Here is a 122,755-nt window from a genome sequence, read left to right on the forward strand (position 1 = left end):
TCACCAAGATGGCAGAATAAGAGATCTTTCCACAAAGATCAATATCCCCCTACAAAGATCAATGATTAGGCAGCTATCTATAAATAAAAACATCTCTAGGAGAGCTCAGGAGTCTACTTACAAAACTTTAGCAACACAGTGGAACAAAAACATAGAATAATTGCAAAAGAAGGGAAGAGAGAATAACTTCATTTTGCCTTCATCATTCCATTTCCCATGTCGCATGGCCCAGTGCCAACAGTTGCCCCTCGAAAGAGTTCCCCTGACCGGGAAAAGGAGAATGGGGTGATCAATTAGCTTCCCCAGACTTTCGGGGGAATACATGAAAGACCCACTTCACTTTCACCCCAGGCAGAGACTGACAAAGCTGAGACATAAAGCAATGACCAGGGACAAGGAAGAAGGGCAGGGACTGCTAGTATCAAACATTTTGTGAATTACTGTTGTTCCTAGTGATCTGCTTTGCAAAGGGTCCCAAGGGCTTTCATTGCTGAAGAAACCAACAGCCAGCACAACTACTATAGACCCTTCGTAGATTTCATCAGCTTTTGTTCCACTTTTTTGTGTGTTCCCAAGTGCCAGCTGCCTGAGTCCCTCTCACGCTCTGCACCCAGTGCCTGAGATCTGCATTGGCAGCCAGCATTGGCCTCTGGCTCTGCATGAGCAAGATGCCAACCTAGACACCTGTGACTAATGCCCAGTGCCTTCAGGATTTAGGGTTGGCTTTTTTGAGATAAAATTGACATATAATATTGTGTAAGTTTAAAGTGTAAAATATGATGACTTGCTATATGTATATATTGCAAAATGATTACCACAATAAGATTAATTAACACATTATCTCAAATAATTACCATTTTTGGTTGTTATAAGTGAGAACATTTAAGATGTACTATCATAGCAACTTTTGAATATATAATATTAACTATAGTCACCATGTTGTACATTAGATCCCTAGAACTATTCATTTTATAGCTCACCAACATCTCCCCATTTTCCTACCCACCAGCCCCTGACAACCACCGTTCTACTCTTTTTATCAGAGTTTGGCTTTTTAAAATTCCATATATAAGTGAATCACACAGCATTTGTCTTTCTTGGTCTGACTTATTTTACTTAGCATAATGTCTTCAAGGCTCATCCATGGTGTCACAGATGGCAGGATTTCATTCTTTTCTATGGCTAAATAATATCTTATGTTTTGATATATACTATATTTTCTTTATCCATTCATCCATTGATGAACATTAAAGATTTTTTTTGTTGTTGTTGCTTGGGCTTTTTTTGTTTGTTTTTTTGTTTTGTTTTTTTGTCTTTTGGCTATTATAAATAATACTGCAATAAAGATGGGATGTAGATATCTGGCTAACTTTAATTAAGGAGTAAAGCATGTGGAATCTCTGGTTCATGTATTAGGCAGAACCATATGAATTTGTCATTTTTTGAAGTCAAAGAGTTGAATATTGGTGATTTCATATGATTTAACTTAATAATTTTTATTTGAAATTTGAGAGAGAAAATTTATTGAAGTAATTTCTCTGTAACTGGTTCATAGCAGGAAGAAACTAGTTTGTGTATGATTTCTGATGTAACAGAGCCATCACCATCTTGCAGTTCATTCTTCTAATTGGCACTGAATAAATTTCCCATGGTATGAAGAGGAATGAATGCTCATATAATGCCAAAGAAGAAAATACACAGCATTTGGATGCCAGAGCAGAATCCTTATAGTGATGAATCAAACAATAAATGCAATGCTTGCCAAAGTGAATAATCACTGTTGTAAAAAAATTTAAGTCAGAGGAGTGTTTAGCTTTCTAAGACAATGAACAGATGGCCTGTCCTCATAATCAGGATGACTCTGGGTCACTTATTTGAGTTAGTTACTATGATTCCAAGGTCTTACATTACATGTTGTGAAATACGATTAGTTGTAAGAAAGTTTAGATGGCTTTGGTTGTCAACTTGTTTTAACTGCACTTAAAAGATTTAAAAACCTGAAATAAAAGAAACAAGATGGAAATATTGGATGAATTATATCTTGTTCATTTATAGAATATGGTATTGATCCCAATAGCGCTTTTGCAGGCAATGTAGAGTGAGACTAGCTACGTGGTTGTAAACCTTAGCATAAATTTATATTATAAAAGTCTGTGCCTTTTCCAAAGTAGCATTTTGTCCTTGGAATGTCTTCCTGTACTTCCTTCATCTTAGCCTATTCCTTTCTGTCAGTTGAATGCATCCTGAAATCTCATCTCTTTTTTCAAAGTCTTTCAGTACGAATCATACTGCAGAACCATATGCTCATGAGGCTTTGACCTACCTTTCTTCAGTTTTGAATTGTGTTGGATGTATTCCTTGCTTTTCATGTGTGTCTTTCTTAGAAGTTCTAATTCCGTTGATCTTCATAGGGACTCATCAATTTATAATATCTCTATATGCATAACTATATAGCAGCACACACATATGAGATGTGTATGAAGTGCTTTTTGAATTGTAAAATACCATGTAAATATAACAATTACTATTAACCTGTTTCTATTGAATTATAAAATTCCATAGGGTCTGGCTAGGCTATGTTTATGAAATTTATTGCTACACACACACACAGCCAATCATGGTATTGTCATGTGTTAGAAAGTTGTTGATGTAGGGGCGCCTGGGTGGCTTAGTCGGTTAAGCGTCTGACTTTCGCTTAGGTCATGATCTCGCGGTTCGTGGGTTCGAGCCCCGCGCATCGGGCTCTGTGCTGACTGCCAGCTTGGAGCCTGGAGCCTATTTCAGAGTCTGTATCTCCCTCTCTCTCTGACCCTCCCCTGCTCATGCTGTCTCTCTCTCTCTCTCCTAGAAATAAATAAAAATATTTAAAAAAGAAAGAAAGTTGTTGATGCAGTATTTAGAAAAGGAGAAGAATCAGGGGGACCTGGGTGGCCCAGTTAGTTAAGCCTCTGTCAGCTGTGCTGACAGCTCAGGGCCTGGAGCTAGCTTCAGATCTCATGTCCCCCTCTCTCTCTGCCCCTCTCCCACTTGTGCTCGCTTTCTCTCTCTCTCTCAAAAAAATGATTAAACATAAAAAATATAAAAATAAATAAAAGGGAAGACTCAGAGCTGGAAAAACTTTCATATGTTTTTTTGTTCAGTTTGAGATCTAAAGAAAAAGCTTATCAGTTATTGTAGAGTTCTAAAAATTGTTAAGCGCCATTGTGTTAGGAGGTTTGTGTTCTTTATCAGAATCTCCCATACTTAGCCCAGTAGGAACTTAATGCAATTTGTTAATGAATGAATGAAATGTAACTAGGTAATAGGTAAAGATTATTTTTGAGTATTATTTAGATTCTTTCTTTCTTTAGAATATATAGTTTATTTAGACCTTTAATATTTATTAAGCTTTATTTTGATATGATACATTTGAATTAGTAGTCAATACGCATAGATACATGAGAAGTTAACCATTCACTAATTGGAGGAAGATACTGAGTGACTTAGCTTATGTGGAATTATAATTAATATTTGTGGCATAGTAAGTCTCTCTCTCTACACATACACACACACACACACACACACAGGAATGTTAGAAATTTTTGTGTTTATAGTATTCAGGTGTTATTCTTATTCCCTAATTAAATTGACCTATTTATCACTGGCACTTATCTAGTATTTAGTCTTTTTTAAAAAATTTTTTTCTTAATGTTTTTTATTTATTTCTGAGAGAGAGAGAGATACAGTGTGAGCAGGAGAGGGTCAGAGAGAGAGGGAGATACAGAATCTGAAGCAGGCTCTAGGCTCTGAGCTAGCTGTCAGCACAGAGCCTGATGTGGGTCTCGAACCCACGAACTGTGAGATTATGACCTGAGCCGAAGTTGGACGCTTAACTGACTGAGCCACCCAGGCACCCCTAGTATTTAGTCTTCATAGGAATATTGTGACAACATATTTTTTAAAGAATTTAGCTGTAAATTCTTCTCTTCTTAAAAAATTTTTTTGATGTTTTATTTATTTCTGAGAGAGAGACAGCGTGAGCAGGGGAGGGTCAGAGAGAGAAGGAGACACAGAATCTGAAACAGGCTCCAGGCTCTGAGCTAGCTGTCAGTACAGAGCCCGATGCAGGGCTCGAACCCACGAACTGTGAGATCATGATCTGAGCCAAAGTCAGACGCCTAACCAACTGAGCCACCCAGGTGCCCCAATACTTCTCAAGATAGACTATACATGTTTGGTGGTCTTCAGTTGTATCATACATATTTAAGGTAGTGATTGACAATGATAGGGTAAAAGTGGTCATTTAGATGTCACACTGGTGTAAAATAAAAGGCAATATTTTCTAAGGCAGTTTGAAATGGTTCAGATTGATAATTTTTTACGATAGTACTCTCATTTGTATTTTTGAAAGAAATTCATTTATTTTTATACTAAGCTTTAACAACCACTTTTCCCTGCATTTCATTTTAAGTGGCTTTTCTACAATAAATTCTTATGAACTATAGAAATAAAATGCAAACTAAAGCATAATCACACATCAAACCAAAATAGCCTATCATGCTTTATTTAGAACTAGGTACTAAGGATAATGCAGAGAATAAAAATGAAGAGAAAACTCATGTGCACCAAGCTCTGTAGCTAGCATGTGCAAAAGTCCTAGATCTGTACCCTGGGTGATGAAAAAGACCTTTAAGTCCAATAAATTTAGAGCTTTGTTCTTTTTTATTCTGCCAAAGATGATTTAGAATGAAAAGAATCAGATGACAAAATAAATGATTTCTCTTGAATTCTGTCCTGAAAATGTTTGACCTTCCCTGGCTGGTTAGAATTAGGAGCATATTTAGCACTAGGAATAAGGCCAATTTATCTGCATTCTTGCAACTCTATAACCGGATATTAGAAAGTCTATGTAGGACATTTGCACACATCTGTCTTCCTTCTTTTCTGTATCTGGATAACTCCTAGTCATCCTTCCAGTTTCAACACAAATGTCACTTTCTTGGGAAATCTCTACCTGATTACATCAAATCTCATTATAAGCTCTCATATTGCCATGTTTTTCACATTTAATAGCAATTAGCAATTTTACACCTGTGTAATGATTTGATTGTCTTCCCTGCCCTCCACTCATCTAATTTTTGAGACGAAGGGCTGGTTTTGTTTTTGCTGATCATTTATTTCTTTCACTGAATATAGTGGCCTAGTTCACTGTGGACATTAAATATGTAACAGGTGAATGAATGTCTAAATATTATAAATTGTACTTGGTAAATTTGTAGGAGATAATCTAAGGGAAGAAAAGAAAAAAAGAAAGGAAATAAAAAATATATTTGGGAATGATGCGATGAGTAACAAAATATTATCCTCAAATTGAAGGTTTGTGCAAATAAATCATCATGTCCTAAAACAGTTTACTATACTGCTTAATTTCAAGTTACCTGAATAAGAAATGTAATGGATGTAACAACCGCATTCTAGCCAAGGTTTTTATAACCATTGCAGGCCTAATTACAGCACATAATGTTCATTGTTATGGTTTTATAGAGCCCCATTAAAAAAAGGTTATCACAATGACAACCATTACTGAGTTTTGCCCACTCTTTAATTCTTTTAATCTATTATTTCTGTGGCCAAAAACATGTAAGACATGAAGGAAAGAACTTGTATGGGAAGTTAGTTATTATACAGTTCCACAATAAATTGTCAGATAATTGAGGAAGCAATGGACTTTGCTAAATTCAATGTAATGGATACTAAATTCAATGATTTACCAAATAATTCTTTATTTTTTTAAAATGTGTTTCTTCATATTTTTTAACGTTTATTTATTTTTGAGACAGAGAGAGACAGAGCACGAGCTGGAAGGGGCAGAGAGAGACACACACAGAATCTGAAACAGGCTCCAGGCTCTGAGCTGTCAGCACAGAGCTGGATGCGGGGCTTGAACCCAGGACCGTGAGATCATGACCTGAGCCGAAGTCAGATGCTTAACCGACTGAGCCACCCAGGTGCCCCCCAAATAATTCTTTAAATACTCTTGATAATATTGGCAAGAGACTGGAAAATAAGAAAACTTGAATTTGGTACTTCAATTTTTACGCATATTCTCCATCTTTGTTTTGGCTGTTTTATTAGACACCTTCGAAAGGGCAAAGCTAAACATAAAGTTTGACCCATTTTACAGGAAGACATTCCTGATTCAACCCTGCATTATACTCTCAGGTATGTCTCAAGTATAGGAAATTCCAGTCCCCTGGAAGTTAAGATAACATTTGTAATGATGAATGACTCCAATAATTCGGATGTAAAAAAAATCTATGGTTTGAAATATAGAAGTGTTCCCAAATACTATTGGTGGCCTGTGCTTTTTGTTTTACTGCCTCCAGTGTTTCCAACCTTTAAATACTTCTTTTTTTTTTTTTCCATGAAACAAACTCAGATATCAACTCCTTGGTGTTTTAACAACTATGGATAATGCAGACAGAATTACCTCTCTCTAGAGAGCCATCAGAACCTGCGAAGGTGCTGCTGACAACTTGCCTTGTCTGCTGCGACATAATAAACTTTGCCCCTAAAAAAAGTTTCTGGTTATGTTAAGTTAGCTCAGTCAGCTAGGTTGCTACTGAGGCCAGTCTCAAGACGCAGAACCTTAATAGAGCAGATCAGCGTTTTACCATTCTGTAGTTGCCCATTCTTCCGAAACCCTATTCAATTGTTTTATAAATTCAAACTGTCAATCACCACAGGAACTGGACAGGAGAGGAAATGAATGAAGACAAATCTATCACTCCTGGTAACTAGACAGCCAAAATAAACAAGGAAGCTAAGTAATATCAATTTTGTATGTGAGGTATAACATAACATTATGGTAAATGATTTTTCCAAAAAATTATGATTCTTCTCATAGATTATTTGCCTATTGACCTGTCCCACTCTTTGATTCTCTCTTTTACACACAGATGCTCTGACTTTATTCAGGAATGATTGCCACACTAATGAACATGGAAGAGTGTTCCACCTTTAAGAGGCTGTAAATAAATGCTGCTTAAATGACTTTTGAAGTTTGACTGAAAGAAAATACTAAAGAGACTTTGCTTTGTTAACTTGCATTGCCTTCTGATTTTCAAGTAAATAGTAATTACGTTACTGAGTGTCAATAGAATACATAATTCCAAATACTTTGTTAATAGTCCACAGCCACATAAACATTTTTCTGTGTCTTTGACTTCTCCTCTGGGCACTCTTTTCTTATTTTCAACTACCTATTGAATATTTCCATCTAGATGTCTTAGTCATCAGTGAAAATAGTGTTTGAAAAAGATGATATTAGTCTTGAACACAGGATCCAATAGATATAAATTCTGTCTGGTTGCAACAGTATTTCCAAGAGAAGTATATGCATAAAAGAAAATGCCAGAGGAAGACCATACTCTTACTAGGGCTTTATTTTAAACTTTAATGTAGCCCCTGCTGCAGGTAGAAAATACTTTTATTTTTAAAATAGCAGAGCTTGCCAAATCCTCACATTCTGGCTCAAGGAATGCATTGGTAGATAGTCAAAATTCATCTCCCAAATTGTACAGATATACAGAGCTAAAAGAGTGTCATAAAAGCTGTTCTCAAATCAGTGAAACTTAAAGGACCTTAACAGAAGGAATTATAAATTTAAATTATAAATATAATCTATATAAACATATAAATTTAACCTCTGTAATGCAGGACACATGGAACTTTTATAAGTAATGCCCACTGCATATGAAAAACATTATAAATTATGTAGTGAGATAGAGTAAGGAGCTAAAACAAATTCATACCTGAGGAAAATAAGATCTATCTAAGAAAACCTCTGAAATAAGTATGCCTGAAATATTCAAAGTAATTTCTTAAGAAATATAGTGATCCACAAAACAGAAACAGCATTGAAGAAAAAACATGCAGATGGAAAGTACAGCAAATATTATATAAATAGGAAATATAGTTACTAAAATAAAAATTTTAATAGATGAATTAGCAGTAGACTAAACAAAGCTAGGGAGAGAATTATTGAATTGGACAACAACTCTGAGGAAATCATCTACAATGTAGCCTAATGAGATAGATGGAAAATATTTAAGAGAAGTGTAAGGATGTGAAAGATCTCTAAAATCTCCAACATATGTCTAATATATAATGCAGAAGAGAAAATAGGTGAATTAGGAGAAATAATAGTTAATAATTTTCAGAATTGAATAAAGACTTGAGCACTCAGAAAAAGTACAGAGTCATGAGAAAGATAAATAAAAGTGAATTCATACTTAGACACAGTTTATTCATTTATTCAGAAAAAAGTATTTTTTTGAATACCTATTATGTGCCAGGTATTGTTCTGGGCAGTGAAGATTGAGCTTATATTGTACTGTGTGAGTCGGGAAGAGAGAAAATAAACAGATAAATGATAAATTAGGTATCTTTGGATGATAAGAAGAAAATAAAGCAGAACATAGGGAGTAGAAAATACTGGGAGCAGGACAGGGTAGGTAAGTGTTCTTGTGTCCCATTTTATATGGATAAGCATGAAAAGACTTGTCCCAAAGCTGTGCTCTGATAAGGACTCATTTGTACAGAGAGACCTGGAAGGAGTGGGCCATGTGAATATCTGTATGCAAATAACAAGTGAAGAAATGGAAAGATGTCTCGGACAATTGAGGAAAAGCAAGGGTTCAGTGTAGCTGGAGTGCAGGGCCAGCTTTCAAGGAAAAGACTGAAAAATAGAATTATGTTAATATTAAGAAGTTTTGTTCCTCAAAAATGTCATTTGGTGAATTAAAAGGCAAGGTTCAGTATGGAGAACATATTTGCAATATGTATACTCAATTAAAGGACTAATGTCTACAATATATAAAAATAACATAGTAATAAGAAAAAGAGAAAAATTGACAAAATATTTTAACAAGACTTCAAAAAGTAAATATTCAAAGTGTTAATGAACATAAAAAGTATGTATAACCTCATTAAACTTTGGAATATGCAACTTAAAAACACATTATGATGCCATATCACACCTAGAAGATGGCTAAAAAAATACTTATAATACCAAGTAATGACAAGCATATGGAGCAACCGGAATGTCAACATTGTTGGTGGGAGTGTAAATTGGTAAAACTACTTTGCAAAACTGGGGGCATCTAATGAAATTAAACATAATCATATTTCATGACCCCATAATTCCAGTTGTAGCTATATACCCTACTAAAATGTTGCCTTAGTTCGTTTAGGCTGTAGAATAAAATACCGCAGCTTATAAACAACAGAAATTCATTTCTCACCATTCTGGAGCCTGCATGTTTGAGATTAGGGCGCCAGCAGGCTTGGATGAGGGCCTTTCTGAGCCTCAAACTTCTTCACATATTGGAAGGGCCGAGGGAGTTCTATAGGATCTCTCTCTTTTTCTTTTCTTTTTTCTTTTTAATGTTTATTTATTTATATTTGAGACAAGGAAAGAGAGAGAGAGAGAGGGAGAGAGAGAGAAAGAGAGAGGGAGAACAAAAGTGGAGGAAAGGTAGAGGTAAAGACAGAGACAGAGAATCCTGTGTAGGCTCCATGTTGTCAGTGTAGAGCCCAACACTGAGTGATCATGACCTGAGCTGAAATCAGGAGTTGGTTGTTTAACTGACTGAGTCACTCAGATGCCCCAGTGGGGTCTCCTTTATAGGAGCACTAATCTCATTCATGAGGGCTCCACCTTTATGACGTAAGTGCCTTCGAAAGTTCCCACTCCTAATACTATCACGGTGGATATTAAAATTTCCATATATAAATTTGGAGGAATATTAACACTGAAACCATAACAAATGTGTACATTTGTCTACTGTAAAATATGTACAAGAATGTTCATTGTTGTATCACTATTTGTAATAGCCAAAAACTTAAGACTAAACAATATATAGTAAAATAGACACAAACTTATGGTATATCCATACAACACAATGCTATATAGCGATGGAAATGACTGAAATACTGCTACATGAAATAACATGGATGAAACTCACAGCCATAATACTGAGCAATTTTGACTAAGCCAGATAGAGGCATATGTTAGAGATATTCCAGATTTGGCTCCAGGCTACTGCAATAAAGCAAATATTGCAGTAAAGGGAGTCAAATTAATGTTTTGGTTTCTTGGTGCATATAAAAGTAATGTTTACACTATACTGTAGTCTATTAAGTGTACAATAGCATTATGTCTAAAAATAACCAAAGCACATACCTTACTTAAAAAGATACTTGAGGTGACTGGGCAGCTTAGTTGATTGTCTGACTCTTGATTTTGGCTCAGGTCATGATCCTACGTTGTGGGATCAAGCCTCACATTGGGCTCTGTACTGAGTGTGGAACCTATTTAAAATTCTTTATCTGTCTTTCTCTCCCTCTGCCCCTCTCCCCTGCTGACTCTCTCTCTCTCCTTCTCTCTCTCTCTTTCTCTCTCTCTCTCTCAGATAAGGAAAGAAAACTTGATTGCTAAAAATCCATCCATCATCTGAGCTTTCAGGGAGTCATAGTAACTGACCACATATCACTATAACAAATGAAATAATAATGAAAGAGTCCAAAATATTTTGGAAATTGCCAAAATGTGACAGAGACATGAAGTGAGCACATGCTATTGGAAAAATGGTACTGATGCACTTTTTCAATGAAGGGTTGCCTTATCTGTAAAGCACAATAAAGTGAAACACAAAAAACAAGGTGTCTCTGCAGAAAAGAGTACATATGGTATGACTTATTAATGTAAAATTATTTTTTAAGTTTATTTATTCTGATTGAGGGGGGTGGGGCAGAAGATCTGAACTGAACTCTGCACTGACAGCAGAAGCCCAGTGCAGGGCTTGAACTCACAAACCATGAGATCATGACCTGAGCCCAAGTCAGACACTTAACTGACTGTAGTCTACCAATCTAAACATTTAGAACTAAATTCAGAACTAAGCGGGCCAGTAGATAGGACAATAGGCACTATATAGACTATATCCCTAACTATGTGTGGTTCAGCAAAAAATTCTTTTGTTTCATTTACTGACAAGATCCATGAAAATAGAGCTATATTATAAGTCCTGGATCTCATCTGTTTATATACCAATAAAAAATGGAAAGCTTTTCATTTCCCATACTCATTTTGCTGTAAATGATTACCATCTAGCTACAGCAAAAAAGTAACTTACATTTTCTTCAATTTGAAAATTTAAATTCCAAATTTAATTTCAAAACTTGCTTTTTATCATTAATTTTTTTTCTTAATCTGGTTAATAGGTCATCTAAAATAAGTGAACTTTCAGGGGAAATAAGAATGTTTGATATATAAATGTAGTAGATTCATCTTGAGAGGTTTGTTTTTTTAGACAGTAGAGATTCTTTGAACTGAGAGAAAATTACTTTTTTTCTCCATTTCCCTTCCTATGGTATATATATGCATAAGTGTCTTGTTGGCAAAGCACTGTTCAGTTTGATAGGAGATCGAGAGTGAGATTTTAAGCTTGGTAGCCTTTCTCTCTTGAACCATTTAAGATGTTTTTCTTCAAAAGGGGTCAGAAGAAAATGTATGACACTGTAAATGACTGAATACAGAGCTAAAAACCAAGGAAATCCTGAGGCCAAAGACTGGATACTCATGTCAGTGGTGGAGCAGTTGGAGAGAATCTAAGATCTGAATGATGCTAGTGATGTTGGAAATTGTCAGAAATTTTGAAACCCTTTTGATCAGACATCTTGTCTTAATTTCACAAGATAATAATTTTACATCATAAAAAAGTTAATACCTATCCCCACATATAGTTATGTACTTAAAAATGCTACCAAAAAATCTAGACAATAAAAGGATGTACTTCAATTTGTATTTATTTGACTCTTTCCCTAAATATTTCTGCTTGTTTGAGGGGAGAGGTGAGGTAGGAATGATGAGAGGGAAATATGTGTTTAACCCTGTTGTCCTGTTTTGTTCTTTGTTCTTCTGCAACTCATGATCTGTAGGCTGAAATTTTCAGCCTCCATGATAGAAAAGATAGTCTTTGCAGTAATATGACTGGAATACAAAATGAAGAAATGTGCTGGAATTCACCTTAATTTGGCTTATGGTAACTGGACACTTGCTCACAAGACAGCTGGTTTTATTTGTAACACTTTAATAAATGAACCTACAAGAGCAACAGAGAAATATTGCTTTTCCTTGAGTCTTATTATCTTTAGTCTATGTCTTCATGATGGTAGTCGATGCCTAGTTATTTCAGTTCATCTGAGTACAGTGCTTATCAGTTCCAGATCATTAATTCAATTCCCATGTGGGTCAGTTGGCTTTGTTCAGTTCCAAGGCTACAGGTTAACTCTGAACTGTCATCTCATAAACTGGTGCTATTGATCACAGAAGACAGAAAGAGATTGTGAATGAATAAGTGCAAATCCATCACAACTGCCAGAATGGAATTCAAAACACAGACCCACTGTGAAAAATCAGCTTCATTTTCTGTGTTACAAAGGAAAATAATCACTTCTATTTATGTTGGTATTTAAGGTCTAAATACCAACCTTTAAATTAGGCCATTAACCCTCCCAACATCTCATCGAGGTAGATATTTTATCTCATTTATACTTGTGAGCAAATGAGGCTCAATGAGGTTAAATATGGTAGAGGGGAAAGATACTATGTTTTGGATTAAGATAATGTCGAATTTGAAATCTAGCTTTGATAATATATACCAGTTTGAAGTGAGAAAAATTACCTAATTTCCTAATGAAATAGAATTAAAAATATTTGCCTTACATTGTAAAGATTAAAAGAAATAATGCATATAAGTCATTTAACATTAAGCATATAATAATGATCTGCTTGAGGTCACACAATTGGTGGCTGACTTGAACTTGCGCATGAGTCTTCCTACTGTAAGTTGAGTGGCCTATCCTCTGTGTGATAGCTAATACTATGTGAATTGAAGTAGACAAGTAGAAAGTCACCATCATTTTTCTCTGTACCTGCCTATGCTTTAGAAGCACTTCAGGAATATGGTGGAGTGCCTACGTTCCCCTGAAATGTTCTTTATATCTTCCTGGATGGATAGCTGTCCAGCTACAGACTGCATTTTTCAGTCAAATGACTAAGTTCCCACCAAGAGACTGCGGGAGGAAGTGGTGTGAGCCATTTCTGCCCCATTTGCTGATAAGGAGATCGTTTGGCTTGAACCTCTACTGTTTACCTTCCTAAGAGCTGGAAAGTAAATATGTCAGTGACCCCACTTTGATCAGACAGTCAAGGGCAAGACCCTAAGCACCAAGTTTGTAAAATACTTTTGGTTGTAAGCTGGTAGTATGGATGAACAAGGGAAGGAAATTGGGATCCTTAATGATTAGGTGGAACCCAGCTACTCTGCCTATCTCGGTTGCTCATATTAGAACTGTTAAGTGAGAAACAAATACATTTCTGTCTTATTTACACTGCTGTATTTTGTGGGGGCAGGGAGGTGCTCTTGCTTCAGGAGCTTAATCTTTAAGCCACTTAGGAAGCTTTTAAAAATATTAATGCTCAAGCCCTATCACACTTTAAAACCATAACTTTTGAGGTTCAGGAATCCATGTTAGTAAGCTGAACTGATGTATAACTAGACTAGAAGACCACCAGTCTACATAACAAAGATCTCTGACTCTGGGAGCTTTCACTTTTTATATAACAAGATTAATTATGAAGAAAGAAAGGAAAAACTAGAGAGAAGAATAAAGCAAACGAATAGAGAGAAGCTGATAGAAGATTGAAGTTTCCTTAGTTTTCTGGGGTGGTGCTCCTCTTTCTGAATCTAGTCTCATTTCAAGGTTGACTTAGCATTCCTGTTCTTGTGACATTTGCATATCCTTAAAACTGTGAAGAGAGAAAATATTGATTATTTACAATTTTCCCTGCCTTCCAAGGATGTGGGTACCTTCCCTGCCACATGGGTAAGCATCTGAGGCTGGGGAGCTAGAGACCTCACTTGTTCTGCATTAAAAAAAAAAAAAAAAGGACACAGGTCTCAGTTCTAGAGCTTAGCTGGACATGCTGGACTGGAGAGGAGAGACAGACTGATGCACTGAGAGGGAATGTTTGGGGAAATGATGGAAGTTCAGTCAGACTGTATGGAATATAAGCTCTTTTGACATGTCCCCACAAAACCTTTGATAACACATCTTTTTGTGGATATATACCTGGGTGCTTGGAATGTTTCAAGGTACTAAGTTCAGCTTCCAAATTGGTGTGAAGTGAGATGAGCAGTTGTCCATAGGATCTAGCCAATACTGCTTTGGTTTCTAAATTAGCAACCAAAAACCAGCAATTAGGACTATACCGTCCTATATACAGATACAAACCTAGCCTTTTAGTATAATCCTCACGCTCACTTCTATATACCTACCAATTCTAATTTTGACACCTATTTCTGTGTTTTTTAATAATGGCTATTGTATGTTTATCCTCTCCACACCTGATATACCTTATATAAATTTTATGCTTTTATACTTTAGATAACAAATGAAATTGGGGAAGAGAGGAATGATGCCAGCATTTTCAGCTGGGCACAGTAGTCATCTTTATCTTCCGGTTTTAGACTGCTGCTCATATTATGATGAACAGCCTCATTTCACTTTGTGACAGCTGGATTTTATTGATGTAGCTTGTTACGTTTGTAAAAAGCCCATAGGTTACAAGTTGGTTTGAGTGCAAAGTGTTCTGATTAATGATCATCTTCAAAATGACAAGTGATAAAGCACCTGAGGATTCAGTGGATGAAGAGACAAACTTGTAGCACTATTGGAGGTTCTTGAATTTCTAGTTACTGTAAAAATATCCTTTTAAAGGTGGGATAATACCCACATCCTCCAGGAGATTACAATTTGGGATAAACACCTCCATCTCTTGTCACAAAGCTGTTGCCAAGTATTATTACACAACAATCAGTTAAGCAAAGAATGTGTATACGGTATTTGAAAACTGTAGAAGACGTTATACTGTAACACATTTTTGTTTTTATCTTTTCCAGGTAGGTTATCAGCTAATAAAATACAGTATTTCCTTTTAGAATCCAAAGATGGTATACTCAGAATTCTAGGAATATCCCAGAAGTATTAATAATGAAGGCTATGCCAGAAGACTTGATTTGTTTGTGAACTGTTTTGCTGTTGTTGTTTTGTTTGGCTTCATTTTTATAACTTCTCAGAATAGGACAGTAATTGCTTCTACTGCTATAGCATTTCCTCAGGATGCCCATAGAGGACATATTTTAGATGAAGTAGAGTCTCTTGTTGGCAAGTCCCTTTCATTTCGCTCTGTTATTAAGAATCTTTTACTTCGAACTATTTCTTAAAATTTACATCTGGACTAGGAAAATAGAGGATTCTAAATTTGTCTTGGAAAATTATTATTACAGTGAGTTTTCTTGCCATCTAGGGGATTGAAACTTAGCTGCAGATTCTCTTTAAGTGGCCTCTCTGGATGCAGAGCAAGATTCAGTTAGTGAGTAAGAGGAAGAGGGTATTGAAAACAAGGGAATGTTAGTGATGGCAATCAGCAGGCATTAAACGGTTCATGTTTTTAAAAATGAGCTCTGAATCAGAAGTCATAATCACTCGATCACCTGCTGGGTTCATTTGCCCTTCAGAAATGAGGACATCTCAAAGTGTAGAACATTTTAATAGAATAGTGCCAGACAAGCTAGTTATACAGAATTTTATTTGACAGGCTGGAGCTTGTTTCCAATATTCTTTTTCTGAATTACATGAAAAACAATATTCTAGGGCACATTGTGGAAGGATGAATTGGAGATGATAGAAAAATAAAACAAACTTTTTCTCCATTTCTTTACTCAGATTATCTTGCTCTGGCTGTGACTACTAGGTCCTATGATAAGGCAATTAAAGAGTTGTTTATTGAATAGGATTACTCTAATGAAAGCCTGGAAAAAGAACATAACACAAATAGATGTACTGTTTGGGCCTGTGATTCAGTAAAATAAACCTGATAGAGGTGTTGTAGTGAAAATGGTAAGGCATTACACACGATTATTATTTTTGCTTTGTAAAGACCTTCATACAAATTCACTTTCCAATCTTGTCTTCTAAAAGAATAGCAGTATTAACTTGGTTATTAATAATTTTTAATCTTTGTTGACAATTTTAGACACATTTACTATTTCTGATAAGAGAAAAAGAGTTCATGATCCTGCTGATTTCAGTCTATGTTCATGAATATCTATAAAGTTCTGCAAATTCGTACATACGCAACTTGACCTACAGCTCACAAATCAAAACAGGCTGAAGTGATGAAAAGCCACTCCTCCATAATCTATTCTTTCTCTGATTGGGAATAGTCAGTATCAGAATGACTTTTGAATAGTCCATTTGAGTTCCTGGGACCTCAAAATACCCTCCAGCCCCGTTTCTCTAGCTACACATTCCCATTGGTATTTCCTCCATCCTTTTGAAAAGCATCATAAATCAGATCTTCTATTTATTTTCTAATTCTCACTGTATTACTATGCTAATAGTAGAAATTTAGGAAAGCGAGGGGGGCCTGGGTGGCTCAGTCGGTTAAGCATCCGACTGCAGCTCAGGTCATGATCTCACGGTTCATGGGTTCGAGCCCCGCGTTGGGCTCTGTGCTGACAACCAGTTCAGAGCCTGGAACCTGTTTCAGATTCTGTGTCTTTCTCTGTCTCTGACACTCCCCTGCTCACGCTCTCTCTCTCTCTCTCAGAAATAAATTTAGAAAAAAAACATTTAAAAAATTAAAAAAAAAAGAAATTTAGGAAAGCGAAATAAAAATCTCATAATTCTATCTCCAGACACAGCTAATAACATCTTGGTTTCTTTTCTTTCTCCCCTCATTCCCCTCTCCTTCCTCTTTCCCTCCTTCCCACCTTTCCTGTCAAATTCAATCAAATTGGAAAACAAACCCACGACAGTGCTGCATATAATGCATTAAGAAACTCATCATTTGGAAGCAGAATCCCTCTCCAGAACATTTTGGTCCATCAATTTCTCAGGTATGCAATGGATATACACATACAAAGACATTTTTTTCTCAATATTTAGGATGCTGCTTATGAGCTACTTAGCCACCTCTCATTTGGAGTTTTTTGTAGAGCCTTATCTGTAGCTTGTAACATAGGGATTAGAAACTGAATTTCTGTTATGAGAGAAAGCATCTTATCCTGATATAGTTGCAGCTTATGGAGAGCATCTGGGAGAGGATGGTGGGGATCGTTTTTATATATTTTTTTTCATTTCCAGCCTAATATAGAACCATACAAGGGAATGGGCTATTTATGAGTAAAAAAGTAGTAAAATAAAGGTTCTTGAGTCAGATAGAATTAGCCATGTTGAGTGAGTTTACAGAAATCTCTCAAATTACCTGAGCTTCCATATCTTCACCTATAAAATATAGATGATAATAATGTTCAACTTACAGGATTTTGTGAACATCACTCATTCTCTCTCGTCTTCTTAGTTGTTATAGTACTTTTCTCCAAATAAGCTGCCATATTCATTTGGATAGAAGTTAGAGTATTTTAGGTACAGTTCTCAGAGAAAGACTCTGAGACATGTTTCTGAGCAGGAAGTTAACTAAGGCATGCTTTTTCACACAGGACAACACATAAAGGCAGGAATAGGCAGAGGGAAAAGCTGACCTGTGACAAAATCTGAGTAAAGGTTTCAGGTGATCTCACAGGCAGATCTGGAGCTGGCCATTCTGAGTTGTTCTAAACTGAAGAGGGGCTGGGACCTTGTACCCCTGCCCTGAGCAGGCACTGGATGAAGGCTTCCTCAGGCAGGGAACATGAACTTGGATTACGTGGCTCCTTTTGACTGAAAGTAGTTCCCAGAGAAGGACCAGCTTTGAAGTGGTCCTTGGCCCACACTCTTGGCAGCTGAGGAAAAACCAGTGTCCCAGTCATGACGAGCATAACTGAATCTTATATTCTTCACACATATGTAGCTTAGAACCTCTTAAAGTGAAGTTCACCCCATTTAGGAAAAGATATTCCAGAGTTCTGATTTTTATCATTTCCTGGGAAACATACAAGACAAAAGTTAGTGAGAAATAACTCTACCCCTATTGTAGTTCTCAGGGTTGCAACTGATACTCATCCTTTCCCTTCTCTACTACTCTGAGAAATCTGAACCCCTGGTCATCATGCTTTTCTAGGGATGTAGCTATTGCTTTTGTCCATTTACTTTCCAAATGTGGCAGGGGAGTACCAAGAGACAGTCAAGTGTCAAGTATATTCTACTTGTTTACATGTGTAAGAACCACTGCTTCCTACTGATGCACAGGGCCATTTACGCCCACCAGTGTAGCCTGCCCTTTCCTTGGTCTTGTAGTTTTGTGTATGAATCCTGGAATGACTGGGTATTACCCAAACATAGCTGTGTTTACTGGTGAAAGCATTCACCCTCTTGGAACCAGAACCTCTATAGTGGCAGAGTCCAGATGTGTACAGGTGGAAAATATGAATTCTCCAAGTGGTTTGAGAGTGTGGTGAGCAGGGCCATTCTAACTGTTGGCCTTGGTTCTGGGCCAACATGTATGGCATGTATTTTACTTAATAGGAGCTCAAAACCATGAAATAGCCATTGCTTTTGGGCATCGATGATGGTGTCTCTCCTCACAGGCATCTTTAAGCTGATGCTTTAGCTGTGTCATCAAGAGACTGTTTGTTGCCTTGCAACCTGGTAGCTTCTGGTGGTATAAAATGGGACCAATGGACTCCATGGACATGTATGTGCTCACCACTACACCTACTTTGTTGTAAAACATGTCCCTTAGTCCAATGCAATGTCAAGAGGAGTTCCCAGGTCATTGGATCAAATATTCTTTAAATACTTGTAGAATGGTACTGGCCAATGCCTGGAAGGCAAGAAAGACAACTCATTTTTGGAATATGTATTGATCTTGGTCAAGAGGACCTGCTGTCTCTTTGAGAATTAAAGGCATACAATAAAATCGAATTGCTACCAAGTACTTGATTTGTTCTTCTCCAGAACTGGTGACATATTGGGGACTGCATCCAGGAAAGGACAAAGCAGCTCCCTTCATCCAAATTTTTGAATGGTATGATGTTTTGCTCTGCCAAGTGGAGGAATGAGTGTTTCAGTCCTAAAAGGTATTCTGGGATAGCATACTACTGCATCCACTACAAATAGAAAGTAAATCTAGCTGGCTTAAGTTAAAAAAAAAAAGAGGAAAGGGAAATATATTGGAAGTCTTTTGGATTTGGGGGTAACTCATGAAATCCATACATGTGTTAAACATCTAAAAAAGGCAGAAACCAGGCTGGTTTTAGGGACTTCAGACAGTACTCTTGTCAATTTGATTTAGGTCCAATAACTCCTAATCTTAGTTTAAATTTCCCACTGTCAAATTTCAAATTCCTAGAATAGTAAAGATGACTGGCCTAGTTTAAACCAGGTGTCCTTTCTCAATCATCAGTAATGTTGAAAAATATGTACACTGAAGGGATAGTAAAATATACAACAAAATTCACCTTTTAAAAATTTTTTAATGTTTATTTTTGAGGCAGAGAGAGAGAGAGAGAGCATGAGTGGGGTAGAAAGGAGGGGGAGGCACAGAATCCAAAGCAGGCTCCAGGCTCTGAGATGTCAGCACAGGGCCCCATTTTGGGTCTCAAACTCACATACCGGAAGATTATGACATGAGCTGAAGTCAGACGCTTAACTGACTGAGCCACCCAGGAGCTCCAAGAAAAGCTTTTTAAAAATTATTCTTGAAAATGCTAAGGGAAATGTAGTCATATGCTACAAAAGTTTCTTTAAAATTTTCTTTCAACATTTCTCCTATGGTAGATTGATTACCCTGCTAGCGCCATTATTTTGGTTCCTTCCCTTTCTCCATACTTGTAGTAGTTTGTTACATTATGGGCCCCAATAAACATAGCTCCCTGTATCCAAGCCCTTGTGTAATCTACTACGCTTATTCTGGACTTGGCTCTGTGATTTTCTTTGACTATGGGAGTTGTTTTGGTTAATGGGACATTAGCAATTGTGACACAAAGCACTTGTTCATTGGGCTTGGTCTCTCTTGCTTTTATAAACTAGCCACCATAAGAAATCCTGGTTTATCCTCCTGCTGATACATAGCCCAATGCCAACACCAACTGTCAGACATGGGTATAAGGACATCTTAGATGATGCAGTCTTAGCTAAATTGTTGATTAATCCCAGGAAAGATCTGCAGAATAACTCCAAATAGTGAGCAAAGTAAATGGTAATTGTTTCAGGTTATTAAGTTGTGGGGTGGTTTCTAGTAGAGTGATAAACAACTGACACAACACCCTATGCATTATGACTTTGCATTTTCTCTCACTAAAGAGGCAGAGTCCATTTCACCATCTGTTGATTCTGTTTTGTCATGAGACTTGTGTTGGACAATGGTATACATATTAGCAGAGCATGTGTATGGTTTTGCTTTCTCTCTTGCTCCTCTGCTTTTGTCATGAGCAAGCCTCAGCTTGCTGGGAGACCCAGTTCAGAATTGCTCAGTTACAACTGAGGCTATTCAATATTACGTGACTTGCAGCTGATTGCTAGACATGTGAATGAGCTGAACTAAGGCCAGAATTGCCAAGGCAAAATTGCCTGCCTAAATTGAGTTCTCACAGACTTGTAACTAAATAAATGTCTATTGTTTTAAGCTATGAGTTTTGGATAAGTTGTTATGCAGCATTATTGTGAATAGATAACTAATGCATTTCCCTTGCCTAAATATTATGCATTCACACCAGCTGCTAAAACATTGTCTCTTCTATCCAAATCTTTCCATATGGTCCTCTTACCACTCTATTTTCTCAGTGTATATTTTAGTCTCATTTCTCAAGCCCATCTTGGTGACTCAGGTCTGAACTCTTTTTTGGTTTAGCTCCCAAAGGGTCTCTAGCTTCACTTCAGACATGAGGAGCTTCATAACTCTGAGAGTTATGGAGTTCTCACTTTTATTCTAGATTTTTTAATAATTGATGGATAAAATCGCATTTGTTGGGACTTACCAATCAATTCTGATGCTCAAGGCTTAGCTTTACTGTTCTTGGAGAATTATCTCAATACAGTAGTCCCTCTACAAACAACATAGAAATGTAACATTTCTCCCCATTTTGGTATTTGGTTATGATTTCCACATGCACATGCTTGCTACTTTTTGGTCTGCTGTACAAGCTTTCTAGGACAAGAAAATAATCTACTAGGGACATGGCGAATCTGGTGTTTTGAATGCCTTGTATAAACTCAAATGGTGGGTCTGGTACACTCTCACTTAATCTGCCAGCCTTATCAGTTGCCAATACCTGCTGCCCTGTATTTTCAGTGCTGTGTGCTAATCATTACTCACATGACTCCAGCTGAGACAGTGCAGTCTGGATATTTCTCTTATAATGTCATTGTAACCTGTATCAGTTTACAGGCTATTTAGATCAATTGAAAGACCCACAGCAGCCAATAAGTCTCCAGGGGATCTAGTTAGTAAAACAGAAGTATGAATTTAAACTAGTCCAAGCATGTCTGATTAATCTTTCTCTTGCAAAAAAATGATTCTAATTGCTAAAATATAATAAGCATGCATTGAAACTGTGTTAAGAACAAATATGCACTGTGTGACTTTAAGAGTGAATTTTCTGTAGTTTCTCATTTTAGTAAATTCATATAATGCTGTATGATTCTGGTTTCCACTCAGAACATTTATTCTTGAACCACGTTTTCTTCTAAACTCAGCATGATCTCGTCCATGCCCCTCTGATTTACCAGTGTTATTCCAAGAAACACTATGCCTCAGGTCTGGTTCAATGCCAGCCCTTTATGTGCTTTTCAGCAGACTGTTAGGCAAGATGAAAATGAGTTCAGAAAATTAGGATTTTGAATTGATCATATGCTATCTGTGTGGTTTCAGTTACCTGGGGGAACTTCTCAGTTTCTTTATCTCTAAAATGGGATTTTAAAAAAGTAGTATCCTACTACTATAATAATAATGTACAATAATGGTGTTTTTATGAGAATTAAATCAGATCATATCTGTAAAGCACTTAGCACCATGAGTAGCATATGATAAATATTCTATAAATGTTCATTGTAATTATTAAAAGGAGGTATGAAGATATCTATTGTTTTAGCCATACTTCATAGCTTAGTAGATGATGAACATGACCAAAAGAAATATTTAATCCAGTTGACATAATAGATTCTCAATTAATTCACTTCTTTACTAAGTATTTATTGCGTACCTACAATATATTAGGAACAGTATGTTAATCCTGCCCCAGTAGAGCATATATTTATAAGTACGGATAGATAGTAAACATATAACTACCTGGGTAATTAATTAAAACATTACCATTGATGTGAGTACTCCAAGATATTTATGTGGCTATAAGGATGGACAGCAGGGATCCTTACCTAGGGGCGAGGGGTTCCTTGAACTATATCAAGGACTTGAAGTTGAGCAGGAGTTAGTTTGGTAAAAGAGAGAAAGCCAAGTAGGGGATAAAGTACTCTGTGTTGAGAAAAGAGCATCTAGTGATTTAGAATCTAGGAACAGACTGGTCTACCCTGAGCCTGTGAATGAGGATAAGAATGACACTGATGATACTACTGAGATAAGCAGGGACCAAATCACAAGGGCGTTTCTGGCCATACTTAAAATTTTGAACTTAACATTTTGAACTTTATTCTAAAAGCAACGAGAAGCCACTGAATCATTTTTGTTTTGTTTTTGGGTTGAAATTTGCATCACATAAAATGAACCATTTTAACATGTACAGCTCAGTGTCATTTAGTACATCCACAGTATTATGCTACTGTTATTTCTATCTAGTTTCAAAATACTGCATTACAACCAGAGGAGACCCCACACTTCTTAAATACGTGCTTCTCCTTCTCCTCTGGCCTCAGTACCTGGTAACTTCTAATCTGTTTTCAGTCTCTATGGATTTGTCTATTCTGGGTATTTCATATGACTGGATTCATGTAATATGTAATCTTTTGTGTCTGGCTTTTTCCTTTAGCACAATCTTTCGAGGTTCATCTATGCTGTAGCATATATCAGTACACAGCCCCCTGACCTAATGGTGGTCTGACAACGATTTTTCAAGTTACGGTGGCACAAAGTGACATGCAGTAGAAGCTGTACGTGGAATTTTGAATCTGGATCTTTTCCCAGGCGGGCAATATGCAGTAGGATACTCTCTCATGCTGCTAGGCAGTGACCATGAGCCATAGCGTCAGCCATGTGATAACGAGGGCTAACAACCGGTATGCTACAACTATTCTGTAACCATACGAGCTTCTGTTTTTCACTTTCAGTACAGTATTCAATAAATTACATGCATATTCAACACTTTATTAATAAACAGGTTTTGTATTAGATGATTTTGCTCAATCATAGGCTATTACAAGTATTCTGAACACATTTAAGTAGTGCTCGGCTAAGCCATGGCACTCTGTAGGTTAGGTGTGTTAAGTATATTTTTGAACTATGCTATTTTCAACTTATGATGGGTTTATCAGGACATAACCCCCACTATAAGTTGATGAAGATCTGTTCAACTCTTTCTATGGCTAATATTCTATATTATGTGTATGTCACATTTGTTTATCCATTGATAAACAAATATGGGTCGATAATTGATAGATATATCTATCATTGATAGATTAAATGGGATGACACAATCATGTTAAGAATCCTTTTGTTAACATTCCAAGGATACATAGACAGTCACTTCCTGTGAGAGAAGGAAACTGAGGAATTTCCTGTCCATGTAGGTTAGCAGACAGTACTATAGGAAATAAATGTGACAATTGCAGTAGAAGATATAATAAGGCTTTGAAACAGCATTTGAAAATATTTTTACATTTGAATAATCTCTTATTCTTAATGGACTCAATTATGTCTGCTGGTCTACTGAAAATAACTTATGCCTTACTCATTTATGGGTTTTGTTCAAAATATAATTTAGATACTGAAGGTATGGTAGTCAGACATTTTTATTTGCAAGACAGGTGTATGCACTCATATTGTTTTGAAGAATTCTCTCAAAAATCTATATAAATACTTCATTGTTTTGAGGAAGTGGCGGTTATGAGTAAGATTTTAATAATCTAGATAAAAATGGTCACACAATTTTTCTAAAAATTGGGTGAAATAATAATAAGATAGGCAGAAGGGGGGAACTTAGGCTGAGATATATGATCTCTCAGAGTTACTCTGATCAGTTACTCTGATCTCTAAGAGTTACTACAAAGCCACTCCCCTAATATAGATAATTATTAATATGAGTGCCCAAATCATGAATTACAGGGGTATTCCTTTTTCCAAAGTTCAGAATATAATATATTCATATGCTACAGGTATAATTTAACAAACCCATTTTCTGATAAATATTTTTACCCCTGGGATACAACTAATTCACTGTTTATAAGAATTTGTATCTTAATTCTTTAAGATAGAAAGAACTCCTTATTAAAAGTAGTTATAATTATTATTCCCTTTATAGAACAATATTCTAGTGTATTATCCTCAAAAAAATGTAAGATCTAACTGATCATTAACAGTATTTAAAGGAACTGTAAATTTAATATATTAAGTATACTGTAGTGTCCTATAGATTTTTTAAAGGATCTTTTTCCAATTCTTGCCAACAAAGTATACTCATGGATAATGTTTAGTGACCCAGAAATAGCAGGATTATTTTATACCTATAATTGGCATAACTTTCATTATTTAACTGGATGATGAGATCTTAGAAAAGGATATTTTGTTTTGCCTGAATATTGAGATGAGTACTAACTGCTGTGTAATAGCAGTTTTCTACTAATTGGTACTGTCTTCGCTGCTATATCTTGACCTTCATTTGGCAGTGGCTACTTAATCTACTTCCCTTACAAGTGGTCTGAGGGATCAGTATATAAACACTTAAGTTCACCAAGTAAGCGGCTTTTTAAAGAAGCCCTTTTGTAATTCAAATAATTACCCTCTAATATTTTTTATGAGGGCTTTTCCGAGGGAAACTTGCTGTCGCCCAGTACAGTGTCCCATAGGTTAAGAGTATTTTCTCCAGGGGCTCCTGGGTGGCTCAGTCCATTCAGTCCATCGAGCATCTGACTTTGGCTTAGGTCATGATCTCGTAGTTCATGAGTTCGACATCAGGCTCTGTGCTGACAGCTCAGAGTCCGGAGCCTGCTTCAGATTCTGTGTCTCCCTCTCTCTCTGCCCCTCCCTCACTTATGCACTGTCTCTTTCTCTCCCTCTTTCTCTCTCTCACTCTCTCTCTCAGATAAATAAATATAAAAAAATTAAAAAAGAGTGCTTTCTCCAAAAGATAATATGAACACATGTTTTAAAGTAGATTACATGGTTTGAAGTAATAAGCATATAGAGGAAAAATATTAAGCACAAAGACATAAATACAAAGACGAATAATATTGAATGATTTCTAGTGAGAATTAATATCTAAAGGGCACAAAGCATGTCCATGTAACAAGAAGAAGAACAAGTCTATTAGGGGGAAGGGGAAGGATCAAACTGACATAACGAGAAAAAAGAGCAATAGTGAGTTGAATATTTTTTGAAAAGAAAAGCAAGAAGGTAAGATTTCATAGAGTATTCTTGAGTATCTCTTTTTAAAAGTGTTGCCTCGCCTCTCCTCTCCCAAGGTGCCTGCATCTTACACAGTCGTATTAAATGTCAAGTGTTGCAACAAACAGTGATGCCCTTTCCTTTCTCTCAACACCTATTTATGCTGAACATAGAGAAGGCTTCTCTGATTGGAAATCATTGATGAGGAAGCCCAGCATGGTTTCTTCTGAACAGGCATAAACAGTTGAAGACAAGTTGTATGCATCAAATTACAATCCTTAAGATCCAACAGAGGAGACATCATCTTCTATAATTTAGAAATATGTTTGGTTATGTGCTCAAATACAACATACATTCTGATTCTGAGTGATCAGACCAGTCTCCCTTAATTAATATTAAACTTCAGGGGCGCTTGGGTAACTCTGTTAAATGTCGACTTAGGCTCACGTCATGATCGTATGGTTTGTGGGTTCGAGCTTATGGTTTGTATGTCGAGCTCTGTGCTGACATATAGAAGCCTGGAGCCTGCTTTGGATTCTGTGTCTCCTTCTCTCTCTGCCCCTCCCCTGCTCACACCCTGTTTCTCTCTCTCAAAAATATAGTAAAACATTTTAAAAATTTAAATATTAAACTTCATATTTAAAGCCACTGGATCAGATTCTTACAGGATCCAATGTCCATTCCTGTTCTCATCTTTGAAGATTCCATTTTTTTTCATGTAACTTGGAAAGACTCAGAACATCATAACACCTCATGACTGGAAGGACTTTAGATCTCTCTTTGCGTCGCTTAAGTTAGTGGCAGAGCCACTGCCAGAAACTTCTGGCCTCCTACCCACTATGATCTTTCTACAGTAGCACTGTTCTGTGTTTCAGAATACCTAATTTTAATAGAGATATCCTCCAATGGAGACACTAGGTTGACATTTATTTATTATTTTATTAATGGATGCAAGGATTTGAGTCCTTCTGGCTTTGCCTTTTACCAGCTGTGAAATTTAATCAAGTTACGAAGTTTCTCTGGGCTTCAGTTTTTTATCTGTCAAATGATCAGGAAATTAGATTAATCTTCAAGTTCTCTTCAAACACCTAGATTTTGATTTTATGCTATGCTTTTCACTACATTTAACATCCAAGAAAAATGTATCAGATGTCTTCTTATTAATGTGTGGTGAAGAAATCAGTCTGCATAGCTCACAGAGCTGGTTAAAACCTCAAATACCAAAACAATTTATAATGTGTGATTCCGTTGGACAAAAACTCTATAGATTTCTATAGAAGTTCAATATAGTTTTACAATTATAGAAACATATTCTTGACACTTGCTAACTTGTGACTTATCTTTTCTCTCCTGTCCAGTGGCATTAGGATTCCTCTCCTTACCTGAGTGTCACAAAGCCCTTCTTACCCTTGTGACATTAAGACAATGGCAGGGGGCAAGTCTAATCCTAATGCATTAAGAAATTGGATTGAGGTGGTCTCCAGCCTCTAGTTTATACACACTTTCCTTCTCATTGTCTGACATCTATTTTGATCTGTGCCAGCATCTTATTTGAAATTCCTATTCTGTGGCCTCCCCTACCCCCAGCATGTACAAATACTTTCAGAGTAATGCTGCACTTTAGCTCCATTGAACATTGTAAATAATTAGACAAAAGGTGAAGGCATGAGCAACATTTGGATGCTGTAAAGGAAGGGGTCTTCAGGTAAGTCATCAAGTTCTGATATTTGGGGAGGGCAGGGGCAGACAGAGGAGAGTGAAATTTTAGGGAAAGATAATGGTGAAAAGTGATTCCTGAATCAGGTAAGTAGCATCAAAGCATTTTCGATGTAGCATTATTTGATGTCCCCATTCATATTTATTTAAGTTTTGTTTATTTAAGTCATCTCTATACCCAATGTGGGGCTCGAAATCATTACTCAACATCAAGGGTTGCATGTTCTTCCAACTGAGACAGCCAGGCACCCCTGATGTCCTTATTTTTAAACTTGAAGAATCAGGTTCAAGGAAGTTCAATAATTTATCCAAGGTCACGTAATTAGTACTTAGGAGCAGACTAGGTTTTAAATTCACGTCCATGCAATTTTATAAAACGTGATTTTCTTATCCCTTATCCAAATCTTCAGGTGCTGGATATATTTTAAATATCAGAATTTAGAAGATAGTAGAGTGCAAATGTTGCAGGATTTTATACCTCAGTACCTGGGGTTTGTTGTCTCACTGTTTCGAAAAATGAAGAGCTGGACCCAAAATGAACAGCAGGCAAAAATTTATTAGAGTAGACGATTAGAAGGTAAGAATAGTATGAAACCTCTCTTTACAGAGAGGGTACATTCAAAAGTGAATGCCACGACTATAGGCAAAGGCCTTTGTTAGTTAAGTTTTGGGTCACTCTCCCTTCCCTTCCCCCTCCTTCCTTCTCAGGTCCTGCCCTTATAGGCTTAATAACTCTAGGTGCTGGGTTGTCCATTACTGATTGGCTTGTTTCCATTGTATGAGGAATGGTCTATGGCCATATCATTCCTTATAGGTCATACGTTTTATGGTCTACTACTTATTTTTAGTTAGGTCTTTTGTCAAATTCCTGAGGGAAACCTGAGGGAGAGTAGGTGGTATTGGTTACATTCTTAGGAGGAACCTTACGTCTAAGGTGTTTGCTATGGTCAGACATTCCCCACATTGTTCCAAAATATGTCTTTTTCCCCACCCAGGGACCTCAGGTCCTAATCTTTCCCTTTTTGCCTACTGAGCCCTCTTTTCCTATCATACAAATATATATTATATGAACAGTCCGAGCAAGGGTCTGGAGCTCCCTGTAATCAAACATTCATATTTTGGCAGAGGAACATGAATATTCACCTAAGGTGGGGTAAATGAGGTCTCTAAATGGCCTCATCCTAGTTTAGGTCAGGTTTTCCAGCCAAATGATTCAGATCAGTTCAGTTTTGCTACCGAAAAACTATTGGGCTTTAGAACTGTCTGAATTTTACGATTTTGGATTTAAGGATTATGTACTTGATTACTGCCTGAGTCTATTGATCCGGGGCAGTACTTTGAGAACTGGTGCTCAGTTACAGAGGCTGTGGGTCTCTCTGTGGGGGATGCAGGGTGCAGGAACTAAGGCCTGAGCATCTAGAGCACAGGATCAGTGCCATGCAGTGCTCCATGCCAAGGGCAGCCTTTGGTGCCCATGGGTTTCCTGCCCCTTGAATCTCCATCCTGAAAGTTTATAGAGTGAATCATTTCAATAATGTCACATATTCTATTCTATCTGGGAGGTCTTTGAAAATATAGTATTTATTCTGTGTAGATTCACATTGCAGCCAAATTCAATGAAGCATATCTGATTTGAAAGTGATGGATATCTACCATTAATGTGTTAAAGCTCTGTTATGGTAAGGTTATTTGAAAATAGAGGGGTGTTAGAAGTGAAAGTGATAGTGATTTTCCCCCCATAGGCCAGGCTATTAAGACTGGGAAAAGCTCTGTGTACCTGAAATATCTTGAAAACTAATATATAATCATTATTTTTCATGAAGTATTTGAAGTATTATTAGTTGATGTCCTTTGTTGCTGATATTGCTCCATAGCCCCTATCGGTTTTACATATTTATAATTTCTAAATTGTGATTGAATATAAAGTTAATGTTATGAGGCCATTAAGAATTCATGCTATGGCAGTAGTCTGAAATACATAGGTACATTATGTTGGACCCAAAATAAATTTGACCTTGGTGCTTCACATGCATTAATCACTTTCTTCTGGGCACAATAGCAGAAGGCCAACTGGATATGAATAATGAATGCAAAATTTTTAGATTAATTTTTAGCATTTTAGCCTTTGTATAACACAAAATGAAGTTAAATTAGGATTCCAGTTCTCTTTCTAGTGTCCCAATTGCCAGATATCTTTAATTTATTAGTCTGAGAGGTTAGCATTAACTAGCACTAAATAACTGCTACAATAAGAATGGAAAGTGTCCTATAGATGTATTCCTTCCCCCTTATCTCTGTAATCAAATTCATGTTGATCAGAAGATGATAGAAACCCAGTATGCTAGATTCCAAAAAGCACCAAAGATAAAGCAGTACATACATACAATAATAGGTGAGAGTGAATTTATGTAAATAAGAATCATCAAAGACCTAGATGATGATGGAGGTCATCTGATTACAAAGTTTTAAAATCAAATTAAGTTTTTTTTTCTATAAATTGACTGAAAAGTATATACACACTAAGAGTTAGCACTACCTCAGGCTGGATAAAGGTCTCTAACCTTAGAACTGGAAACTTAAGACACTGGTCTTTACCCACTATGTTCTTTGTTCTTGGACTTAGGACATAATTTGAACTAAATTTACTTTGATGTACTCAAGATGACCAGGGTAGTTTAAAAAAAGGTTTTTTAATGTTTATTTATTTATTTTGAGAGACAGAGCACAGGTGGGAGAGAAACAGACATAGAGGGAGACACAGAATTTGAAGCAGGCTCCAGACTCTGAGCTGTCAGCACAGAGCCTGAGGTGGGGCTTGAACCCATGAATCGTGAGATCATGACCTGAGTGGAAGTTGGACGCTTATCCGATTGAGCCACCCAGGTGCCTGTAGAGTATTTTTGTTTAATGAACACAAACATTCTCAAATACAGAACCTAAAATATCTTAATATCCCATAATTACATCATTTACAATAGTTTACCATCCACCTCAATATTGTAGAATGAATAAAGAGGGATAAACATCAGTAAATAAATGAAAATACAAGAGCTAAGTCAGTGTCTATGATTAAGATATAATACATCATGTCTTTTGCATTTGGAGAAATAATGTTCAACAGCCAGTTCAGTTATTATTGGGGCATTACTTTTCCTATTAAAGAAAAGTTTGATTATGCAGAAATGTTCAAAGGATGTTTACACATAAATTATATTTTCCTTCCTGCTACCAAGCTATCTATTTTCAAATTATCCTTGAAGGCTCTTTTGGCTGTATCTTCATTCTTTATAGGGATTATTTCCGTTAAAATAAAATCAGCATGAAATAAATCTTCAATCATACATAAGTGACTCAAGTTTGTATTTTGCATTAAAATTAGAGCCTAAAGCTAGCTTAGAATTGTTTTATAATTAGGTGATGTTTCAGTTTTCTCAGATAGGTTTTTTCCTGAAGAAATGTGGGAGAATATTCCTTTAGGATGGTTTTAGTATCATGCTAGTAGCTGCTGATTATATATGTCTAAACATAAAGTTTTGTTTTTTAATCATTGTGAAATGAGGGTAGCATGTATCTCTGTGTTGTTTTCAGTTTCGGGTTACACACCCATGATTATTGGGGCTACACACATAGTAATTCAACATAGTCAATTAAAAATTGGTGTTTCCTAATCCAATTATTAAAAAAATAATAAGGAATGTTGGACATGCTATGGCTTCTGGTAAACACACAATTCTCCTGGAAGGGATTAGTTGTAGTGATTTACCATGTAGCCTATTGATATCATCAGCAGATAAAATACAATTACAGTCCTTTCTGTGAGATGATATACCATACAGAATGGCCAAACTAATCTAGCCACACAGTCTGGCAATCAATTAATAAATGGTTATTTTAAATAAAGGTTTTAAATGAGACTATGTCAACTAAATACTTTCAACATGTGCATTGACTGTAAAGTATCTTTTGAAGAAAGGGCCTTTTTCTCTGGGACTTTAGCCACCCAGTAATCAGTACCAGGATTGTGAGCATGGATTCATGAAGAGATCAATTTTTTCCTGGGAAATGACCTTATAAATTATTTAAATGACACTATACATGACACTGTGTCACATTTTTATGAACCCCTGAAATCTAATATAAAGCTGGCACATTGCAATAAAATAAGAGATTTTCTAAGCCTTGTTCAGAATGTCCAGATGGGCATGTAGGTGATACTTGTCTAGACCTTGACTCCCATGATATGACCATGACAGCAAACTCCTGTAAGTTTAAGTGAGGAAAAAGAAAGAAAGAAAGAAAGAAAGAAAGAAAGAAAGAAAGAAAGAAAGAAAGAAAGAAAGAGGGAAATTTTATCAAGTGACAAGATCACTTTCATTTTCTAGCTAGTGTATTCTCTCTTGCACACCATTGCAATTAGAAAATTTTAGTAACGTGCTCAATATTTAATGACATCAGTCTAAGATTGCTTTATGCATGCATTTCCACAAAGAATAGATTGCAGTTATCTCTGGAAAAGGATGATTCAGTCACTGAGCTGGGGGTTTCTTTTGTGGAGGATGTAATGTTATCCATTGTAACCTTCCTCTTTTCTTGCTTCCTTAGTTGACAGATCTCCCCCTTTATCTGCACATGTTCCTTCAGGAGTAATTTTTTTTCTATTTCTAAGATTTTGAGAGTCTTTATAATGTCCCCTACAAATCAATAAAAGAGTTTAGAAGTCATCTCCAAAGAACTTACAAACTAGTAGCATTGTAATTTTGGAAAATAAATCACCTTTAAAAAATAAGATAAAGTACACTTGAGATTCATTCAGATGTGATGGGTGTACTACATTCATGAAGCTAAATAAATTGGCAAGTATTTGCCTGCATGAGCCATACATAGTTCTGCAGGAAGAATCAAATAGAAATCAAAATAAATAATCAAAATCAAATAAAATCAAAATATCTTTACTTAATGTAAGCAGGCTCCACGCTCTGAGCTAGCTGTCAGCACAGAGCCCTACACAGGGCTCGAACCCAGTAACTGACCTGGGCCGAAGTCGGAGGCTTAACCCACAGCGTCACCCAGGTGCCCCATAATGTTTATTTATTTATTTTGAGAGAGAGCGAGAGAGAGAGAGAGAGAGAGAGAGAGAGAAAATCCCAAGCAGGCTCCATGCTGTGAGAGCAAAGCTGGAATCGGGGCTTGAACTCATGAACCACGAGATCAGGGCCTGCGCTGAAATCAAGAGTCAGACGCTTAACCGACTGAGCCACCCAAGTGACCCCTAATATAAGCAAAAACACTGTCTGTAATCAACTAGAAAGAGATCCAAGGTCAACAGAGTTGAGGTCAGTATTCCTTGAATTATTAAATTGAGAAAAATGGGTCTCCAGGTTTTCAACTGGGGACTCCTCCATGAGTTCAGTTATGACAGTCATGCCACAGATAACTATAACCTGGAGTCTAGTCTCATTCTCTATTTTAATTGCCAAATCCAAGTCTTTGTATTAAAATACTAAGCAGATTGTGATATGATTCAAATTACACAAGATTTTTAGGTACTTTCTAAGTTCACCAATAATGATGATTTTGCTTCCTATCATCACTATCAAATGATAACTAGCAGGTTAACTCTCACACATAGAGTAGATACTTATTTTTTCATTCAATACATACTTTCTAAACAAACCATTTGCTCAAGTATGTCACAGAAAAAGTTCCCACCCTCAAGGATCTTACATGATGAAAGGGAAGGACATATAAATAAGTAAAGAAGTGTATAATATGTTGGTTGGTGATAAGTTCTGTGGTGGTAAATATAGCAGGATGGGGGCAGGGAATACTCAGGCAACGAAGTGGTGGGGTGTCTATTTTATATAAAGTTGTCAAGAAAGGTCTCACTAATATGGTGAAATTTGAGTAGAGAACAGAATGGCTATCTGGGGAAGAGCAATCAGGCAACAAAAACAAGTGTGAAAGTACGAGGGTGGGGGCAGCTCAGTGTTTGAAGCAACAAGCCAGTGTGGCAGACTGCTAGTAGGGAAGAAGGGTAGGGGATGAGCTCAGAGAGATGACAGAAAGCCACACGATGCAGGCCATTTGAAGGGTTTAGGAAGTTATTTTAAATGATTTGGGAAACCACTGGAGGATACTGGTCAAATGAATATCCTGATCTAATTTTTATTTTATTTTATTTTTTAAAATATTTTTATTTATTTCTAGGAGAGAGAGAGAGAGACAGCGTGAGCAGGGGAGGGTCAAAGAGAGAGGGAGATACAGACTCTGAAATAGGCTCCAGGCTCTGAGCTGGCAGTCAGCACAAAAGCCCGACGCGGGGCTCGAACCCACGAACGGCAAGATCATGACCTAAGCGAAAATCGGACGCTTAACCGACTAAGCCACCCAGGCGCCCCTCTAATTTTTATTTTAAAAAGATCCATTGGATGTATATGAAAAGCCTACAGCTAACATCATATTTAATTGTGAAAGACTGAATGCTGTTCCCTTAAGATCAGGACTGGGGCAAAGATTTCTGCTCTAATTATTTCTATTCAACATTGTACTGGAAGGCCTAACTAGGACAATAAGACAAGAAAAGGAAATAAAAGGTTCAAGACTGGAAACAAAGAATCAAAATTACTTATTCTCAAATGACTTTTTTTTTTTTTTTAATGGAGAAAATCCTAGGGACTCTAACAAAGAACTGCTAGAATGAATAAGTGAATTTGGCACAGCTGTAGTCTACTAGGTCAATATATTTAAGTACATAATGTTTCCATGTGCTATCAACAGACAGTTGAAAAATGAAATTAAAAATAGAATTCATAATAACATATTAAAACCAAAAAATACTTAGGGATAAATGTGACAAGAGATTTGCACAACCCATACACAGAAACTATGAAATGTTGTCTGAGTGACATTAAAAAAAACTTAACTAAATTGAAGACATATATCACGTTCATGGATGAGAAGACGCAATATTAAGATGGCAAGTCTCCATGAAGTAACAGCCAAGTTGGTGAAGTGAGGACTCAGAGTTGGTGAAACAAATCTCTATTTAGAAAGCCATCGCACTTGGGAAATTTCTCTGAAATTTACAGATATCTGCATGACTAGTCATTAGTCAAAAATTTTTTTCTTTCTGGAAAGAAAAAAAAGGGTTATAATTGTTTATAGGAAGTGATGAGTTTTACAAAGACTCAGTCTTTAACAAACACAATATTAAACTCTATCACAAAGGTCAGTGCTTAGGAAGGTTTATCTTTTGAAACCCAATCAGCATGTTTGAAGTCAAAAAAATCTACTCCTCTCTAGGCACCTGGGTGGCTTAATCAGTTAAGTGACACTCTTGATTTCAGCTCAGGTCATGATCTTATGGTTTACGAGTTCAAGCCCCACATTGGGCTCTGGGCGGACCATAGGGAGTCTGCTTGTGATTTTCTCTCTCTCTGTCCCTCCCCTACTCACACTCTCCCTCCCTCTTTCTCAAAATAAATAAACTTAAAAAAATGTGTTTTTCCTTTGGAAGCTTCACTTTGGGGTACCCCATATTTAAAAAGACCATTTACTAGTCTCTCCAAATTGTAATTTTATTAATTTGTAGTATAGTCTTCCCTAGTCTGTCACTTCCTTGGAAGCCTGGGATTTTCAGGTCAATATTATATATATATCAGTCAGGTTTTATATATGGCTACTTCACACCTAGTAAATCAGGGACAATATTAGATCATTTGCGACTTTATAGATACTCATTCAGAGTCATTTAGACTCCTGTGGAATTTAGGGTGGTTAATGACTACTCCCATACAGAGGAGTTAGAATTGCTAATGTGTGCTTAAGTTGTACTTGCTTCTCATTCCTTCTCTGCCCCCTCCTTGTTTTAAATTGATATTTTCATCTTCCAGATCCACTTTGGAGTGAGGTGGATGCACACACTTGCTATGGGAGATAGGAAGATAATTTTTGTTTAATGTGCTGACAGCATGATCTTGCTAGTTAATTATTGCTGTAAGAGGACTCCTAATCCTCTCTTCCAAAACTAAAATTTTTTGGTATCTATTCCCTGCTTCTTAACTGGACTGTGAATAGTGATCCCATATAAAAATGAGTGCTTACTCTATTTTTGGCTAATAGTTTATCCTGGAAAGAATATGAGGGAAAAGCGTCACCCAAAGCTACGTATACTGAGGTTGCTTAATTGAGAATTTGTTTTGTCAAGACAAAATTCTGGATTTATCTGCCTTTAAAGTTTTAAAGGCTAAAACTATTTTGACATACTCTTTAGAAGAGAACTTTTAAACTTTGCTCATTCATTTATCTTTGCCCTGGAGAAGATTCAGAATAATTTTCTGAGAAGAATCCGGCTCTGCCAGAGGGTGTTCTCTGTGTTCAGAGCATAGATGATATAAGTCAGGCCTTTTGATTCGTATCTTTTTTTTTTTTCTTTGCAAGGAACAGAAAACCACTCAAATTAGCTCAAATGGAAATGGGTTTTATTATAAAGTAACAGGAGTAACATTAGTTTGCCAGGCTATCACAAACTGAATGGCCTACACAATAGGAACTTATGGTTGCACAGTCTGGAGGCCAGAAGTCTGAGATCAAGTTGTCAGTACAGTTGGTTTCTTCTAAAGGCTCTGAGGGAGAATCCATTCCAGAATCTCCCCTACCTTCTGGTGGCTGGCTGGAAATCTTTGGTGTTCCTTGGCCTGTATAAGCATCATCTCTCCCTTTACCTTTGCGTGGTGTTCTCCCTGTGTGTTTGTGTCTGTGTCCAAACTCCTCCTTTTGATAAGGACACAATCATATTGGACTAAGGGCCTATCCTACTTCAGTATGATCTCATCTTACCCAATTACATCTGCAATGACCCTACTTCCAAATAAGTTCACACTCTGAAATACTGGGGCTTAGGATTTCAACATATGAATTTTGGGGGGAAACAATTCAATGGGTTTTCAGAGAACTCCTTTGTACAAAGTATACCCATGCCTCACGGAAACTGAAAATACGTCTGTTGTCTCAGGAACGTCTATCACTTTGCCTCAAGCATTGTGTCTCTTCTTTCAGCCTGTGCATCTTATTTTCTTCTCTCTAAACTTGCCTCTTCTACAAGGCTTTTGGTTTGGGGTCCTCTGTAGTTTTGGCTTGTTATGGTGCTGACTCTGGCTTCTGGGGCTACAGTTCTGGAAGCACAGCTCCTTATCACTAACTGACTGAATGGTAATTCCTACAAGAGACACTGTGATTGCTTCAGCTCAACGTTGGGTCGCCTGAATTGGGAGTCGATCTGGGGTTCAAGCAGCTGTGGCTGGTTCTGATCCGTAGGCTGGTATGTATGCACTCCAGGTGAAATTTGGTACTTTGAGAAGGTTCCAGGGGTAGAGCATGGAATAAGAAATGATGTGATTGAAGATAGACACAAATTCTTTAACCCTCCTCCTACTGAGAGGTAGGTGAATGCATTCTAGATTGTGTATCCAAGGAATTTTTGGCAGAGTTGTTTGGCAGAGTTGTTGGTCCAAAGTTGGCTGACAAAGGAGTCTTATGTCTTTCAGGAACAGGTCTGCCTTATTATGTCCACCATACTCAACCACTATGTGAACTTCAAAATGTAGTGCCTGGGCCCCTTGGTCGATTATATTCCCTATAATAGGAGGACCGTAAGCTTCCTTCCCCTCCACTTGAATCTGAGTGGGTGTTTGACTGCTTTGAGCAATAGAATATGGCAGAAGTGACCCTCACCAGTGCTATAACCAAGGCCAAAAAAATGTCAGCTTTTGCTTCCTTTCTCTGAGAACATTCTCTTTGAAAGCCCTCAACCACTGTGGAAAATTTAGGACTACCCCGGATATGCTGGAAAGGCTATATGTAGGTGCCCTGGTTGACAGTGCTTACTGAGTTCAGCTTTCCAGCCATGTCTGCTGACATTCTAGAAGTGTAAGAGAAGCTGTATTGGACTCTTTGGCACAGCTGAATACCAACAGATGACCTCAGTAGTGCCATATGGGACAGAAGAATCACCAGTGGAATCCTGCCCAAAGCGCTGACTCACAGAATTATAAAACATAATAAATTGGTTACTGCTTTAAGCTGCTAAGTTTTGGGGGTAATTTGTTACACAGCAATAAATAACCAGAACATTGAGTCTCTTACATAGGATAATTCCATCAGAGGTGAAAGTTTCCATTTAATTAGGCCCTTCTAAAGGAACAAACAGAAGGGTAAAACAGCATGACATTGGGAGAATCAGCTTTGAGATCTGAGTTCTGAAGACTGATTTTGTTACCCTTTGGAATTCTAATCAGTCCAGAATATCATCCTGTTCAACCTGAGAAAACAAAGAATCGGAGAAGTCATGATACTGAATACAGTATCCATATCAAAGAGTTTAAATAGACTTCCTTTTCTCTTAGGATTCCGGTAAGTTAGAAGGGCTTTGGGGCAGAGGTTTTAGTGATAATAGGATGGACTAGCAGAGACCAACTGTATCTCAATTTAGAGGAATCCTCAGGTCCAGATAGCATCAACTTGTCCCCCATTACGAGGGAAGGATGAGAGCAGGCTCATGTACTGGGAGAATCCTAAACCCAAGTGGAGAAAAAGGTAGAGAAACCAAAGATAGAAATATGGTAAGAGGGTAGATCTTAAAAGTTCTCATCATGGGATAAAAAATTGTAACTGATGATGGCTGCTGAGGAGACTTCTTGTGGTGATCATCTTGCAATACAGACACAAATACAGAATTGATATATTGTACACCTAAGAATAACATAATGCTATATGTCAAATTATCTCAATAATAATAATAATAACAATAAATAACAGGTAAGAAGTGTTAGAAGCAGGGCCTCAGACTCAGGAATGTTAACATTCCTCTGTGAATAACTGGCTGGCTGGAAGTTCAACATTAGCTGGTCCCTCTGTCAAAGTCAAATCACACCTGTAATGATTTAACCTCTGACTAATGCCCTGCCTATCCTGTGCCATCAATGTGGGATGACTTGCCTTAAATCCATAGATGTTAGCAACCATGGTTGCAATAGGAATTATTTAGAATACTTAATTTCTCATGAAAATAATGGATGATAAATATATTTAAGAAAATCACAGTGATCACAGGAGAATGTGATGTATAGATGGGGAGAATTTTGTCACCTGGCTAGGATTATTAACCTGCCCAAGATTAAGACTTGGGGTGACGTTAGGGATGCCCACAGAAAGCTACATAGGAGGAGCACCTCCATGGGAGGGTGGCTCGGCTGGTTAAGCGTCAGACTCTTGATATCTGCTCAGGCCATGATCTCACAGTTGATGCGTTCAAGCCCCATATCAGACTCTGCACTGACAGTGCAGAGCCTGCTTGGGATTCTTTCTCTTCCCTCTCTCTGCCTTCTATCACTTGCATTCTTTCTCTCTCTCTAAAATAAATAAACATTTTAAAAAAAATAAAGAAACATTAAAAAAAAAAAGCTACACAAGAAATGAGGAAAGAGCCTGTGGTTTTTCCTGTTATGATGGATTATCCTCTCTCTTACTACTCTCTCAACTATGACTTTTCTCAGACATCATGGTGATGCATCATGAGGGAAAAAACAATTCACGTGTAAGTAAAAAAATATTTATACTTAAAATAATAAAAGGAAGAAAAATCAAGAATTGTTAGAAACACATAATAGTGAAAAATATTTATGAATACATATTATGACCAAAAGTTAAAGAACCATTTAAAAATATAGAATAGATGAATTATGAATAATTTGAAATTTCACAAAGTTAGAATAAGAAGCAGGCTAATACTAGAGAGTTAGAATATTAAGAGCATTAAAACAAATGGGATGAATGTTTGGAAACAAAGATTATGTTAAGGAAAGGCAAATACAACATATAAAAAGTAATTTAAAATGATCGAGCAAATAAAATTTTGAAAAAATCAAGAGGTTTATAAATTTTTTTAATAGTTTTTGTTTATTTTTGAAACAAAGAGAGACAGAGCATGACTGGGGGAGGGGCAGAGAGAGAGGAAGACAAAGAATCTGAAACAGGATCCAGGCTCTGAGCTGCCTGGACAGAACCCGATGCCGGGCTCGAACTCACAAAACACAAGATCACGATTTGAGCTGAAATCGGATGCTTAACTGACTGAGCCACCCAAGCACCCCTCAAGAGGTTTAGAGGGAGTAGAAATGAGTACCTTAAATGTAAGAAATTAGATAATAAAACAGGGTCAAATCAGCATAGACCAACATATATGGGAATAATTCTGTTTTTTAGACTTATAAAATGAAATAGAACCTAAAGAATAGAAAGAAAAAGCACAGGAATTATTAATTATTTTTAAAAATGTTTATTTACTTTGAGAGAGAGAGAGCATACGAGCTGGGGAGGGGCAGAGGGAGAGGGACAGAGAATCCACAGCAGGCTCCCTGCTGACAGCAGAGAGTCGGATGCAGAGCTCAAACTCATGAATTTTGAGATCATGACCTGAGCTGAAGTTGGACGCTTAACTGACTGAGCCACTGGGGTGCCCCAGGAATTATTAATCATTTTAATGAGACACACTGATCCAGGCGTGTGTGAAGTTTTGGCAGAGAACTCCAAGTTGGAAATGTATTCTCAAGGCTTCCTCCTCTGGCCACCCCCAGAATGTGGTGAGCTCCAGAGCTTGCCAGAGAGCAGCACAGAGCTGGGCATGGCCGTGGCCTCTCCCAGTGCCTGTACCCTGCACCGTGGGCATACCTGTGAGGCCTCAGATACCTGCCAGTTAGAGGTCGTGGACAACATGGCTCTGAAACAGGCTCAGTGCCCAGAACAATTTAGATACTTGGCAGAAACTCATATTCTAATTATATGTTAACAAATGACTTCTTTATTTTAATTTTTAATCAAACACACCACTTGTAGCTAGCCTCAAAAATTACAAATATGTAATTATCACTTGGACGTCTTAAAAAATCTGTTTCAAGGGGTTTATTGTTTTCAATGTCTCTAAGAGAAAAATGTGCTGCTACTTTTTGCCTATTGTTCTCAATAAGCTTCACTAACAATTTTTCAATTTGTCCAAAGTATTACATAGTCATTTGAGTCCAGCCTTTGTCCCTTACTAGATAGGCAAATACTTGACTTCTCTTAACTTCCATTTCCTTGACTGTAAAGAGATTAGAATAGAATTTAGCTCATAGGATTAGTGATTTAATCAGAAAATGCAACGAAAGCCCTTTCCATAATAACTGCCACATAATAAACAATAAATGCTATTTATTATTACCATTAATTTGTTATCTATGACAACTCCAGACATACTGACGTCTTTTCTGTATTTAACTTCACCCACCCAGAATTCTAATGTTTCTTATTCTATTATGCTATTAAGAACCCCCAAACCCTTATGACCTAAATTAAATGAATATTCTAGCACTGAAGTATCTTGACCTCTATGATTAGTGAAATTAATTCTGCTTCTAAATTATTCTAGTCAGGTATCATTTTTGTAAAGTGATGCAATTAAGTTTGGTGGGTTTATCTTACAGTCTGGAACCTTGCTGGATTATCGTCTGTAGTAATAATTTTATCCTTTTTTCTTTCCAGATACATATTCATGCCATCTGCAAATATAGTTCAATTATATCTGCATTCTTATGTTTGTATCCCTATTTCTTTTTCTGCTTGAATAGTAATTGCCAATAATATTAATACGTGAATTGCAAGTATTATTCATACATTAAGCAGAAGTGCTAAAAAGGGGGCATTCATTGTTATTTTTTAAAAGGAATGACTCTAATGAATTTGGATTAAATATACATAAACACATAACTTGAAATAGACATATTTGATGGTCTGTTAAGAAATTCCCAGTGACATTAGTCTTAGACATAAAATTTAGAACAAATATTGGATTTTGTCAAATACATTCTTGGCATTTACTGAGAAGCTTAGAAGATTTTAGTTTTTCTTTCCTCCTTATTAATATGATGAGTCATGTTAATTATTTTCTTCATGCTGCATCAGTTTAAAATCTTGGGATAAATCACTGCCAGTTTTTATAATATTTGGATGCTTGTATATCATTCTGTAATTGAAATTAGGCTAATAAACCTTCTGTGGTATTTCTTTTTTAGGTTTTGGTATCCAAACAGTTTTTGCTTCATAGACTTGTTTGTGCTGTGTTTTAATTTTAAATATTTTGGACAGTTATCTATATATTATTCTCTGATATTTTTACAAGGTTTTACAATGAATCTGTTACAATGGAATATACATTATATAATGACTTTTTATATTTTTGTCTCATTGATTTTATTAATTTGGGTCTTTTATGGAATGGTCATTTGACTATATTCTTTTTTTTAAAAGAGTTATCAGAGCTACTTTGCTTTCTAGCTGAATGAATGTTATAGTTGAGAATATTTGTCACAATTTAAATTATTTTTTAAAATAAAATTTATCAAATATTTTTTTGAATTGAGCCAACAGTTGATCATTGATGTTAGACTTTTCTGTTGATTAATGAGTTACCAATGCACAAGATTGGATTGAAAAACCAGACTCACATGAATCAGAAATCTTACCTAGTAACAAGTTTCACCAAGTAAGATCAAGGATACAGGAAGTCAAAAAGTTCAGATGCAACAGAGAGAGGTCCTTCCTGCTTCGAACATGCTCCTCTGATCTGGAATAGAGAGTTCTCTATGTGAGGTTGACTGGAGCACTGCCACAGTTGAAAGTGTTTTAGTTATGAAACACCTGTATTTTATATCCTGGGTGAAGAGCCCACTTGGTGTTCTCCAAGGAGCCATGCCCCTTAGATCTTGGATTCTTTTTGCTTTAAGCAATCTTTAGCCTGAGACTTCCTACTAAAAGCATTCCAGAAATAAGTACTCTTCTTCCTAACAAATACTTCTGGTCTATTTACCTGGAGGTCTGGGTGACCAGATGGTCATCTGCCTTTTTCTCTGGGGGTCTTTCTACCTCTTAAAGGAAATTGATGAATTGAAGGCCAGTTGCTTTAACCCCTTATTCCCAGTTAATTATTGTTTCTGGTGCTCACTTTTTACTGGTTTTTGTCTCGTCTTCCCTAAGCATGCTTGTTTCTACCCTTAGTTGCATCACTTCTATTTCCAACTTCATTTCGTTTAATTTGTTTCTTTCTCATCTTAGGATGGTATCAGTTATACATATTCAGAAAAGTATATTTTCTTTTAAATATTACTTTGGTAATGTCTTATACATTTTGATGTGTTTTATTTATATTTTTATTGCTCAAATATATTGATACCTTATCTCTCTCTTAAGTAAGATTTTGAAGTAGTATTTTTAACTTATTACTAGGTAACTTTGCTTTTGTTTAATTTTGCTATGAATATTGCAAATGTAGCACAAATCTCTGCCTTTTGGCATCTTCTAAATAAATACTTGGACTTCAGAATAGCATGTATTTGCAAACATTTACCAAGGCCCTAAAATGTGCCAAGTACTACTAAAATGGAATAAGCATACTTGGATGCTATTTCCTTTCCTTTCTTTTTTTTTTTTTTTTTCCATTTTTTATTTGAGAGAGAGCGAGAGAGAGCGCGCTCACAAGCAAGGGAGAGGAGCAGACAGAGAGAGATAGAGAGTCTTAAGCAGGCTCCATGATCAGCTTGGAGCTCGACTCAGGGTGCAATCCCCCAACCCTGGGATCATGACCTGAGCCAAAATCAAGAGTCAAATGCTCAACCAACTGAATTACCCAGGCACCTCTTTCCTTTCATTTCTTAAGGATTTTACTGTCTTGTCTTCTTTCTCTGGCATCGTCATTTTTTCCTTTTTACTAGATTATTCTCATTTACATACTCTAGTGTCTCCTCTTGAGTGGAACAGAAGGACTTTGGGGACTCAGTGTGTGTCCTAATTCCCAAAACCTGTGTATCTATTATCTTACATAGGAAAACAAACAAAGAAACAAAAAATAACTTTGTGGATGTGATTAAGTCTTCAAATGGGGAAATTATCCTGAATTATCCTGGTAGGCCCAGTGTAATCATGAGGGTCCTTGTAAGGGGGAAACAGGAGGGTCAGAGAAGGGGACTTGATGACAGAGCCAATGATGTGAAGCCATGACCCAAGGAATGCAGGCAGACTCTAGAAACTGGGAAAAGCAAAGAGAGAGATTCTGCCATAGATCCTTTAGAAAGAATACATCGCTGCCAACCCATTTTAGACTTCTGACCTCTAGAACTACAAGATAATAAATGTATGTCTTTTCAAGGCTTACATTTATGGTAATTTGTTATAGCAGCAATAGATACTAATACATTCAGGAAACTACTCCCAAATGAGAGAGTGCTGCCTCATATCCTACTTTGGTAGCCATCTCTGTGCAATCAAGTTTCAATATCTTTGCCAGGTAGGCATCTGGAATAAGATTAACTATGTCTTTAATTGCCTTTGTGTCTATTACTTTTTTATTGTAATGCCTACCCAGATAAAATGGTAATAAACTGCTCTGTATTCATAAAGGAGTAGTACAGGGTCTTGCTCTAACTTCTAAGCTACTAGTTTTGGACTTGGGTGTTCCTGTTATAAGTCACAGCCTGTTAAGGTTATTTTTAATTTTAATTAAGGCTAATTTTGTCTTATAAGAAAATTTTGCTTCCTCACTTATAATTTTTTGTTTCATTCAATTGCATTACTCATTATCTATTCATAAATTAAAATTTAATGATGCTATTCTTTGCTTTCTCTTTTCATTTACATGATATCTCAATGGACATTAAACTTTTCAAACACTGTATTTTATTTCACACTGATTTGGGAGATTTCAGGGCAAGATATCAATATTAAAATATACAATCCCTATCTCCAAAATTTCCATTTACATTAAATATCATAATTTTTTTAATTTGCTTTGGTTTCAGTACACCTATTTCATGCATTCTATTCATGATTTCCTTCATTATTCCGCTATTATTGGTCTCAAGAAATCCTAAAGAGAAACAATTGAATTTGTTCCTGCTAGTGAATCCCATAAAGTTCTGCATGACTTGTATTAGTTTAAATTTTTTTAAATGCTTATTTATTTTTGAGAGATAGAGAGACAGAACATGAGCAAGGGAGGGGCAGAGAGAGAGGCAGACACAGAATCCTAAGCAGGCTCCAGGCTCTAAGCTGTCACCATAGAGCCTGGGGGTTCAAACTCATGAGCCTTGAGATCATGACCTGAGCCAAAGTCAGACACTTAACCGACTGAGCCACCCAGGTGCCCCTGCATGACCTGTATTAAATTAACTACCACATTCAACAGCAAAGCAATACAATTTTACTGCCTTTTTTATGAAAGTAGGAGCTCCTACTCTTGATCTACATCACTCTTTCCAGTCCCTGTAAATTTGATACAATAATAATAATAATGATAAAGCTAGTATTTATTGAGAACTAACCATGTGCCAGTCACTGTTTTAAGCACTTTCTTCATGAGTTCATTTCATCCTCACCATAACTGTATAAGTATTACTCTTGTCCCGAGTTACAGACAGAAAAATTGAGCTATGGAGAGTTTAAATTGCCCATGACATAAAATTTGTATGTGGAGAAGCTGAACTTTGAACTCTGAAATTCTAGAGTCAGAGCCTATTCATGTAAGCACTACACTAAAATCTTCTCTGAAATTTAATAACATATCATTTTGGTTTATTGTATAGGTTATGTATTTTTCAATGTTAAGGGAACATTTATTAACATGAAAGCTTAACTCAAAAACTCAGTACATTTCTAAAGTAAAAAGTATTTAGAGATTGTTACAATCAATTTGGAACATAATTTGTAATATCTTTCTGAGTTGAAGATGTGCATAACCTAAGTACCCTATAAAAAGTCATCTTCATGTGTGTAAGGAGAGCTACACAACACTGTTTATATTTGGAAGAATTGAAGAGAACTTAACTGTCCACCTACAGAGGAATAGATGCATGAACTGTGGATCATACATGCAATATAAAGTTCTATAGCAGTCCAAATGAATAACCTATGGTTATTTGCAACCATGAATGAATCTAAAAAATATAAAATTCCACTAAAAAGAAGCAAAAATAAAAAGGATACAGTATCTATATAAATTTTTTAAAAAAGTAATATATTTTGTTAGCAGACACAGAATATACACCATGAAATTTTTAAAAATGAAAATGATAATAAATGCTGCAGAGGGGTTACCGTAAGGAAGGTAGGGATCGTATAGGCCATATTACTTGGTTAACTAAAATAAAACAATAAAAATTTTAATAAAAATTATTATTTAAAGCATCCCCAGGGATGCCTGGGTGGCTCAGTTGGTTAAGCATCCAATTCTTGATTTCAGTTCAGATCATGATCCCAGGGTCATGGGATCAAGCCCTGCATTGGACTCTGTGCTGAGTGTGGACCCTGCTTGGGATTCTCTCTCTCTTCATTTCTGTCTGTCTTTCTCCCTCTACCCCTCACCCTAGCTCATACTCTTTCTCTCTAAAATAAAAATAAATATATATAAAGCATCTTCATAAATTACTGTAGAACAAAGAGCAAATAAAAATTCAACAGCTTGACAAAGAAGAAAAAAATATGTCATATCAAAGCTTGTGTGATTTGACCAGAGATATACTCAGAAGTAAACACTTTCACATGTTTTGAAAATTAAAAAAAAAAGGAAAAGAATTGAATCAAGCATTCATTTGAAAAGATAGAAGTAAAAGAAAAACAATGAAATATAAGGAATCCAAGTGGATGGAGGTTTTATATATATTTATATATATGTATTATATATATATAAACACACACATGTATACACACGTATATACATATATATGTAAAAACATTACAAAATAAAATAGAATTAGAAGAAGAGTCACAGTTAAATTGATAAATATGTACAAGAACTAGTTTTTGAAAATTAGGCAAACCAATGGAAAATCTACAAAGGAATCTACAAACTTAGTTGGAAATGAGAGAGCATTTAACAATAAATGAAGAGTAGATAGAAATCACAAGGGATTTCATACTTATTAAAGCATACAACTTATACATTTCAGTGATGAATAACTTTCTGAAGAAAAAGTATTAAAATTTACTCAAGAAGTAGGAAACCCTTCTAATGCAATCATCAGGAAAGAAATTTAAAAATTGGCCAGTTATTTAAAAAAATATATGGGCTTCAGAGTCACAAAGCCTTTGAAAATCATCCATTTCAATTTTCAAGGAATAACTCATTTTCAGTAACCTATATATGCTTCACCCCAGAGTCCTTGAAACTGATGTGAGCTGTGTGTCCTTCATGTGCTCCTCAGATCCACTTTCCTTCTCCATTCTGCCCTCCGCCCAGCTGCCCAGCTGCATTGACGTCCTAAGTCTGCCTGCCTTTTCCTTTTGGGCTGAGTCCAGCCAAACTGGAAACCCATCAGGAGACAGAAGGAGGAAGAAAGCTAGGAGGCAGTATTTATTCTCTTGGATCTCTTTCTGAGGAGCTCGCTACTTGAGATCCTGACTGAAGATTACAGGTTTTCTCAAAGTGACCATTTTCAAGTTAGTCTCTCATTCCAGATTCTGGTGACCACTCCTTTCTAGTATTCAGGTGTGTTATTCATCTGTGTTTCCCCCTACTTCCTGCTCATCTGTCTGTACTTTGTCAGTTTATTAATCTTTTTTGGAATTATCTTAATTTGAGTATATTAGTGTTTATTTCTGGTTAGTATTCTGATTGATTCAATAAGCAAATCATTTAATGAAGTACCACATATGATACCAAAACTTGAAAAAGATAGTGCATGAAAGAATTACCAACTAATCTCACTTCTCCTTAGAAAGAAAATTCTAAATTAAATGTAAATAAATTCATATACTCCACCATTGTGAAAAACACTTACTGTAAGTAGTTTGTATTAAAAAAAACACCACGTGGATGGTTGATATGAATGCATTTATTTCATATTAATAGATTAAATAAGGAAAAATAACCTTAACAGGCACTAAAAAGGAATTTCATAAAATCTAATGTATCTTTCATTAAAAAATAATCAATACTTTAAAAAATTAATATAAGATTGTCTCAAACTAAAAGCTACATCATTCTTTTAAAAAAATTTTAATGTTTATTTATTTTTGAGAGAGAGAGAGAGACAGAGCACGAGCAGAGGAGGGACAGAGTGAGAGGGAGACACAGCATCTGAAGCAAGTTCCAGGCTCTGAGCTGTCAGCACAGAGGCCGACATGGGGCTCGAACTTGTGGATCGTGATCTCATGACCTGAGCCCAAGTTGGATGTTTAATTGATTGAGCTACCCTGATATTCCAAAGCTACATGATTCTTAAAGGTGAATCAGAAGACCTTCTCTTTTCATTAGATTATTTTTTTGCACTTTTTGTTTAATAGTATTACAGAAGGTCATGTAACAGGACATGTAACAATAAAAGCTAGAGTATTCTGAAAGAATGAGACAAATTATTGTTTGTAGATGATATAATTTTTTTGTGTAGATATCATAGAATTAAGTAATCTCACTAAAGTTATTGGATTTAAGAAAATTACCTAAAATTAGTAATTATTAACAATGTAATGACCCCTTAGATGAAACAACAGGGGAATTTCATTCACAATTTCAACAGAACAAAGAATGAAATTAGGAAGTAGCTTGAGAAATATAAAGAAATATAAAAAAGCCTGTCACATTTAACTGCTGCATCTATAAGGATTCGTGAATAGATGGAAAGATATACATATTTTAGTACTTGAGAAGGCAGTATATCATGATAACTAATAACATGGGCTTGGAATCAAATTGGCCCAGGCTTAGATTCTGGCTCCTTCACTTACTGGCTGCCTAAAGTTGTGAGCTCAGTTTACTATCTATAAATTAGGGATAATAATGATACTTGCTAGGGTTCTTGTGAGTATATCAAGTCACAGATTTTTGTGAAGCTCATAGCACAGTGTCTGGAAAATTATAAGATCTCGAAAATGTCAGAATGACTTAATTTTCCTCACACTCAATGATAGGTTTCACAGACTCTTGATCAAATTAAAAAATAATTTTTTAGGGGCATTTGGGTGGTTCAGTCGACTAATCAGCCAACTCTTAGTTTCCATTCAGGTCATGATCTCACAGTTCCTGAGATCAAGCGTCACATCAAGGCATAGCCTGCTTGGGATTCTGTTTCTCCCTTTTCTCTCCCCCTACCCCACTTGTGCACAAGTGCAGTTTCTCAAAATAAATGAATAAACGTTAAAGAAAAATTTAAGTATATTTTTAGGGGTAACTTGACAAAAATTCTGATGTTAACCTACGGGAAAATAACTAGATTATTTTATTCATCAAAGAAACTTTTTGACAAAGAAGAGTTATGACATATTTAAAAATATGTGATAAGGATTTAAGAAAAGAAAAACAGAAAAGTGGAAACAGACACAAGTGTCTGTGAGGATTGAATACATCAATTAATGGGATAGGCAAGCATATTCATTCAAATGGCATTGGCATTTTCAGTGGTGAAGGGAAAAAAGGTTTGTTATTAGAACAATTTCATACAAATTGGCAAAATAAAATTGACATAGCTAAAATTTAAAAGATATATCATCATACTATGAAATCACATGGGAATATGTGTGTCATTTGATTTCAGTTCCTTGTTTAGTATACTGTGCTGTACATTGATAAGTATGCCTCAGCATTTATTGATAAATGGTTTAGGTTCTTCAGGTCTTAAAATAACCTTCTACCCTTGTGAGAGCAAGTTTACTTGCTTGGACACTTCTTGTGATTACTCTATTTTGCATTTTAAATTTGGATACATTCTTTTTTTAAAGAAAGTTTATTCATTTTTGAGAGTGAGAGAGGGACAGAGGGAGGGGAGAGAATCTTTTTTTTTTTTTTTTTAGTTTATTGTCAAGTTGGCTTCCATATAACACCCAGTGCTCATCCCCACAAGTACCCTCCTCCATGCCCATCACCCCCCTTCTCCTCCCCCCATACCCATCAGTCCTCAGTTTGTTCTCAACATTCAAGAGTCTCTCATGGTTTGCCTCCCTCCCTCTCCCCCTCTATTTCCTCCCTTCTTCACACCCACGGTCAGTCCTCCATTCAGTTGAGAGGAGAGAATCTTAAGCAGGCTCTATGCTCAGTGCAAACCCGATATAGTGAAGGCCTTAGTCCCTGACTTAAGGTTAATGACCTGAACTGAAAAGAGAGAAATTTGGATATATTCTACTTCAATTTTCTACACTAGCTGCATGGTCACATGCAGAGTCATTAGTATCTGGTGCTGTAGAATATACAAGGCAGACCCAGCCCTGATCTACATTTAAAATCTTGACATTAGGATTTACAAAGTATGTATTCATACAAACAGTGAATTTGGGCAGTCAGAGCATTTTTCCCATCTCTATATCCCACAGACTTTAAAATCAGACTTTATAACTGTTTTCCCCTCATTCTGAGAGTAGTTCACTTAGTTGAAGATGGTACTTTTTTTTCCCATAAAGATGCTGTCTCACCAGTATTAAACAAGAGGGCTTTTTTCTTTTCCTTTAAGAAAATGGTTGCTTTTTCTATCTTTCAAGCTGCACAAATTGACTGTGCTTTACTGCAGGGTAACTAGGACTTCCTACAGAGCTTTGTTATGATGATACAGTCCATTTCTCACCCAGAATGCTCCATTTCACCCTCATTATGGTTTTCTTTTTTGGGCTCTGAGGTGACATTTTATAGCCTCTGCCTCTTTAATTCTTAAAGTGGCAGAAACTTGAGACGGTCTAGAAAGTAGCATCTGACACTTTTCATTTCCAGCATAAAATGACTAATGAAATGCTAGACTAAAAATATAACTGTTCCCGGAACAAATGGGGTGTGGTCCTACTGTACTTGGCCTGGTCAAAATCGGGTTATGCTATGGTAGCTGGCTAACTTTTATTAGTAGAAAAGTTGACAAGTTGGAATGTCAGAAGAAGAAATGAGGATGAGGGAGTATCTGGAGAGCATAGGTCATAAAGCATAGATGAAGGAACTAAACTGATACAGCCTAGAAAATGAAAGGCTTGGGTTATAATTATAAGGCAGCAATATTGTCAAAGGCTATATTGAGGAGAACATTGGACTTGAATTGAAGTAAGTTGGGTCTGTAGTGTGTTTGCCGTTGACTAGCACTGTGGTCCTTGGGAAAACCCTTAATCTCTCAGGGCCTCAGTGTCCTTAAAAGCTAAAGGTGTTGGATGAGATCACTTCTGTATTTTTATGATACTGTCATTTCTACTCTCTTTTTTTTGTAATAGTGGAGTTTATAATTTTTTTGAGTTTATAATTTTTAACATTTTTAAATATTTTTAGAAACGAGGGTCTCTTTCTTTATAAACAATGTTTACTGGGAACTCCATTATATAAAAAAGACAAAACACAGAGCTTGTCTGGTTGAATCAATGACAAAGAAGTACAAAGTTTCCTGTCCACATGACATTAGCACCTGTCACTCCTCTTGAGTAGCAATGTAGACACTGCCACACAACTTCTTTATGGAGAACATTGTCTGAAACAACAGAAAATTGGATTAAAAGTGAACATCAAGAGGCTCAGGTCATGAACTCACAGATTGTTAGTTCCTGCCCTGCATTGGACTCTGTGCTGATGGTGTGGAGCCTGCTTGGGTTTTTCTCTCTCTTCCTTTCTCTCTGTCCCTCCCCAGCTCTCTCTCTGTCTCTCTCAAAATAAATAAATAAACTTTAAAAAACGATCATTGACTTTATAGGCTGAAGTATATGAAATTGCCAATCCTGTGTCTCCACAGTGGTCACATATCAGTCAGTAACTTCAGGTGGTTGATCCTAATATAGAGGCTGAGTGGGATTAGAGCCTTCCCTTTCCTGATCTTTGTATTTGTCCCTTAAATGAATTTAGGATTTGATGCCTACAAGGCTGTTTGTTGTAGAAAGATAGGAGAATTCCCAAAACTTCCTACTCCTCATGAAATCATCTTACTCCCACATCAGGTGGGAAAAATTTGCCCTGCTACAGCAATGAGAAAAATGTATATTTATAGTAATTAGTCTGCTCTAATGTTCATAATTATAATAGTTTTCTTTAATTGGCTTATAATAAATTAAGTGAGAAATTTTCATAGTAGGAAATATTTTAAACCCTTAAGGAAGGCTTTCATGCTTTTCCAAATGCAGAAGCAGATATTAATAATATTCTACTACTATCTGTATGTCTCCATTTTTCTTCACAGATCATTTAATCAATTTCATCGTAGGACATTTGCAATTAAGAAATATCCCATGTGTCTTCAAAAACACATGACACTTGTAGCAGTGATTAGTTTCTTTTAAATTTGTTTTAAATAGATTATGAAATACAAACCAAACTCCAGAGAATGAAATAGCATCGTATTTTGTGAAGAGTATACAGATTAGAACACTTAATGTTGTTGACGTGACTTCAAACCAACCTTTTGATGAAGGAAAAAATGTTGACAAAAATTATAATATGCTGAAATGAAAATGAACTTTAAATCGAATCTTAATTATTAAAATAACTGGACTGGAAAAGACTATGATAGTTGAAACAGTAGTTAATTTTTCAGAAAGTACCATGGAATAAATTTACATTCTCAAGTTAGGCAGGAAAAATAATAGCACCAAATATATGAAGCCCTCTTGGTTTTCACATATTACTTTCTGAGAATGTAGATAGATGAGCAGGAAGGTGACTTTAATACAGGTGCACTTGAGGGTTTAATTCATTAACAATCCAAGAAGGAATAATAAATACTTCAAATAAGCTATGCTTTTCATATCTGCTCACTAATGAAATTTTAATTAACTGTGGAACCAATTATAAGATTTTGTATAAAATGTTGCAAGATTAATTTTTAAAATGGAAATTAAAGCACTCAAGCAGTTTTCCTACAAGGCTTTCTTTAGAAAGACTTTCCTTCCTTCTTTTTCTTCAATTTTTAGGTTTAAAAAATCAGAGTAAGTCTAAAAATTAATACCCTTTTATTTTTTATTTATATGTTTCATATATATTTAACAATTTAAAAAATATATTATGTGTCACCTCATTTAGATAAATTGTTAGTCAAAAAGGGACTTCTACTTAGTAAGTCCTAAATGAATTAATTCCTTCCTTCATATGGCAGTCCATGAAATATCCAGAAGTCTAGGAGGCAGATATCAGCCTCAGGAGTTTTGGTTTTTATCTCTACATTGGGAAAGTTTACTTCAAATCATGTGAAAGTTATTTCAAATGATAGAATGGTAAAGATATTCCCTCTGTTCTACCCGGGCAGGTCTCCTGCCACCCCACTTCTACTACTCATCCCACCACATCCTTGTCTTAATAGGCAAATTTGGGGAACCAGGATGGCCCAATGGGTGAAGTGTCTGACTTTGGCTAGGGTCATGGTCTCACGGTTCATGAGTTTGAGCCCCACATTGAGCTCTGTGCTAACAGTGCGGAGCCTTCTTGGGATTTTCTCTCTCCCTCTTTCTCTGCCCCTCCCCTATGCTCTCTATCTCTCTGAAAAATAAATAAATAAATAAAAACCTTAAAAAAAAGAGGCAAACTCAGTGGAACAGATTGATCACTGTTTACCTGGGAGCAAGGTGACCCTTTTATTTCACATCTGAAATGATTGGGAGTCATGACCCTCAATTACAATTTCTTTCTTTTTTTGTTTGTGACATAAAGAAATGGACTCCTTCTACTCGTTCATAGAAATATTACAAAGAAGCAAGTATGCAAAATCTTATGTGACATAGAATAAGACACGAAAATTCTGTCAGATATCTCATGCTTTTGTTCAGTCTCTCATGATTTGCTTCCTATTTCTAGAGGTCTAGAACTCCATCCACAGCCTTCCAATGACAGTCTTCCAATGGTACTATGAGCACCTTGGGAGTTTGCAACGTTAGTTAGGGAATTATTTTCTAGATCCTCAAATTCCGTATATATTTTTCTTCAAACATATCTGAGGAGAACCTTCCTACACATCCAGGCAGATTTTCTTTTGCCACCTTTCTTTTCATAATAGTTATACCCCCATTCTATGAAACAAAGGCACGGCCTTCACCCACATCTTATTCTGGTACATTTTCCCAGGATGTAAAAGATTCTAGGGCTCTAAGCAAAAGGACGTTTGAGGGTTGGTTGAGTTGTCATGTTCTGAATTGAGGTACATTGCAGACTGGGATAAAGGGAGTGACTTTGCATCTTCTAATGCCTTGAGTGTTGTGGGAAAATGCACATTTCTTAAAAAAGAGTGTCTTGAGAACAAGGTTTGTCATTTAAAGTTAACCGATTCCTTCTATTTTTTTAAGGTTGTTTATTTTGAGATAGCGACAGGAAGAGAGTATGAGGGACAGAGAGAGGGGAGAAAGAGAATCCCAATCAGGTTCTGCACCATCAGTGTGGAGCCTGATGTGAGGCTCAAACCCATGAAGAGTGAGGTCATGACCTGAGCTGAAATCAGGAGATGGATGTTCAACTGAGCCATCCAGGCATTCCCCTACTGTTTTTAATAGTCGTCTCAAGCCAGGCCATTACCTCAATAATAAAGACCTGAAGGATTAAAAATTGGATTGCTGACTCTTTTACATGTAACTGGAAATTATTTTGACATTGTCAAAAATTTTAAGATACTGGATTAAAAGTGTAAATGTGCATTTTGTATGATGTCTTTTGTTTATTTACTTTTGAGAGAGAGAGAGAGAGACAGCATGTGAGTAGGCAAGGGACAGAGAGGGAGACATAGAATCCAAAGCAAGTTCCAGGTTCCGAGCTGTCAGCACAGAGCCCGACACAGAGCTTGAACCCACGAACCTTGAGATCATGACCTGAGCTGAAGTTGGATGCTTAACCAACTGAACCGCCCAGGTTCTCCCATATATGATTTCTTTTAGACTGGAATCAATCATTTACTAAGAGTTAAACTTATTTTCTCAAATCTTTTCATAAAATATTTATTTTGATTTCAGTCTAATCTTTTTTGTCTATAAAATATTTAACATTTTCTACTTCCTATTAGCAAAAAATACAACCGTATGCTAATTTTTGGACTAAGAAATTTTTAGCAGTATACAGCATTTTGTTCATGAAACACATAGGGAATTTTGATTCTGACTTTATTATGTTTTATACATAGTTTTTATTTAATTAGACACAAATGTACGCACTTACTAAAAGAATACTATGCTTCATATCACACTTTTCACTTCATTAATGACTCATAAGTTTACACATAATGGGCTTGCACATTAAGAAATAAAAATGTCATATTATCAAGTTTTCGCTTATTAGAATATGGATAAATTAAATTACATTAGATCTGAAAACATTTCATCTTAATGACTACTTTTAGTGATCTATGTTATAAGACCTGATTTCTAATTAACTTCACAGAATTTTTATATTTCTAAAAATGTGTAGTAACACTTTTATTGGAATTGAAAACTTGAAGTCTGATTTTTTGGTGGTCTGGTTGATTGGTTGGACATTGCGGGTTTGTTTTGCTAATTAGGTTGTATGCTGGACCTTTTCCACAAATCAAATGAGTTAACTCTGCAGCTCCCAGGCTTTGACAAGATAAAACCACACTGTCATAAAAGATTGTTGCTCTCACAAAGATGTATTGAATTTAATATTTTATTTCTCTGAGTACATTGGATTAATAAAATACCTTTAGGTGAAAGAGTTACAACGTGAGGCTAGTCATTGGATGAGTCTGGGTAAAGCTTTTGTTGTCTTCCAAAAAACCGAGAGCGGCAGTGCCTGTAATAAAGCCTTTGTAAATAAGTTGGTTTCTAATTGTTTGCTTTTAATACAACAGCAGGGCTACCTAACAAGTTATGAATTGATACAGTGTTAAAATATTTTTAATAGCAGATTACCATATGATTTTGCTATAAAATTTGGAAGAGAAAGAAAAAAAATGAAATGTTTTTATTTATTTTTGAGACAGATAGAGTGTGAATGGGAGAGAGGCAGAGAGAGAGGGAGACCAGGATCCGAAGCAGGCTCCAGACTCCAAGCTATCTGCACAGAACCCAGTGTGGGGCTCAAATCCATGAACAGTGAGATCATGACCTGAACTAGTCAGACACATAACCAACTGAGCCAACCAGACATTTGAGGAATTTGGAAGAATTTAAAGAACTGAATGATATTGTTCATTGTTAGAAAATAAACCTTTTGATTCCTATCCACTTATTTATCTGATTGTTTGCTCATAGCTTATATCCATGAAATAAAAATAAAAAATAGATTTTATGTTGAACCCTTTCTCTTTCTAGCAATAATATTCATTCTTAGATATGTAAACTAATTAGGAATAAATTACCTTGATCCATATCATTATGTGGTGACTTTCCAATAAATTTTATTTTTATCTTTAATAATCATTTAGTTATAATATATTTATGTTTTTGAATAATTAGTTGTAGAAGAAAATTTTAAAAAAACTTTTAGAGTCTATGGCACAGGAAAATATATACAAATTTTTGTAGCAAAGATGTATTATAACTTCTGATGTAAAAGACTTCCAATAAAAGCCTTTCTGGCATAAAAATACAATACATTAGTACAAAATGTGTTGGTGAAATGAAATGCAAAAGTTCAAGAAGATAAAGGAATTATATAAAATTAGCAAAATGCTTATTCACTTACTTTTCAGATAAATCTAGGCTATTTAGATTCTTCTGGATGCTTTCTAAAACTTGATATGAATATTTCATTTCAAAATGTCACTATTTACAACATGTTTGAAGTTATATGCAACTGTTTAAACTTTTTGTGAAAAATCTCAAGTGTACCTTGTACATAAATCTACAGATGGATATACAGTTTTCCAAAATGCTTTTGAGGATTTTAAAGATTTGTGAGCTGAAGACCTTGTTCTCTTGATGACAACTTTTAAAGCCTTTTTGTCCATTTCAGGACCTATTCTCTCCCGGCTGGTGGCCAAAACTCTTTACTTCCAAAAAGGACTGTAAAAAGGCTTTTGGAGTTTCCCCACATTAAGGATCAAATGCCTGGTTTAACATGCAAGGCACTTCAGTCTACCCTAGTTGATTGCCATCCATTCTGGTCTCCACCACAGGTCTACATTCCTGTCCTCAAATTCCCCGTGTTTCTTGGACAATACCAGGTCCTTTTGTACTTCAGGGCCTTTGTTCATTATGCATTCATTGTGCCTGCATTCATTTCCCTGCCAAGGGCAAAAAACCCAGAATGTGTAGGAAGATTTGTTTTATTTAGACTATTGCAAAGGAAGAGCACCCTGGATCTGAGGATCAGGGTCTCGGTAGAGTGGCTTTGCCTTAGATTTTATACAGAAGAATAAGGAAGTTACAAGTGGAATAATTTTACAGTTGGGATTGGTTTTTTTAATAAGCAGGAGTCAGATGAACAAGGAAAGTTTATCTCTTTGTCAATCTAGTTCTGGGGGAGACAAGTGGTTTTGCGGATCATTTATGAGACAAAAAAAAAAAAAAAGGATGCTGAGGGTTGGTGCCTGGCCTTGTCATGGGTAAACAAGGGAGTCCTCTGAGAGTCTTAGGGGAGACAAGAGAAAAAAGAGTGCCTTCCAAGTCAAGTTGAAAAGGTGGTTCCTTGCAGTAAGCCATTTCCTGGAACACAACAGGGTGGGGGGTTTTGGAAAACGAAAGGTTGGGAGGATTAACCGTCTTTATTCTCTAGGACCGCAGGGCTTAGGTGAAATCAATACTGCCATCACCTTTGTCTAGCAAACTCTTGGTAAACCTTTGCGTCTCAATTACTTCCTTTGCCAAACCTTCATGAGTTCTCTAGGAAGCACATTGAGACAGAGATTTGCTTGCAGAGCGTTAACTGGGAAGTCCTTTTGGAATCAGCTTCTGTGGGGAGCAGATGAGGAAAGCAGCTTTGGTTGGAACAGGGTCCTAAACGCAAATCTCGCTCACAGCCCGTTTGTGTACAACAGCGCAGAGTTGTCCTGAATTAGTGCGAGGGGCTGGGGTCTCCCAGCATCGGTCAGGGTCTAGTCCTGATGGTGGGGAGAGGAGTGTGCCCTGGTTGGGTGGTGACAGCATCCACTATGCAAGCCTGCCCTAACGTCCCCAGGGAAAGTTTGCTACTCTCCCAGTGCATCATTTATGATTCTGCTTGTTATGTACTTAGTTGCTTATATGCCGGTAACTTTGACTCAGCTGATGAGACCTACTCAGAAACAGGAAATGGCCTATTTTTTTCTTGTGCTCTTAGTGCCTAACAAAGGGTTTGGCATGAAGAATAGGCTTAACAAATATAACTGAATGAAAGAATATTCTTGTTTTTCTTAAGACAGAAAAATAGAAAATAAGCTGTCTAGGAGATCATAGAATAAGTGGAAGGGTCTTTTAAAATTCATATTTCTTGTAAACTGGACCTTAGTTTATTTTCGTGAACTGGATAGGAATGGATTCATGACACCTAAATGCAAGAAAGGTAGAATGTCCAATTTCAATCACATAGCTGGGGCTGGGAATAATTCCTCTGGTTGTGTAAGCATCTTCTTATCTATGTTCCTGACATTTCTTGCCATGTGTTAGAAATCATACGTTTCTGCCAGATTTTCATTTAGCCTCACTTGTCTCTACCTTCAAAACACAGAACTCATCATCTCCTGCCACTCAGGGATAAGCCAACTTAATTCACTCTCTCTGGATCTGGATCAGGAAAACACACACACACACACACACACACACACACACACACACAAAACCCTGTTAATTCTAGAACAAGGGATTCCAGAATTTAAAACTCTGGTCTCATTAAAAATATGACTTTTTCATTCTTTTTATTGTTTGGGTCTGTAGGAGCAAAGAGCAAAGATACTAATTTTTTTTAAAATTTTTTTTAATGCTTTTATTTGTTTCTAGGAGAGAGAGAGAGAGAGACAGCGTGAGCAGGGGAGGGTCAGAGAGAGAGGGAGTCACAGACTCTGAAACAGGCTCCAGGCTCTGAGCTAGCAGTCAGCACAGAGCCCGACGCGGGGCTCGAACCCATGAACCGCAAGATCATGACCTAAGCGAAAGTCGGACGCCCAACCGACTAAGCCACCCAGGTGTCCCAAAGATACTAATTTCTTAATAAAATTCTCTGTTAAAATGGTCATCTCCAAATGGTAGAAAGCTTGAAATATCATCATTAAATAGTAGTAACTATCACTCTTTATAAGGATACTAATTATATGACATATAATTATTCCTCTGTTTCCTTGGCATTGCATCATCAAGCTTTTGGGGTACAAGGATCATCTCTTGTTACCTTTCAAATTCTACAGTTCCTGGTACTGTGTTTTCAGAACAATGACCTGTAGAATACATTGATGAAAAGTAAATTCTATACGTCATAAATCCAATGCTATAAAACATTACAAACAACAGTTTATGTTTTGTTTCACCAATGGTAGATGAGTTAATCTTGATTTAGATATTCCCATGTTCTGTAGACCTTTGGAAAGAGTTTAATGTTGGCATCATGTGAAACTTCTCCATGGTCACTTTCTTAGGAGAAGGCTAATAGGGTGGAATGTAGGAAAGGGGACTGACTAATTTTATTTGGTGGATAGCATACACACATTTTTAACTCTGGATTTAGATGGATGGCCATGGCAGATGGTTTGGAAGGGAGGCTCTTGAGTTCTCCTGACTCCATAAGATATTTTCTCAACTGTAGTCATTCTAAACACCTTTTGGCTTCAGTTATGTAAGAGCCATATTTTAGTAATATGCTTATAATGTATTGTATATGTTTTTGTATTTGGCTTTAAGGATGCCTGTAATATTTTCTAGTGCTATAGTATTAATAGTAGAAATGCACTGCAATCCCCAGAATCACATATCTTGGGGTAGATGTAAATGGGCTGTCTAATACCAAGTGTTGCACTGTCTGTTCTTTTGGCAGAAACTCCAGGGCATCCCGAGAATACATGTGAGTATGTGGCAAGGGCACCAAAGCATCTCCAATACCTATTTGAAAAGCGTCAACTCATTTTCTGTTATACTGTCATTTCCCAGAAAAATATCACTAATAATTTTACAGCTAAATTCCTCTGAATGCAACACTCTGCTTAAAGATAAATGGATTTTATCTTTGTGGTTTTGCTTTTTCTGACATACTCATTGAACTATAATAAGTAAAAAATTTAAAAATGAATAGTTCAGCAACTTCTTTCTGCAAATTGTCTTCACCATCGGAAAACTAGGTGAGGCAACAAGATAAGGATGAATAACGTTGACGGTCAGAACGCACAAAACTGGAAAAGCAGGTAATTTATGTACTCTCTACAAAGCAGTTTTATTAAACAGAACATTGCTACAATTTTGTGCATGTCACAGGAAAGCCATGCTGTATCTTTATCATCAAACTTTCATAATCCTCTGACCTGGTAAGAAATACACTGCCTTTCTGATTTCCCAGCTGGAACCCTATGGCCTGTAGGAGACCTGGCATCTTTTGCTCTTTTCTGAACAATGCCTCAGTACCAGGGACAGCTATGAAGCCAAACTCACCTTTTAATCACCCCCTAAGCAAAACCAGAGATGGACTTCTTTCCCAATTTCAGTCTGTGCTTATCATGAGGAACTAAATCTCAGTCACATGAGTGGAATCACTGTCTTGGTTCAGGGCACAGCCTTGCTCATTTCTCGGCTCATCTTTCACAATCACATGGGCTGGAAATGAAGTGTGGTGCCTTCTAACCCCCGAGGAATTGTGGGAGAGGGTTGGAAATTGCAGGAGGGAATTTCACTTCATCTTTGGAGGCTTTAAGTTCACATTGCTTCTGAATAAGTGAAACTGTTTTTACTTCTGTTTATTTCTCCTTACTTTCCTCTGTTTTTGCTTTCAGTTGTTTATTTTGGGTTTGTTTATTTTTTTCATTTGTTTCCTTGCTTCTTTTCTTTTGGCTTTTTATGTACTTAAGTTATCTACTTCTTTTATTTCCCATTTCTTTTTACTTATCCTGCATAGGAAATCATTCTAATACAGTCAAAGTGGGTTTTTTAAAAAGTGTTTTCTTGAAAAAATGTGTATTATTTGTGAGCATCTATTTTTAATTTCTGCATTTGTTATTCTGAAATGAATCACACTGTGTCTTACTCTTTGTTATCCAGCAGAGTGTTCTGTGTAATGTTATAAATTTTACTTGAAAGAGGGTCCTATGAACAAACATATTTGCAAATATTTGATCCGTATCATGTGCTAGGCATTATTTAGTTACTGAGGATATTCTAGTAAGCAAAAGAAACAAGTTTGCTACCTTCATAGGGTTTGTATTCCAGGATAGAAAAATCAGAATTTAAAAAAAATTCAAGTGGTAGTGAGTGCTATGAAGGAAATAAAGTTGGTGATGTGGTGGATATTGAGATAGTGCTATATGGTGACAGATGGTGGCTACACTTGTGGTGAGCACGGCATGGTGCGTAGACTTTTGTCCAATCCCTATGTTGTATGCTTGAACCTAATGGAACATTATGTGTCAAATGTACTTCAAGTAAAAAAAGAAAGAAAGAGGGGCACTTGAGTGGCTTAGTCAGTTAAGCAACCAACTCTTGATATCAGCTCAGGTCATGATCTCACCATTCACGAAATGGAGCCCTGCATCTGGCTCTGTGTTGACAGCATAGAGCCTACTTGGGATTCTCTGTCTCCTTTTCTCTCTCTGCCCACTTCCTGCTTGTGTGTTCTCTCTCTCTTTCAAAAAAGTAAACTTTTAGGAAGGAAGGAAGGAAGGAAGGAAGGAAGGAAGGAAGGAAGGAAGGAAGGAAGGAAGGGAAAAGAAGGAAAAGAAGGGAGGGAGGGAGGGAGGGAGGGAGGAAGGAAGGAAGGAAGGAAGGAAGGAAGGAAGGAAGGAAGGAAGGAAAGAAGATGGCATTTGGGTTGAGGCATGTAGAGAAGCTGGTGTTAAGAAGAGCTGAAAGATATATTTTTAGGCAGAGCAACCTAATTACAAAGGCCCCTCATGTAAGAAAGGGCTTGATATAGAAAAGGCATAGAAGGAAGCCCAAGTGGACAAAAGAGTGATCAGGGATAAAGAAGAATGGTGGTTGATAAGATTTGGTAGTGAGGCTTGAGCCAGAGGTCATGAGATCCTATATAGGCCAGTATACGAAGATTAGACTTTAAGAATATTAAACCTACTGCTATGATGTAGGATTAAGCAGAGGATTAATTATTATTTTTTAAAAAGCTCATTTTGGTTACTTTGCTGGAATGGTTTTAAGAAACTAAGATTGGAAGCAGAGATACCAGTGAGAAAGACATTGCAGTGTTCCTTTGAGAAGGGATGTGCCCTGGACTGGAGTGATGGCCGCAATGATGGAGGGAGGTGGGCAGATATCCTTTTGGAGGTCAAACTCAAAGACCTTGCAGACAGATTAGATGTGAGTGGTGAAGGATAAAGGGGAGAATCACAATGATTTCCAGATAACACTCAACTACATATATATTTTTAAATGACATACTATCTCAGAGACTTTAATATGTTAATGTACATTGATACCCCAAGTAGGGGTACATATAGCGTTTTTTAACTTGTTTTTCCATGAAATCAAACAGTTATTTTTACTTTTTTATTAAAAAAATTTAAAAATATTTATTTATTTTTGAGAGAGAGAATGAGAAAGGGAGGGTTCTAAGAGATACAGACTCTGAAGAAGGCTCTAGGCTCTGAGGTGTCAGCACAGAGCCTGATGCGGGGCTTGAACCCATGAATCATGAGATCATGACCTGAGCTGAAGTCAGAAGCTTATCCAACTGAGCCACCCAGACTCTCCCAAGATAGTTCTCTTTAAACTGTAGGACATCCTTTGTGCTTGCATTCTCAAATTGACATTCACTCCTTAATGCTTTGGAAATTAAAATCTTTAGAAGAAAATGTATCTAAATAGATACAGAGGAAACAGTAATAGAATTGTTGAATCATTACATTGTATACCTGAAGTTAATAGAATACACTATGTTAATTATACTTGAATAAATAAATTTTAAGAAATAAAATAAATAAGAAAAAAAAAGAAACAAAAGAAGAAAGTAAAGGAAACAGGAGTAGAGTGTATTTTCTTTCTTCAACATCTTTATCCATTTAACCATTCATTTACTTATTCAACAAATACCATAAATACTCCTTATGTTCCAGACACAATAATGGGATCACCAAAGTAAATAAGAATAATTTTCCTAATGGAATACGTTTATGAAGAATGGTTTTTGAAAATGAATTTCAAATAAGGAATTGAGTAATAAGAAGATAAAGGAAAGCAGAGTTAATCATACTGAAAATATTTTGTAGAAGGATTTTGGGAGGGAGTTAAATAAATTTGTAGTAGCATAAGGGAGCCTCTTTGGGATGCAGTCTGTTAGGAGGGCACTGAAATACATGCATGTGTGGGTTGGCAGCTAGGTCAGCTTATTTTACCAGGTCTTGAAGAGTTTGATGTGAGATATTCTTAGGTAAAACCGATACAGTGGGACTATGAATATTGGCAAGTGGGTTACAAGTTTATGTTGGACCAACCTAAGTCAGGTAATGCAGGTTAACTCAGATTTTCCGTAGTCAAATTCCCTGCAAATAACTGTGTGCTGGGAGTCAGTTTAGTTCCAATAAAATGTACTGAATGGTACCATGTAACTATAAAAAGCCACTGTCACCAGATTTTCCTCTCCTATTTCTTGAGGTCTTGCTATTAGAGGTCATGGTACTCCACAAGGACTGCCAAAAATGTGAAGAGATCAGTTTGACATACGATTACCAGTATAGACATAGCTAATTTAATTCCAAACAAACACTATAGAGCTTTCTATAGTGTTTTAGGTATTTGCTATGCTATGATAATAGTTTTGCAAAAGGGCCCTGGTTTTCCTTTACTTTCGTAAGCAAATTTTTATACATTTTACAAATCCTGTATTTTTTATAAACCCATAAGAATTTGAGCTGTTAGATTGAAGATTGTTTATCCAAGAATGAAGTATAAAAAGAAGCATTGAAGTGAACATGAGAAATACTCATTAAGAAACATTATGATACTGTTCAGGTATCTGTGGTAAAAACACATATAATGTTTATGGAATTTTCCCATTCTTCGGTCTCAGGCTATGACTGTCTGAACTGAGGGCTGCATTTGCATGCCATTAGGGTCACAGATCACATTCCTAAGGAATGAAAAAAATAAATCTGTCCAATTAGTAAATCCTCGTCACACAATATTCTTTTTTATTCATATGAGTTTGGAACATGAACATGGTGCTTGTAAAGTGAGGAGCACTTTACATATTCTAAAATAAGAATAAAAAGTGACTAGGGAGATAAGAACAGTATGATAAGCATTATATTTATGTAATAAAGTTAATTCAGGAAAGCTGTTGCATTTATAACCTAGAAGAGGTTGCCCTTTTCAAGGCAGTTAAAATGAATTAAAATATTAAGAAAAATTACTTGAAATCCTTCCAAACACATCTTTTATGTAGCTCTATAAAATATATTTATTTATTTAACCTAATGGCATTTCTAAATGAACAAAAGGACAAAATATACTTAGTAAATGCTGGATGTTCATCTTACCAAAGTAAAAGCCCTGTAAGGTGTCAGGAATCATATTCAGAATGAATGAATGTGTGTCTAGTACCCTCCATTCACCCCTCCAAATCTCCCTTCTCCCTTCCCCATCCTACTACTGGCCACTGGAGGCTGATGTGCGTGGACTCCCTTGTCCTCTGGCTTTTGACTGGTTTTGCCAATGAGGAACTCTGACAGAAGCTGGAGAAAACAAAAAAGGAGAGCACTTATGTCCTTTCTCTCTTTCTGAGAGGCCTCCTCAGGCTGTCAGTGTCCCGTGAAGGGACACAGAAACCCTTCTTCTGGTGGCCTGTTATATTGACCGTTATATTGACTCCCCCCTCTAGTTTCTAGTGGCCACTCCCTAACCTTGACCTAAATATGTGAATGGATTTAATGTCATTTTACTCTCCTCAGTGTTCTCTTATCTTTGTGGATAATCCCTTCATTATATCTTTTTTGAACTACACAATTTGTATTTGTCATCTGTTTTCTGTTTGGGCACAGACTAATTAAATTAAGAAGGCAAATCTTGTCCCTGGAGCCTCCTTAAGGTATCTATGTCTACATGGCATATAATATAACATCAAGAATGAATTGTCAGAGAAATATAGTGTGGGAATTCTATTCTTATCATGTGCCAGACACTATGATCTTTAAAATGCACAGCTGTACTTCCAACTCAGAGGTATTTATAAATTACAATTCCTGAAAGGTGGAGAATTTGTTAGGATTGATGCTCTCAAGAACTTTCTCTTATCTTTGAGAAATGCTTGTTGCTAGGTTCTCATCCTGAGAGACTGTTGGAAGCTTTCTTCTCTTGGACATTTTTTTTTTCTTACTCACCAATCATTTATTGTTCACACAGAATATGTAAAAAAATCTATTCTAGGTGTGCACTCAATCCTCACTTAACAAATGGAAAAATTCATGTCAAAGAAGTCATATATTATAACCTTTTTTTAATGTCACAGAGTAGCAGTTGGGAGAACCAAGACTTGAAGTTATATATTCTGATTCAAAGTTTTATAGATTTCTATTACATTGTGTATGAAAGAAACAAAATCTTTCCTTTAGCCTATTAAGAGAAACAGGGCAAATACTCACAACTAATATTCAAATTAATGTAGACAATTACCAATGCAGAAGTAGACATAAAATGTATTTACATTTAAGAAATCTAGAGAGCACTCCTGTTGAAGTGTCTTTTAGGCTTCTTAGAAGAGGTGATTAAGTCTAGTTTAGTCATATAAGGTTCATGTAAGAGCAAGGGACATTCAGTTCATGGAAAGCCTTTGAACACTGAGCCAGAAAATGTGAAATCTACTCCCTAGTCAATCAGTATTTTTAAAAAGTGTTTGATCAAGACTGTGAGTAACATCAATGAATAATCAGTTGAGGATTATGAAAATTAATTTGGCAGAACTTCATAGAATAGATTGGAGATTAAAAAAAGAAAAGCAGGCAGACTTGTTAGAAAACTTGATAAGTGAGAAGTAACAAAGATTATTGATAAGGTGAAAGAGTGAATAAGTAAGAAAAATACTTGCAGGGACATAAATAAAAAGGTTCAATGACTAATTAAATTTTAGAAAATAAGAAAGAAGTTAAAGATGCTTGAGTTTTGACCTTGAATTAATGACAAGATAGTGCTTCTAAGAGCAAAAAAAAGAAAGAGTAATTTGATTGAAGGAAAGAGGAGCAGGTAAGAATAACATCTTAGTTCTGGCAATGTTGATTTTGACATTATAAGGTAAGATTTGTAGTAGGTGATATTGGAAAAGAAGCCTAAAGTCAAGTTAATTAGAGCCATCTGTATGATTATTTACTAGATGTCTTGTTTTTATTACTAGAGTGTAGGTGAACTGGGGTTGGATGAATGTGATGGGAAGGAGCAGTGAGTATGGACAAAGGGGAAGCAGTGCCAAGATAGAATATTCTTGGAGGTCTAAGTCAAACTGGAAGATGTGTTCATGCAAAGCTGTTCTGGCAGAGTGTGGTCAATGTATCTTACAATAAATATAGTGCTTAGTGAAAAAAAAATACACAACAAGTTTGGAAGCCAAGAGGGAAGAGAAAAATATGCAAATGATATTGAAAATACTGTTTTGAAGACCTACTCAGTAATAGGCCATGGATTGTGGGTACTGGAGTTTTCTCCGGTCTTGTTGTACCTGATGAATACTGTGATGAATATTGTGAAGAATGGGGTGGTTCCTGAAGATGTTGGTGACTGAAAGTGATAATGTACAAAAAAGAGGTTGGAAAACTAAGGTTTGGAGGATGCTTGTGTTTGAGTGTGAGGTATAATGGAGGAAGAGAAATGAAAGGAATTAGAGGAAGGGGAGACTAAGATGCAGTTAAAACTGAGGAATTAAACGTTTTTCAGGAAAAAGAAGTAGTCATGGTCTTAGGACAATAACTGATGAAAGGCAATTGGAATCAACAATTATGATATTGAAAATTTTTGAGAATGGATTTTTATTAGATGATTACACTGGTGGCCAGTAGGTGCAGAGTTAAGGGAGCATGATATGGTATAAAGAACAGGAGTTTTCAAGTGTGACAGACCTGATTTGGAATCCCAGTTCTGTCCCTTACCAGCTGTGTCAATTTGGCAAAGCTATTTAAAAATATTCTTAGTTTCCTAAGCTGTAAAAAATAATTCCCAGTTGTATAATTCTTATAAGGAATCAATGAGGCAGATGAAATTGCTGGTACAATGCCTAGAGCATAGCAGTCTCTTAATTAAATCAATTCCTTTAAGAAAATGATAAGTGATAAAGATACAGAAAAAAATTAAGAATAGGATAAACCTTTGAAAAGTTTCATGGTGAAAGGACCTGAGAAATTTATAGGGAAATTTTTTTTGGCCACTTGGAACTGTATATGCTTGCTGGTGGAGGAGAGGAGCCAAAATAGATGGGGCTAGTGAGGAACTAAGAGCCAAAAAGGCTAATTGAAGAATCAAGAGCCTGGATGACACAAGATCAAGGACTTAGGAGCAAGTTAACAGGAGGAAGAGTTAGTCTTACAAAGGAACATACACTTCTTTGGAGACTATTTTTCAGGAGAAGAAAATAAATATATTTTTAAGTATAGAGAAAGGAAGCTGTAGAAGCTCTTTTTGAAAGCATGTGTCTTCTTAGTAAAGGGACAGTGTCACTTACTAAATGAATGACTGATGCAGAAGTAGAGCTTAAGTAGAGTAGAAAAATTCAAAACACATCATGAAGAAGGCTGTTGGGGTCAATAGACAAGACTAAATTGAATGCTTATCAGGAGAGAGACTAGTGACTGATGTGGAGTTGAGATAGATTTCACTAGAATATAGGAAACAGTAGACTGAGAACCCACTCTCTAACAATAGTACTATATCCTAAGAAGCTGCTGAAATTATCCAAGAAAAAGGGTCAGAATCCAAGAGATGTGTGTGGATGAGGAGATTGAGGAAAAGGTGAGATAAATAAAAAATTGGTTGAGTGACAGGGACCTGAAAGTACCTTTCGTACTGAGTCATTAAAATCTAATGAGTTATGGGAACTTCATAAATATGCAGAGTCCAGTAGGAACTCTGATTACTGGAGACCGTAATGATAAGTAGAAAGGAGTAGTTGGGGTTTGTATACTGTAATCAAAATTCCAACAGGAAAGTAAAGGTGAAGCCTTCTTTAGCCTCCAGGCAATCCTGAGGCTAGGGCATATCCTCAGACAGCAGGGACTCACTTTAGCAGGTGGGTTGAAGGATCTACCCTCCTCCTGAATCTCTGCTTGAGTAGAATATGATAATAGCCATTGGATTAGCCCTATGGATCAGCCCCTACCCCCAAGAGAAAGGGCACAAAAATCTTTGCCAGAGGATTATGTACATTTGAAAGAAATATATGAATTTTGAAGAACCTGATTTTCTTAAACTTGTTGGAGAAGAAATCTCTGTCCATTTGGAGTGGGAAAAGAGCAAAAGTTTTCATCAGAGCAGTAGGCAGCCAATGGCAGTTTCAGAATGCAATCAAATAAAGCATCTCAGCATCAGCTGGGGGAATCTGCAGAGGAATACATAGTTCCTAAAGGGACAGCAGGTATTGATGGCTTACAAAATCTTACGGTCAACTAAACCTACCATGTTTCATGTCTTTGTTACCTTTATTCATTTGTTCACTCATTCACTCATTACCTATCAAATGACAGGCAGTAATGGACTTAATCCTTAAATAGACAATAGAATGGTCCCATTCTACTGGAGCTTACACTCTGGTTGGAAATGGGACGGGGATGAGAAAACACTGGAATACTAAAAAATAATACACTGAAAAAAACCAATACACTGAGTCCTCAGAATCTGAAGCATTTTTTGTGTATGTGTGTATATGCCTGGGTATGTGTTTATATATGTATATTGCTAGAGTAGGTTTAAGTGTAGGGGTGTGTGTGTGTGTGTATGTGTGTGTGTGTGTGTCTATGATAAAGGTACAGGAAGGAGTAGTTGTAAATTTTTCTGGCTATTCCAGCTCCATACAAAGAAAATAACTACCAAATAAAACCAATGTGGGAATGATTTTGGTATAATATAGCATAAGTTAATAAACAGCCTTTTTATTTGTTTTATATTCTTTTAAGGCTTGTTGCCTACCAAAGAAAATATTTGATATTCAATATTGCCAAGGTTACTGTGGTGAGCTAGACACTCTCTTTTGTTATTGATGGGATTATAAATTGTTAAATCTGGAAAGCAATTAGGCAATAGGTATTAAATCATGAATATGTTCATATCTTTTCAATATGCAATTTTAGGGACTTTATCTTAAGGGAAATAATCCACCATGTGGGCAAAGTTTTACACATAGAGATACTCACTATAACCCAATTAATAACAGAAATAAAATGCTAAAAATTTAAATTATGTATGAACAAGAAATAGTTGTCTTGTTATGGTTCATGAACTGTATGAATATCGTGTAAATAATTAAAATTATGTGCTCAAGGAATTTTAATAACACAGGACCATATTTATGATATAGGAGGCTATATAAAAAGAACAGGGTAAAAATTTTTATATGTTGTGAGTTCTTAATATTTAAAACAATTCCTTAAAATTAGATGGGAGGAAATAGGCCAAAATGCTTTATACCTTAAGCATTTTCTATGATTTGTACATGTGACTTTTTATATCCAGAAATACCAATAAATATTATTTAAAAAACCCCATGTTCCAGGGGGAATTAAGTGCTTCTCTGATTGTTCCATAAACCATCAAGCCCTATTCTGGAAAGTTCTGGCAAATCAACACTTACATATATAAAGCCATAATATCAATTCAAATTTTTGTTAAATAATTTGTCAGAAGGGTATGTTTTAGTGCAATGAGAGCAACTGTCTTGGCTGCTTTTCTTTAGAAAGGTTTTTCTTAACTTTTTAACAACAGATAAAGGCCTGTCCTTGGTCTGTGCATAGCAAATCCAGTGAAGTAGTAGACATGGCTTTCATTTGGCAATTGTTTTACAGGAAATGATTTTAATTGAGTAGATAGAAAGTATAAGATTGGGTTTATGATTGGACCAATATTTCTTAAAATGTGGTACTGGGATCCCTTATAACAGAGTCATATCTGAAAATTGTTTAAAATGTAGATTTCTCAGCCTACTAAGTCACATCTGAGGATGGATATTGGGAAGTTGTATTTTTTTAATGTTTATTTTTAAGAGAGAGACACACACACACAGTGTGAGCAGGAGAGGGGCAGAGAGAGAGGGAGACACAGAATCCGAAGCAGGCTCCAGGCTCTGAGCTGTCAGCACAGAGCCTGATGCGGGACTCAGACCCATGGACCACAAGATCATGATCTGAGCTGAAGTCTGACACTCAACTGGCTGAGCGACCCAGACGCCCCTGGGAAGTTGTATTTTTAAAGATACGCCCTAGGTAATTCTCCTGAGATTCTCCAAGAACCACCTGTTGAGGTAGAAATATTTGAGATTTAGAAATTCTAACCTTGTCTGCTCCAGTGATTCTTAAGTAGAATGAGATCTTTTCTCAACAGCATGGATCCAAACTACAGAGAATTTTACCTACCAGTAAGTCAGAATTAGGGGATGCTCTGTTGCAATCTTATTAGAGAGGTTTAGATTTGGAATTCTTTGAGAGCATAGGCGAGTGGTCAGTAACCTCGCTGGGAATAGTAAAAGGGTGACTGAATAGCTAATTTGTCTTGGCTAGAAAGTAGCAGTCCACCAGTTCTAGATCCTGTGGAAGTGTCCCTTGGATGAAATGCTTGCCTAAATCATTATAGAGTTTACAGGTCTTAATGAAACAGGCCTCCAGGAAGAGTGGTCATACCCTAGAGGTTAAGAGCAGAGCCAGACCCACCTATCACTTAGTGGATGAATTAAACAACTCAAGACCTTAGATTCTTCTCCCATAAAATGGAGATACTAATAGTGCTACCTGAATCATGAAAAGTTGTGTGCAAATCATTTAGCACCAGGCCTGGCATGAAGTAGGCACTTATAAATGCCTACAGGGATGACTTCACAAGAATTTGACTATACCATCTTGACAGGTCAGGCTTTTCCAGTTGATTTTTCAAAGACCATGTTAGTTTTCAGAAAAGCCCAGGATTTGGGGACACCTGAGTGGCTCAGTCAGTTAAGCATCTGACTTTGCCTCAGGTCATGATCTCTCAGTCCCTGAGTCTGAGTACCGAGTTGGGCTCTGTGCTGACAGCTCAGATCTTGGAGCCTCCCTCCCATTCTGTGTCTCCCTCTCTCTCTCTCCCCTTCCCCTGCCCATGCTCTGTCTCTGAGTTGTCTCTCTTTCTCTCTTTCAAAAATAAACATTGAAAAGGACAGGGAAGGGGAGGGGAGGGGAAGAGGGAGGGGAAGGGGAAAGGAAAGGAAAGGAGAGGAAAGGAAAGGAGAGGAGAGGAGAGGAGAGGAAAGGAAAGGAAAGGAAAGGAAAGGAAAGGAAAGGAAAGGAAAGGAAAGGAAAGGAAAGGAAAGGAGAAGAAGAAAAGCCTGGGAATTTGAGTAATCCCAATTCCTGGAGAGCAGAGGCTCTAAATTTGCTACTAGTTCTTCATCTGAGGTAGATTTTTGATATCTGTTGTTTTCATGGAATATCCAATACTAATGTCACTTACTGAAATCCACTCTTTCTTGTTGGGTAGGACTGAATTGAATTATGTAAATTATCACTTCCAGAATGACTTTCCTTTGTATACCTTCTCTAGTTACAAAGAAAGTCAAAGGTCATTTCTATACACACACACACACACACACACACACACACACAGCCTTAACCCTGATCACCTTTGTAATACTTTTGGGTGCCACATTTTATCAAGCAGTTTTAGGTTCTAATACACATCTTTGGCTTTATGATGGTTGCTACCAAGAAGCACATTTACATCACCCTTTACTTGCCTTATTGGTTAATATTACTTGAGTAAAATTATTTGTTACACTTCTCCCTAATTTAAACTTGTATTTGTGAAGTGATAGGCATCTCTAGTGGCTTCTGAACTTTAGGAATATACCAATACCCCTCCCAGAAATACAGTTGAATCAGGTTGAGACAATTACCAGGAGCAATCCTTTATATTATCCAGTTGCATAACACACTTCTTGAATAAATGACATATCCTAATTTAGGATACATCACCAGATTCAAGTCAGAGAGTATCCTTTGCCAGTCAATAAGAGTGCGGGTCACTGGAAGATCTCTTCGTAGAATTTTTCTCAGGGCTTCGTTTGATAACTCCTGTAATTCTTCTAAGACTGCAGCTTGAAATATATTCTCTTGCTCTTCCACAAGCCTTGCAAAATTTAAAGCCAGTTGAGCTTGGTTAACTACTTCCAAGCTTTCTTTCAGGTCCTTGGAAATTTCAATATGAAGGTTGACAGCCTTGAAGAAGTGAGCTTGCACAAAAATTCTTCCTGTTACTTGGGTTAGAAATGGATTGATTTGGAAAATCCATTTAGATTTCCAAAGGCCATTCCAGCAATCTCTTGTTTCATAGCTGTGGTCCTCAATGCACGCTATCAAGAACTCTTTATTTTTCACAGTTTTTCTCAGCACGTTGCAATTTCCCGCTGGGTAGTGATCGTTCACGTACAGTTTTAAGGCACACAGAACAACATTTCTCAGGTATTCTGTCTCATTCCGAATGATACCGTGACTTTGGATGTCTTTTAACTGGTTTTGAAGCAGGTCGAATTTGAAGGAAAGTTTGCTTTGATAGTCAAAAAACCGGAAGTCACCAAGTACGTTGTGGTGAGACAAGAGCACTGGATTTCCGTCGATACAGAGCGGCACAGAGTATTTTTGGCAGTGTTGGTGGCCTGCACACTCACCTTGATGGTGCATCAGTTTTTCATCACGGATAAGCAGACAGAGATCATCAAAGGCATTTACAAATTCCCCGGGAGGAGCTTGTATCAGCAGTCTGCGAATTACTTTTTCTTTCTCTTTCCTACTCAGAACGCTAAGTGACATGCTTGGTTGCGACAGAAGCAAAGCTTCTGAAATAAAGAGTGTTCAAAGGATGAGAAAACATTCCATGAGACACCTTTCCCATCAAGGTGTTAAACAGTCAAGCTTAAGATTACTATGGCTAGTCATGAAAACAGGTTGTCTGACAGGCTCCAAGTCTCCTGATGAAGTCATAAAGAAGCTTTCTCTATGAAGTGTGGAACTTTTGATGATATCACAATGGGTGTTCAGGCCAAAAGAAAAACATGACAGTCACCTGACAGCGTGGTTCCCAGCCATCCAGCTGTACGTATTTTGAAGATTTTAAAAACTTAGCTTCCCGAACAGCCTTCTTCAAGAGTGGTGTGTCTCTGTGTGCAGTGTATGTTGTCAGGGATCTGAAGAAGCAGCCCAGAGTTTCTAACGTGTTTGGTGGCAGCACTTTGCACCTTCGGGGACAATGGCATTGATTTATCCTCAGTCCCTCAGAATAGTTTCCCCAAACCTACTGGAAGCACATTATGCTCAGAAGTTTCAGGGGGTTCAACAAAATACTAAAAATAAAACAAGATACGATGGCAGTTGATAGAAACATGCCAAACAGCAGAGGATACTGCATTTATAAACACTGAGGGTTTGAAGACTGCCAAAATGTAAGCAAGTAGCCCAAAACTTTCAAGGGCAGTGAAGTGCAGGGACCACACCTTGTTTCTATGTGGTTTCTGTGGGATTTAAGTGTGAGCTATCTCTAAAGAACAAAGGCACAAACCACTCTGTATTTTCTGCTTTCTCTCTAGAAAAGGGTCAGAGGCAACAGCTGATGCATATCAAGAAGTTCCTTTACTACAAAAGGGCAGAGTTGACTATATTTGAAACCTGTGACAACTTGTAATGGGGAGAGACTACTAAGCAAGGAGAAACAGAACAGATCATGAAAATATGGAGAACAAATATCCATTCAGAAGTCCTTTCTGTTCCTCCTTTCTCTTCTTTCTCTTGATTTATCCTCTTTACTTGATTCTCCTCTTTTTTTCCGAAGAGTCTTGAAGTTAAGCCTCTCTCATTTAAGTATAAACTGCTACCTTCCATACGTCCTAAGCTTTTCTGAGTTTCCCTCGCTTTCTGTCTTTTTCTTATAAGAACATGAGCTTTGCCATTATTAAGTCATAGCATTTACATGTAACCACTTTTCATTAGTTTTAACAATCTAAAATTGAGTGAAATTTTGAACGAATTTTACCAATACTTTTCATGATTTTATAAGCTGTCGTATTAATTCCCAACTTCAGTTTTTCCAATTGAAGTGTCCTAATTTTTGTAGTTTGTCTGGATACAATAAGTAAGCTTGATTATTTTAGTTTTCTCATCCATAACAAGCATACAATCAGCATGGCATTTTTAACCCTTTTTGGTGGTACTTAAAATGTTGCCTTTTTGGGCATGTGGGTAGCTGGACATATGACTAATGTCATCTTAATAACTATATCAAACATGGTAACTATTTATTGAACACTCAGTAGCAGAAACTGTGTTCAGGAATATATTGAGAACTTATTTAATGCCCCCACTTCCCTTAACTATAAACTTGCCCACCTTTCAGACTAGGAAAGGGAAGCTGAGACAGGTCAAGTGACAGGGCTATCTCGAAGCGCAGTGATCCCCCAAGTCCCCAGTGTCTCAGGAGATGGATCGTATTTTCCAAATAATAACTAATTGCCCAACTGTTTATTTTTATTCCTTTCCTGTAATTTGTATTGTGTTATGCATGCCCTCTTGTACCTTTACTGCAGAATAGTACCTACTTAGTTTCGTTGTAACCATTATTTATCATGGAATTATCTTGTCACTTCAGCAAAAGATAGACTATCCCTTAAAAATAAAAGTAAAAAATGTTAAATTGAAGAGAAATCAAATAGTTCCTTAGGGATTTTAAGTACTAAATGATTTTCTGTGAGAATTTCCTTAACTTCTTTTTTTGTGCTTCATACATGGTTTTTGTCGAAGATTCGGGATGAATTTAGAGGTGGAAAAATTAACCTAGAAAAAACTCACAAATTACTTGAAAAATTAGATATTCAGTGCAATTATGTTCATGTGAAATCTATCTTTAAGGTGAGATAATATCCAACCCCCTGTCTGCTTCACCCCAGGAAGGACTTAACCCAATATAGGAGAATGCCAATAGATACTTGGATGCTTTCTATAGAAAATACATATGAAAAATTAGTCTCTTAAGAATTAAAGTAATTAATTATGCTAAATATGCTTATGATCAAGAAGGAGAGAATTTAGGTAAGAGATAAAATAAGTTGTTGATAAAATTTGAAATAATACCAGATTACTAATTTAGCATAATTAGCTGAAGATACAGGAATGTTCACATAAGATTAGGATTGGCCACATCATTAGATCAAAATCACATAAATGAAGAAATGGTAAATGGATTGGATGTTAGTAATTTATAGAAGGAAAAAGAAATCTTGAGAAAAATGGTATTTTACTCACTTCAAAGTAGAAAATCATGCCAAAAGTTTTCTTTGTTTGAAGAACTAGTGGGCAGGGAAACTGGATCAATTCTTTCACTAGAGGACACAGGGAAAGATCATCAATAAATAAGACAAAGCCATTCATTCAGCTGAGTTTTCTGCTAGAAATGGCAATTTTCTTAGCAAATCAGGCAAGAACACTAGACTGGCTAATCCAGATAGTTAAGAAGATAGAAATCCTGAATATGATACTGTTGTTTGAAAGTGACTACCCAGATAACAGTCTGTGAAATTGTTACCATTAATGAAAACTGGGAAGCCCGTGTTAACCTACTTGTAGGCTAACCAGTTAGCCTGATGTAACTTCATGGATGATGGCAGAGGTAGGCTTCTGGTTCAGAGAAAATAGACTTGTTACAGAAATAGCTATTGCAAAGGTATCCCCATTTTGGTGCTATTTCTTGTTACTTACAAAAATAGCCATCACAAGGGTATCAGTATTTTGGTGCCATTTCTCCAAGCCTCATTTCCCAAAGCATGATGTGAAGAGAGCCAACTGACACAGGCACACACAGTGGGTTGTCTTGAGAGGGACCTCAAGCTTAAGGAGCCCAAATCTTTTATTACAGGATGTAAGCCTGTCTGACCTCTGCCCTGGAGGGCACCCTTATCATTATAATCACGCACAGTAAACAAACCTACTTTTTTCCCCTGGAGGGGGATATTATCTCTTCATCATGCAAACATCCTTAAAAAGCTAGTTCTGAAGTAAGTGTTGGCACCTCTGCTCAGAAAAGTTGTAGAGACACAGGAGACCATTGAATAGATCCATCAAGTACTTCTCTCAACAAGATTTAGCCCCCATGTTTACAAATCACAAAGAGGAGGCTAAAAAAAAAAAAAAAAAAGCTGCACTTCACAAGAGACTGCAGTAAAAGACGTTTCAGATTGTTTTTTATGAATGCAAGAAGATGAGGTTTGTGAAAGATCTTTATAAGAACTGCTTGCCCCCCCACCTGCCCTGTGGTATCACTCAATGGGAGAACCAAATATGTACTGTTTAGTTTAATAAAATTCACATTCAACACAACATAGAGGCAATATATTAAATCTGTATCAAATGTGCAATATGATAAATCTTATTCAGTGATTATCAAGTTGCTTTGCATTATCTGCAAAATGAAGATAAGTGTCTGAGATGCATTGATTAAAATGCATGCCGTATTTAAAAGTGTTATATAAAATGTGCAACAGTTCTAACAAGTAAAGGAATAGGTCATTAATTGATATTAACGATTATTTGGACATGGCAGGATGAAGGTCTATTTTGTTTAGCGAAACCTTTTTTATGTGAATTATAAAAATTAGAGGGGCAAAGGTTGCTTAGAATTCTTCAAAAAACCTCTTTAAAATGACCTCAAATAATTTAAGAAATGACAAGAAATTCTTATCTATTAAAATAGATGATACTTTGTTGTCTTTGGCTAAATTGCCATATATGCATTAGATGTTAATTAAAGAGAATACTAGGGAAGGTGTGTTGGCTAATGAAATTTTCTGGATAGCTAAAAACTAAGCTGCTTAAACATTCGACTGTTTTGCTTCAACTTTTGTTGTTTATCTTTCCGAACTTCATGGGTACACCTTGTAGCCAGAGTAAATAAAGAATCTTATTTTGGTGACCAAACTCTTCCAACATCTCAGGGCTGTTGTTATTGGCAAGCTCAGTGGGCCTGGAGATTCTTCACTCCATCAGATCTTGCCTGTGTAGTGCCTGGCAAATCAGAAATTTCTCTAAGCAAAAGTCTTAACCTCCTAAATGGGGATACTAATATAGTCATCTTGCAGGATTGTGCTGAATATTAAATATTATTTGTGAATGTTCTAGTATTAGTCTTGACAAAAAGTAGGCACTCAATAAATATTAGTTCAAGCATATCAATCATGATTGCTCAAGAAATATAGGAAGTTGCATTATATTTATTGATTTCTTAAGAAACTGGCATAAATTCTGATGTGAATTTATTTCTTTATTGGATGAATATTTACTATGAAATTTAAGTAAAGAAGGTTTACCCTTATGACTCTGGCAAAATATTCTAAATTTCATTTTACAAAATCAATTGTTGAGTCATGACTTGGGAGGCAATTCTGTAAGATTTTGTTTATCCTTTTATTATAAAAATCTTTATTGCTTTTATCATTGTCATTAATTTGCAGCATGCAATATATTTTATAAGAAATATTCTGTGTCATTTCAGTATACATTGTTAGTCTGAGATTACATTCTTAATTGTTGGTTGAATATGAAATAGCATCCTTCTTAATTTTAAGAATTCATATTGTTGTAGGACTTACCTTAAGTTTTCAAATTCTCTAAGCAGTTAACAACCATTATTAAATCTATAGTATGTCCATGGGACTGTTAGAAACTGTGGATTGTAAAAAATTAGGAAAGTGCTCTCTCTTGCTTGCTCTCTCTCTCATCAGGAAGCAAAGAAATGCAGAAATTGCTATTTTATAAGTAGATTGTAATAAATATCATAGCTAATACTTACAGGGAATCTGAGAAGACAGAGACTCAAACTTGGGCGTCTATTAAAGAGGCTGTAGTACAGATAGCATTCTTGTCCCTCAAAGAATAAGAAGCAGTATATGTAGTAAACAGTGTGAGAAGTGCTTGGGGAATAAAAGGTAATAAAGCATGACTTGCATATACAATGTGTGCAGGGAATTGGTGAGGAATGCTAAGTATGGCCAGATCACAAATATCCTGAGTAGTAGGCTATGGAGTTTGGATTTTCTTTTTTCTTTTTTTTTTTTTTAATTTTTTTAAATGTTTTTTATTTATTTCTAGGAGAGAGAGAGAGAGAGACAGCGTGAGCAGGGGAAGGTCAGAGAGAGAGGGAGTCACAGACTGAAACAGGCTCCAGGCTCTGAGCTGACAGTCAGCACAGAGCCGACGCGGGGCTCGAACCCACGAACCGCGAGATCATGACCTAAGCGAAAGTCGGACGCTCAACCGACTAAGCCACCCAGGCGCCCCTGGATTTTCTTTTATAGATGATGGGTAGCCATTGAACTTTTCTGAGGAGGGAAACAGTGCAAATTTTAGAATAAATCTGGCAGCACTGTAGAGTGGTTTGAAAGTTAGAAGGTAGAGGAAGGAGGTAAAGAATTTCTCTGCTGCCTCTGCCCTACAAATCTGCAGCTTGGGTCGATTCAACCACATATTGTTTGGTTCTACTGCAACTTTATGATTTCCTATTTTAGTTGGTCCTCCACAGTCTAGCTCCATATCCTTTTCTAATTTTTTAAAAAGGTTTATTTATTCTTGAGAGAGAGAGAGAAAGAGAGAGAACATGAGTGGAGAAGAGAGAGAGAGAGAGACACAGAATCTGAAACAGGCTCCAGGCTCTAAGCTGTCAGCACAGAGCCTGATGCGGGGCTCGAACTCACGAGCTGTGAGGTCATGACCTGAGTTGAAGGTGGATGCTTAACCAACTGAGCCATCCAGGTGCCCCACTCCATATCCTTTTTTAAAAGTTACATTCTCTCTCATATTAAATAAACTGAAAGACACCTTTACATTTCTTTCTCCATTTCCTCAATGATTCATTGCAATAAATTTTGCCTTTATACCTACCTTGAAAACCTCTATTTTTAAAATGGTAAATACAATGGTTAGCCTCTCTGTGCATTTTATTTATCCCTCTTTTCTTAAACTACTCCCTATTCTGACTTCTATGGCATCACTTTTAAAATTTCTGATCATTCCTTTTCCATATGTCTTTAATTTTCTTTCTTTTTACGTTACATACAATTCTTGAACAATCTTGAAACCTTTCTTGTTTCTCCAGTTTTATTGAGATACAATTGACATATAATACTGCCTTTGTTTTAAGTGTACAGCATGATGATTTGACATATGTATATATTGAAGAATCATTAACAATAAGTTTAGTAAACATCTATCAGCTCACATAGGTACAAATTTCTTTTTCTTGTGATTAGAACTTTTAAGATAACTCTTGTAGCAACTTTCAAATATACAATATGGTATTACTAATTTAGTTACCAGGCTGTGCATTACATCTGCAGAATATATTATTATATATCCTACATCAGTGTTAGCTATTGTCATCATGTACATTTCACCCCTAGTACTCATTTATCTTATAATTGCAAATTTGTACCTTTTGACGACTTTCACCCAGTTCTTCCACCCCATCACCCCTTCCTTCATGAGGAAGTTGAATTGTATGATATGGCAGTTCTATCTTTAATTTTTTGAGTAATCTTCATATTGTTTATAACCATTATTTGAATTCTTTATTAGGTAAATTGCTTATCTCTGTTTCATTAAAATCTGTTTCTGGGGTTTATCTTGTTCTTTTGTTTGGAACATATTCCTCTGTTTCTTCATTTTCTTTTACTCTCTGTGTTAAGTTTCTGTACATTAGATAGAACAGCCACCTCCAACAGCTTTGAAGGAGTGGCCCTGTTTAGAAGAAGAACCTTATTGTTCATCCCAGACTTTGCTTTTGTTTGTCTCTCAGCCTTTGTGATTGTCCAAGCAGCCTGCTTTATTCTTAGTGGCTCCCAGTCACCTAGGGAGTGCCAAGACCAATCAGTATTCCTAAGGGGAGGATCCCAGTCAGCACCCAGATGTGGGCTGATTAGAAGTCGATCCTTCAGGCAGCAGCTTGTAAAGTATACAAATAAACCACTTTCAGGGAAAGACTGGAAAAGAGTGTCTCTGTCAACTCCCTCTGCACCAAGCTCCTGAGGGACAACTCGCCAAGGATTTTCTCTTTGTTTGCCACAGTTCTGCTGGACCTGGGAGCACCAACCCCATTGGCTACCAGGGCCAGGCAGTCAAGGGATTTTCATTCCATGAGTGGCAGCTGTAAAAGCTGGAGTGCCATATGTGTACTAACACTTGTTTCAGGGAGATATTAGTGATCTGGAGGAAGATAGAGGGAAAGCACAAAGATGTTACCTGCTGACCTCTGTGGCCTCTGGGGAAGATTGTAGTCTGCCCTATCTACAGGACCTATAACTGCCCTGTGTTAGATTAGAAGCATGACTCTTAGGCTATGGCTTTCAAGGTGACCAAGTAGGCCTCTTTCAAGGAAAAACTACATGTTAATCTTTAGCTCCATGCTAAGCCCTGAGGGGATAGCCACCAAGAGTCCCTGTGAGCTGTTAAGGACTATTTACCATAGGGCCGCCTGGGTGGCTCAGTCGGTTGAGTGTCCCACTTCGGCTCAGGTCATGATCTCACAGTTTGTGGGTTCGAGCCCCGCAATGGGCTCTGTGTTGACAGCCAGCTCAGAGCCTGGAGCCTGCTTAGGATTCTGTGTGTGTCTCTCTCTCTGACCCTCCCCTGTTCACGCTCTCTCTCTCAGAAATAAAACATTAAAAAAAATTTTTTTTTTAAAAAAGAACTATTTACCATAGTTTCATGGATCTTGTGGATACAAGCCCCAATTGACTTTCAGAACTAGGTGTTTGGGGGGCTTATCTCTCAGGTGGAAGTCTTAAAAGTTGGGGCACTACAAGTTGGATCCAAACTCTTCACTCCTCAGGCAGAAGCTGAGGGTTGTCAGTTCACTCTCAATTATATGTCATTATGTTGGAGGGGAGGTTTGTGGAGACATTTTGTGCCAGTCTCTCCTGCCTATTTTGATATGGAATTTTTTTCTCATTTGCCCAATATATAGGCAAGTTAGTTCACTCCACTGGTTTCCAGATTTCTTTCAGAGGGAATAGTCCCATATGTAGCTGTATATTTGGTGTGTCTTTGGAAGGAGGTGAGTTTTGAAGCTTCCTATGTCACCACTTTGTAGACTTTGAATGGCTTCCATCACTACTTTAACGGGAACAAAGCACAAGTTTTCTATCCTGAACAACAAAACCATATACATGCTACTTTTTTTCATCACCTGCCATATTCTAGGCACTATGTTAGGTTTTTGCATACGATATTTTAACAAATATCCAAGGACGTTGTTACTAGCCTCTTTTTACACATAAAGATATTGAGGTGAGAAATGTTGATATAGTTTATATCATATTACTGTGGAAATTCATACCTGGATCTGTCTGCAAAATCCTTGTGTTTTCTCCAGTAATGCATCACTTCCCATCCCAAACAATTGTCTACTAGTTGTCTTGGCTTGGATGAAGATACTTCAAGTTTAGTATGTTTAAGTAACCATCTTTCCCTTCAAAACTGTTTTCCTCTCTTTTCTTGGTGATGGAAGCACCATTCTCTCAGTTATCTAAGCCAGAAACCTGAGAGATTCCCAGACTCTTCCTTTTACCTTGCCTCCATATCCAATTTTCAAATCTTTTAAGGTGTATTTTATTTCTATACAAAGTCAATTGATCTCCAACTACTTGCTACTCAAGGTGAGCTCCTCAGACTAGTATCTCTGGCATCCCCAAGGAGCTTGTTAGAAATGCAGCATCAGATGTATTGAAGCTGACTGTGCATTTTAACAAGTCCCTTGGTGACTTATATGTCCATTAAAATTTGAATAGCCCTACGAACTGATTCCTTGCTTTTAATCCTAGCATCTTTCCTCTTTATAGCTGCCATAGTGATCTTTCTAAAACAAAATCTATATGATTTCCCTCATTAAAGATCATCAGCAACTCACTGGTGGAGAATGAAGTCTGAGGGCCTCAGGGCCAAGGGCCCCTTGGATGAATTTTGACCTTGCCTTTATCTCTCACTGCAGTTTCACTAACATCCTTTCTAATCACCTCCTGTTTTGTACTGTCATGTGTTTATTTACTCTAATCCCAACAATAAGAATAACTCTTCTTCCCATTCTCAGGCAACCATCTTCCTTCTCATCGAAAGCTCAGCTCCAGGATCACCTTTTCTATAAAGACTTTCTTTTTGTCTCTAAGAAGAATTACTGAACTTTCTTTGTCTGTTGTGTATAAAGTTTCTATTAAGACACTTTCATGTTGGCTTTCCTTTTCTAGAATATGACCTCCCAGAGAGTTCTGATAAGGTGTTGCCTTTGTACCCATATTACCCAATTTCATTTCTGATTCAGATATTTAGTTAGGAGGGAAGAGAAGACAGAAGACAAAGTTGCTAAGCAGTTTAAAGTAGTATGTGAGGGCTTGGCTAAGTGGCTTGATTTCGGCTCAGGTCATGATCTTACAGTTTGTGAGATTGAGCCCCACATTGAGCTCTGCACTGACGGTGCAGGCCCTGTTTGGGATTCTCTCTCTCCCTCTCTTTATGCCCCTCCCCAGCTCACATGTTCTCTCTCGCTCTAAAAATAAATAATAAACTTTAACAAAATAAAAAAATAAGTATGTCAGAGTTCAGGAAAAAGATGATAAAGTTATATTATTTCCTGTGATATATTTTGAATACTTTGTGTTTAGTGTAATTTTAGAGACAAGCTTAAAACACCTCATCTTAATTTAAAAGTAAATTATATGTTTTGATAGATTAACTTTCTTGAATTTATTTTAAGTGACATCTCATCTTTTTACTAGCAAACTGAACAGTGGAAAATGGTAACAACATGAAAAGCTTTGATTCTTTTCTCTGGAAGTATACTATCAGAATATCAATAGAATTCTTAAATTTTTTAATGTTTATTCATTTTTGAGAAACGGAGAGAGACAGAGCATGAGCAGGGGAGAGGCAGAGAGAGAGAGGGAGACACAAAATCCGAAGGAGGCTCCAGGCTCTGCACTGACAGTAAGCACAGAGTCTCATGTGGGGCTGAAACCCATGAACCACTGAGCTCATGACCTGAGCTGAAGTTGGATGATTAATCAACTGAGCCACTCCGGTGCCCCTCAATAGAATTATTTTAATATGTTCTATTATCTTCATGTTTTCAACCATACATTTAAACATACAGTCACTAATGTCCTATGCTAGGATATGTCCAGTTCTAGGCATTTGGGAATAAAAAAATAAAATATATATCTTCATGGCATTTATGATCTTAAGGTATAAGATATGTTTTTAAATTATACATAAACACTGAATTAGTTTTTTGATAAAGTTCTTTTTCTAAATGCCTTGTAAAAAATAACCACTTAATGAATATTTTTTTAAACAAGAGAAAACTGGCTTCATTACTCTTGTTTTATGCTGTACTTATAAATGATTAATACATAACATTTCTAAAAGCTACAGTATTCCCTGAAGTGGAGCCTGACATTTTGCATATTTTCTGTAATATGTATTTAAAAATATCTTTTCTTATTTTTCCTAGGTTTAGGGATATATTAACTCTTTTATCCAATTAAATGCTCATATTTCACCGGAATTGTTTAGATGATAGATCATGTTCTGAACACCCTCAGCCAGGCACCTAGAGTATAAGAAACAAATGCCAACCTTCTATTCAAGGCAATTCTAGAAGGGATTTAGAAAATAAAGGCTTTCACTCCAGTGTAATTAACTCTATGATAGAAGAAGATGCAGAGTCTTATAAAAACCCAGAGGTGGGGGATATCTAATGTGGCCTGGGGGGTTGGGAGGGAAGATAGAGAGGGACTTTGGGAAGACTTCTAGAGTGGGACGTTCTTTCAACAATCAGTAAAATTAAAAAAAAAAAGAATGAGTAAAAATTAATAGGAGGTGAAAGAAGGGTATTCCAGACAGAAGAAACAGCCTACACAATAGCAAGATAGCTTGTTATTTATACTACAATTCAGAGTGCCAAAAGTATGAGGTACAAGGAAGAAAGGGATTAGAGCAGACACCATCAGTCACATCTTAAAGGACCCTCAATGCCACACAGTGCAATTTGGATTTTGTCTTAGAGACAAAAAAGAAATACTGAGCAATTTACGAGGTAGTTGAAGAAATCAGACTTGTATTTTACACATTTTAATTTTGCTTATATACAGTCGATATGCACAATGGTGTATAAGACATGTGTGTCTTCCTGCTGCTCTTCTGGGAGGTTCTGGAGTTAGTTCAAATCCCGGTCTACCATGCCTGGGGGACCGGGAACAATTGACATATGATTTCAGAACTCCAGTTTCCTCCTACAGGGGAGATATTAAATTAATACATTGTTATTCTATGTGTTTCAGCCACTATTATGTGTCTCAGTTTTTAAATTCAAATCTTTCTTGCCCATCCCTTCCCTTCTTCCTTCCTCCCCTGCTGCAGATACTGTTACCCAGGCTCCGTCATTACTGACTCCTGTTGCTTTCCGTTTCCTTCTCTTTCTACTAAAACTAAAACTTCCCAGCTTCAGTAATACAATTTTCACCTATTGTGTGGGGTTTTTATTTTTTGGTGATTTAATTAATTTTTTATGGTTAACTCCTTTGGGTTGGATCAATTACAGCAATTATTTTGGATTTGTGAAATTTTGTTTGAACTTTATACCTTTAATGCTTTCTAGTACCAGATGACAACTTTGATCTTTTGGGAAAAACAAAACGGAATAAGTTGGAAGGCCAAGTTTAAACCTTGCCCAAAAGTAATAAAACTGTCATTACTTAGTGGATAATATATTTTATTTTACACAGTTATGTAGTAGGACTGTAATTTTTAATTTATACAATTTTATATAACCAAATTTTCAGGAATTATGGCACATTTTGTTTATTATGAGCTTGTTAAAGATCTTATAATGAATTATGAGTGGGATGGAACTAAAATAAAATAAATTTAATTCTATAATGTTTACATATATAGACTTCAAAATTCAGAATTTAAAAATAGTAAGTCCAATCTTGTTAGTCAACTAAGATAAATTGATAATATGAATTACTCTAAGATTATATAATTTTAAGGCGCTATTACTGTTTAATGGGCTCTGGGCTCAATTTGACAACCATAGATCCCAGCCATTCTCTCAAACTTATCTCCATCTCATTCCCACTTGGGGCTTTATTTCAGTCCCTGCTTCTTCAGGGTGCTCTGTACACATGGATTAATTTTCCTTTGTGAACTAAACTGGTGCTTTTCCTATTTTATTCTCAGCTCCGACTCCCTCTGCATCCTTCATATCAGATTATCTGGTCTACCACTGAAAGTTTGCAGATGAGATGAATAGGTCATTTCCAGGAGGCTTACCCCCCGTTGTACCCTGGGTGTTCATTTTATAGGCAGAAGCACAAAAAATGAAACTCTAGGCTGGATAATGTGAGGGAAGCAGAACTTGATAAAGTGTAACAATACATTGATACCTACAACTTCCGTTTAATGTTTAATGTCTCCAGTCCTCACAGCAACTTGAATAGGTAGTGCTATCCCCATTTTGCAGATGAAGATTAAGAAGCTCAGAGAGTTTAATTTATATGTCCAAAGTTCCCACCTAGTTTGGAGCTAAGAATATAATGCTAGCTCCTTCTTCTTACAAATTGTCAGATTTTACCACATTACAATGGCCTTTCAACACATAGTCCTTGTACTCAAGCTGTTTACAATGTAGTGAGAAAATTAAAATGTAAATAAATAGCCTCTTTTGAAATTAAAGGTCCTTCTAAGGTATACTGCCTATACCTCCAATGTTTTTATTTGTAAGTGATTCTACTACTTTTTATTCTAACTCTCCCTGATTCTAGACATTGGTGACTTCTCTCCCTCAGGCATGCAAGATTTCATACATTGAGTCCTTCTGACCTCTACGTTCATAATTTTGCTGATACCTGTTCTTTTTTTTTCTACTCACCACCTCCCACCTGGGTTGCATCTTCTGTTCCATCCTGCAGTTGTATCTCTTCCAATTGGTTATGGAAACTAATCATTCTAAACTTTTACTTCTACTAGTCATTTTCCTACTCAGAAAACTCAGTGTTTCTGTTACTTTCAGTGACTGGACCCAGCCCATTTTCTTGTCTCTATCTTATAAAGTTCTAACATAAGTTTTCCACAAGAGTCAGGTGAATCCACTCTTTCTTATTGGGACCTAACTTGTCTGTCCTCACCCCCAGTTCTTCAATGATTATGTACATTCTGCTTCCTCAAGATGCTATATAACTACTGTATTTACTGTAGTACTACTACCACTATGGGAGCTTCTGTAGTTTGCAGTGACCTTGAATGTCTGATTTACTCTGATGTTTACGCATATCAGTGGCATGGGATTACATACTGTCTGGTTTTAAGAAGGTACTGAAGGAGAGTGGAAGAGAAAAATGAAATGTGTAACTGAAAGACAACCTAGAATCCTGATGATCTTCCACACCTTTTTTCATTCCCACTATGACCACTGGGTTTTATGTGGTCATTTTTCACTTATCTTTTTCCAACTTCGATGTCATTCATGTAGTTTTATAGATTTTATTTGAGATGAGAATCCAATGTAAGATTCATCTTCTTTCATGTATTAGTTATTACATATATTATACAAATACTCTAACTTATTTGTTTTTTGTGTTTTTTATATTCACAATGTAAGCCCACCAGTCATTTTTTTTTTAGTAGGATAATGACAGGCTGAAGCAAGGAAGAATCACCATAGAAGAATTTAGATCAATTTATCGGATTATTACACACAGAGAAGAAATTGTTGAGATTTTCAACACGTATTCTGGTAACCGGAAACTTCTTTTTGAAAAAAACCTGGTCCAATTTTTGATACAAGAACAGTATATACTTGACATGAATCACACTATTGCTTTTGAGATCATTCAAAAATATGAGCCTATTGAAGAAGGTATGCTTACAATTCAAATTTTTATCAAATATTTAAATGCAACATACTTTTTATGAATTATAGTTCTCAAATTCAATTTTTGGGTGGGTCAGATTTGTTCTGGATAATGTTGGCAGTTTTATTTCTATATTTTATAGACTGTATATGAAACTTTTAGAAAACTACATTATGTAAACAATTACATCCTTTTCTACCTCATTATTTTTTTAAATTGCTTTGGTATTACTTGTAAGTGTTCAGAGACAAGGTTAGGTATAGAAAGCAAGATGAAATTCTGTTACATGTACTGTAATGAAAGAAAGTGTTTTCATTTTCATTAATAAGAGAAAAACCAAGTAATAGGCAGTTTTCTACTTTCATACATTATATTATTGAAAATACATAGAAGTATTAAATTAGCTAAGTGAAAACTATTCTAGGAAATGAATAAAATGTTACAAAATTACTACTTTCTCCCTTGTCTTTACACATAATTGTCTACAATATTTCATAAACATTAATTTTTTTCTTTTCCTTCTTTTTAAATATAGTCATCTGATCTAAACTACATGACTATCTAATCTAATAATGTGTCATATAATTTTTGATCTTTGTGACACTTTTTAATGGACATAGCACTTCACATTTTTTACTTATTCTTTTCTTTAAATGAAATAATAAGGACATAATAAAATATTCACATCACTATGCAGAAGCAGCATTAAAGCAGTTGTTTAACTCTACAGAAATTAATAAAAATAGCTCAAAATATCTATTTAACAAGGGAGATATGAAAGTTCAAATTCTGCCTTTGAAAGTTGTTTTATGTATCAGTATTTAACATATGACAATATGGGTTCTAACAATCAAACTTATTCCTTTGTTGAGTCATATGGTCATAATTTATTGAAGTATTTATTTGTGGCAACCAAGTCTGCTTCTGGGGGCTGGAGATACAGTGGAGAATAAGGCAAACTAGATCTTAAATTAATACTGGCAGCATGGGGGAGATTGACAATAAATGAATGTATAAAAGGGTGATTACACAGAATGCTCTGTACTGTGAGCGATAGAGAATAAACAACCAAGGGAGACTAGCTCTGGTTGGGTGTTTAGGGGAGTCCACTCTAAGGATGTGAACTTTGAGCTGAGACTGAAATGATGAAAAAGAACTAGAAGTGTGACAAAATGGGAGAAGTTTCTGAGATCAAGGGAAGAGAAGTATTGGACCTGAGCTGGAGAATTCAAGGAAAGAGGAGGACAGTGTGGTTGGAGCTTGGAGAATAAGGGCAAGGTGAGCTTGGGAGATAGGCAAGGATCAAATCATGTCTGTCTTGCAGGTTATAATTAGGATTAGGGCTCCATAGACTCAATGTCACAAAAATATTTCAGAGAGTTGCCATGGTAAGACTGAATTCAGGGCTAATAAGAGTTTGGCGTGATCCCTATTAAATTTTTAAAGGTTTGCAACGAGATAAAGAGCTTGCACCAGAATGTAAAACAACTACATCACTAAGCATGCCTGATGAGTTCACCTGACTACTTTTTTTTGACAGAAAAACTTTCTCTAAAGAGGTAATGGATTGATTTATGTTCTGGCTCAAGCTCTTCATGTCATTGCTGACTAGAAACAACCAGTTCATAGATAAGCACTCTGAGTAGCACTCATCTAGTGATTATTAAAAAAAAAAAAATTACTTTGGCACGGTTACCCACAGGTGGTAAATCAAAGACACAAAAGGATAATGGGATGGTGGCAGTGACATCTTGGAATTGTATTTGCATTTTTACTCTAATACTACCTTATTCATCCATTTTATCTTTTGAGCCTCCCTCAGCCTCAGATTCTTGTACACACAGCCAACACCTTGTGTTTTATTTACATGCTTATTGTTCACTTTAGAGACTTATTAAGGCCAATTAGAATTGTGCTCATATAGTCCCAAATGCTGCTGGTTCCTCAACATCATCCCACTTTGGTGCATGATGTGAACCAAGTGAGGTTTTTGTAAATCCATGAGTTTAACTCTCATCTCAATCTGGTAGCTTTTAAGGGCACAAAAAGAGTTTGTTTTCTATTCCATTACCAAAGATATTAACTTAATTATTCAATAGTTCAAAAGGGCTATAAAGAAATCACTGCTAATTGCACCAGAACCATAAATACATTCATGCAAATATTTATTATTATAACATATGATGCATTTGCCTCATATGCTCTCATACTCCTAAATTTGCATGCCTTTGAAACAGAGAGCTGGCATGCATATAAACTTTTTTTATTCTCTTCTAGCTTTCATTTTCTTAAACCAAAACTGTAATAGCATTTTGAATGCTGGATTTTTCATTTTTATGAAATCATAAACATTTACCTTGTCACTGTATATTTTTTTTCTGATACATTACTTTTAATTGCTGCTTAAATCATATCATATTTTGAGTTTTAATTTGTTTTCTCCCCCCATTTATTTTGCTTTTATAAATAATGCTAGTGTGAGCATTTATTGCCTGAGTCAGTAATTCTATAGTATAAATTCTCAGAAATAAAATTCTTTGCCAAGGATCACTCTCTAGTTTAAAGTGAATATTCACATCAGCTGTTATTTTGAGACAAACTGAATTATGCACAACAAAATAATAACAACTAACATTTATAGAGCTAATATATGTAACTAATATATAGGAATGGGTTATGTGATTACCACCATTCCAAAGGGAGGGAGAAGTTAACTAACATGCTTGACATATAACAAGTAATTAGATTTAACAAAAACTGTCCAATGTTCTGTTTAAATAGATAATTCTGGTAATGTTATGCTAAAAGTATAAAAGTTCAGAGATAATTTACTATGATGATAACATGCAAATGAACCAACAATTCCATTCATAGGCATGTACCCACTAGCAATGTGTACATATTTGCACCAAATGATATGTGTTGGTTGTTTGTATAAGTATTCTTTGTAATAGCTCCAAACTGGAAATTATCTAATCGCTCCTCAAGGATAGAGCTGATAAATAATTGTGGTGACTCACACAATGGAATACTATATGGCAATGGGAATAAACAATGCTCAATTATATGTGACTACAAGAATAAATCATAGAAACAATGGTGAGCAAAGTAAATCAGCCACAAAAAATACATACTGTATGAGTTCATTCCTATAAAGCTCAAATAACAGAGAAAACTAATCCAGGTGATTAGAGGCCAGACTACTGAATACAGTTAAATTAGTTGAGAGAGAGTGAAAAATTAGCAGGAGACAGGCTTCTGAGGTTCTGCAATGTTTTGTTCTTTGAGCTGGGTGCTGGTTTTCTAGATGTCAGTATAGAAATTTACTCACTAATGATATATGTATTTTCTTACATGTATTTTTAAAATATTAAAAAATCTGAGATTAAGTAATATACTCTCTACTTGAATGTTGATATAGAAGAACTAAGGGTACTCATTAGAAAAAAAATTTGTTTCCAAAGTAAAATTAGAAATAGTATCAATACTAATCCTAAATGAATACTTTAGAAACTCTACTACTGAATAAGGTTTAAAGTGAGATGTAATTTTTGTACAGTTAATAATATTTCTGCATCCTTTTATTTCTTATAGTTAAGAGAGCACACCAGATGTCATTTGAAGGTTTTATAAGATACATGGGTTCATCTGAATGTCTAATATTTAAACCTGATTGTAGAAGAGTTTATCAAGATATGACTCATCCATTAAATGATTATTTTATTTCAAGTTCACATAATACATACTTGATATCTGACCAGTTACTGGGACCAAGTGACCTTTGGGGATATGTAAGGTATTTATTCTGATTTTTATATCCATTACATTTTAAAACACTTGGAAGTTCTAAAAAGTGGCAATTCACAGTAAAAGTAGGCTATGCATGTTGTACAAAAACACAGGATAAACAAAGTTTGATTTTGCATATCTTGGATAGCTGAAATTTGCATGGCTATATAATTATTCTGTGTTTTAATATCATACATTTTCCTTCTAATTCTATTGACCTCCTTTCCCTTGTTATTGGCCCCCTGAGGTTTCCTGAATAATTTGGATACTTCTTATAGAAAACCATATGAAGAAGAATTTTCTTATCTTATTTAGCCAAGACAGTTCAGATTCTAAAAAATATGGTTAAAATTAATTCCCAGACATCAAGACACAATGCTATTAGTAAAGCCAATAAATAGATAAATGATATACTTTGGCGTTTATAGATGATATAGATAGATAGATACATAGATACATAGGTAGGTAGATAGATAGATAGATGATAGATAGATAGATTTACATAGCTTAAAAGCAGTCCATGCTACACTTCTAATTTTGCGTTCTACAATGTATCACTCTGTTGATACCTGGCTTCAGTTTAGTCAGCAAGCTGAGAATACAAGGGTGAACAAGATTTTCAGAGCTACTATGCTCATGTATTCATGAGAATAGACATAATAAGCAGGTGAACAGATATTTTCAAGGACTGTTGAGTCACATAGAGAAAGTGAACGAGGGTAACATAACAGGGTGGAGGGTGTTACTTTAGTTAAAGAGTTAGGAAAGTCTTCTCAAGAGGTGATATAGTTTGGTCTGAGTGATGATAAAGAGGAAACCTCAGAAAAGCTTTGCAGGAAGGGCATGCTAAATCGAAGAAATAGTAAGTGCACAGCATGTTCAAATGAGTAAAAGCAAGTGTGGCTGGAAACAAGTGGAGAATGAAGGGAGATGAGTTTGAGGAAGTAGACCAGGTCAGGTTATGAGGGTTTTAGAGGCCATGGAAAGGAGACTGGCTTTTATTCCAGTGGTATTGGGAAGCAGTTGGAGAGGTTTTTCTTAAAATATCATAATTTATTTACTTTTTACTGTGCAGGAAAGACTGATGGTGCAAGAGTGGACGTAAAAGATGATTGGGGAAGATATGGTAGCAATGCAGGTGATGATGGTTATTTAGAGGATGAACTCATTAGGCAGGTGTTGAGATCAGTGGCTGAATTTGAAACATTTGAAGGAAGCAGAGTCAAGAAAACTTACCTGGTGATTTGAAGGGAAGTGTGATGGGAAGAGAGTACTATCAAGATTTTTGGCCTGATGACTTAGCACATGGCGACACTATTGTGACAAAGATAGTGAAGTTGAGGAGGCAGTTGTAGCATGAGGAGGCAAAAGCGAGAATGCAGTAGTTTCCACATTCAGCTGAGATACCAATTCATTATCAATTAGCTAGGTCAGGGGTGCCTGGGTAGCTCAGACGGTTAGGCTTCCACCTCTTGATTTTGGCTCAGGTCATGATTTTTTGGTTCCTGAGTTTGAGCCCCATTTCAAGCCCCATGTTGGAGCCGGCAGTGTAGAGCCTCCTTGGGATTCTCTCTCTCTGTGCCTCCCCCATTTGTGATCTCTCTCTGTCTCTCTCAAATATAAAGAAAGGAAGAGAAAGGAAGAGAAAGAAAGAGAGATAGGAAAAAAGAGAGAAAGGAAGAAAAAAAAAGAATGAAGGAAGGAAGATTTTAAAAAATGGGTAGGTTAGACAGTCAGTTAAGTATATGTGTCTGGGACTTAGAAGAAATATCCAGAGTAGAAAAATAGAATTGGAAATCATCAACTTATAGATGATATTCAAAGCTATGTAATTGGTTGACATTAATCAAGGAAAACATGGATAGAAAAGATAATCTTATAATTCCATGATTATATCAAACTTACAAATAAACATAGCTTCTCCAGTTTAAAATCTTAAGTAAACACACAAATCCATAAGCTCAGAAATGTATCCGTTTAGAATTCTATAAGAATTCATAGCTATACTTTCATTACAGAAATTGATACACACACTTAATTCCTTTATTTTTTAAAATAGAAAATATACATTTTAATCAGGTTGATTTAGAAATGCAGAAAATTTACTTTTGAAGGAAAAAAATGTTCCACCCAAGTAAACATTTAAATGTAATTGTATCTCCTTCTCTGTTTGTTTACCCACTTGTGGAAGATACAGTCTTAGAATGCAAGTTTTTCAAAATTTCTGTACGCATAAGAGGTGGTATAATGTAATGTGTATTGATTAATGTTAAGCTTCTGGTGCTGATCTTTCCTCTCTTTTGCTCTGTTGTTATGTGACAGATATGACCTCTTCGAGTCTCAACTTCCTCATCTCTAAAAGAGGAAAACTCTTAAAGAGTTAATGCTAAACTGCCTTATAGCGTTATATATTTTCATCCATGAAAAGTCCCTTAAACTTATTGAAGTGGGACTTTTTTTTTTTTTTTTTACTGAGTGACAGAGAAATTTCTATTATCCATTTCTGAAAAGAGGATTCAGTAGAACGTCGTTTCCACAACACCAGTGGGGAAGACTCAACTTCCTCTTATGTGCCTCTGAATAAAAGGGGCTGGCCTGACACAGTGCAATCCACTCAAATCATTTTTGCTGGGGACCAAACCACGTACTTGAAATAAGCAGTTTGGTAAAGGTTGGCTTGATCTAAGGATAAAAATTTAAAGTTATATGGAGAAGTAGCAAGACCCAGTATTAGTAAGGTTGTCCTTCATGAAAAGCTTTTTTTTTTTTTTAATTTTGTTTTTGGTAGTTTTTTTGTTTTCCCAGCAGAGCGTTTAGCAGCCCAGAGGACTTGATATGCTGTAGTGGTAAAAAGGGCAAGACAATTTACTTTGACAATCAACTAAGTAATGCAAACATTTTTAACTGGCAATTAATAGAGTTTATAAATAGATATTGCGTCTTCTCTAATTTAAAATCTAAATACGTAAATAAATCCACAAGGTGAGAAATACATTCATTTTGAATTCTACAAATATAGCCCAATTGAGGACTTGTACATAATATTAAATGGTCACCTTATTCACCCATAGAAATATCAATGGGTAAATAAGATTTTCTCAGAAGAACATTCTAGGTCATTTCTCCAATGCAAGGACAAGCAGATTAACAAAACTCTGAAATTTTACATTACAGTACATTAGTATATACCTGAATAAAGCTATGTGCACTTAAAAAGTAAAACCAAAGTGGCCTTAAAAAACAAACCTCAAGAAAGAATATATTAATTATTTAATTTTACATTTTCCATTGTTTTGGAAAATATAAGATAGATGAAATTTACAAATTTTCTTCCCCTCTAAACCTCTACTTCCTCAGACTACCTTCATCTTTCATCTCTATTATTCCCAAGAAGCATAAGGTCTCTTTATTTTTTTAATTCAGCATTTGGATTTTGGGGTCATAATTGCTTTAGCTTTTCTCAGTTAACACTCCTACCTAAATATTTCTTAAATCATCTACTTCAAAAGTAGACTAAATCTGCTCCCCCGAAGAAGTGTTAGATTGAAAAACTCTATTTTCTCATATGGTCTCTGATACTCTGTATTTCTGTTTGGAAGAACTGTTGATTCTATATCAAGTACCTGGTGCTGGGACCACACTCCCTTCTCCTGTTATGGTTGAGGGCAGAGTTTTTCAGGTCTTCATATATGAGGTCAGGTCATTCTTTTCAGGGGCGGGGAGGGGAAGAGCTGTTTCTGTGCATGGTAAAATGTTTAGCAGTAGCCCTGGTTTCTACACTAGATGCCAGTTGCAAGTCTCCTTTCCATTCCCAGTTGTGGCAACGAAAAGTGTCTCTAGACATTGCCAAATGTCTCCTAGGAGGCAAAATTGTCCTTACTGAAGTCCACTGACCAAGAGACAGTGGGATAACCCAATATACTTCTTGGAAAACAAGTGTTAACTTGGTTTTCTATGAGAAAAATATCTCCATGTATTGCAGGGGACTTCTTTGACCTTCTCCCCGGCACATAGCTCTCTATTCTAAGATCCTGAGTCTCAGGTCGGCCTTCTTTTCATTCAATCTCTCTTCCAATATTGTGTTTTAGGAGATCACTTCTGTCTGCCTTCCATGCTTCTTCCTACATCCCATTTTATACATTACATTCCCATTTTTCTAATAAAAACACAATAAATGTTTATCAATAGTGAACCATATATAACAAACATTTTTTTTCTGAGACTGAAGTTTTAGTTCCTGCCCTTGTAGAAAACAGAGTATAAGAAATAGAGAGAAATTTCAAGATTCAGAGTCAACAGCACCACACATCACACCATCTTGATGGTGCTGGAACTGGAATTGGCACATATTACTTCCACCTCAGGCTGTGCTCACAGAAAATAAGAAGAAAAGTGTGTTCAGTTTAACACAACAACTTGTCTTTATTATGGATTCAGTTCTGCATTTATTGCAAAATCACAAATAGTCTTTGTGATATTTTCATACTGCGGTATACATTTTTAATGATCCAGAAATGACCATTTATTTCATTTACATTTTGTTAGTGCCCTTGTGAAAGGTTGCCGTTGTCTGGAAATTGACTGCTGGGATGGATCACAAAATGAACCTGTCGTATACCATGGTTATACACTCACCAGCAAGCTTTTGTTTAAAACTGTTATCCAAGCAATACACAAATATGCATTCTTAGTACGTGCGTATCTTTGCTAAATTATAGTTATCTAAATACAATATAATTTACTTGTTTCAAAATCCTATAATGCTTGGGCTTAGTATAGATCAGTGATATTACAAATTGTGTGTTATGGTTTATGTTACAGTTAATGTAGTATATAGTTAAAGGTAGATTTATCAAAGTTAATCTCAGGTAGTAAAGTGCATGTTTCAGGGAATTTTTTGTTTAATTACCTATGATATATATATATATATATATATATATATATATATCATAGTGTGTGTGTGTGTGTGTGTGTGTGTGTGTGTGTGTGTATAATTGTGTCATAATGTAAAATATATTTCTTACCATGAGTTACAGCCAAAAAAAAGTTTGAGAAATACTGGTCTATATAATAGTAAATATTTTATCAATATTCAGCTACTTTACTTTCAATACACAAGATAAAATATGTCAAAATGTGTTATGTAGATTGTTGACAATTTTTATGACTATGATGGCAGCTATTCATACAGCAAAGAATGTGTTTTTTTTAAAGCTTATTTTGAGAGAGAGAGAGAGAGAGAGAGAATGCACACAAGCAGGGGAGGGAGAGAGAGAGAGGGACAGAGGACCTGAAGGGAGCTATGTACTGACAGCAGAGAGCCTGGTATGGGCTCGGTCCCACAAACCATGAGATCATGGCCTGAGCCGAAGTTGGACACTTAACCGACTGAGCCACCCAGGCACCCACAGCAAAGAATTTTATTTTATTTTTTATTTTTATTTCTAGGAGAGAGAGAGAGCGTGAGCAGGGGAGGATCAGAGAGAGAGGGAGTCACAGACTGAAACAGGCTCCAGGCTCTGAGCTGGCAGTCAGCACAGAGCCCGACGCGGGGCTCGAACCCACGAACCGCGAGATCATGACCTAAGCGAAAGTCGGACGCTTAACCGACTAAGCCACCCAGGCGCCCCGCAAAGAATGTTTAGAAGTTTACTTTGGATACTAAAATAATTGTTGGGTTTGTTAAAGTTAGAGATTCAAAGATCTAGGTCTTTTGAGCACTTCTAAATTTAGCGTACAAATAAATTAGTCTATAAACTGAGTAAGATGAGTGGATTTTAACAATCAGTTAATTTTAAGTAATACTTGGTTCTATTTATAACATGGCTAATTAAGCACCTTTAGGTATTTTAAATTTTTTTTTAAAGTTAGAATATTTGATTTTTTACTTAAGTACTTCAGTTTCTTTGCCACTGAAGAGAATTAACAAAATCTTACTGAGTACTTAAACAGTGCATATCTAAGAAATTAAATTTACAAATTTGATAAACCTAAAGTTCTCTTAAGTAGGTCAATACATTACCTATAAATATAAATATAACTTAAAAACCACAAATTGAAATCAGCTGCTTTATTATTTGAGAGTGCAAGATACTAAAAATGTACCAAGTATTCATATAAAATATGGAACATTTCTATTTTAGTATAAAACATTGATGTATGGCATTGATTCTCTTAACTTCCCATTTCTGATAATTTCTAAATTTATATCTCTACCCAAATTTCTCCCTTGAAGTCCATACCAATATAGACAACTATGTATTTGACATCTCCACTTGCATATTTCACAGAACATGTTTAGAATTAAGCCCCGGATCTTCTTCTTCCTCCCATGGTCTTCCCCATCTCACTTATAGCTAATTCCTGAGTTCAAGCCTAAATTGTGTTGTCAACTTTAACCCTTCTCCCCTCATTTCTCTCTAACCCTTAACTTCTTTAGCAAATCCTCTTGGATCTACTTTCAAAATATACACTAAGCTTAACACCTTCTCCACATTCTCACTATGACTGTACTAGGTAACTGCCAGCGCCTCTCACTTGGATGATTGCAATGGCTTCTTACCTCAATGTTCCTGCTTTTTTCCCTGTTCTCCTGCAGTTGCATCTCAATGTTTTAGCCAGAGAGACTTTTTGGCAAGTCAAATCATGTCATTCCCCTTCTCAAAAACCTTCAGTTCCATTCAAAACACAAACTAAAATCCATGTTTAACCTGTTTTATTTTACCTCCAACTTCTACTAATCTCCCCCTTGTTCACTCAGCCATTCTGGTTTCTCCACTCTTCCCTAGACACATCTCGGAGCCCTGGCACCTCCTATTCCCGTTCTCTGAAATACTCTCCCCAAATATTTGCATAGCAGATCCTCTCACTTCATTCCAGGTGCATAACTGAGGAAATTGAGGCAACCTTAAAATTCAAAGGCCTCACAAAGATGGAAACCCCTACAACTTTTAAAACTTGAAGAGAAAAAGATGGAATGAAGAAAAAAAAAAAGCTTTGAGTAACACTCAATGAGACTTCTCAGTTGAACAGGGTGATTTGTTTTTGCTGCAAATGTTAGAATGAAGTTTCAGTTTTCTACTCAAGATATTCACCATTAATTTGAGGAAGAGAAAGCAATAAAATAAAATAGATTTGATAATTGTGATGAGGTAAGAACTTTGGGTATAGTTGCTGGCTCCTATAACTTACTAGAAGCAAGCATATAAGAAGTCTAATTTTTTAAGGGGAATTATATTGCCAAAAACACAACACAATACAACAAAGCAAAATAAAACACAAATCAGAATTTTAGTTGAGCCTTAAAACAACTCTTGGTCAAGAAGTGAGCTGCAAAAGTTGCCTGACGTTAAGGAAAGCAAACTCCTCAACACCTACTTTAGATGTGGCCAAGGATATGGGGCACCTGGGTGGCTCAGTTGATTAAACGTCTGACTCTTGGTTTTGGCTCAGGTCATGATCTCATGCCTTGTGAGTCCAGGCCCCTCATTGGGCTCTGTGCTGATACTGTGGAGCCTGCTTGGGATTCTCTCTCTCTCTCTCTCTCTCTCTCTCCCTCCCTCTCCCTCTCTTATGCCCACTCACATGTTCTGTCTCTCAAAATAAATAAACTTAAAAAAAGGAAAAAAATAATTAAAAAAAAAGATGTGGCCAAGGATAAAAAACAAGAGGGCTTTCCCTGAAGATGGAGCCAAGGACCACAGGAGACACCCCCAAAAAACATGAACTCTCCCGAGTGAGTGCAGTCAGGGCTAATTGAGAAATCTGCTAGGTCATCACTTTGCCTAGTCTCAAGATCACTTTTTGTATTTGGGAAAAAATTTTACACTGTTCTCTTGATGTTAGACAGAGTCAGTGTATATGCATGTGAGTAGATACGAGGTTATGGTAGTGGGTTGAACAAGGGCCTGCAAAAGTTCTAACTCCTGGATCCTGTAGATGTTATTTTATTGGAAAAAGAGTCTTTGCAAATGTAATGAAATCAAAGACCTTGAGATGAGGAGATTATCCTGGATTAGCTGGATGGGCCCTAATGCCACCCGGAGGAAGAGATGACATGAACCCGAGGGGCAGAGATTGGAGTGATATGGCCACAAGTCAAGGAATAGAACCACCAACTACCAGAAGCTGTAAAAGGCAAGGAACAGATCTCCCTTAGAGCCTGCTGCTATCCTGATTTTAGCCAGTAAAATGGATTTAAAAATTTTGGCCCCAGGAATTGTGAATGAATAAATTTCCGTTGTTTCAGGCAACCAAGGTTTTGGCAAATTGCTATAGTAGCCACAAGGTACTAATATACTCAGACATGAAATATACACAATGTTGCATCTCCTATTCAAAGCTCTGCAATAACATGGCAGACCTTGCCAGTCTTTGGTTTGTTTACCAACTGGTAAACTTGTGCCCTGGTAATTATATAGGAAACAAAGCAAAGAAAATAATTTTGAATGAGATCCCAAAATGAGTGTTGTTTCTCTATTTTGTGGCACCTTTCAAATTTATAGTGGTGACAGAGGGCTGAAAATCTCTTTGTAATCTTTACTTAATAGATTCTCTTTATTATTATGTCTTTATCTTTGTTTCTAATGATAAAGTAATGAGTTTTGATTGCAGAATTTAAAACAAAAAAAGTAGAAAATTAACTTTCCTCTCCTTACTGGTGTTAAAGTTTTTCCTTCACATTTAAAAATATCAAAATAAATACATATGTGATAAGCAAACATATAGATGCTTAAAATAGCAAAGTGTAGAAGTTTACTCTTAAGCAACTTGTATTTTTCCTTGTAAGATTATATTATAGTTAACTTTCTATAGTAGTATATATGGCTCTACCTCCTTCTTACCAGGTTTATATAATTCCTTTCAATAGATGTGCCATAATTTATTTAAACAAGTACCCACTGTTGAATGCTTCCATTGTTGCCTATATTTCTACTATAAACAGTAACAATCTTCCTTTTTATACAGATTTAATGTTCCCTGTTATGTCAAACCCAAAGTACTTTCAGTTTAAAGAATACTTATTTTGCAAAGGTACAGAACGTTGAATGTAAGTTTTAAGATAGATTAACTGCTTCTGTTAATTGCAATACAATCATTGAGGAGTTCTGATCAGTAACTATAGTGATGGTTAATTTTTTAGACATCTGACTACCCAGTGGTGCTCTCTTTAGAAAATCACTGCTCCCCTTCCCAACAAGAAGTGATGGCAGACACTTTGCAGTCTGTTTTTGGAGATGCCTTGCTTTCTGATATGCTTGATGATTTTCCAGACAAACTACCTTCACCAGAGGTAACATTTTGTCTGCGAAGCTCAGTTTAATCAAAAAAGAAAAAGCATGTCACTATTATTGGGTTAGAGATCAATGAAAAGTCTTAGCCTTGACCAGTTATAGGGGTGTGTCTTTACAATGTGTTACCTGGGAAATGTTCCTGTGAGCATTTAGGTAAATATATTTTGAGAAAGAGAATGTATGGAGATAAATGTAAACACCCACATTTTTACTGTGTGTCCTACCCCCTGACTCCAAAGTTTCAAGTCAGTTAATATTGGGCCACAAGGATTTGGTAGGTTTTATAGGCAAAGGCTCAGAAAGGGGTAAAGATCTAGGTTGTAAATAGAGCTCGTTTCTAATTCCTTAGCATCTGGTTGGCAGGTTTCCTTTTTCTTTCTTTCTTTTTCTATCTGCTCTTTTCAATTTCTCTGTCTCTCATGGGCCCCTTTCCATCTTCAGTTGAGCATACTCAAGACCTTGGTTTAAAAAAACAGCCCCATTGTATCCTCATGATTTCAATCTGTCTTCAGCTATCTCTTTATTATTCTCTGTCTCAACCCAAATTTCCACTTTCTCATCTCCTCACAAGCCAAATGAGCTTCCCCTTCCACCTGCACCTCAGTCAGTATCTTGTCCTCAGAGACGTTCCTATGGGTAAATCCTAACAGAGCTCTTACAATCACCACCTGCCTAGTTTCCTTCATAACATTCAATCGTGGGAAGCTTCCTTCCTTTCCTTGAAATACTTTCTTCCATAATGCCGCATATTTTAGGTTTCCCTCATTTTTCTCTGGCCAGTTTTTATTTTCCTCTGTCAACCTACTCTTCACACTCCAAATTTCACCAGGTGATAAACAAACTTTTTTTTTTTACATGATAGTATTGTCTAACAATCAATTATTCTAACAATAATTTAGTTTTGACGTGTCATCATTTTGGTATGTAGAATAGTATTTTTTTCATATTTGAATTTTTAAAAATATTTTTCCTTATTTTATTTAGATGAGTGGAAAATTTAAAGATGAAAGTGTTGTAACACTGGTGATGAGTATAGGATGCATGGCATGGTAGGCTTGAGATGGACAAAAACAACTGAACAGATGGAACCACTGTGACTCCTTCACCCCATAAGAATGGGCAGAGGCTACATGTGTTCAATTGTGGCAAGATAGAGATATTAAAGACCTTGTGCAAAGGGTGGAAACATATCATCAAAGATTTAATCTAATCAAGATGTAATCTAAGGTTTAATCTAATTGTCTAATTCAGGAAACTATGATAGCTTTTAGATTTCTAGGAATAGAATCCCTTCTCCTGTTATTTATAAATCAACTTCTTAGCAGCAAGATATGCAGTTTTCATTAATGTTTTTGCTCCTATGCTACAGTATGGAGATGCTTTCCGATGGGTAAATGAGGAATTAGGTCATTTTCTCATACCTCACTCAGTCATTGGTGTACAAAAGAATTGCCTGCACACTTGTTAAAAAGGCATAATTCTAGCCCCACAATGCAATATTCAGATTCTCCAATTTTGCAGTAGATCCCAGGAATTGTTCCTTTAATAAGCTCTCCAAGTGATGCTTTTGATGCATGTGATTGCATAGTGAACTTTGGTAAATTCCATATTAGAGAGTAATGTAAGGGCCATAGTAATAGAGAGAAGGCCCAAGATGATGGAATAATTTGAGTGGGTACTTGAGGATAACAAAGGGAATGGACACATCAAAGCTCCTTGGAGAAAAGAGCTTTACTTCATAGTCCAGATTCCTGCAGCATTATATATAAAACATAGCAGGCATTTAATAAATATGTTGATAAGTTAATTAATAGTTGAAAAGGGCAGGAATAACTAAGGGAAAGAAAGGAACTGCAAGTCTTAGGATTTAGAATGAGGGACCCTGATGGGGAATTTTGCCATGATCCTGGTTTTGATGGAAATATTAAGTTGATGATGCTTATGGGGAAATAAAGTTGAAATATGAAGAAGATTTACAAATCTTAACTTAAATCTTAATTTAACTTAAATTCAGTCTATTCTAGATGTCAAACATTACAATAGACATTTCTGAATACCTAATCTCATTTGATACTTTTTAATATTGGATAACAGAGTAGTGATTGAAAGCATTTATTACCAGAAGTTATAACATTCTAACTTTTGTAGCATTGTAAGTATTTTAACATATATAAATATGATATATAAAATATATTAGACATAAATATAAAATATATAGATTACATATAAATATGTGGTATGTGTAGGTACATATAATTTTCACGTGTGTTAATTTTTAATTCTTTAATTCTTACATATTTTATTACTGTGGGCTAATTGAAAACATGGTGAAAGACTTTTCAATAACTGTTAAAATACAAACTTCCCTGTAAATGTGTAATTGTATCTCTCTTTCAAATTGTTTCTGTAGGCATTAAAATTCAAAATATTAGTTAAGAACAAGAAAATAGGAACCTTAAAGGAAACCCGTGAAAGGAAAGGTTCTAATAAGCATGGTCAAGTAGAGGAATGTGAAGAGATATATCAAGCGGTGGAGGATGAAATCGAAGGATCAGAAGCTTTGGTTAGTTCAGAAAACAATCCAGGAAAGGAAATTGAGACAATAAGCAGAGGTGGATTACCACTTTTCAAGAAAAGGAAGGTAAGATGACTCTTTTTGAAAATCTTACAAGTGATGGAAAAGTTGTTTTATTTTCTTATTGGTGGAGAATTAAAAAAATTTTTGGAGGGAAAAATCTTTTTCCTCCTTATAAAAATTCTAGTCTATCATTTAAAACTTGTTTGGAAAAAAATTAACATTGGAAAAGAGAATTTTAAAGTTATCTCTTATATTAGCTGTTTTTAATTTCTCTCTGTGGTCAAATATTATGCATTTTTAGGTAGTAGGCATTGTGCACTGTGCAAAATACAAACAGCATAGTATTTCTGCCCTCAAGGAGACCATACTGTCAGAGAGATGAAAATCACTGTAATAATATATAGTATCATAAGTATGCAAATTAGCATGACAAAAAAAGTGATCTTGAGTTACAAGTGACATGAAACTAATTCAGCTGGTTTAAGTTAAATGTGAATTAATTGGCCTATGTCAATGAAAAGTGCAGGGAAAGGTCTTTGCATTTTAGAAATGACATGGTATAGTGTCTCAAGTAAAGTCCACAGAATGGACTTTTTCTCTGACTTTGGACCTCCTTTCTCTACACTGGTGCAAGACTTTGCAAAGCTCTAGCTTTATATGTTTTCAGGCACAAATCCAATGGAAGACCTATTTATCTCTCAGATGACCAAGCAAATATTTTTGTGCTTGGCTATGGTCCATCGATGTGTACATCCCTGAGTCAATTGCTATTGCAGCAGAAAGCAAAGCTCTGATTACCCAGGTCCGAGCGATATTGTCAGTACTTAAGCACGTGGATTGAGCTTGAGCAAGGAATGTTTCCCCGAAACAAAACTTGGGAGGGGACTAACAGATGTGCAGAGGACATAGATGCTGGGCTGTCAAAGACCAACTGTATATTATACAACAGAAGTAATTCCCAAATGTTAGATCACATTGGAAGCACTCTTACTCATCCATAAATACCCTAAGGTTGTAAAATTCATAAACATCTTTGGGAAAAAGGAAATAGTAATAATTGTTATCTTCAATATTTACTACATTAGTTGAGATTTTAGATGTTAGGCTGTCTCATGTTGACATTAAATACTATTATCATGAAAAATAATCACACTGATGCAATCCAAATGGCTTTTGAGGAGATGCTATTATGAAAAGACTGATGTAATTGATCTGAAAGCATATTTTCCTTATTGGAAAAGGAATTTTTCATATGATTCATACACAAATATGAAATGACTACATTTTATTTTTATACCACAAAGGTAAAGGTGGCTCTGGCCCTATCTGATCTTGTCATTTATACCAAAGCTGAGAAGTTCAGAAGTTTTCAGCATTCAAGACTGTATCAGCAATTTAACGAAAGTAGTTCTATTGGGGAGTCAGAAGCCCGAAAACTTTTAAAGCTGAAAGGTAAATTCTTATGATGCAAACAGATGAAGTGTTTAAACAACTTTTATTCACTGCTAAGATGTCAAGATTGATCAATGGCATTTATAAAAATGATATTCTCATAAAATTTCAACATATTTAACGCGATTTAAAAAGAGGCTATATGCCTTGTGTCACACCAAGTTTTATTTCACAGAACTTATTTAATCAATTTCTTTAAGTCATGAAATTTTGTTTGAGAATGTCCAGTGTGGACACTTTTGTAGGGGGAGCTCTGGTGAGCAGCTTGTAGAGGAGAGTGGTGAGTGACAAAGGTTACGGAAGTAGGCAGAACCAAATTACAAGGAAGTGAACTTTGTCTTAGAATCAAAGGCAAGCAGAAGATTGAAATCTCAGGAGTCACACCATCCCCTATGCGTTTTTGAAAGATGTCTTTGATAGCACTGTAAAGGTGAGATTTCCTGTAGGGACATGATGAAGGCTCATGACAGAGAGCATGGAGCCACAGTGAACTGTGGAGACTCAGCAGGCACCTGAAATAGACAATTAAATAAACCTAGAAGCTGTATGTCCCAGGTGAAGGAGAGGGAGAACGTGCATCCAGGCCAGGCTACCAGATGGCTGTACACAGTGCATACTCTCCCAGGGCATCTGTAGTGGTGCCGCTGGCCTCTGTGGCTTCTTTTCACCATCTTCTGACTCAGAACCTGAGGAGGATGATTCTGTTCATTACAGCCCAAGATGCAAGATCTTGGAAAGAGGATGGGAAGCAGACCCTACCCTTTTCTTAGACTTGTATGGTGGAGGATAACCTCAACTGAAAAAGGGGCGGGCAGGACAGCTGGGCGGCTCAATAAATAAAGCATATGACTTCAGTTCAGGTCATGGTTCGAGCCCAGCATCGGGCTCTCTGCTATCAGTTTGGAGCCTACTTCAGATCCTCTGTCCCTCTCTCTACATGTCCCTCCCTCTCTCATGCTCTCTTAAAAACAAACATTTTTTAAAAAGTAAAATGGGATAAGCCATTAACTCAGCAGTCAGGTGACTCTCCAAATCCTTCTTAAAAAATACAATCTACCATCTTGTGTAGATACACCATGGCAGGAAAATCAGCACCTGCAACTGACTCAAAAAAGCTGTTGACTGTTTGAAAATACAGATTCTGATATATTTGTTGGTTAATCTCTTTGGGCTGGCCACCAGTGCCCAAAATGTTTTGAGGTATACTTCAGCTCATCTCTTCAGACTGTCTCTGGATATTTTAGGTCCTTTTTGTTTGCTTGTTTTTCACCTGTAGATTATGCCTGAAATAAATTCAGTAGGTCTGAACCACAGTTATTAGATTAGATTAGACTTGAATAGAATAGACTAGACTAGACTAGAATAGAATAGACTAGAATAGAATAGAATAGAATAGAATAATAGAGATGCAGTAAGAGTATTATTTTATGAAACAATTATGTGTGTGTATTATGTTGTGTGTTATATAAAACATATTTCTTTCTGTGAGTATTGTCAACAGGGTTTAAATTTGAATGACCTACTTTGCTGGCCTTTATTCTTTCAAGCTATTGGATGATTTTTGTTGTTCAAGGGGACAAGACCTCTGCGCACAGCAAAAGTAGTTCTAATTCTCTCACTCTCATTGTGTTAGCCACCTGTTCAAGCTTTGAAAAAGGACTGGGTAGTTCTGAGTTGAATCATAAAGTATAGCATCACGGTCTCTTTTGAAAGAGTGTAGAGCATTTTTCTTCCACCAAAAGCCAATAATAAATAATTAATGCTATGGGCAAAGGTATAGTCCATGAATATCCATCATTATTAAAAACTTAAATGTCACTAAGTTTATAATGCAGAAAAATTAGAAACAACTTTTCATATGTGTGGAGACATTTCAATCATTTAAAAATAATGTAGTAGGTGAATATTGCTGAAATGTAATTATTTTTCATATTCTTTTTAAGTAAAAAATGGAAGTTTGTAAAAGGGAACAATAAGATTATGTAAAAAATAAGAACATACATATGACAATAGAGTGAAAAGATACATACTAAGAGGTTACCTGGTTTTTAATTGAGAGATGAGATTGTATATAGATTTATTTTTTATTTTTTCTTGTTTGATTTTCTCATTTATCTAAAATGAACATAAATTGCGTTTATAACATAGTATGTTTAATTTCTAAAACTCAATTTCAGAAGTAACAAGATGATATGATGTTAAGGGTCTTTAGTGAGCATTCATATTTATCACTTTGTAGATAGCCAAAATTAAAGATTAAGATCCAGAAGAGTATACATTTTACCAAAAGATAAACATCTTGTTTAGGGACGGATAAGGAATCAGGATAGTTGGATATACATGGTGTAAATTTATACATGAGTCACTTCAAAATAAACTTTCTCTCCAGGAGTGTATAACTCCAAAATTGAGAGCTGATGAAATTTATTATTATTATTATCTTCAATAATTGTAATTTTTTACTTGACAATGACTCTATTCTAGTTTGACTACCAAAGATAACAGGCCATAGGCAATAGCCATTTCTCCTAATCCTGGTCACCATATTAGCAGGAGTAGTTGTGGGAACAGGATCTGCTTAGTGAAAGAATAAAAGGCTTGGAGAAACATGAAATCTGTGTTTATAAATGTGAAGATGTCCAATGGTAAAGGGCATAAATTAGTTTTGAATCTCAAGTGATTTAAATAGAATATATGCATATATGTATAAACTCATAAAAATATGTAAGTAGAGACATGAATAGAAACAAATGGACTGTGTGTGTGTATGCGCACGCCCACGCGTGTGCATGAACTGTAAGTATAGACCTTATCTCAGTAAGGAAAACACTTGAAATAATCAGAACTACAGTAGTCTCCCTCATCTATGGGAGATACATTCCAAGATGCACACTGGATATCTGACACTCTGGAGTACTGAGCCCTATATATACCATGTTTTTTCCTATACATGTGTATCTATGATAAAGTTATAAAAGAGGCACAGAGATTAACAACAACAACTAATACTGAAATAGAATAACTAATAATGAACTAGAATAACTATAACATTATGCTATGATAAAAGCTTTGTGAATGGGGTCCCTCTCAAAATACCTTATTGTATTGTACTTACCTTTCTTCTTGTGATGATGTGAGATGGTAAATGCCCACGTGATGAGATGAGGTGAATGATGCAGGTGTCCGGTGTTGTGACGCAGTGTTAGGTACTAGCGACTAGCTGGTGATTTGTCAGAAGTACGATGATCTGCCTCGGACTTTGGTTGACTATAGGTATCTGAGACTATGGAAAGCAAAACCACAAATAAGCGGGCACTGCTGTATTCAGAGGTAGCAAGTTTTCCTTCAATGGAGAGAAGCAAACAGACATGGAAGGAATTTAAGGGAAGATGGTGTGGTGGTTAGGGTTGGGAGCTGAATTGAATAACCTTAAGGTCCCTTTCAATCCTGAGAATCTGTTGGCTATTCAGCTTGATTAATTTGGATGGCATTATATCTCTTTATATGACTTACATGTGATTCTGTCCTAATGTGAAAACCAAAGTAAAGAAAAAGACAAATTAAAGAAAGATACGGTTTCTTTTTAAAAAAATGGATGCATTTTATTTGGGATTTTTATATATTCTTATGTCAAAGTGAGATTAATTTGGATGTGAAAAAATGAACTATATTATTGAATAATTTTTTCTCAAGTGAATGCTTAGTACACACAAAATTGTTTAATAGAAATGATTAATTTCTCAATAACAGTGAATTGCGCTGTCAAACAAAGGCCTGGATTTATTTTGATTTCCATGAATTGCAAATATTTTTGCTAAAACAATACATATCAAAAGTACCAAAACAATTTTAGAAATCTATAATATATAAAGGCATAGCAGTTTAATTTGTCTGAAATCTCTCATAATGTTCTTATATTTTTTTAGCCCACGAGTTTGTTCTTCACACCACAAGGTTCATTACCAGAATTTATCCCAAAGCAACAAGAACAGACTCCTCTAATTTTAATCCTCAAGAATTTTGGAATATAGGCTGTCAAATGGGTATGTTACACTGAGTTTTGGCAAAAATAAGTAAATTCATTTTGTGAATTAATGAAGATTCATGAAAAGAGTTCCTGAGTAGATATTTTTTGACCCTGGGTGTTTTGGGGTCAGACAATAATGATGAGTCATTGGTTTCAAGAGCCTAAGTTATTCCTAAATGGGTCAGAGAGGGTAAGTCTAAGTGAGGATTAGGCACATGGACGTTAAATTCATGAAGAGTTAGCATGAGAGGGGTAGGAAGAAAAAAAGAAATCTAAATGGATGACAGAGGACAGTGAATATCAAGTTCTTTGAAGGATTTGCTAAGGGTTTCTTTAAATCCAGTGACTTCTACCTTTTTACACCAGCTTCTGCATTCACAGTATTGAAAAGTGAATGAGATTGCATACCTTTGTTATTTGTCTTTACCAAACTTTCCTTATTCCAAATCGATCAGCTGTTGTCACACAGGCACTAACCAGTCAGAAGGTACCAGGTGTGAAGCCCTCTGCTCCTGGATTGTGACAAGACTTATAGGTTTGTGGAGGGAGGGGGAGAGTGGAGGTAGGATGGGTGTGTGAGGGGAAGTTGTGGGGAGAGGGGATGGTACTATATATAGTGGCTATTTACCAGCCTGTATGGATGCATTTTTATTTTTAATTTATTTTTTTTAAAACAACTTTTTAAATGTTTATTTCCGAGACAGAGACAGACAGACAGACAGACAGAGTGCGAGCTGGGGAAGGGCAGAGAGAGAGGGAGACACAGAATCTGAAGCAGGCTCCAGGTTCTGAGCTGTCAGCACAGAGCCCTATGTGGGGCTCGAATCCACAAACTGTGAGATCATGACCTGAGCCAAAGTCAGACGCTTAACCAACGGAGCCACCCAAGTGCCCCGGACATATTTTTATATCTTAACAGCAATTATTGCTCTGCCTATTTCTCACTTTATCCTCAAGTGATAATAGTATCCCTTTGGACTTGAAAGTATATAATATACTTGGTGTCTTTTCTTCTGGCATTTTGTATATTGAATTTCTCTATTCTCATAGTTCCTGAATGTCATCTGATCGGTACATTGCTATTTTATAATCTATATCATATGCCATTTTGATTTTTAACTCAAAGTTATAGTTTAAAAATTAAACTTTGATACTCACCTTCATAAATTAATATACACATGGCAGGAAGAAATGCTTCAAAATCAGGAATTATTTGGCTAATGATGCTTGCTCTTAAAATATTTAGAGATACAAAATCCATGATTAGGTTTCAGTTAATCTTTTAACTGTGTTTATTTAACTTTACACTCCAATTCCTGATGATATCAAAATACTTTTTTCTCATAGTGGCCTTAAATTTCCAGACCCCTGGTCTGCCTATGGATCTTCAAAATGGGAAATTTTTGGATAATGGTAGTTCTGGATATCTTTTGAAACCACAGTTCCTAAGAGATAATAAAACACAGTTTAATCCAAATAAACCACCAAAACAGAGTGATCCAGTTACACTTACAATAAGGGTAAGATTAACAACTTTTACTTTTTTGGATTATTGTATAAACTGAAGAGTATGCATTAATATTTTGAGTTCCACTGATTTCCTTTAACTTTCAGTTACTCTTTCTAGATATTAAAAAGCATCATTCCATAGCTGAAAAACCTTTCTGTTGACTTTTGGCATGAATGATTGCCTTCTTGTGAATGGAAATATTCTCTCCAAATATCCTGTTCAAAATTTGTATTATTCCATCATCTTTAAGCATTTAATATTGTGATAGAGAAGGCTGAGTTCAGCCTGCTAGTTACCCTGTGGATATGATACTCTCTTCTCCTTAACTTTACAGAATTTTACTAAAATATTTTTGGAGCTACTTGCTTTTCATTAATATCCAGAATTAGACTTTCACAGCTCAGAAATTTTGCCCCTGGTCTCTGAATATTCTTTGGTTAGAATATTTACTTAGAAACCAAAAGTATCCATATGCTTTTTTTGAGTATCTGCCTGCGTGTTTATGAATTCCTGTCACTTTCTCTTTTTTTTCTGCTTTTGATTTTCCTCCATACCTGATTTGATTCTTTACTGATTCTAATGTAGATGAGAATTTGTCTTCTGCATTATCGGTTTCTTCTTCAATTTTTATTTACCTCTCACTGCCTCCTTTTTATTTCTGTCTGTATCCTAGCCAGCACCCTTTCCTCCTTCTTCTGTCTTATTATTTCATCTTTTGTTTTATTATATAGCCCATGTCTTTTTATTGGGAGCAAAAGTAGCTGTCTTAAATTTATTGTTTCCAACAGTACAAACTTTTTTTTGAAAACTTTCTTATTCTTCTATAACGTAAGTGCTATATATTTTTTTCAATGTCACTGTATCATCTGAAAAGCCCCTAACTTTTTTTCTCCATTTAGTTATAAGCAATTCTATTTTAGATTGAATCTGCAGCTGTGGTTTGCAACAAATTGGGTGGAGAGGGCTCTTTGGTCCCTCCCTTTATTTAACTAGTTCCCCCTAGAACAATATGAACCATCCTCGATTCCTTTTTTTCTTTTTCTTTTTTAAGTTTATTTTATTTATTTTGAGAGAGAGAGAGAGAGAGAGAGAGCACACATGTACTCAAGCGGAGGAGGAGCAGAGAGAGAATCCCAAGCAGGCTTGGTGCTGTCAGTGCAGAGCCCAGTGCAGGGCTTGATCTCATGAACCATGAGATCATGACCTGAGCTGAAATCAAGAGTAGGACGCTTAATCAATTGAGCCACGTAGCACCCCTTGCCCTGTCAGGGTTTTTTTTTGTCTCCTGTCCTCACTTAGGGGAGTGTGTTGGTGGTGCTGGCTGGTAAGAACTTCCCTTCTCTGGTTCTCTGGCTGTCAGAGTGCAGGAAAATGCTATCACCCAGAATGCATGCCCCGTAAGTCTTCCTTTGCTGGCTTCTTCTACTGTCCTGATGTCCCAGGGTTTAGGGGACTATTTTCATCCACTTCAGGCCCTAGCCTTTTTGTCCCTGCTGAGAACAGAAACTTAAGAGACGTTGCTGTTTTCCAGAGATGGAGGTCGAAAGACAGTATAGCAAAATTGAATGAGACAGAAATGATGCTGGCCACTGCCGCGCATAGTGCCAGCGAAGTATTGTACTGACTTTTTTTCTTGTTTGTTAGGGATTCTGAGACTCTAAAGTAGGGGCATACAGTAGCTAGGTAGATATTGCCTTTAGCACCGATGCAGCCCCAAATCAATTAGTTGGCGCTCTTTCTAGGATCCAGCAAAATAGTGTCCATTAAACTGCCTTTGCAAATATAACTCTGGCATTCTTTTTGTATTTTTTAATACAACAATTTAAAACATTAGTAGCTTTTTCTTTTAGTTTTTGGTTATGGTATTAGCTGAAAGGTATACATTAATATTTTGGCTCCATTGATTTCCTTTAGTGCCTTTTAAATTTCTGTTGATTTCTTCAGACTCAATAGGTAGGTGGTATTTCAACCTCTTTTCACATCTGAACCAAGGTCTCCCCGATGCCTTTTTGCGTGAATGAAAAAATGCAAAAGTCTGCATTACTCTAAACACCTAGTCTAGTCATTGTCATCGCTGTTCTAGTGAGAAAAAGGGATGAATTAGCCACTTTGCGTGATCCTCTCCTACTCCTCACAAATCTCCTTACTGTACTGGGGCTTTCTCACCTCTTCCCACCTGTGTCACCCCCAAACGATTCTTTCTCACTCAAATTTATGGACTCCTCTTCCTCTACCCAGCTCTGAAATACTTATACTGCTAAGGCTTTTTCTTAATCCTCATCTCATACTATTCTCCTTGTGTCCTTTTATATACATTCATGGTTTCAGCTACCAACAATGCCCAAATCTTTAATCTGACTTCATTTCTGGAATGCAAAGACATATTTTAAATATCCTACTTAGCATCCTTACCTGTTTAATCCCTGTTCTGTGAAACTTAAAAATATTAAAGGCTGAACATCCCTGCCTGGTCCAATCTTGTTTTCCTTAAATGTCAATGAACTTGCTCAAATTCACTCTGTCAATTAACTCAGCCTAGAAAATTGGGAACCATTCCTCTCTTTCTACATCTTTATCAATTCCTGTGTTTGATCCATCTCTAAATTTCACTGATCCTACTTTGAAATGTCTTCCTCATCCAATCTTTGGTCTGATGTCATATGCTACTTTTTTTTTTTTTAAAGAATTTGTCACCTGTCATCACATTTATTCCTTTGGCCTTCTAAGGGGTTTTCACTTAGTCTATCTCAGTCCTCCTGACCCATCTTCCACAAGTTGCCTGGAGAGATTGTGTTCAGTACTAACCTCATAATGCCTACTTACTATTTCTTTGTGCTTCTTGCTTGCATTCTTAGTTGGAGCTTTGCCTAATTCTCCAGCCCCACTTCTCACCACTTCCAGTCTTGTACCTTTTTCAGTAACCATATAGAAGCCTACTCCATCCACATGATACTTTCATGCACTGCATATGCTTTTCTTTGGGCTAGATTGTTCTTCCAGCTTTAACTGGTCGTATTCACAATTACTTTTCAAGACTTACAGAGTCACTTCTTTTGGACGGTTTTTTCCTCCACTAAATTAGTTACGCTTCTTCTTATAGTTTTGTTTTTCCATAATACCCTATACATGCATATACTAACCACGGTATTATATAGGCATATGTCAGAGATATTTCAGGTTTCATTCTAGACAACCACAATAAAGTGAATATCATAATAAAGCAAGTCAAATGAATCTTTTGGTTCCCTATAACATATGAAAGTTATGTTTCTACTACACTGTAGTCTATTAAGTGTGCAATAGTATTCTGTCTAAAACAATGTACATACCTTAATGAAAAATACTTTGTTGCTAACAAATGCTAACCATCATCTGAGCTTTCAGCAAGTCATAATCCTTTTGCGGTGGAGGGTCTTGCCTCAATGTTGATGGCTGTTGACTGATCAGGGTGGCAGTTGCTGAAGATTGGGGTGGTATGGTACTGTTTCATCAACTAAGTTGATGTAATATTCTAAATCCTTTGCTGTCATTTCAAAAATCGTCACAGCATCTTCACAAGGATGAAACCCATCTGTTCAAGTTTTATCATGAGATTGGAGTAATTCAATCACATCTTCAGCCTCCACTGCTGATTGTAATTCTCTTGCTGTCTCCACCACATCTGCAGTCAGAACACACACACATTTATTAGTTGGCTGTCTTACATGGGCATGGTTTGTGTCACTCTCAAATAATCAGCATAGTAACATCAAAGATCACCGATCACAGATCACTGTAATAAATACAATAATATTGAAAAGGTTTAAAATGTGAGAGTTACCAAAATGTGACACAGAAGCATGAAGTGAGCAAATGCTGTTGGAAAAATGGTGCCAATAGACTTGCTTGATGCAGAATTGCCACAAGCCTTCAATTTGTAAAAAATGCAATATCTGCAAAATGGAATAAAATGAAGCTCAATAAAACAAGGTATGCCTGTAGTTGTTTATTTACTTGTACTTGTCTTTTCCCCTCACTTGTCTGAAGGCCCTGTAAGGATAAGGACTGTGTTTTGTTCAAGTCTTATCCACAGTGCCTGACACAAAGTGTATGCTCCATATATGTAAGTTAATGGAATGAATGACTTCTTTTTCAAGTTAAGAATTGTAACGAGAAGATACGTGCTCTTTGTTTGAGAAAGAGAAGGTGGAAGATAGTATGACGGATGTTTACAAATACCACCTGTCTGTTTCTGAAGGGTCTCATGCAGGGACATAAGTGGCATGATATAAAACAGGCAGGACTAATGATTTTCCCAGGAAACTGCCGCCATAGTCACGTGGGTCTTGCTTGCTTGCTTTGATCATCCTAGGGAGCTTTGTGAATACAACTTGTACAAATTGTAGAAGGCATGACTTGCGGATCAAAAGTCTTCGTTTTGCCATTAGCTTTGTGACCTCGGTAAAGACATTTCAACATTTCTGGTTTAATTTTTGTCATTTCTCAAATTAAGAGTTTTGGATTAGGTCAGCCATTTCCAAAGTTATAAAAACAATGCAACCATTTTCCAAGTCCAAAGTCTTATGCATAAGGTGAACAGATGAAAGCAGAGGTACTCTTGTTGACCACTAAGGGCTTTCTGCTTGACATCTGTCTTCTGTGGGGGCCCCTGGAAGGGCTCTGTGAATCAGAGTGTAAAAATTCTCTGAATAATAGCTTCTAAATTCTCTTTCAGTTCTCATATTCAATTATTATTATTTTTAGTAAGACAATTTTTTTTTTTTTTTTTTTTTTTTGGCATGAGGTACACCAAAGCTGAACCTTTTCCAAATTGGTAAGGGTCTATTACCTACACAGGGGATATTCAGCTGGTAGGTTCTGGTGTCAGTGTCTAGTTGTTTATGGCCCATGTTCTGTCTAACTATCCTGATGTCTAATTTATGCAGGTTGATCAATGCCCATTCCATACCAGTTGTTAAATATTTGTACAGTCACTTTGGTTTCCAGCTAATGTTTAAATGTGTGGATATAGGGAAAATTACACATTGGCACTTTTTCTGCTTCCTTTTTTTCTCTTCTTTTGTTCTTTCCTTCCTTCTTTTTTCTTTTTCAAACTTATTTATTTCTTCCTGTTTATTACAATCTTCAGAAATTGAAATTTACCTCAATTTTTACATTAGTATATTTTACAAATTAATACACCTGAAATATTATCTTTTGTTTGGACTTTGCTCCTTAAACTAAGAAAAAACTTCAACAGTTAGTTTGACTAACAAAATGTTAAACAAAACTAAGATTAGTTAGTTTAAGTGTTCTGATTCCCAGTCCTTAATATACATATGAAATCATGGATTTTGTCAGACTCAGGTTACTTATGATAATATTGACAACAGAGATAATGTAAGATTTTGTGATAAATTATCCAAACATAAATTATGCTATCAAAAAATGCTATCATAGGAAATTATGCAGTGTTTTTTCTTACATTTCAGAAGTAGTATTCATATTGTTTCTAATTTTTGGCTGTAGACAAACAATATGAATTTCACAATAGTTCATGTTATCAGAGTAACTCAGTCTGATTTGCAGTAGACTATGATGATAAAAATACTTTTTTTTTTTTAATTTTTAATGTTTATTTATTTTTGAGAGACAGAGAGAGACCAGAAGTGGGGAAGGGGCAGAGAGAGAGAAAGAGGGAGACACAGAATCTGAAGCAGGCTCCAGGCTTTGAGCTGTCAGCACAGAGCCCGACGCGGGGCTGAACCCAAAAACTGTGAGATCATAACTAGAGCCAAACTCAGATGCTCAACCGAGTGAGCCATCCAAGTGCTCCTTGTAACAGTACTTTTAAGAAAAGGTTTTTAATAGCCATAACACATGCTTTGATTTATTTTATTTTATTTTTTAATATTCATTGATTTTTTTGAGAGTAAGAGAGAGCACAAGCAGGAGAGGGGCAAAGAGAGAGGGGGCAGAGGATCTGAAGCAGACTCTGTGCTGACAGCAGAGAGCCCAGTGCGGGGCTTGAACTCATGACCATGAGGTCATGACCCGAGCCAAAATCAAGAGTCAGATGCTTAACCGACTGAGCCATCTCAGCACCCCCATAGCAGATAAATAAAAATAAACATATTTAAAATAAAATATATGTTGACAATAAAAGTCAATGTGAATTCTACTATAATTATATAGTGAAAATGGAATAATGTAGACATATTCCTAGTATTTTCCTATTGACACTTGAGGATAAAAAGGTTAAAATTTAAAATAGGCACTATGTTCCACTTTTAATTTTTTTGTGGGAACTGAGAGTCTATAATATTTTCTGGAATAACATGTTTTATTTTCAAATTATGTGACTATGCAGTTTGATATCCTGCTAAATTCTTGTGTTCAAATGCTTCTGTGCAGCTCATCAGTGGTACCCAGTTACCTCCCAGTAGCCATTCATCATCTAACAAAGCTGACACACTAGTGATTCTAGAACTTTTTGGTGTTCCAAATGATCAAACGAAACAGCAGACTCGTGTCATTAAAAGAAATGGTGAGCTCCTAATATATTTTATTGAACTTCTACTATACTTCTTGCTGGAAATCTTAAACTTCATCTATTGATAGAGTTTTGATACATATTTATTATTCATAAGGCAAGGGCTTTGCATTAGCTTGAAGGTTTAAGTGTTATATGCAACAAAAATCTGATAATGATTCAATGTATTGTTCAGATATATTTTCAGATTACAGATACAAAAATTAAGCTGGTCTGAAAATTGCTGCTTTTTTAAAAGTTTGTTTATTTATTTTGAGAGAGACAGAGTGTGAGCAGGGTAGGGACAGAGAGTGAGAGAGAGAGGGAAAATCCCAAGCAGCCTCTGTGCTGTCAGTGCAGAGCCCAATGTGGGGCTTGAACCCAAAAAACCATGAGATCATGACCTGAGCTGAAATCAAGAGTTGGATGCTTAACCAACTGAGCCACCCAGGCACCCCAAATTACTGAATTTTTTTACACTTTGACCTCGTTTTTGTCCCATATTGCGGAAGTCGAGAGCATTTTTATGGCTGCAAATCTACTTAGCTTCTAGCCTTTGTATAAAATAAAGAAAATACAATTGTTCTGATACAGCATGTTACCCATTTTTACTTCGCTGTTTGAATTATTTTAGATCAAAGATCTGTGGCTTCTGGCTCTGGCTAAGGATGCCATAGAAACCCACTCATACAATATTTGGATTCATAATCCAGTCATTTTTGCCAGAAGGGAAATGTAGAAATGGAAGAAGTGACTTGGGTAAGATTTTCAGTTCTGGCCTCCTGCGATAGTTTACATAATACACTACTGACATTGTCACTTCTTTGTTGAGGTTGAAACCATTGAGGACATTAATGTGTAGATTCCTGGGATTGACCTTTAGTCTGGATCACCTTGGAGGAGACCTTGGAACTGATTCTTGAGTCTGTAATTTTCTTTGAGTAGGTATTCCCAAAGTATAGTGGACTTCATTTCAGAGTCTAAAAATATTTACCAGATTAAATGGCACTGACAGAAAAACAGGTGCAGTTTCATTACTCTGTTTTTTCTGGGTAGTAATTTCCAGTAATATCCACCATCTTCCCCCTGCACTGACACCCTGAATACTCTCCCAGTGTGACCCCTTGCGCAAAGGGCATGGAAAAGAGATGTGGGAAGTTTGGCTACTTCATTGTAGGTTGTCAATGGGAAGGGATATTGGTGATGACTTGCTGCCTTCTTTGGCACTCCTTAGAGCTGAAGGTACATTACAATGGTGTCAAGAAACGGTAATTGCTAATGTCAGGAAGCTTATAGTAACCTATCTCTGGTTCTCTTTATCCCCATACTGGAATCTTAATGGCAAGAGGCGCAGAGCATTTATTTATATAGCACACCTCTTATAATGTGTTTCTAGCTCCCACTAGAATTTAGATTATGTCCTGGGTTTTATGGAAATATTCCTGCAGAAATTAAATTTGGTTTATCTAACATTACTCAGCCTGTTTTTATTAGAAGCCTGGTGCTAAGTATAAAAAAATTTAAAATCTCCACTTATTAAAGGTATCATTACGTATGTGCCAACTATTTTACATAGTTTTCGGTTCAGTATGGGAGATGAGACACAATAAAACTATCATGATAGAGGGGCGCCTGGGTGGCTTAGTCGGTTAAGCGTCCGACTTTCGCTTAGGTCATGATCTCGCGGTTCGTGGGTTTGAGCCCCACGTCGGGCTCTGTGCTGACTGCCAGCTCAGAGCCTGGAGCCTATTTCAGAGTCTGTATCTCCCTCTCTCTCTGACCCTCCCCTCCTCATACTGTCTCTCTCCTAGAAATAAAAGCATTTAAAAAAAAATCTATCATGATAGAGTCATTAGTGTTTTTTTAAAGTTTATTTCTTTTAGATAGAGATAGAAAGAACGTGTAAGGGAGAGTCGAGAGAGAGAGAGAAAGAGAGAGAGGGAGAGAGAAGGAATTTCAAGCAGGTTCTGCACTGTCAGCTTGGAGCCAGACACAGGGTTTGAACTGACGAACGGTGAGATTATGACCTGAGTCAAAACCAAGTGCCAGACACTGGACCAACTCAGCCACCCAGGTGTCCCAAGTCACTAGTGTTTTATGGAAAGTACAGGGATTGTAGTGGAAGGGGCACGTTTTGAGATGGTGTTGGAGAATGAATAGGATTTTTTTAATGGAGATTGTGGATGAAGGCATTACAGGCAAAAGGAATAATATGAATGCTAAAACCTGGAGAAGACTAAATTCAAACACTTTAGGTGAAAGTATTGAATTTTAAGATGTGTGGAGTACAAGGTACTTAAGAGGGATCAGCGTGAGATAAAATGTACAAGTTATTTTGGAAATGGTCATGGAAAATCTCGGGAGCCATGATGAGGTGTTAGGTACTTTCTTTTCTATATTTGATACGCAAAATGAAGAAAAAGGAAGGAAAAATATCATATTTCCTTTTTCCAGAAGGAAAAAGATCATATTTGGATAAGATGTGGAAGTAATTCTTCAGTTTTGGTCATGCAGAGAAAAGTATATTTTGTAACTATCAAATTTGGTATCCTGATTTACTTTCCTTCCTTCGTTCCTTCCTCCTTTCTTTCCTTCCTTCATCTCTCTCTCCCACTCTTTCTTTCTTTTTTCTTTCACAACTAAAAAACCCTTCTCATACAATACATATGATATGTGTGTGAGAGAGAAAGAGAAACAGTTTATAGTAAAGTAGGGCTGGAAGAGGAAGATAAATCCGTGTAAGAATTTTGTGCAGACACATTGCAATGTCTATAAAGAACTGACTCTTACACCTGCTCCTGTACTCTATGGAATTCTTTTCTTTTTTAAAAATTAATTAATTTATTTTGAATAGAGAGCACAAGTGGGAGGCAGGGAGCAGAGAGAATGGGAGATGGAGGATCTGAAGTGGAAACTGTGCTAACAGCAGAGAGCTGGACGTGGGACTCGAACTCATGAACCATGAGATCATGACCCAAGTGGAAATAAAAACTTGAATGCTTACCTGACTGAGCCACCCAGGCACCTCAGAATTATTTCTTTTCTTAAGGCAATTCATTATACCAGCATGACTCAATTGGTTTAATATTTTCATGGGCATAGGCTGTATCCTGGATTACTCTCAGGTAAATGTATGCTTGCTGACCACAGATATATGACAGAACACATAAAATATAATAGTCACAAAATCTTTAATGCGTCTGGAAGGGTAACTAAAGGGCAAAACCTATTGACATAGCAGGCATGGCATTACCTTTGTACATGAAAACAATACATATTATTTCTCTCTGCACCTTTGAGTCTTTATGAAGTAGACTGTATATTTTATCTGGATGTGAATTTCCTGATTCCATTAAATTTCACTTAAGAATTGGATGATTTGGGTCATATTGTGATGGATTTCTTATTTGGCAAGAAATTGTTGTTTGGGATGATTTATTTTGCTAGAGATCTAAATTACTCATCAACTTGGGACTTTAAAATGAGCACTTAGTCAAAGGAAGGATCAAAGGCTGGGTTTGGAGCACTTAGCTTTTAGGCCGACAATGGTCTGTTGAGTTCTTCCCAAAATAAGAGCTGGTAGAGCACAATGATGTTATTTAATGTATTTGTTAATGAAATGCCTAAACACAGCAGTCATGTTGCCTAATGATCAATCACTTCTGCTCTGAAATCAGACTCCATTTGTCTAAATTCCTGTCCTGCCACTTAATGGCTGTGTATGTGAAACCATGAGGAACTTATGTAACATCTTTTTGGCTCAGTTTTCTCATCTGTAAATGTGGGTTGTAATAACCCTGATGGGTTTGTTGTAAGGATTAAATGAGATTATCTACTTAAAGGTCTTACATTGCTCAGCAATATTAAGGACTTAATAATTATTGTTACTGTCATTATTATTCCTTTCTCATTGGATGTGTGAAAAATTCAAGTGCTCTAAAACATAAGCTATTAATATTACTAAGTGTTGAAAAGAAAAATTTCAGAGTACAGATATTATGTATTACTCCCTAAAGAATGCACCTATGTTTTTTGATCATATCTTCCTTTATATTTCAGCTTTCAGTCCAAGATGGAATGAAACATTCACATTTATTATTCAAGTGCCAGAATTGGCATTGATGCGTTTTGTTGTTGAAAGTCAAGGTTTAATAGCTGGAAATGAATTTCTTGGCCAATATACTTTACCAGTTCTAAGCATGAACAAAGGTAATATTCCTAAAAGTAAGAGGATTGTGATAATAATTATAACTTAAAATTTACCAAAGACACACATTGATATAACAAATAGCTCTATCCATGATAGAAGTAAAGGGAATTTTATAAGTTGACACACATTTTCTCTCTGTGGTATTATAGAAATGCGCTCTCACACAGAAGGTGGGGTTGTGGGTTGGGATTGCTGGGAAGACAAATTAGACCAACTTGGCATGTATGAGCATTTCTTTACATGCATCATCGCTCTTTTGTTTCAATTAAGAGTAGTCATGACTAACACAAAGAAATAAAGCATGGGAATCAAAGAGAAGCAGTGACTCATTCTTCCACCCAAGAAGAGACTGGAGCCTAAGACAATCCCTTCTTGACTCTTTTCAGGGCTGCCTTTATGTTGTAGTCAGCTTGCTGAGGTGATTTATACTATGCCCCAAGTACCTCATGGCAACGTGTTTACTTCTTGACACCATCTGAACTGTACCTCAGAAACAGTCTTTTTTTTTTTTTTTACAAATAGTTTATTGTCAAGTTGGTTTCCATATAACACCCAGTGCTCATCCCCACGAGTGCCCTCCTCCATGCCCATCTTCCCCCTCCCCCCCACACCCATCAGTCCTCAGTTGGTTCTCTGTATTCAAAAGTCTTTCATGGTTTGCCTCCCTCCCTCTCCCCCACTATTTCCCCCCTTCTTCTCCCCACTGGTCCTCCGTTCTTTCTGAAGCAGAGGGTGGTGGCTAATTTAGCACACTGCACTTTGAGAGAGGAGAAGTGTGAGCTGTGTGTTCAGTGTTAGGCAGTAAGAAGTCAGAATAGAAGATTCAAATATATTTTTTTCTCCTGGGGAATTAACATGCAAGATGAATATAACTATGCCGTCATGATTTTTACCTGTGCTTTGTAAAGGTAACATTCTTTCTCAGCAGCGCTATCGAGAACACTACCGATTTATCTTTACTGTTCTAATGAGCTCTGATTCCTTTTGCAGGCTACCGTCGTGTTCCTCTCTTTTCCAAACTGGGCGAGAGTCTTGAGCCTGCCTCACTGTTTGTTTACATTTGGTACGTCAGATAGCAACTAATACTACCTGACATATCTAATAAAACAGTCAAAATGAATGTCTATATCTTTTTTTTTAACATGCAGCAAAACAATTATTTGCAAAACAGAAATATTGAGCAAATTCACCTGTAATGTACAGAATAGAATGGTGGAAAAAAGGGAACCAACCCTTCGGAGAGTCGCGACAGTATGGCATTCTTGTCAGCCAGGTTTTCCTGTTGTGCTGCCGCTGAGGCTGCTCTTGCCACCTGCTCATATCATTTTAAATTGCTAGAGCTTACAAGCTCTTAAAATATGTCTGATTATATAAGATATGTTGGCAAATATTTATCAGTAAAAAGAAATGTGAAATCTAAGAGTGTTTTAACTTCTTGACACCCACTACTGCATATGGTAGTGAAAAGGAATTAGATTCCCAGGTGCTTTGTGCCCTTTTATATCCTAGGTGGTAATTAGCCTCTGCCTTCTCAGGCTAGTTCTTAGATGTTGTGCATTAGATTTGGTACTCTGTAATTACACAGACATTCTTATGAGTGTATATGAAATTGATTTGCAGTCAAACAGAATTCAATCTCCATACCTGTAAAAGAGATCTACTACGTGGGCTTCTATGCTTGCATCTCTGAATTAACTCACAATGTTTCTGAATCTATGATAAATGTACTTTGAAGATTGTGTCTTGATCAGAGGTGAGATTCCTGTGCTATTTCTTATGCTGGGCTTCTCACCATCAGCAGGACTTTGATTTATGGAGACATATGGAGAATAATATAGTTTCTTATGAACTCTTCTTCAAAAACCAGGCATATTAATACTTATCCTACTGCATTGTTGCATGGAGTGAGGCAAAAGTACTTAGCACAATTTATGACTGATTAGGGGATCCTGATAGGTATTTGTTGAAATTAAATCTGAACTTCTAGCTAAAATAACAAAAATGATGGTTTGAGATGTCTACTAATACATTATCTTTTGCTGGCCAGAAAAATACAGAATAACCCATTTGCCATATTTTACTACTATGGCTTATCTTCAGAACCAAATATTTAAAATAATAATGCCACTGGGAATTCAAATACTGAAGCCATAAGTAGTAAGAACTGTCCCAGTGCATCATCATCCAGGTACTCTCTCATGGCCTTTCTTGGCTCAGTCAGTTAAACATCTGACTCTTGATTTTGGCTCACGTCATGACCTCATGGGTTGGTGAGTTCAAGCCCCGTGTGTGTCAGGCTCCACACTGGCAGTGGGGACCCTGCTTGGGAGTCTCTCTCCCTGCCACTCCTCGCTTGCCTGTGCATGCAGGCTCATGTGAGCACTCTCTCCCTCACTAAATAAATAGATAGATAGATAAATAAAACTTATAAAAAAAAAACTTAAAAAAATGTTTTTAATGTTTATTTTTGAGAGAGAGACAGAACACATGCAGGGGAGGGGCAGAGAGAGAGGGAGACACAGAATCCAAAGCAGGGTCCAGGCTCTGGGCTGTTAGCACAGAGCCTGATGCGGGGCTTGAACTCACATGACATCATGACCTGAGCAAAGTTAGATGCTTAACCAACTGAACCACCCAGGTGCCACCCCTTTCTTCTTTTTTTTTAACGTTTATTTTTGAGAGAAACAGAGTGCGAATGGGGGAGGGGCAGAGAGGTAGGGAGACACAGAATCCGAAGCAGGTTCCAAGCTCTGAGATGTCAGCACAGAGCCGGATGCAGAGCTTGAACTCATATACTGTGAGATCATGATCTAAGCCAAAGTTGGACACTCGACTGACTAAGCGACTCAGGTGCCTCCTCCCAAAATTTTTCTTTCAAAGAAAATTCAACAGAAAA

The 122,755-nt window shown here is 36.4% G+C and overlaps 2 protein-coding genes across 4 annotated transcripts; one reads left to right on the top strand and one right to left on the bottom strand.

Annotated features, from left to right (window-relative positions):
- Nucleotides 1-71,434: 71,434 nt before the first annotated feature.
- CAPZA3 (capping actin protein of muscle Z-line subunit alpha 3) lies at nt 71,435-72,509 on the bottom strand. Its single transcript, XM_039249003.1, has one exon. The coding sequence runs from the start codon at nt 72,358-72,360 to the stop codon at nt 71,461-71,463; it is 900 nt and encodes a 299-aa protein (XP_039104934.1). The 5' UTR covers nt 72,361-72,509; the 3' UTR covers nt 71,435-71,460.
- A 76-nt stretch (nt 72,510-72,585) lies between these two features.
- PLCZ1 (phospholipase C zeta 1) lies at nt 72,586-120,979 on the top strand. Of its 3 annotated transcripts, none has more exons than XR_005531201.1 (14): nt 72,586-72,642; nt 73,134-73,286; nt 74,325-74,448; nt 86,263-86,494; nt 90,084-90,285; nt 94,824-94,968; nt 99,421-99,570; nt 101,982-102,212; nt 103,454-103,601; nt 107,528-107,644; nt 108,976-109,148; nt 115,532-115,664; nt 116,284-116,408; nt 119,709-119,766. XR_005531201.1 is itself a non-coding variant. In XM_039249000.1 (14 exons), the coding sequence occupies exons 2-14, from the start codon at nt 73,276-73,278 to the stop codon at nt 120,933-120,935; spliced, it is 1,902 nt and encodes a 633-aa protein (XP_039104931.1). In that variant the 5' UTR covers nt 72,586-72,642; nt 73,134-73,275; the 3' UTR covers nt 120,936-120,979. The 3 variants fall into 3 exon arrangements, 2 of the variants coding, with proteins under 2 accessions (XP_039104931.1, XP_039104932.1); XM_039249000.1 differs by lacking the exon at nt 116,284-116,408 and adding an exon at nt 120,850-120,979 and having other exon boundaries at nt 119,709-119,858; XM_039249001.1 differs by lacking the exons at nt 99,421-99,570; nt 116,284-116,408 and adding an exon at nt 120,850-120,979 and having other exon boundaries at nt 119,709-119,858.
- Nucleotides 120,980-122,755: the final 1,776 nt, after the last annotated feature.

This window comes from Hyaena hyaena, unplaced genomic scaffold (assembly GCF_003009895.1).
Source record: "Hyaena hyaena isolate Hyena2069 unplaced genomic scaffold, ASM300989v1 scaffold_326, whole genome shotgun sequence".
Classification (NCBI taxonomy): Eukaryota; Metazoa; Chordata; class Mammalia; order Carnivora; family Hyaenidae; genus Hyaena; species Hyaena hyaena.

Bases quoted from the DNA above. Each gene is read 5' to 3' on its own strand.
- CAPZA3 (XM_039249003.1), bottom strand. From the start codon at position 72,360: ATGTCACTTAGCGTTCTGAGTAGGAAAGAGAAAGAAAAAGTAATTCGC.
- PLCZ1 (XM_039249000.1), top strand. The intron at 102,213-103,453 runs GTAAGATGACTC...TATACCACAAAG, and splicing joins CACTTTTCAAGAAAAGGAAG to GTAAAGGTGGCTCTGGCCCT. The intron at 109,149-115,531 runs GTAAGATTAACA...GCTTCTGTGCAG, and splicing joins CAGTTACACTTACAATAAGG to CTCATCAGTGGTACCCAGTT.